The sequence below is a fragment of the Castor canadensis genome, chromosome 2 (assembly GCF_047511655.1).
Source record: "Castor canadensis chromosome 2, mCasCan1.hap1v2, whole genome shotgun sequence".
In the NCBI taxonomy this organism is placed as follows: Eukaryota; Metazoa; Chordata; class Mammalia; order Rodentia; family Castoridae; genus Castor; species Castor canadensis.
Genome location: NC_133387.1, coordinates 30250201 through 30381334, shown reverse-complemented (window position 1 = coordinate 30381334; position 131134 = coordinate 30250201). Strand labels below are relative to the sequence as shown.

Here is a 131134-nt window from a genome sequence, read left to right as displayed (position 1 = left end):
AACTCCAGTACTACACAAAAACAAAACAAAACAAAACAAAACAAAAAGAGAATCACACACACACAAAGAGAAAGAGAAAAAAAGTCACAGCAGTTTAAGCTTAAGGATATTTAAAAAAAAAAAAAAACAGAATCAAGAGAAAGTATAAATAACCAGTGAGAGGCAAGACATTGACAAAGGACACAGGTGTACAGCAGTAAGTGCCTATTTGCTTTTTTTAAATTTAGAACTTGGCTTTTAGCTTCCTGGCAGTCAAAGGGAAAAAGGAGAAAATAACTATTAAATAGTTCATCTTATAGGTCAGGACAAGTGAAGCTTTTGTTAAGTACTAAATTATAATAAAGCACATTTTCCTTGATCATTAAACTCTTTGAGGAACTTTTAAAAGAATATTATTGGGAGGAAAAGATCAGTATGTTCCTGTAATAAATGACAAACAAATGTCATGTGACTATCACTAAGCACCTTATATGTATTTCTAACTTAATTCTTATGAGCTTATAAGGAGAAACTGCTATTAGCTCCATCTTACTAATGAGGAAACTAAAGCACACAGGGTTTAAGAAAACCAGGATTAAATTCAAGCAGTCTGACTCCAGGGCCCAGACTTCAAATCACTACTCTGTACTACTATGTTAAACACACTTTGATACTTTAAAAGAATGTCTACATAAAATTAAAATTTTGCTATACATGTTTCCATTTCCTCATTTGTAATGGCCAGTCTTAATTTCTTTATACTCTCCAATAACTTCGTAATGTCATTTTTGATTATCCTATTTTAAAATATATATATTTATTAGAATATGAAGTATTTTAGTTTTAGATAAAATTGGCTCTGCTTTAGCAATGATTTTATGTAAAGGCAAATGTATTTTAATTACTTCCACACATAGATGAAGAACAAAGGAAAAAGAGGGCACACAGATAAACACTAGCATTCATCTTTCATGGGTAGCCCAGGTTTTGGAGATGTGCAGACAAGTTTTTCCAACCACCCTACTCCCATATCATAATGTATCTTAAACTCTACTAGTCATAAGAATTACATTGAGTTTTAACATTCACTTTTCTGACCCTCTTCTTCAAAATTTATCTTTCACTGTCCTCCATGCTCAAGACAGTATGAAAACCCTAGGGTTAGGAATATAGGCAGGAAAGGGGGAAAGAAAAATGGCTAGTCTAAAACTCTAAGTACCACACAGGGTTATGTAATTTGATGGGCTCTATGTGTTTATATTTTATTTTTAATTTATTATGAAGTTGAATTTATATAACTCAATCTTACAATAGAAGCCTCACCTAATATGTAGGTTTCCTGGGTAGTCTATGCAGCTTGGAAAGATTAGTACACAAAATCACACACACACACATTCACAAATACATGTAGTTGTTCAGTTATATAAATGTAAATGCAAACTGAATGAAAAGAGAAATAGGAAAACTCTCAATTCCAAAAGTGAAGGAGGAATTTTACAGTATCATTTTCCATTTTACTTTTCATCATAAATCTATGCATTTTCTCAGGCTTTATTGTCCAAAATTACTTATTTCTCATAAAACATCTATCTTTATTCATCTCAGCATTTATTTCTACAATTTACATTTCTTTGAATGCACTCACATTTTTACAAAGATGCCACCTAGTGGCCTTATGAAATCAAATATTTCAAAGTATTTCCCATTACTACTTGTTGAAATCTGTTGCTACAAATGGATAATGAATTAGAAAAAAATATTAGAATCTAACTGATAATAAGGACCTGAAAACTATGCTCAGGAAATGATCTTGTGGATCATATCTGGATCTTGTTAAGAAAATGAAAGTATTTTCATTTTGTATAGGTCGATAGTCACTTTTCTGAAACTTTTTGGGTGGGTTGAAGATGTTTATATTCAGGATTTTTCTGATGTTTGAAAGGTAATATAGGCACATACTTTTTCTATTATGTAGTACAGTGAGTCTGGGAAAGCAGTCCAGAATCAAATACTTCAGTACTTCTGTGGCAAAAAAATCTATTCATTTGCATATTAAATTGGGATAAAAACCACAAATAGCCTTACGTTAACTGAGGTCGAGATTATTTCCAAACAAGTTATTAATATTTTTCCCATTTTCAGAGCATTTGGAAATTTACATGAAGAATTATGGACCTGATTTATCCTGAAGAAAAGAAATCCATCTTTTTAAAGAGTAAAATGCAATATTCTATAATATTAATCCTTATCTTTATGAAAGCTAAAAGGTCCACCTAAAAAATTGAAGATCATGAATAATTCCAAGAAAAGATCTTTGCAATTTATAGTCATATATAGAACCTACTCTATCATAAATTACATTGAAGGGCTTCACAAAAAAATTAGCTATTGTAAAGCTAAAGATCACTTTGAAATTTATTGACAATGCATGGCAAACTCAATTTATAAGTGACACATTCAAAAAACATTTAATCTTGTTTAATCTTGATGTTTTGTTTTGTTTTTATGTGTGACTTGCCATGTGCCCATTCCCCACCACTGTGTTCATGACTGTATGTGTTGATGACACCATGTTCAGTCTGGATCCCTTATAAATCTCTTGTGAGCATTCTCAACCCTCCTTAGATGTGCAATATAAGTAAGAAACAAATTCACTAAGACTCTGGGATTAGAGAGGGAAGATAGTAGATCACAGACACCAAGCATTGTCCTGTAATTCCACAAATCTGAAATAAAACATCAAGTGCATGGTTGCAAAGAGAGGAGAGTGGCATGGAAAGGCAAAGGAAGAGCAACAGTAAACAGAGCACAATGAACAGGAGCAATCCAGAAATAATGAGCTTTGGATTTATAAGAGAAACAACGGATCCTAACATGGAGCGCTAAGCAAAATGTTAGGGAAGGGGAAAAAAAATCCTCCTTGGCAGAGCTGCAAGAAAAAGAGGAAATGAAAGCCTTGGGAAGACCCACAGATGCACCATCATTTTGCAAAAATAAAGTTTTAAGATGGGATGTCTGTGTGCTACACAGCAAGCAAACACCAGAGAAGGAGCAACTGGAACATTCTAGTTTGCTCAATGCTGTGGTGTAGGTTCCCTCATCTTAGGTCTTCAAGTCAAACTTCTTAGCTGGACAGAGCAGAAGATTCTGCATTTTGTCATCTGCAAACCCAAAGACTTCCATTCTCCATTGGCTAAGCAAGCAACCATCCTAAAAATCAGTGCGGACCCAGGAACCTGGTTATGACAGATCTTCTTGGGTAGAAACTTTGAGACACACCACAAAGGGAAGCTAAAAGCAAGAAATTTTTGCAGAGCTGCCGCCTGAGTTCTGCTAGAAGAGAGACCAGCTGTGTGTGAATAGGAGTGGGGTTCTAAGACAGAGAACTGCCAGGTCAAGTGCACACAGGACCAGTCAGAGTTGCAAGCCATGCTCAGCCAGTGCAGACTGCTTTGGTTTGACTGCTTTGTACTCAGTCTCAGCTAACAGGATTCAGCTAATGGGAGCAATTTAATTTGAGGGCAGCTCCTGCATAGAAAATTCAACTCAGACAGGTGCTGGTGGCTAACGCCTATAATCCTAGCTATTCAGGAGGCAGTTCAAAGCCAGCCTGGGCATATAGTTCACGAGATCCCATCTCGAAAAAATCCTTTACAAAAAACGGCTGGTAGAGTGACTGAAGGTGTAGACCCTGAGTTCAAGCCCCAGTATGGGGGGGAAAAAAAAATTCAGCTCAGCGGGGAAGACAGGATGGACCCAGCTTGCAGACAGACCTTTCTGGTTTAATTGTATGGACTTCAAAGAGAATTATCCTCTGGCCCCCAAAGCATACTGCAAAGACCACCCTGGGAGATCCATATTCTTCACATGAGATTGGAAGAAATATTGACTGGTGGTGTAGTCTTATGATTGTCTTTCTGTACTTATTTTGTGTTTTCCTTATTACTATTATTATTTTGGCCACACTGGGGTTTGAACTCAAGGCCTCATGCTTGCTGGATAGGGGCTCTACTACTTGAGCTATTCCACCAGTCCTAGGTCCTGGGGTTTGAACTCAGGGCTTCATGTTTGTTAAGCAGACACTCTTCCACTAGAGCCATGCCTCCAGCCTTTTTTCCCTCTAGATATTTTTTGAGATAGGGTCTAAAAAGGTCTGCCTGGACGACGATACTCCTATTTTAGGATTCCCACCTTAGCTGGAATGACAGGAGTGTACCACTGTATGCAGCTTTTTTTCATTAAGATGGAGTCTTGTGAACTTTATGGTCAGGCTGACCTGAACGGTGATCTTCCAGATCTCAGCCTTTCAATTAGAAGGATTACAGATGTGAGCCACCAGTGCCCAATTCCTCACTATATTTCTTATACCTCCATCCCATGTACTTTTCCTCTTTCTCATCTTGCTTCGTTTTATCCTCTCCTGCTTCTTTTTAAATTACTTAATATTTTAGCTTTAATAATTGTTAAACTCCTACTTTACCCTACCATCTTAGTTTCTTTTTGAAGCTTACTGGTGGTGTGTTTCCTATTATTATTTTCCTTTACTACTTTTAAATACCTGGCTTGTTTTCAAACTTTAAGCCAAATTAGTCAGGAGATGAAGAAGGTCCCTACATATTAATAAATGGACCAATCTATCAAGAACATTTAACAATTATAAATATATATGCACCAAACATTGGTAGACCCAATTTCACAATACAAACATTACTGGACATAAAGGAACATATATGTCAAGATAATAGTGGATTACTTCAATACCCTCCTCTCACCAATAGATACATCATCCAGTCCAAGGCTAGGGCCAGAAAGCTAACTTTCTGAAATAAGACAAACAGAAAAGCTTTCCAACCACCTCTGTAACAATAAGAAATCTTTCAAGTACTAAATTAATTTCTTAAATTGTGCAATGAATTCTCATTAGATAACTATTAAAGGTAGTAGAATAACAATGAAATATGAGAAAATGAAGAGTATAAAAACAATAAGTGGAATAATTCAAACACAGCCTAAAATAAAATAACATATATAATGAATTTGATAGGCAATACTTTTATATATTTTATTTTTACTTTATATATATCATTCCAAATTAACAATTTAAAATTTTATCAAACTATTTTGACACTATTCTCAAAATGGAACACCTTCACTCTCATGAGCTAACTTCAGTTATCGATACATTTATTCACACATAACAAAGTTCCTTCTCTTTTTTCCAGAATAAAAGAAATTAAGTAATGTGCTGAAGACACTACTAAAGATACTTCACCTTTCAACTGTGGCCTCTGCACTGAATACTTCTAAGAACTTTTCTAATTAATTTTCAAGTCTTCCCACAACCTTTCTGTTCAAAGAAATACTGTCTTTGAACTAATCTGAGTAGATACTATGCAAATCAAAAACTGATCCACAAACCCTATGAAAATAGTAACAAATTTTAAAGTCTCCTAGGTTTGTCCTGTATTAATTTTCTTGATTACAACATGTCAATAATATAAACACACTTTTAATATAACAGTACATTTAATTACATCAGTTTGCCATCAACCTATCAGAGACATTTAAAGATAATCATATTGGCCATTTCCACTGGTTAGCAGGAGGCTCTTCCACTAATGGCTCCCATGGTTTCCACTGCAACATTTTTTTCGCCAAGCTTAGTTCATTTTCAGCCTATTAAAAACAACAAATTTAAGATCATTTGAGTAACTATTCAACAGAATATTTTACCAGAGCTAATCCCTGAAATTTAAATATTACAGCTACTACTTTCATATTAATACCTCATGACTTATCCCAACATCAAATTACATAGTTAAATTACCTTAATTCTCATAGCTATTCAACCATGAGTAGATACTCTTTCTTAAGAGTATCTTTTGACTTCTTCTAGTCCATTGAAATCTTCCATTAGTGTTCAAAAGTTCAGTTGGTAAGTTTTCAATCCTAATTATGTTTCAAAAGTGATTTGAGGATGAGAAATATGTCTTTTTACCTATATCAGTGGCCTTCACTTTACCGTGCCCCACAGTAAAAAGAAAAAAAAAAAAAACAGTAGTCCCTTCTTGTTCATGGGGATATATTCAAAGACCACTTGTAGATGACTAAAACCACTCATAATACTGGACCCTACATACATTATTTTTTCTATACAAAGATACCTATGATAAAGTTTATAAATTAGGCACACAGTAAGGGATTAAAAATAATAATAAAACAATTACTGTATTAAGTAAATTAAGAGGTATTTGAATACAAGCACTGTGATACCATGACAGTTGACCTGATAATTCAGACAGCTATTAAATAACTAATGGATAAGTAGTATATACAGCATGACTACATTAGACAAAAGGATGATTCACACTGCAGACAAGATGAAGTGGGACCACATGAGATTTTACCAAATTACTCAGAACATTGTGCAGTTTTATACTTAGGTATTGTTTATTCTGGAGTATTTTCAGAGCAGACTTGATTGTAGGTAACTCAAACCACAGAAAGCCAAACCTCTGATAAAGGGGAACTGCTGTATATTTTACTATGGAATCCATAAAACACACATATAATTAAACTAAAACTACAAAAATCATTATCTTTATTAGTTGTAACATTTTCCATTTTCTATTGTTCTTCCTTTTAAAATGCTAATCATAATCTACCTAACTTATTTCATTACCCATAATCACTTGAGACACAGGATCTATAAAGTGCTGATCTTTGAAATACAGGAGAACACTAAAATTGCACAGTAAACATTAATTTCTTTTTAAAAATTATTCTATTTTTACTTTTAAAATTGGCACATAAAAATGTGCATATTTAGGTGACACCCTGCGATTTTTGATAGAAGTATCTATTATAATGTTCAAATCAGGTTAAGCTTACCTCTTCAAACATTTACTCCTACTTTGTGATGAAAATATTCAAAACCCTTCCACCTAGTTTTACTTTTTTTTACTATACAGTATTTATATTCACCCTACTGTGCACCAGAATACCAGAATGTATTTAGTTAACTATAACTTAGTATCCACTGACAAACTTTTGCCACCCCCCACCCTCCCTTCTTCTATTCTGTTGTTCACAGGAATGTGTTATAGTTTGGATATGAAGTGTCCTCCAAAAAAGCATGTGTTGAAGACTTAGTCCAATCACTGAGAGTGACTGAATCATTAGGGTTCCGACCTAATCAATGGGTAAACCCACTGACATATTTATAATTTGATGGCATTATTGGGAGGTGGTGGAAACTAGAAGATAAGGCTTGGTTGGAGTCATTTGGGGGCATATCTTTGAAGAGTATATCTTCTCTTCAGCCCCTTCTTCTGTCTCTCTGCTTCCTGGCTGCCATGAGATGAGCAGCTCTACTACCATGCCCTATGATGTTCTGCCTCAGCACAGGCCTAGAAAAAAGGGAACCAGCAGACCATGGACTGAAACCATAAGCCAAAATAAATCTTTTCTCTTTTTAAATTGTTTTTCTCAGGTATTTGTCAGAGCAACAAAAAGCTAACTAATATGAAATGTAAATTAGCTCAGTCATCATAAAAAAAGTGCTGAAACTCTTTAAAACAATAAAAGTAGAACTACCACATGATTCAGCAGTCCCTCAACAGGGTACATATCCTATGTTGAGGAAGTATTCACCACAGCCAAGTGGCAAATTATCCAATCAACAGATGAATGGAAAATAAACACACATATATATATATATACACTACTGTGGCAACAGAAATTACTCCTTTTAAAAATAATTTGGTATTTTAGTCCAAAAACTTAAATTATGTAAGTGATGTCTGATTAATAATTTCACTTTAAGGTGCTAATCTTAATATAATAACAAAAGTGGATATTTCTACAAAAAAAATTAAGCACTTGATTCAATTATTTGCTAGACTATCAGTCACGTTTCATTGAAAAAAAGTCATTTTGTCATTCATTCAAATTTTTACATTTTGTAAAACTGAGAAGGAGTAAGAAATTATTCTGATTAAAAGAACTTACTCAAGATAGAGGGCTGGTAGAGTGGCTCAAGTGGTAGTGTCTGCCTAGCAAGCGTGAAGCCCTAAGTTCAAACCCCAGTACCACCAAAGAATTTACTCAAGATAGCTAATCTTGGGTCAGTTTAAACCCAATAATATAACCTATCTAAACTTAAGGTTTAGTATTATTATGACTACTTTAAACCATCATTAAGAAGTTAAGCTCACTATGTTCCTAATGAAAATATTGCATTTTTACTGACAAAAATACTGTAGATGATTTTAAAAACAACTTTCAAATACTCAAAACATTATTTTTCCAGCCTATTTCTACAATCTATCTATGAAGAAGAATAAAATTTAAATTCAGGTTTACCAAAATTAAACTATTTTTTTCCTTGTACAAGTAATGCCTATAGTGAGAGAGAAAGGATTTCCAAATAGAATAACTTAAACATTATAAATGTAATAATGCTAATTTTTCCAATATTCATAATCATGCTTATACTTTACTATTCAGTATCATTACTTATCAAGATTACTACAGGGATATGATGCAAAATCTAGATCGTGAAATACACTATACAAATAAAAATTGTTTTCTAACTTGGTCAAATGCTCCAACGACCAAATTAAAATTAATTTGATGGCTTTTTTTTCCATATTAAAAGTATACCAAGCTCTTAAAATAAACAATTGTATCTAAAAAGGTAACATCATTAAAACAATAGTAACACTATTTTACTAATCTAAACTAAATTAAGGTTAACAAGAATATGCTGATTGAGGTTTCTTCCAAAAGAAACCTCAGAAGTTATAATCAATGGTAAATACGTAATTGACATTCATGTTAGAAGTACCACATTTTAAATATATGGTCTTATATTTCACAAGTCATCATAGAAATAATTTAGTTTTCATTTCTTTCGGGTATGTCAGCTGTGTGCCTCTACATAAAATGAGTATTTCAAATCAACATATAAATGCTCAACCTTTTCTTTACCTGACGAATCACCTCTTCTATTTGGCCTCCCTGAAGTTGGTCTTCCAATTTTTTAACATCTGGTTCCTGTAATTTCAGGAGAAAAAAAATTAAATACAATAGTATAGTATCTGACTGTCAATATGCTATATTTTAAAAACCCATATATTAAAAAAAAACTTGTAGCAAACATAAGTTTATCTCTCATTGTGCCCTTATTAAGCTTTCACCAAATATTTGGTGGAAATCTATTTTATCTCTCTGCAGCTTTATTGCTTTTGTCTTAATATTAAAAAGAATTAAGTATTTATTAATGTACTTATCAAAGGCAAGACATAATGCCTAATTCAGTTTTTCTAAAATAGATTTTAAAATACCAGCTTATCCCTTTTTTAAAAAAAATTTTTGCAATATTGGGGCCTGAATTCAGGGCCTTCACCTTAAGCCACTCCACCAGCTTTGTTTTTGTGAAAAGTTTTTCGAGATAGGGTTTCCTGAACTATTTGCCTGGCTGGCTTCAAACCGCAATCCTCCTGATCTTTGATTCCTGAGTATCTAGGATTACAGGCGTGATCCGTCAGCACCTGGCCCAGCTTATATCTTAAACAAAAAAATGTCTTTTTTTTCAAAAACGGAACAGGAAGGTAAAACAGGTTCCATTTGGGGTTAGTACCAGTAAGAGGGGGTAGGATATAAGGAAAGGGTGGAGGAGGGTGAATATAATGGAAATACTATGTTCTCATGTATGCAAATGGAAAAATTAGAGCTATTGAAATTATTCCAGGAATGGGAGAAGGGGTAATAAAAGAGAATGATGGAGGGGTAAATTCAACTATGATACACTTTTGTAAATGTCACAATGTATCTACAGCACAATGTTAATTAAAAATAAATAAATAATAAAAAATAAAATATCAGCTTAGTTTTCTTAATATTTTCTATTTCCTCTGAGAGTACTAACATTAAAATTAATGCTATCTTATGATTCAGAAATTCCTGCTGGGCATTATCAAACAAAAATGCCTAACACATAAAAAAATAACATGCTCAAGAATGTTCACAGTAACACAAATTATAGCCCCCCAAACTAGAAACACAAATGACCATCTATAATAAAATGGCTCAATAAATTATTTCAATATAATAGAATACTATGTGGCAATGATAACAAACTATAACAACATGCAACAACATAGATGATTCTCTCAATACACCAAATCAGACACAAGAGTACATAATGATTACTCCATTTCTGTAAGGTTCAAAAACATGCAAAATGAATGTCATGTTAGAAGTCAGAATAAAAATTGTTATTAGGAAGGGAGCAACCTGAAAGAAACAAGATGTCAATGTTGGGGCTGATTATTAACTAGGGTGTGATCATTTTGTGAAAATTAAACAAGTGCTGTAATTAGGATTTGTACACTTTTATTTACATTTATCTTTATTAAAAAGTTTTTTTGAAAGAAATGTTAATATAGTACCTATAATATTCAATAGCACTTATTTTCTGGTATACTGAACTTTTTGAGAAACATTAACTATATACTTAACACATAAATACACACATAATGTAAATGACACATAATCACATCATAATCAGGATGTTTTTTGCTGTTGTTCCATAAATAAAATAGACAGGGAAAAAAAAACATTTTTCTTGGCTTTTGGTTTTTTTTTTTAATTATGGGAATTGGCACAGATCAGAGAATTATCTGGATGGCATAGGATATTTGCACAGCTTCTTCCTCACTCCTTTCAAAATCTCTTCTCAAAATCACCTTCTTAATGAGAACCGATAATCTATATTGTAATAGGCTGAATCACTTAAAATGAACAAATAGACATGTCTGCAGCCTGAGAATATTCTCTGGCAAAGACTCTGTGGGAATGATTAAGGATCTTGACATGAGAAGATTTTCCAGGATTCTTCCTGTGGGCCCCAAATGCAACTTTAAGTGTCCTCACAACAGAGGGGCAGAAGGAAATTACACATAGAAGGGGAATCTGACCACATAACTCAAAATTGGAGTGATACAGACACAAGTCAAAAATGACAAAAATCATGTGAAGATATAAAGAGACAAAGAACAAATTGTACCATAAAGACATCAGAAAGAACATGCTCCTAGCAACTTGATTTGGGCCCCTGATTCCAATTTCAGACTGTTGGCCCCCAGAAATAGAGTAAACTTCCATTGTTTTAAGCCACAAAGTTTGTGATAATTTGTTACACAGCAGCCATAAGAAACCAATACATATTGTAATATCCTCCATCCCACCATAGCACACATCAGTATTCCTTGCTTCATTTTCCCCAGTACACTTGCTACCTTCTAATATATTATGTAGTTCATTTACTAATTTGCTATTTTCTCTATCCATCTATCTATCTATTTATTTATTTTTGCCTCCCACCAAGAACATGTGAACAGAAACAGGCAATAAATAAGCAAAAACACAGGGATACACTTTTTTCTTTTAAGATGGGAACCAGCTAAATACATCTGGACTACAGATGATAAAATGGAAAAGGATAAATGGAAGAGGATTAAAAGACAGCATATAGAATAAATGATTAAAGGGGAGTAAGATAATTGAGATGGAAAGCAGAGAAAGAATCAAAGATAGTGCTGAACAGATTTGCCTTATCAAAAAAAAAGGGAAATTTCTTATTCTGTGGTGGGAAAAAATGCATAAGTTCATCTTCCTCAAGGAAAACATGAAAATGAAGGTAATGTTAACTTCTCCTTTAGAAACTTTAATCTGTAAATTATATCCAGAATTGCAAACCTAAGAATACAAGTTTCAAATAAAATTGCATTGTTCTGTTGTATACAAAGAATTCTCTTTCAACTATAGAGGTTGATAATCTAATAATTAGAAATATACATTCAAGATACTTGTGCATGTATGTAAAATACTACCAGAGTTTATGAATGCTATTTTTGATAATAATGAAATAACTACTAGTGTGAAAATTCAACAATAGTGGGTTACAGTTTGGTATGAAAAAAATTAGCAGTAGTCCACTATGCTTCATCTACTGGCTTTGACATAAAAACTATAAATTACTTGTATTAGTTTACTTGACTGTCCTAACAAAATTCCATAGACTAAGTGGCTTCTAAAAAACAGAATTTTCTTATAGCTGTATAGACTAAAAATCCAAGAAAAAAGGGATGGCAGAATTGGAGTCTGGTGAGGGCTCTTCCTCTTCAGATGCAGAAAGCTGCCTTCTCTCTGTGTGCTCATATAGCCGCCTCTTGATATGTGCTCATGAAGAGAGCAAGGAGCTGTTTGGTGTCTCCCATCTCATAAGGACCCTAATCCTACATGATCAGGGTGCCATCCTTATGGCTTCATTTAACCTTAATTACTTCCTTAAAGGCCCCAGTCTCTAAATAATGCCATACTGTGCACTGTAGCTTAAACATATAGGGTTCTAGGAACAGAAACATTCAGTCTCAGCGTAACAATGCCCAGTATAGTTTTTGGTAGTGAAGAAAGACTAACTTGGTCCTCTTTATGCAACAAAGCACTTTTAAAAACAGTTCTTTTTAACAGTTTTCTTTAAAACAACAGACATTTTTTGTAGAACTGGGGTTTTAAACTCAGAGCCTTGGGTTTGCTCGGCAGACACTCTACCAGTTGAGCCAGACCTCCAGCCCCCAGCAGACATTTTTTGTTGTTTGTTTTACTTTCATTCTTCTCCATTCTGTAATTACAGAAATGAGATCAAGGTTGATGTACATAAAATTAAAAACTAAAAGATCAATAAAGAACCAGACAGGGAAGAGAAGTAGAAGACCCAACTATAATGTTACCTCAGGGAAGGGACTTGGTATTACTCTGGCACTCCAATAGTGCTTTGTAGTAGACAGCACTCAATAATCAGAAGGTTGTCGAAGCAAAGGAAGAAAAGATGAAGGAAGGAGAATATACCCTTTTAACATCAACTTAAATATTAATAATGAAAGAGAGGACTGTAAAATAGGTACAGTGTGGGAGGATATTAATATAAGGAGGGAGGATGAATGAAGGAGATTAAGGTGAGAATATATGGTTAATGAACTTCATATACTTATATGAAACAGAACAAAGAAACCTCTTGCAATTGCTTTAAGTGGGGCAGAAAGGGGGTTGAGGGAGAAAGACAATGGGGGCAAAGTAACTAATATACAATATAAGTCTAATTGGAAATATCACTATGAATTCCCCCCTCCCATATAACAAGTATATCCTAATAAAATAAATGGTTCATAAAAAAGAGAATACAAGAAAGAAAAAGAGTATATAATATGCAAAAAATAAGCAATTGAAATTTTTTACTAAATGTTACATTAGAAACAGCTACTTACCACTTCAACCATACCCAGCTTCTCATTTGTAATCTGTTCAGTATATTTTCTATATGCTACATTTTTAGGGAACTGATTAAGAACATCGAGAATCTTTGCATACAATATTCTTAGTCTCTGAAAAGACAAATCATACAATTTCTATATGTTAAAATATCACCAAAGATCAGACAGAACACTGTAAGAAAACCTCACAGACAAAAAAATTTTAAAAGGGTTCATGTCTACTTTTTTTTAACTCTTCTTTGCTGCAACTTCTTGTCCTACCCCTATCCTTTATAACTTAAGAAAAAGCTAAGTATAAATATGGACACTCTGTATGTTGCACGTAAAACAAAAAGTTATAATAAGACAAAAGTATAGTAATGAGCAGAAATAACACTTATTGATAATGACCTTTCTCAGACATCAACTCAGTATACAGTATTTCTCAAATTGAGATGCTAGACATGGCAGAGTCTCAATACCTCCCTTTTTAAACAATTTTTCTTACTTCAACTTGTGTAGAAATTTTAAAAAAGTAAACATTGTCATCAACATGATAAAATTTAACTGAATAGTTGTGACATTCAGTGCTTTTGCCTGAGACTGCAATTGTGTTTGACCTACATTTGACCTACATGCATAAGTTTCACCAAAGGCTCACAGGAGAACTGAGTCACTGTGCAGTACATGTTGAAGCACACTGAACCTGAAGTTCAGTGTACCAATCAATCACATGGTAAGAAGGTGTTTTCACAGATCCTAAGTTACAACAGTCAGTTCATTAGTAAATATAATTATATATATATATATATATATATATGCACACACACACACACACACTTTAGATTTCATTATTTTATTTGTATTTAATTTGGTATTTGTTTGTAGTGCTGGGAATGGAGCCCAGTACCTTGTGCATTCTAGGCCAGCACTCTACCACTGAGTTACACCCTCAGCTCTGAAATTTGTTTAATTATATAAAACCCAGGGGCTAATACATAATTTCATTCTCAATAAATATTCGTTTTATTATCCTATAAATGAAGACACCAGAGAGGGGTTCATAGAAAAGACAGCCTTTGAGATAGACCTGGAAGAATGATAGGAGTTAGATGTTTAAAAATGTTGGAAAAAACAATTTGCATACAGAATACATAACAAACAAACACACACAGGGAACATAAAGCATTTATTGAACTGTGGTGTCCAATACAGTAGCTGGTAGCCAATTATGGCTACTGAGCACTTGAAATGTGTGTGGCTACCTCAAACTAAGATGTGTTGAGTAAAAACACACACCGTAAAAAAGACTGTAATTTATCTTTTTTTTTTTACATTGATTATATGCTGTAAGGTTAAATTAAAAACTTACTTTTTTCTTTTTCTTTGAGATAAGGTATCATTATGTAGCCTAGAATGGCTTCAAACTCTCAATCCCTCCATCTCAACCTTTGCAGTGCTGTGATTACAAGTGTACACCACTAATTTTTACTTTTTCTATACTAAAAAAGTATTTCCAGAAAATTTAAAATTACATTCAAACATGCCTTACATTTGTGGCTCAATTTAGTGTGAAATAGAAAGGCAATGGAAGATTTTAAGGAAGAGTAGCAGTGGTATGACCTGACTTACATTTTAACAGTCAGGTGACTGAAGAGGGAGAGGAAGTTAGGAAGTTAATGCAATTATCACAACAGTGATGATCAAGACAAAGATAGTAATAGTGAAGGAAGTGGTGAGAGCTAGTCAAAATCTGGATACATTTTGAAAGTAAAATCAAAGGATTTACTGAAATAGCAAATGTGAGATATGAGACAAATCAAAAACAATTTTAAGATTTTCAACTTGAGGCAAAAAAAAATGGAGCTGCTATTCACTGAGAAAAACAAGTCTAAGGGAAGAATGGGTTTTAGGGAAAAAATGAGGAATTGCAGGTTGACATTTTAAAGTATGGGTTACCATCTGACATATAAGTGAATTTGTTCAATAAGCAATAAAATACATATGAGTTTTATAATGGGAATGGTCAGTATTTGACAGGGAAATCTAAGAGTTATCAGCATGTAGGTGCTATTTAAAACCATTGACTGAGTCCATTCACTAAGAAACAACAAATCAAAATTTTTTTAAAAGTCCAAGAAAATGCTATTCTTGGGTTAATTAAGATGAGCAATGTGAGATGACCAGTGGATTTAGCATCATGGGGATCACTGGCGTCCTTGAAAAGGGTAGTTCTGGCCAAGCCTGATGAAGTGCATTTAGCAGGGCAGGGGTAAGAGAGGAACTGGAGACAAGTACGTACTGATAACTCTTCTGAGTTATCTACAAAAGGAAGGAGGGATACCGTGTATTTACTTCAAGGAGAAGATCAAGGAATCTTTTTTATGGAAGCATTTTTGAATGCTTGCAGAGAAAAGGAGACAGCTGTCAGCGTGATACCTTAGGTAAGCCAACGTGTATAGAATCCAGCGCACCTAAGCAGAAAGGGCGAGGCTGGGGAATAGGTGGAAAATGGAATTTGAAGGGCGCTGACAATATTAAGTACAAAAGAAAGCAGTCAAGGAGCAGAGTGGTTCAATAAAGAGGTCACTGCAGAAGAGAGAGAGGAGAGAGAGGAGAGAAGAGAGAAGAGAGAGAGGAGAGAGAGGAGAGAGGGGAGAGAGAGGAGAGAGAGAGGAGAGAGAGAGACACACACACACACACGTCGATGCTCGGGCTCACAGCTCGGGCGGGGCTGTGACTTGGCATTGCTACAAGGTCGCGGCGTTCGCCTTCCTTGGGGACACGGGGACAGAAAAGAGGTACGTACCTCATGCGGAGAGTCACTCACAGCCAATCCCGTGAGGCCGGTGGTCTGTTCAAAACAAAACGATTCACGCTATCACTATGGCCTCCAGGCATGCACCACGCTAAGGAAGCTCAGACCCGCAACTCCGCAGGCTCACGGGTTCAAAGCCAGCTCTGGGTCCCCATCCCGCTAGTTAGTTACTGCGCGTTTGTGCACAGTCGCTAGCGGTAACCCCGGGAGGAGTTCTGAGCAGTCCCCAAAGCATCGCCGCGCCCCTCTCCTCCAGGGACACCCCAATCGCGGGAAGAGGGACTACCAGGCTGACTCTTCCCACCCGGGCCTAAATTCTTGCATTGACCTCGGCCGCCTCACCTTCTTCAGGAGACCCGCCATGACAGCGCCGAAGAGCGCACGCCGCACAGCCCCCTGGGAGCCTGGATCAGACCAGCTCAATCGACCGACTAGGGCACTGCGCCGTCACCTAGGAAACGTCTTGGCTCCACCCTACCCCCCGGATACCGGAAGGAACCAAGGCTCTGTCCCGCCCACCTCCAAAGGGAAAGATTGGCGCATGCGCAGTGGGTACGCTATCCTCTCAAGCTCAAAGATAATTGGGGAGAGAGGTTTGTGTGTTACGTGTTTTGTGTCTCAACTTTTATCGCTGTCACCGCTGACAGCTTGCCTAAAGACTGAAGAAAATGCTACAGACTACCAAAATCTCCGACATAGTCGGCCTAGGAACTTGGCCTCTGCTTCACCTTCCTCAGTTTATTAAAATGAGCATAGTAATGGGGGCTCAAGCATCACATAAAGTGCTCTTATCTGCCAGGGTTTAAGGCATTCCAAAAGGGTATCACTGTTGTTGGTCTGATAAGCTAAAGCAGGGTGCAATGTGATGCCATTTTCCATTGCTCTTTCTCAATTTACTGCTGAAATAAATCATCCATTTTTCTCATTTTCCCAGTGGAAGTGATAACAGACCATACTACTTTTACCCACTTATCTCCACGAGCATTTATTGAGCACTTACTGCTTGTCAGTTACCCGGACATAACATTTGCAAGAGAGTATCTCACATTCTGGAATTCACGTAACAATGATGAAAGCCTATATTAATAAATACTGTGTTTGGTAAATGTTCTGAAAGAGATTTGTGCTATGTGAAAAAAAGAAAATAAGCAAAATTTGTAAGTGAGGAGTTTAAGAAGGAATTTCCTAAAGAGTCAGAGTGGAAGAAAAGCCTGTCAAATTGAAGGAACACGTACAAAGAAACAGGATATAGCTGTATCTACCTATAGATATACTCTTTTATATATATGTAAAGAAGTCCCAGTGATTGGTAAGATAAACTGGTTAAAATCATGATTAACCTTGTATGCCGTTCTTCAGAATTTGAATTTTACTCTGCATTGCTTCTGTCTGAATGACACAATGTATTTGTATTTCAGATACATAATTTTGTTGATAGTTGAAGAAAATGAATTACAAAAGGTGGGGCAAGATTAGAAACTAGAAAAGGGAAAGGGACTGAACAAAAGAGCAACCAGAAGAAAAGAAAGAAAAGATTGGAACAGAAATAAACAGAATATCAATAGAGAAAGTCAATGAAACCAAAAGTTAAGCAAAATCAGCAGAACTTTTGATGAGACTAAGAGAAGAAAAAGAGATGACTCAATAACATCAAGAATAAAAGAACCATTACTAACAACTGTACAGAAATACACAGAAGGAAAACTGAATTATTGTGTGCCAAAAATTAGATAAAATGAAAAAAATTCCTAGAAAGACACAAACTACCTAAAGAAAACTTTATGAGTATATGTTTATAATAAGTAAAGAAACTGAATTAGCATGAAAAAAAAAACTATTACCCAAATGAAGCACTGGTTCAGATGACTTCACTGGTAAATTCCACCAAGCATTTAAAGAATACTCCTTCAAAAACTATTCCAAAATATAGAAGAGAAGGGAAGACTTTCCAAATCATCCTGTAAAGCAAGGATTACTCTGATACCAAACAGATAAAGAAATTACAAGAAAATAAAACTCATATAAATATACCTTATGAATAGACACAAAAATTCTCAAAACATACCAGCAAACAAAAAAAGGTTTAGGGCTTGAGATGTGGTTCAAGCCGTAGACTGCCTGCTCTGCAAGCATGAAGCCTTGAGTTCAAGCCCTAGAATCAATCAATGTACCATTCAATATAATAAATGAGAAAAAACTATGATTTCATTAGATTTGTTTTAAAAAGCATTTGACAAAATCCAATACCCATTCATGACTAAAATAAAAACACTCAATAAATTTGCAGCCTGATAAAAGTCATTTATGAAAAAACCACAGCTGACATTTTTCTTAAGAATGAAAGGCTGAATTCATCTCCACCTCTTACAAGACAAAGGTGTTTACTCTTACCATTTCTAGTTAGTATTTTATTGCTAGGGCAATTAGGCAAGAAAAACAGAATGGAGAAAAGACATCCAGAATAGACATAAAGAAGTAAAACTATCTCTGATCACAGATGATCTTGTATACATAAATACTAGACAACACACACACATACACACACACACACACACACTTTTAAGTCAAACAAATTCATAAAATTGCATTATACATGATTAACCAGGATCAGCTCAGACTTCCATAACAAAATACCGTAGACTGGGTGACAAACAACAGAAACTTCTTGCTCACAGTTCTAGAGGCTGGGAAGTCCAACATACAGTCCAACAAAGAAGTTTTCATTCCTTCTAACACCTTTTCTCTTGGTGTATAGGTAGCTGAACTCTCACTGTATGCTCATCTTTATCTTTTTTTGTGTATATGTGCATAAGGTAGGAATGTGGGGTAAAAAGTAAGCTTTCTTACTTTTCTTTTTTCCCATCAGAGGTCCCCTTTCTCACGAACTCTTCTAAACCTAATTATCTTTCCAAGGCCCCATTATTCAATACTGTCTCCCCAGGGGTTAAGACTTCAATATATGAATTTTAGAGGGGAAAAATTTAATCCATAGCAATCAAAACACAAAAATCGATTCTACTTTATAAAGTAATAAACATCTGAAAAATGAAATTAAGAAAACAAGTCCATTCACAATAAATCAAAAACATCAAATAGGAATACATTTAATGAAGAAGTACAACACTTATACATTGAAAACCTTAAAACATTTTAGAAAACTACATCCTCAAATATGAAGACTACCTATAGTCACAGATTTGAAGCTAATATTGTTAGAATGACAATACTTCTTCAATTAATCTAGAGTTTCAATACAATTCCTATCAAAGTCCCAGTTTCCTTTTTAGCAGAAATTGACATACTTGTCCAAAAATTTATATGGAAATGGAACATGACCTAGAATATCCAAAACATACTTGAAAAAGAACAATAGTTGGAAGGCTTACATTTCCCTATCTCAAGACTTACCACAAAGTTACATTAATCAAGAGAGTGGGATATATTGACATAAAGATAGACATTCATATTAATATTGTTAAATTTAGAATCCAGAAGAAAATCTTAACCTTGTTTAAGATTCCAAAAAAATTAAATCAGCCAAACAATCTTTTGCCAACTAGTGCAAATGAATGGCTGCATGCAAAAGATTGAAACTGGACTTCCTACCCCACACCATAGCAAGTTTAACTCAAAATGGAGCACAAGTCTAAATGTAAGAACTAAAACAATAAAAGCTCTCAGGAGAAATATCTTAAGAAAAAAATAAGAAGTTAATCTTCTCATCTTGGTTTAGAAAATGGTTATTAATCTTAATATAGTACCAAAAGCACAAAAGGGAAAAAATAGATTGTTGGACTTCACCGAATTGCTCAAAATCCTGTTAAAAATGGGTTTAGTCTCCAAAGAGAGACATGTGTTTTGAAAAGTAATTCAGTATTTCTGGAGTTCTGTGCTTTGAGAGTGGAAAAAGTGACAAAAAAGGTGCTTAGAGAGGAGCTCTAGAGATATGTACAAAAGACGGCAATCCAATGTCTTTTAACTCTTATCCTCTGTAGATGAAACACCAGTTAAAATAAGCAAATTTTATATTTTCATATATATATGTGACTCATATTCCAATGTCACAAAGTAAGTGAATGATGAGGGCCAGATAGCCAGAGACAGTTCTCTAAGGTTTTAATCAGAAAGTACAGGATTGACATTCATACTTATGTAGACAGATGCTACATCCCTAGCAGTATGGAAAATGAGTCTGTGTGTGGCAGGACTGGGAACAGAAAGACTACATGGAAGAATCTAAGAAAAATTAAGAAAAAACTGATGAATTTGACTACATTAACACTTTAAACTTCTAAATAACAAAAGACAGAAGTTAAGTAGTGGATAATTTTACTAGAAGACAACTGCATATAATCACTAAGAGATAAGTGGTGTCTATAAAATATAAGGAATTAATATAGATCAGTAAAAGAAGAACAGCACTACAACCACCATCACCACCACCATCTCCAAAAAAGGTCTTCTTGCTTCCATCCTTGCCCCCTTTCTGGAGTACATGAAATGAGATAGGATATATAAAGCTTATGACTCAGTACATTAAACAAAAGCACCATTCACCTGGTTGTTAATTTATTATTTTGCTAGTACTAGTCTCAACACAGTAGGTAGAATAATCCTTTTTAAAAGTACTTTGCTCAAAATCCTCAATTGATTTTTTGCTCAAGGTACAAAATTCAAAATCCTTATGCCTGGCTGTAAAATACTGCATGACCTTAACCCTTTGCCCCTTATCTCTCAGATCTAATTTCCTGTATTAATCAGAGCCCTTCACAGAAACAGAATTAGTAGAAGATACACACACACATGCACAAACACAAACATCCTTACACACTTATAGGAATTGGCTCACACAATTATGGAGGTCAAAAAGTCCCATAGTCTTTTGTATACATGCTGGAGAGCCAGGAAAACTGGTGGTAAAAGTCAGTCCAAAGGCCTGAGAACTAGTGGAACCAATGACATAAATGCCGGTTGGAGTCTGAAGGCCCAGGAACCAAAAACACCAATATCCAAGAGCAGAAGAAAATGGATGTCCCAATTCATTCCAAGGGGAATGAATTTGCTCTTCCTGTGCCTCAGGCCCACAACAGATTGAGTAATGTACACTCATATAGTGAGGATGATATTCTTTGCCTGCGTGTGTGAATTCAAATGTTAATCTCTTCTTTAAGCACCTTCACAGATAACAAACATAGTCAGAAGTAATGTTTTTACTAGCTATCTGGGAAACCCTTAGCCAGTTTTGAAAATAAAAAAATATATATATTAAAATGGGAAATTTGAACACACAATTACTGCTAAGTAAAAGTTTAAGACAGAGACTGAGGTAATGCTTCTACAAGCAAAAGAACACCAAAGACTGCCATCAAACTATCAGAAGTCAAGGGAAAGGCACAGAACAAGCACCTCTCAGCTTTCAGAATGAACCAACATTGTCATTTTGAACTCAAACTTCTAACCTCCAGAACTGTGAGATAATCAATTTCTGTTGTTTAAACATTCCAGTTTGTGGCATTTTGTTACAAAATTCTAGCAAAAGAATGTATTAAATGATAAATTAGTTATTATCAGTTCCTCACTCCCTTGGGATAGCTTTCCCTAGGAACATGAACCATTTAGGATATAATCTTTCCAGTTCAAACTACCAAGAGTAAGTCATTACCATAAATGCCATGTAATTTTCAATTTCTAATATTCGAGCTACCCACAGTTACAATTTGGAACACAGGAAATACATAATAACAGGTTATGCATATATTAATGACATTCTAAAGATGCACATATGTTCATGTATGTAAACACATATGTAAACAGAAACTATGAAATTGGAAACTAACCAGCTGATGTATCCATTTGGTGTATCCATTTGGATACACTAGATCAATGTATGAGGAAACTAAGATGAATGGAAGTTTATGAGGTCATGGTCTTTGTTCTCTGTCCCTCCAGATTCTAAGAATTTTTGTCATTGTAGGATGTGTTCTAGAATATAGAGTAATGTGATTATAAAAGATGCATGTGTTTTCATTTGTTGTAACTTTTGGTTTAGGCTTTTGCTTACCATATTTGGTAAAGACACCAAGGTTAGACGGACGTGGCTGATCCTGGCTAAGGTACTACATAACTGACAAGTTTCATGTGGTGGGAAAATGTGTAGATCTTTTGATCTAGTCCCTTTGCAGGAGGGCAAGATTGTATACAGAGATGGCTTGATAATGGTAGTCTATGGCTAGTTACAGTAGAACATCCTTGGCATCTGTGAGATCAGAATGGGATTTAGGAATGTCTTATTGGGCATAACAAGGATGAAATGCACTATATTTTCAGGTGAGGAAGGTGTAATACATAACCCAGAGGGGTAAATGTCCCAATCCTTCTCAGAAAGAACAGGGATGTTGGGACATTCGTCTGTAAATATTGTTAGTAGGCCAGGAATTTAGAGCCAAAATCTGAATCTCAGATTTTACAGAATTTGCTCTGTAGGCCCGTTAGCCTATCCAATAAAAGAGCTCTTGTTTCTTTAAAAGAAAATGGAAGAGTTAGTAGCCTACACTGCTCCTTAGTGATAAAAAACTTTTTGTGAGGGGCTGGATCTTACCAAAATTAGTTGGTTAAAATGTTTCTCTGGAATCTGGGTTTCTGCTCCACAGCTGATCACTGAGAAAGGAAATAGGCCAAATGACCTAAAAGGAAGAAAGCATCTTATTTCTCAAGACATGATGGGCTCATTTGTGAAAATCTACATGTAGGCAAGTTCTGCCTTTTACAGTTTCCACTTAATTTTCATGATCACTGAACAAATGCAAAAATAGCCCCATATCAAGAGAGGGTTCTTTCCTCTTCCAAACTCAGAATTAAAGAAAAATCTGTTTAAGTTAGTTATTAAAATAGACTAACATATATATTGTCCATCTCTTGGACCTTCATCCTTATCAGGCAGGTGCAAAATTATTTGGAATTTTTCCTGTGTTCTCTGACTATTTTATGGACACTCCTGAAAAGTATGCATATTCAGGTAAATGTGTGTTTCAGATATGTTGGTTTTCAGAACATCATTCTAAAATGAGGAGTAACTCAGATAAAAGTCATTGCTTTGTTTTATCTTTGTGGCTATCTGCTTCCATATATTTGAGTTAATTAAAATGTGAAAGTAGGGCTATCCAATACTCCCACCTGGATTTGGAATTGGTTTAATACTGAGGTGAAACATATTTTTCTGTTAAAAGATGGAAATAAAACCTATGGGAGCACTGAGTAATAAATATTTATGATCACTTCACCCTGTCATTGGGCTATGTCTAGATCTACTTTTGCATATCAAATGCTATTGCTTTCCATTTAAAAGCAAGAAAGAAAAGAAGGGATGAAAGGCAAGAAAATTAGTTGAAGGCAATAACTATTTTATGAGATTAAAATAAACAAACATTACTAACATAAATGGTAATAAGAACATGCTAATAAATAAGTAGATAACAAATCAATTATTATTTTTTAAATGAATACCTTAGCACTTAGAAATAAATAAAATTAGGAATAAAATATTAAAACATGTTCATTATTGATACTGCATTTTTAACTAATCCAACATAAAATGACAAATTAAGTGAAATAAACAAGATAAATGTGGGGTGAAAATAGCCAAGATAAAAAAGGACTTCAGAAATATGAGTTGAAGGATATGATCACTTAAAAAAAAAACTACAAAAATAGCAGAACAACTAAGATAATCATATTGACTGTTTACTTTATGTCAGAAATTGCCATACGTGGTGCTGGGGCACTGGAGATCTGTCAGGAAACTAGAATGGCAGGTCTCAATCACCAAAGTCAGATACACAGAAAACACATCAACAAAGTAATAATTAAAATTGCCAGATGTGATCATTTTCAAAGGGAGTGAACAGTGTGTTATGAAAGGAGGGTACCTAGTTAAGAAGGCATGAAAGCCTTTCTGAGAAGGTAACATCTATACTGAGACATGAGAACTTTTTATTATATAAATAAAGCTAACAACTGCTAGGTTACTCTAGCTGACTTTCATGAGCACCTTCAAATTCAGCGAAGGCTTACTTAGAAGAGTTCCCCTAAAGGAAAGCAAACCAGGAAAAGGTCATACATACTGGGAGCACTGGACAAGACTCTCAGAAAGTAACAAAAGAGGAAAACAAAAAATAAATTTAAAGTGAGATGACTTTATTAGGAGCTGACAAAAAGGAAAGGGACAGAAAAACTGGAGCTAAGACTTTAACAAAGAAAAATTGTCAGAGAACCCCCAAAATTCTGGCTAAAATCATAGTAGTTAGAAAACTATCATAATGGAATATTTATTCAACCTGTCTTCTGGTGTTTGAATTTTTCAAGACATCCTTTAAATATTCTGTTACTATCCTATATATGAATCCTATGCCCTGAAAAATGGGGTAAACACTTTAATTATCAGTTTTGCCCTAAATTTTATAGTCAACATAGTTTTAGTTACCAAGCTGTTCTTAATTTGCAATATATAATATGTAACACATAACGTAGCAGGAAATAATTCTGGAATCCTATTACACATTCAAGCAGATTTCCCTTTTTCTGTTACAATGCAATCCTATAAATTAGAAATATTGAAATATCCCAAACTGCCTCTTCCTTTTCCATAAAGCTAGCAAGATGACTCTTAGCCATGCAGTCATTTTACCAGGAGGTGGCAACAAAGAGATGGATGTCAAAATGACAATTTCAGCAAGCTTATGCCATTGAGGAAACAAAGTTTTTGTTTGGTTTGTTTTTGCTTTTTTTTTTCTCTCAGTTGGTCTGGAAAATTCATTTGGGAAAAATATAATCAAAATAAAGAAATCCATGCTAAAATATCTCAGATACCTGTAGATAGCAGGAAAAAAAATCTAGTCCAAGAATGGCAAAGGTCCAAAAAAAGTCAACCTGCCATTTAAAAAATCATTTAAAAGTTATTGCTAATTACAGTAAGTAACTGGGTAAAGAAGCCGTGGTTATATGGTCCTCTGTGGTACTAAACTGTTATTACATTTTGTGTGTTTTTAATAGTTGGAGGATATGTGAGACTGACCTAAGGGACCACATAGAAGGAAGGAAGTGGGAAGGTCAGTATGTCAGTGCGTACAGGCAAAAAATGGTGGATAAGTTTATGATAAAATCGGCTAAGCAAGAAGTGAAACCAGCATACTCATAGTGTCTCAAGACCAGCAAACAAGTTGGAGAAGGAAAGTTGAATGGAATTTGCGTATCTTAAAAGCATAGTGTGGCTGTGGTAGTTACAGAGAACCATCAGGAAGAGACTCGTCAGGAAACTGAAACACAAGTGAGTTAAATATACCTGGTTCCCTGTTAAGTTATAAGAAAGGATGCAGGAAGGAACTAGAGTGTAATGAAAATGCCTTCATGCAGGCAATTTAGACAATAAGAAAATGGAAGCAAATAATGATTGCTGTGATTACTTTTTAAGAAAAATGCATTACGATGAGATATGGACACTCCTTGTCAATCATACTTGATGCTTACAACTACTGCCAGCTCTTAGTGGAAGGTGGCACTTACTTTCAGACCCTGTTACACCCTGTGATTCCTAACCTGTCCCTTCACAGAGGGCTGAGGGGCTGCTACTGGTACCCACATGAGCAGACAGGATACGTCTTCGAGCGGTCTTTTCTTCTTTTCTGTAATCATCAAATCATGAACAAGGAAAACTGAAGATAGTAGAAAACTGTCCTCCTATGCCCTTGCCTACTCTTCCAATTACTTTGATAAATTATGGGACTGACTAAAATCTCCTAGAGTCCTTTGGTAATCAGTTTTATTAGTTCTACAAAAGATAAACTACAAGGGAGACAGCATCCAACTTCTTTTTTTTTTCTTCTTTTTTTCCCTGTTTTTTTATACTTTGTTTTTATTGTTGTACTGGGGATACATTGTGACATTTAAAAATTTTCTTACAATTTGTCATAGTTGAATTCACCCTCTCCATCATTCTACTTTATCTCCCCTCCCCCAGCAATACCATCCTAGGGATATATCCAAAGGAATCTAAGTCAGGTGACAAGAAAGGAACCTGCACACCCATGTTTATTGCAGCATAATTCACAATAGGTAAGCTATAGAAACAGCCAAGATGTGCCACTACTGATGAATGGATTAAGAAAATGTGGAATTTATATACAATGGAATTTTATTCAGTCATAAAAAAGAATGATATTTTTGCAGGTAAATGGATAGAACTGGAGAACATCATCTTAAGTGAAGTTATCCAGGCACAGAAAACCAAAGGCTGCATGTTTTCTCTCATATGTGGATTATAGGCCTAATACAAATACAGCAATATTATGAAAAACAGGTCACACTAAGGGAGGTCGCATGCTAAAGAAGGAGGGTAAAGGAAGGAAGTTAAGAAGGTGAATATGGTTGATGTACTTCCTATACAAGAATGAATATAGAATTTTTTAACCTGTTGAAATCACCAAAAAGAAGGGAACTAAGGCAGAAAGGAGAAAAACAGAGGAGATAAACCAATTCTTTTTTTTTTTTTTTTCATTTGTCTTTTATTATTCATATGTGCATACAAGGCTTGGTTTATTTCTCCCCCCTGACCCCACCCCCTCCCTTACCACCCACTCCACCCCTTCCCGCTCCCCCCCTCAATACCCAGCAGAAACTATTTTGCCCTTATCTCTAATTTTGTTGTAGAGAGAGTATAAGCAATAATAGGAAGGAACAAGGGTAAACCAATTCTGATTATAATACATATATACATGGAAATATCACAATGAAATACCCTATATATCTACCTATCTTAAACAAATAAAAATGCCATTTTTTTTTTTTACAAAAACAGAGAACAGGAAAGCAAAACAGGTCCTTTATTCTTAATATGAAAGTCAAGTAGGACTGCATGTCTTTGCTTTTTAAGCCCCTCCCACTTCCCATTCTCAGTGAAATTGATATTCTCCTCCTTCTAACAAGTTTTCCCACCATATGGCCTTCTCTTTAAAAAGAACTCTCAGCCAAAATATAGCTCTACAGTTTATCAGCTTAACCTCTCAGGATCTTGGCCAGTATTTCCATCTGAAGGCAAACAATGGTTGGATTAGGTTATTACTTCCTGAGGGTGTTTCAAGAGCCCCCTAGCTATTCAAGTATTGATTCCACGCTTTTCATGTAAGGAAATATAGGCCCCAAAATGACCACGTGGAGAGGAGTGATCTGGCCAAGAGATTCTTTATTGCCGGGTGGGAGAGGGAGAGAGCAGAGAGCCAAGAGAGAGAGGGCGTGAGGGGCAGGGGCTTAAATACCCCTCAGTGGGACTCAGCATGATCTGACTGGTTAGGATCTTATGGTTCATGCTGATTGGAGGTTGGGGCAGAAGGAGGGTTCAAGCTAGACTTGAGGCAGGACCTGTGACTTTTAAAACTTACTTAGACCTTTATATAACATACTAAACCCTTTGATGGCTTGTGTTTATCCCTCCTATTGGAAACAATCTTTAGGATAAACCCTTTTTTACAAAATCCTTTCTTATCCAAAAACATTTATTTTTCCTTTAACTTTTCAAAAAATACATTTATTACCTATCTATATCCTTTCCAGTTGTTTACTTTGTAACTCGTGTTTTAAAATTAACTTTATAAGAATTTTTAATTTATTATAGGAGCTGGAGCAATTAATTAGTAGCCCTTGTTGTTTTAAGGAATTTGTGATAGACATAAGGCCTCATCATCCCTTAGGCTTGAGGGGGTATTGTTTTGGGTGTGGAAACTGTGAGGGATTTTTGAGTTTTATTTGAATAGGGAGGCCATTCTGGCTCACCCTATACTCATCTCATCAGTCCACACTGTGGAATCTTCTTTGTTTCTGAAGGAGGGGGCAGCAGAGATAGCTGCCTGAGGGGAGGAGAATTTGAGCTTTTAATTGAGATAGTAAATCCTGTCCCAGCAGGGACACTGGAGTTTTAGGTACTATGAGGAAAAAGTGACAAAAGAGGAGGACTCCCCAAAAGCAGGCCAGAGGCCAGGTAAACTAGCACTCTAAGGGCTAGCCAGATTTGCCCCAAACGATAACTTTTGTCATTGGACCAGGGACCAGGAGAAAAAGGTAAAACAGAAATGGGCTCTGCTGTCTAGGAGGAAAATGACCTTTCATTTTTCTGCCATTATGGCTCCTCAACATTGATGCCAAGAAGTGGAGTGTAGGCAGGAGGCTGGGACCCATCAATACATAGAAGGTGGCACCTCGTCTTCCATCTGGTGATGGGGGACACTTAGACTTCCAGTGGTTACCCTTGCAGAGGGCAGGGTCCCGGTTGGGGCAGGGCTGTCTCCCTTAAGCATTCTCTGCAGAAGTGCCCCTCCTGTCCACCACAGTAGCAAGTTCAGGATACAGAATACAGGCCCCAGTCGGGTGGTGTCGGAGACAAGGCTCCCTTTGTGAGCCATTCTGTCTTGACCTTGCCCTGGAACATTTTGTGGTTGTTTGTCCCAACTTCTCCATCTCCAGCACAAGATGGCGCCGTCCCCGCTTCTCTTCCAGGAGTTTACCTTGCGGGAACGGGCACCCTATAGCAGAACCAGCCAACCAGCCTGCACCTCCTCATACCCCTCACTCCCTTAGCACATAAATACCCCTGTGTGAACAATAAAATTTTGCAGCTTGATCAGAACTCCTGTCTTGCTGTCTCCTTCGTGTCTCTTGTCCCTTCATTCTTCCCCTTCTAGGTTCGTTACCCACGCTGATGTGTCCTGCAGGACGGGACATCTGGCGCCCAACGTGGCTGTAGCTATTCCTTTGATTGCGGGGAGAACACCGTCCTCCGGGAAGGCTTGGGCCCAAGCAGAGTTCGCGATCGCCTCGGCAAACGCAACCGAGAGACAGATCCAGGAGGAGAGTGAGGACGGCGAACGGTGAGTGACCCACCCTGGGACAAGCAGTGTCGTCACATGATTTGTTTCTTTCAGGCCTCAAGGAGGCCCTCAAGACACGAGGGGTGCGTGTTAAGAAAAAAGACTTGAGGTCATTCTTTTGTTACATAGGAGATTTATGTCCTTGGTTTCCTCTCGAAGGAACCATTGATGGTAAAAGATGGCTCCAGGTCGGAGACTGTTTAAAAGACTATTATGAATCTTTTGGCCCCGAAAAGGTCCCTGTGACCGCCTTTTCTTATTGGAACTTGATTAATGACATTCTCAAAAGTGCACCCTTTGATAATGGTACTTTAAAACTTGTTAAAATTGGGAAAAATGCTATGCAGATGGCTTCCCGCCCTCCTACAGGGGTCTCTGATGGTGGAGGACCCACGGATGCTGTCAAACATCTTCAAGTGATCGAGCTTTTAAAACCCCAAATCCCTGAACTCACATATCACCCCTTAATGTTGCCTAAATCTCAGATTCCAGATTTAGATCCCAATACATTAGATATTTTGGGAAGTACCTTCTCCTTGCTTAACACTTCCAACCCCACCCTTGCTAAGGATTGCTGGCTTTGCATGACCACAGGAGCAATAATGCCCATGGCAATACCTGTTAACTCCACCATAAATAATCAGGATACCTGCCAATCTGGACTTCCCTTTAAAGTACAGCCTATGGATGCACCTACAGTATGCCTTCAAGGCAGGATGCAAAATAATTCTTATGATATTGACGTTGGGGTTAGTTCTTTTGGAAATTGCTCATCAGTTCTAAATTATTCCTCACCCACCCCAGTTCTTTGTCCCCCCAACGGTACAGTTTTTTTGTGTGGAGGAAACTCAGCCTTCCCCAGGCTTCCAGCAAATTGGACTGGTGGCTGTGTTGTTGCCTTATTACTCCCAGATATTACTGTTGTCTCAGGAGATGAACCTCTGCCCATTCCTAGCTTAGACACCTTAATTAAAAGACATAAACGGGCAATACAAGCCTTGCCGCTCCTTGCCAGCCTTGGAATAACAGCAGCTATAGGCACAGGTACAGCTGGCTTAGGCACGGCTATACACTCTTACCGTCGCCTATCTCAACAACTTATAGATGATGTACAAACTCTATCTGGAACCATTAAGGATTTACAGGACCAAATAGACTCCCTGGCAGAAGTGGTCCTTCAGAACAGGCGAGGCTTAGATCTGCTAACAGCCAACCAGGGAGGTATCTGCTTGGCCTTAGGGGAAAGATGCTGCTTTTATGCCAATAAATCAGGCATAGTACGCACCAAAATTAAACAGCTTCAAGAAGATTTAGAAAAGAGACAAAGGGAGCTATTTGAAAACCCCCTCTGGACTGGGCTTAATGGAATTCTACCCTACCTTCTTCCACTATTAGGCCCCTTGCTAGGTCTACTTTTAATTGTGATCATAGGGCCCTGCATTATAAACAGGCTGATACAATTCATTAAAGAACAAATTAACACCTTAGCCTCTAAGCCTATACAGGTCCATTATCATCGCCTGGATATGGAAGACCGTGCTCCTGAGACCTTCCTTTCAATAGAAACTCGCTAAATGCTCCATCTGGGTTTCCAAATTTTCTCTCTGCCACCCCCTGTTCTTATATAACATTCTTGACCACTCATCGCCCATTGGGCCCTCCTCCACTGGGCCCCTCTGCTTGGGGGAGGCAGCACCCAGGGAGAGTGATCATAAAGGCTTTTCTAAACGAGGGTGCAGGTAAGACTGCAGGAGGGTGGATCCTAGGATCCCCAGACCCAAGACCTCTGTATGACATGCCTTGGTGCATGGCGGTTGGCATGCTCCTAAAAAATCCGCCTCCTCAAAAAACATGCCGAGGAGATTCTCTTGAGAACTTAGCAAGGACGCTTGCTTACAAAGCAAAAATGATCTCCACCCTGAGGAACTGGGCCTCTGTCATCCCCTCTCAATAAGCCGACATATTCTGGTCATGTTTGTATAAGAATAAGGGGGAAATGTCGGAGACAAGGCTCCCTTTGTGAGCCATTCTGTCTTGACCTTGCCCTGGAACATTTTGCGGTTGTTTGTCCCAACTTCTCCATCTCCAGCACAAGATGGCGCCGTCCCCGCTTCTCTTCCGGGAGTTTACCTTGCGCGAACGGGCACCCTATAGCAGAACCAGCCAACCAGCCTGCACCTCCTCATACCCCTCACTCCCTCAGCACATAAATACCCCTGTGTGAACAATAAAATTTTGCAGCTTGATCAGAACTCCTGTCTTGCTGTCTCCTTCGTGTCTCTTGTCCCTTCATTCTTCCCCTTCTAGGTTCGCTACCCACGCTGATGTGTCCTGCAGGACGGGACAGGGTGGGGCCCTCTCTGAGAGCAGCAATGAAGCCATGGTGTCTCTTATCTTTTTCTCTCCTGTTAGTAAGGTCCCGGACATACAGACATAGCCGTAAATACAGACATGACTAGCTGTATGACTTGGTTCAATGATGTTAGAAATTTATCTGTGAGGAGAACCTCTCTCACCTGTGACTCTGAGTCCACCGTGGTATGCTTTCTGATAGGTTGTTGCTGTAAAGTAAAGTTGTTATTTTACATTGACACCTGACACTCTGAAGAGTAAATCTCTGAACTGTTCTGGACCTCAGTTTCCTTGCTTGAAGAATGTGGGATCTGGTCTAGGTTAAACTATGTTTTTCCACTATGAGATGGCTGAAGTGACATTAATGCCACTTATCTTCTTTACCATTTTTTAAATTTATTTTTATTTATTTATTTTTAGTAATGCTGGGGAATTGAACCCAGGGCTTTGCACATGCTAAGCAGACATTCTCCCATTGAGCTACTTCCACAGCCCCAAATATTATTATTATTTCTTACTTTGGCTGTACTGGACTTGAGCTCAGGACTTTCTGCTTGTAAAGCGGCACTCTACTGCTTAAGCCATATAATCATTTTTAACCTGAGTGGCCTGGGCCAGAACCCATTGCTTTTCTAATGAGAGAAATTTGTATAGGGGACCTCAGTTTACTTTTTTTTTTTTTTTACTTTTATAGAAAAGGTCTAATTGGAGTATGGTATTGTAATTTAAGGAACCCTGTGAAGGCCACTTCTCTTGGTCACCCAAGGCATACTGAGGCCAGGCCTTAGTACAAAGCTTCCGACATCTACCAGCCAGAAGACTGGAAGATGCAGGTCCCGTCTAGAAAGAACAAAACATTAGGATCCTGTCTTTTAGCTAACAGCAGGCAGCCTCTTTAATAAAATGCTACCTTTTTAACAAAGAAATCATTTGTAAAGTTAGAGAAGGGCATTCAGAGGGCATTTCAGGCCAATAACAGTGCCATGTGGGACAACCAGTGTTAATATTTGAAGGGAAAAATTTATGCTGAGGCCAAAGGTATAGAAAATTCTAAATGAGAAATTTAGAGACCACAGTAATGTCTATTTAGTTATTTCTGGAACTATAACCTTGAGCTAACAATTGACTTACAAGGGTCTGACGCCCTGAGGTGTGAGGTGGGGCTAGGAGCAGGACTTGAGCAAGGCGCCACTCCCTCCACACACACCTGGGACAAATGGCCTGATCCTGTGTCCTGTCACCCCTCTCCCCTTCCTGTGTACTCTGCATGCATTTATTCTAGGGGAAGTGGCGGCAGGCTGCAGCCATTGCCACGTGTGGCTGGTGGCCCAGGATTTGCTGGGTCCTCTCTATGGATTTTCTTAGCTATGGCAGGCATTTTGCTGTGTCCAGAAGCCGGCATCCTGTGCACAGGTGCTCCCATTTGCTTTCCCTCCTCCCCTTGTGGGGGCAGAGTTACAGGGTAAACGTGGCAGCTGCAGGTTTTTGCAAGCACTTTTGTAAAGTAGCTGATTTAAAGTTACGTTAAACTAAGAGGCCTGGCAAACTAGTTGGAATAACTTAAGTCATAAGTACCATGCTACAGGTTTTTCATGGGAGGCAGGGTCCCAGTAAGCCCAGGGAGGGGAAGGCAGACAGAGACAAAGGACATGTGGTGAGACCATGGAGGAGGCAGAAATGTGTGCTGACATCTTAGGTAAGGGAGGGGAAGGCACAGCCTGGAGGCATGATACACACTTAAGGGATTAGCCATCACCTGTGTCTCCAGGTTGCTCCCATTGATTGGTACTGGCAGGCTTTCAGCAAAATGAAACCTCCACTCTCCAGTCACTGAATAAAGCATGAGCTCTCTCAGAGCTGGAACCGCCTTGAGGTCAGAATTGGCAAGGAGTGGCTTGCTTAACTCCATGACAGGGAAAGTTTTTCAGGAAGATAGGAGATAGGTATGGTCTGTTTACATGGAGAAGGAGGAGGTTTGGAGAGGAATTGGCTGATTTAGAAACTGGTTTACAGGCTGATAGAATCTGCACAGGGGAACAGAAAGTACAGAGGGAGAATTTGAAGTCAGAGAGCTGGATTTAGACGGAGGTATGAAAAGGCTTGGACATAATGGAATCTCTCCCCATCGTCCCGATCGCTCACAGTAGTTATATAGGTCCCGCAGGAGATTGGGATCTAAAGACCTGAAAAGGAGCCAGTGACTTTGGTTGTCTAAAGGATAAGTGGGCCAGATTTGAGTGCAAAAGCTGATCAAATTTTTGGTTTTATGTCTGGGGTCAAACCCAAGGTGTCCAAATTATTGAGGAGGCATCTCAATGGGGAGTCAGATGGCAAAGAAGATGTAGTGGCACCCATTATGAGGGACCTGGTCTGGGAATGGGAGAGGATGGAGCGTCCTCGCACAGCACAAATATCCAAGAAAACATAAAGCGCACATGACTCACCCATTGCTGAGTTCAGGTGGTTTGCAGGCCAGAAGCCAGTGGCTTGGATTACCTAGGCCTAGGTTTTTTAGGGTCCCGGACCCTGTAAAATCCAAACCCTGTAGAGAAGGGGATCTCTCTACCATCTGAGCCACCCAGAGATAGCCCAAAGCATGGGAAATGTTCTAAAACCCAGAGATACCGAAGGGAGAGACTGTAAAGGGAGTCCAGAAGGGTATGTGGACTCACCAAAGAATGTCTGGTGTTGGATGTGAGCGAGGGCCATTGGGAGGATGAGTCCTGGCCAGTCATGTTCTCAGGGTGGTCATGGGGTGAGTCAGAATCGGGGTCCCACCAGGATTAGTGGGGAAACCTGCCCGAGTCATGGCACCAAATGTAAGGAAATATAGGCCCCAAAATGACCACGTGGAGAGGAGTGATCTGGCCAAGAGGTTCTTTATTGCCAGGTGGGAGAAGGAGAGAGCAGAGAGCCAAGAGAGGGCGAGAGGGGCAGGGGCTTAAATACCCCTCAGTGGAACTCAGCATGATCTGATTGGTTAGGATCTTATGGTTCATGCTGATTGGAGGTTGGGGCAGAAGGAGGATTTAAGCTAGACTTCAGGCAGGACTGTGACCCTGGGAGGCAGGACTGTGACCCTGGAAAACAGAAGCTTAAAGGTGCAATAAGAACTGAAACCTATCGGCACCATTATTGCCAACATTTCAGATCAATAAAAATTGTATTTGTTTCCATTTATATTTTTATCAATAAATGAAATATTGTTTAAATTTATCACTAAAACAGAAATATTTGGGGGCCTACAATTATACAGCAGCTGAGTGTGTGATGTGGGAGTGCTTTATCAAGCTTGTATATAAAAAGACTCACAGCTTGGACTGGTGATGCTGCTTTTTTATTTTGGTCCTGTATAATTTTTAAACAAATTGAATCATTGTTTAATACAACAAAGTAAAGATGACTAATAACAATCTAAAAATTGAGGAATGATATATAAATGATAATTATGTAAAATTCACTACAAAATATTTGAATTTACATTTACCTATAAAAGTGATTAAATATCACAATAAGGTCACAAGGACACAAAATATTAAAAAGAGAAAACAATAACAATTTTTTTCTTTCAATTTGTCTTTTCCTTAGTAGTCAAACTGTGGATTCCATTCCTTAAAAGGGAAGTACTAAGTCAAAAAATATGAATAACTGACACCTTGTTACATCTTGCCAAGATTTTTTTCAAAGTAGTTGTACTAATTTATAATCTAACTGGTGATGTATAGGAGATGCTGCTTCACTAAACCCTGGCCAGCAATGTGTTTTAATTTTGAATCATTTTAAAAAGAAAAGTGCAAAGACAAATTCCTCCCTTGGTGCCTGTGCTTTCTGTGTCCCATCAAAGAAGTCATTGTGAAGACAATTGTCAAGAAGTTTTCCCATATACTTCTTCTTATAGTTTCAGGTTTTACATTTAAGTCTAATCCATTTTGGGTTAGTTTTTATTTATGGTATAAGATAAGGGCCCAGTTTCACTCTTTTGTATGAGTGTTGTAAGCACATGTAGTCTCTGATGAGAAGATTCCCAGATTCTTTGTGTTCCTTATAGAAGCATCTAGACAGAACATGTAGACAAAGTAAGGAAGGTAATAGAATTTATTAAAAGTAAAGGAAAAGCATTACAAAAAGGAATAGTGGCCCCATCTGGCCAGGTGGGCCAGGTGGAACGGAAGAAGCAGGAAGCAGAGAGCTGGGACTGTTTCAGGGGTTTTAGACCAATGGGTGGGGAAAGATTTGGGTGGGTCTGTGGCTATAGCTAGGGTAATTGACAGTTAGTCTGAGTATGCACTTAAGGTAGCTCTTAGGTATTTTAATCATATACATGGGGTGTGATCAATATTCATGTTTATTATCTGAGCAATAAAGGAGAGTGAAATCACCTCAAGGCTTCTTGTCTTACAATTTACCACAGCAAAGCATAGCTCTGGGCTGAGATACAGAGTTTAACATGAAATGTACAGAGAGTAAGTTACATGGTGTCTTTTCTATTTGTAGCCTGCCTCATGGGGATATCAAATTTTTACCACATCATTTATTAAAACTGTTGGCACCCTTGTTGAAGATCAGTTGGTCGTATACATGTAGATTTGATTTATTTCTTGGTTATTATGTTCCATTGATCTATGTGTCAGATATTAGGCCAGCACCACACAATTTTAATTCTGTAGCTTTGCACTATACTTTGAAATCAAGAAGTGTGATGCTTCCAGCTTTTTTCTTATTTCTCAAGATTGCTTTGGCTATTTATTCCACAAGAATTGAAGTCAAGACTTTGAAGAGATATCTATCCTCCTGTTACGTGCCGGTGTCGAGGGTCCTTGCCTTCACAGGCCAGGGAACTGGCTCGTGAGGCAGCTGAATGATGAGCCAAAGCCAGTATATAAAGTAGGATTTATTAGAGAGAAAGGAAAGGCTACAGTTAGGGAACTGCAGCGTAGCTGGGAAGCCAGTGGCTCACTGCACAGATGAAGGCTCGGGTTTTTATGGACAATCTAACTCTGGGTTGGGGGGTTTTTCTCATTGGCCATGGATTCGAGGGCTTTCTCAGGTGAACTGGTTTGTTTAGCACCTTTATTGGGGGAAGGGAACAATCTTGAGAGCATTTTGCTCATCAGCCTTGTGGCAGATCTCTATCTCTCCTTTAGGATACAGGAATGCAGGCCTCCATCTCCTCAGGATGCAGGAATGCAGTGCCCTCCATGGGGATGGGATACACACTCATCTGCCTTAGGTCTCCAGACCCAACAAATCCCCCCTCTGAGACAAGCACCCAACTCAGATGGGGGGATAGGAGAGAGGGTACTTGTCTCAGGGGTTGACCCATGTAGTTTCTAGGGGCCCCCCGATAGAACAAGATGGAGGGCTTATGCCTACGCAGAGGTGAGTATTCCTTGACTAAAAGCTGGAGTTTGATCCATTGGACCTGTTGAGATATAAATCTGGAGAGAGCATTTATTATACAAGACCCAAATAGGAATATTAGTAGGAGCATAAAAAGGTGTCTGGTAAGGGCTGCATATCTAGGGATGTAGATTTTACAAAATCCTGTAACTCCCAAGGAAACTCTAAGCTGTTTTATGGTATGGGGGAGTGGGAAATGGAGGATTGGGTCAATTCCCTCATGACTCAGGGAGTAAGTCTGTCCCTTTAAGACCACACCTAGGTAGATGACCTAGGTGGGAGACAGGGGCTGTCAGGATTTAGGTTAAATGTAACATTTTTGGATAAAAGAGAGCTTTAGCTCATTATTTTATATAAATTGACTTTTAGTTTGTAAATGTTTGTACCATATTTAGATAAAGTATAGACACCACACAGTTATAAGATAGTCAATTAAGAAACATGAGCAAATACATAAATGAACTCTGATTTAGTAGTACTTAAAGCTTGACAAAATCAACAGAAAACACAAGTAATTTTTTTGATAAAATCTTTCCCTATAACAGTTTTTTGTAGATATTACTAGAGCAGAACAATATTGAGATAACCTTGTTATTTTATAGACAGAATTTGATTTTAGTTTGACATGACCCTAAAAATCTTTTAGGCAACTCTTAGATTACAGTCTACTTTAACTTTATCACACACTGTAGCTTTTTATTATACACTTAAAAATTACTCAGACCTTTTTATAATATTTTGAACCCTTTGATGGTTTTTCCTTATCCCTCCTCTCCATATTTGGAACAATCTTTAAGACAAACCTTCTTCATAAAATTGTTTCTCATCCAAAAAAAAAATTCCTTTTTTTCCTGTAATTTTTAAAAAAATACACTCAATAAGATGCATGGATGACATGCGCAGGAATTTCAGGTGCTCAGGGTTCTTGAGCCTGCTCTGAGAATGAAAGCACAGACAGACTCTAACAGCATAGTTCAGAAAAATTTTATTTATAGAGAACTTAGTTGGAGAAAAGAGAAGAGAAAGACTGCATACTGGGGAATGCAGGGAGACCCGGACAGAAACCGGTGATCCCCTGGGCCAGGGTGGGGAGTGGGTTTTATAGCCTATTTTTGCATTGCCTGAGGGCAGAGATGCCTTTCAGATGCAAACAGGCATTTCCTAGGGAGGAGAAGTGTCTCCTTGACCTCCTACGGTCTGTCCTTCAAGTCCCCCCTCTCAGTGATCGCCCTAACTGCTGTTAGGGATAGGGATGACAAAGTCTGTTCAGTAACTACTTCCTGCTGACAGGGGGCGATGAAGGGGCCCGCAGCGTCAGGGCTGACCATGAGAGGGGTTGTCAAGGGGACTGCAGTAGTAGGTCACTTTTATTTCCATAGAAGCATTTGTAGTTTTTGGATTCTAGGAGAGAAGAAACAAACTTGACAAGTAAGTTTAAAATGCAAGGCCCAAACACAAGCAAGAGAATAATGGCAACAATAGGCCCCAGAAAAGGTAGGAACCAAGTCCTGGAGGGGAGCTAGGATTTTATTTGGTCCCATACCTGAGTAGAAACCTGTGTTTCAAGAGATTGCTCCCAGAGGCATTTAGCCTGTTGTAGAATGTAGTTTGCACATTCCTCTACAATGCCTGAAGTGTTTATATATGTGTAACAGGAAGTATTGGTGATTGCATATTACCACCCCCCCCTTGTTTGGCCAAAAGAAAATCTAGGTCCAGGAGGTGGTCCATTACCATACAGGCAAGGGATGACAAAGACCTTTGCATGTCCTTAATAGCAAGGCCTACCTTGTCTGAGGTGTCCTCTACCACTTTGGTTAGGTTTTTTGCAGTTACACATGATTGGCAATTACCCCATAGCTGATTCCAGCAAGGGCTGCAACTAATGCTGTTATCCCTAAAACTATTAAAGTAACCTCCCTTTTATCCCTATGGGAAGCTGTTCCTGTTTGTTGGGAAAATTCAGTTTGTTGTATTATAGTATTATTCCAAAAAGAGATATGTTCAGGATTAGGTATTAGTTGGGCAATTGTCCAATTTCCTCTAGTATGGTTTGGGTGTAGACATGGCAGCCCCCATATCTGGTCTTTTTCCATGACCTCCCTACAAAGAGATATCCTTCCTCGAGGCATCAAATACCTTGAGTGTTGTTAGCCTGGACCTGGGAGGTGTCTCCTGGAAATAAGTAGTCAGAGACATTAAGGCTGCTGGTAAAAGATGGAGACTCAGGGGGTGGAAAGGTAGAGTTATACAGCTTTCCAATCCCATTGTGTATTTCATTAAGATACATCTGTGATGGCCAGTTGTAAGTATGCAATAAGAGTTTCTACCAGTGAGGTTTGAGGACCTGTTTAGCTGGAAGACAAGGCTCCCATTACAAGCATAAGCACTAAGTATATCGGGACTCATAAAAGTGGGACTCTTAGAGTTATTTATACAGCACCAGCTTGCTGTGAGATGATAGTCACCTTTAAGGGTGATGAACTCAAAAATATCTTTTTGGGATGTAGGCCCTAGGTCTTTTATTAACAAATGACAAACTGGCATATAGTTGTCTGGGTCAGAAACATTAAACATCCAAATTTTCATCTGAGAAATGAACCCAAGCCAAGAGTAGGACATAGTAGGCTGGTTCTTCCACAGGACCCCTGTAAGAGGAACCATGGCATAGAAGAAATTATCTGGCCTGAATATCAACGAAGGGAAGGGACCCTGAGTGAAATTTAGTAGGACCCATGCCGGCAGGTGAGTGGCTGTTGGTCTCTCATAGCAAACCCAGGAGTCTTTCAGTGGAGATTTTGGAAGAGTAAATGCTTGAGAGAGATTTAAGAATGCATTGGTTTTCCATGAAGGGCTATAGCTCTTCCCATATGGGGGTGCTAGTGTACCCAGAAGACCAAGCCCCATAGCAATATAGTTAGCAAATGAAAGGAACATGCTGATTCTGTCTCTTTTTTGGGGGGCTCTAGTTTAGCTAGGGGGAGCTAACCCTATTCCCGAAGTAATTCTAAGCAGAATGAATAGACTGATTAGGAGGTTTGGATAAAGAAGGCTTATGAAGGTGACTTAGCTGTATCTGTAGGCGTTTTCTTTTTGAACAGCAGTTTTAATCCATCCAAAGGTTCACATGAGAAGGAGGCATTCTCCAATTCTGGGTCTGGAGGTGGAGATGTGATGCCTGCAGAGGAATTCCAGCCCTTGACTCTCAAGTGATGGATCCAGGAATCCAAGTCGGCCACTCACACTACCATCAGAGTAGACAGAATAACTGGATATGGCCCCTCCCAGAGCGGGTTATTTAAATCCCAGGTTGGATTTGGAGACTTTATTAGGACTAAATCACCAGGGCAAAAGAAAGGGGGTTCCTTTATATCCTCCCTGGGGGTGGCTTGTTTGATCTCCGAGAGTGTTTGTTGGAATTTAGCAAGTTGAGTGACATGGGAAATTAACTGAGCTGTCTCTTGGTCAAGAAGGAGGTCATTGGTTAGGAAGGGCCTGCCATATAGAGATTTGAAAGGGGTCAGTCCATGCTTGCCTGGAGTGTTTCTGAGCCTGATGAGAGCAATAGGGAGGAGCTTGGTCCAGGGGGAGTGGGTTTCTTGGTTCAATTTAGCCAGGTGTCTTTTTAAAAGTTCATTTGTTTTTTTCTACCTTTTCAGATGACTGGGGATGCTAGGCACAGTGGAGGTGGTATTCTATGCCTAGTGCTCTAGAGAGTCCCTGAGTTACTTCTGCCTTAAATGAGGCCCATTATCACTTTGAAAGCTTTTGGGGAGGCCAAAGCGAGAGATTATTTCTGTGATTAGAACTTGGACCACCTCCCTAGCACGTTCTGTACTGCAAGGAAAAGCCTCCACCCCCCCACCCCCCTCCCCCCAGTGAACGTATCCACAAATACTAACAGTAGTTTTGACTTTGGTCCGCCTGGCATATGGGTAAAGTCTAGTTGCCAGTCTTCCCCAGGATAGGATCCCTGTCTCTGTGTTCCTGGCAACTGGAGTCTATTATTGGGATTATTTTTTTGACATGTTTCACATCCCTGTACAACTTGTTGGGCAGTGTCTCTTAATTTAGTTCCCCCAAACATTTTGTTGACCAAAACCAAAGTATTGTCTAAGCCCAAATGGTAGAGTTGGTGGAGAGTCTTAAGAATTTTCCATTGGAGTGCCTCAGTGAGCCATAACTTTCCTCCTGGTGACACCCACCAGCCTCGGTGATCTATTTGGTACCCTTGGTCTGAGGCTTGCTTATGTTCCTCTGACCGATAATGTGGTCTCTCTGGGGAAGGAGAGTCCTCTCCCAGAGGAGAGGGCCAGCTATATATTCCTGCATGGTTGCTCATTTAGCTGCCTCATCGGCTGCTTTGTTTTCCTTTGCTATCTTATCTTCCCCTTTTTGGTGACCTTTACAATGAATCACCGAGACCACTTTAGGCAATAGAACAGCATCTAGGAGGGCTAGTATATCACAAGCATGTTTAATGGGAGAACCTGTTGTAGTTAGCATCCCCTTTCCTTCCAGATGGCTGCAGGAGCATGCAAGATCAGGAAGGCATACTTAAAATCTGTATAGATGTTTACTCTCTGTTCTTTTGACAGTCTTAGGGCTTTTGTCAGGGCCACTAATTCTGCCAATTGAGTACTTGTAATAAGAGGAAGAGGACCTGATTTGAGAATGCCAAATTCTGTCAACTGCAAACCCTGCATGTCTGACACCATTGTTGACAAAGGAACGGCCATCAGTGTATAATTCTAGATCTGGGTTTTTTAAGGGCTGATCAGTTAAGTCAGGTCAGGCAGCATAAGTACCTCCTCACACGAGTGCTCAGGATTTCCCTCTGCCTCTGGTAGAAGGGATGCAGGATTTAGGCTTTGACAGGTCCTTCAAGTTATTTCTGTCCCTCCCAGAAACTGGGCCTGATATTTAAGTAGATGGCTGTCAGATAGCCAAAGTTCTCCTTTTGAGTTTAAGATTCCCCCTAGGTTGTGTGGGGTATAAACTGTTAGGGGGCAGTTTAGGATACGTTTCTGAGCTTCAAGCACTAGAAGGCTTACTGCAGCCATTGCTCTTAGTCATCCTGGCCATCCCTTGGCTACTTGATCTAACTCTTTGCTTAAGTAACCTACTGGCTGAGGAGAGATGCCCTGGAGTTGAGTCATTACTCCTAAGGCCAGTCCTCCCTTTTCATAGACATATAATTGAAACTTGTCTTGTATTGGAGACCCAGGGCAGGAGCTGTCATAAGAGCCTTCTTTAACCTGTAGAATGCATTTTCTGATTTGTCATCTCACTCAATAAAGGGCTAGGTATCCTTCTATGCTTCCTTAAGGATTTTATATAAAGGCCTGGCTAAGTCTGCATATCCCAGGATCCAAATTCTACAGTATCCTGTGGCCCCCAAAAAGGCCCTCAGTTGCTTTAGGGTTTTAGGTAGAGGAAATGTCAGGATTGGACAGATCCTATCTTCTCCTAGAGACCTCATTTCTTTCTCCAGGACAAGACCTAAATATGTAACCCTAGACTGACACAATTGGGCTTTTTCTTTAGAGATTTTATAACAGAGGTTCCTAACCTGCTAAGAAGTTTAGTAAGGACTCAGTGGCTCATGAAATGACAGGCTCATTTGGTCCACAGAGCAGGAGATCATCTACATATTGTAGCAGAGTAGCTTGTGGATATTGCCATTCTGCCAAATCTTGGGTTAGAACTAACCCAAAGAGGTAGGGGCTGTCTCTGAATCCCTGGGGTAGGACAGTCCAAGTGACCTGTCCAGACTTTCTTGTGGGGTTCTCAAAGGCAAAGATAGGTTGACATTTAGGGTGTAAGGGAATGCAAAAAAGGCATCTTTTAAATCCAGGACAGAGTAGTAAGTAGTAACTGGAGGTATTTGGGTAAAAGCGTATAGGGATTTGGAACTACACGGTGGAGAGGCACTACTGCTTGGTTGATCAGGCAAAGATCCTGGACTAGCCTCCATTTGTTAGTTCCCCTCCTGACACTGAGAATAGGAGTATTATATTGGCTAGAGCATTCTATTAGCAGTCCCTGTCTCTTTAAGTCTTTGATTGTGGGAATTAGCCCCTCCTTAACATCTGGCTTTAAAGGATATTGTTTTTCATGGGGAAACTAGGAGGGGTCCTTGAGATGAATTAGGACTGAGACAGCTATTTGGCCCTGTCCCACAGTGTGTCCATCTGTCCACACTGTGGGGTCTACTTGTTCCTCTATTAGGGGCAAGCAAAAGTACTCTCCTGGTGGTAAAAGTAGTTGTACCCCCAATTTTGATAGAAGGTCTTGCCTTAGCAGAGGAGTAGGGGTTTCTGGGACAATTAAAAAGGTGACAGAAATGAAAATCTCACCAGGAGCAGGCTAAAGGCTGAGAGAAATAACACTCTAGAGGCTGGCCTGATATGCCTCGAACAGTAATTTTCTTGGAGGACCTGGGTCTGCGAGGGAAAGGAATAGCTGAGATGCTGGCTCCAGTATTGATAAGGAGGCTGACCTTGTGCTTTTCAATTGAGAGTAAAACCTGGGGCTCCTCTGCTTTTATGGTGGTCACAGGAGCCTGTATGGGAGGCCCCAGGACCTGTCATTGGGTGGGAGGCTCTGATCTCAGTTACCCTGAGAACCAGGGACAGTGTGCCTTCCAATGTTTTCCCCAAAAAATGGGGCAGGGTCCTGGAGGTAGCTTTCTCCAGGGGCACTCCCTCCTAAAATGGCCTGCTTGTTCACATTGAAAGCATGTCCTTGGGTTTGGACTTTGCCCCAAGGGAGCCTCTCTGTGCACTATGATCAGAGCCTCCTGCCACTTATCCTTTCTCTTTTCCTTTTCCATGTCCTTCTTTTCTTTTTCTAAGTCCCTGTAATAGTATACAGACGTGGCTATACGGACCAATTGGTCCAGAACTCTGCTCCCTTTAGCCACCAATTTCTGAAACTTTTTATGGATATCTGGTGCTGACTGTGTTAGAAATTTATCTTTTAGAACGATTTCCTCTTCCTGTGACTCTGGTATAATGTTGGTATGCTTTTGTAAAGCATCCTTAAGTCTCTGAGAGAAAGCTACTGGAGTTTCTAAGGGTCCTTGCTGTACACTGTGACTTGGGAGTAATTAAGAGGTTTTACCTTGGCTCTCCTTAGACCCTCAAGAATGCAGTGGATGAAATGGTTGTGACTCCATTCATCCTTGTCATTTTCAGGGTCTCACTTAGGGTCATACCTAGGCACTGCCTGATCTCCTGTTGGAATTGGGAATTGAGGTTCCCTTTTAGGTATCCAATGTCTTTTTCTTCTCCCTCCCCCTCCTCCTCCTGTAAGGGCCCAGTCTGAGACAGGGCTGTAGTAGGCCCACTTTTATCTAAGTGATAATTGTCTACAGCTGTGACTGCCTGATCTAGTACTCACTGTTTCTCCAGAGAAGTGAGGGTCTGAGATAGCAATAGCATTATATCTTTCCAGCTCAGTTCAAAGTTTTTGCTGACTTCTCTAAATGCCCAGATGTACTGATCTGGATTTTCTGTGTAATTTCCTAAATCTTTTTTTATTTCTTTAAGTTCAATCACTCTAAAAGGAACATGAACTCTGTCCCCTCCAGGAATTAACTGGAGGGGTTAGAGTCCTGTGGGATGATGTCTAGTGTGTGAGGTAGCTGGGTAAGGAGGGAGAGGGGGAGCTGATGGAGCATTAGATGGGTTTTTTGGTTCAAGGGAGTTTGGGGGCTTTCTGTAAAGGGTTACCATGGTCTGGGTATCTGGCCTGCATTTGTTTAGCCATTCTGGGTGGTCTCTTAGAAAAAAGAACAATTGAATGTATAGAACTTCGGTCCACTTTCCCTCCTTTTTACAGAACATATCTAATTGAAGAATGGTATTATAATTAATGCTCCCTCCTTCTGGCCATCCTTCCTCATCTCCCAGAGGATACTGTGGCCAAGCCTGGGTGCAGTAAAACTTGAGTTGCTTTTGCTGAAGACTTTCTGGATCAAGATCTTTCCAATGTTTTAATAAGCAGGCAAGGGGGGATCCTTCCTAGATCCTGAGGCTTGATTCCCCATCTCAGGTGACAGCTGGTCCCTTTGTGCATTGCCAAATATGATGGATGACACGCACAGGAATTTCAGGTGCTCAGGGTTCTTGAGCCTGCTCTGAGAATGAAACCACAGACTCTAACAGCAGAGGTCGAAAAGATTTTATTTGTAGTGAATTTAGTTGGAGAAAAGAGAAGAGAAAGACTGCATATTGGGGAATGCAGGGGGACCCAGAAACTGGTGATCCCCTGGACCAGGGTGGGGAGTGAGGTTTTATAGCCTATTTTTTGCATTGCCTGAGGGCAGAGATGCTTTTCAGATGCAACAGGCATTTCTTAGGGAGGAGAAGTGTCTCCTTGACCTCCTGCAGTCTGTCCTTCAAATACCCATCTATATCCTTTCCACTTGTTTACTTTGTAACTTGTATTTTAAGATTAACTAAAAATTTTAAATTTATTATAGGGGCTGAAGCAACTAATTAGTAGCCCTTGTTTTATGATAGGCATAAGGCCTCGTGTCCCTCAGGCTTGAGGGGATGTTGTTTTTGGTGTGGAAATTCTGAGGGATCTTTGAGTTTTATTTGAATAGAGAGTGCCATCCAGGCCACACTGTGGGATCTATTTGTTTCTGAAGGAGGGGGCAGCAGAGATAGATGCCTGGGGGGAGAAGAATTTGAGCTTTTAATTGAGATAGTAAATCCTATCCCAGCAGGGACACTGGAGTTTTAGGTACTATGAGGAAAGAGTGACAGAAGATGAGGTCTCCCCAAGAGCAGGTCAGAGGCCGGATAAACTAGCGCTCTAGGGGCTGGCCAGATTTGCCCCAAATGATGACTTTTGTTATTGGACCTGGGACCCGGAGAGGAAGGTTAGACAGAAATGCGCTCCACTTTCTAGCAGGAAAATGACCTTTTGCTTTTCTGTCATTATGGCTCCTCAACACGGATGCCAAGAAGTGGAGTGTGGACAGGAGGCCGGGACCCATCAATCCATAGGAGTTGGCACCTCACCTTCCATCTGATAACTGGAAGGTGACATAGACTCTTCCTACCATTGCCTGTTGAAGGGGGAAGCACCCATTAGGGAGTTCTGAATATTAGGGTGGCTTAGAAGGTAGGGCAAGGGTGGAGCAGTAGGGGTGGGGGCCTTGTCACTGGTAAGGGGCATTTCTGGTCCTCCTTCCCCATGTTTATCCTGTGGCTTACAAAGAATGGCCAGCATTTGAGTATCTAGATAGCAATTGTGGAGCCAATCTGAGTGGTCTCAGAGATAAAAGAAAATTTGTACAAGGGACCTCAGTTTACTTTTTTTCCTTTTACAGAAATGGTCTAATTGGAGTATGGTATTGCAATTTAAGGAACCCTGTGAAGGCCACTTCTCTTGGTCACCTAAGGTATGCAGAGGCCAGGCCTCAGTACAAAGCTTCCTACATTTGCTTTCAATGTTTTAATAGATAAGCCAGAAGACTGGAAGGGGGCAGATCCATCTAGAAAGATGACAACAATAAACTGGGTCAGTTTCCTTCTTGTCAGCATCCTGACTGAGAATGACCTTACCGATGAGTTCAGGCATTCCTGTCTTGTGACTTCTCCCCCATCCATGGTCAGGACCAGGGAAAGTAAACTGGTTGGGTTAGACCACCTGACCAACATAGTGAGAAGAGAAAAAAAAAAAAAAGCTAGGATCCTGCCTTTTATCTAACAGCAGGCAGCTTCTTTAATAAAGGATACCTTTTTAACAAAGGAATACATCGTCTGTAAAGTTAGAGAAGGGCATTCAGAGGGCATCCCAGGGCAATAGCAGTACCATATGGGATGACTAGTTCTAATATTTGGTGGGAAAATTTATGCTGAGGCCAAAAGTATAGGAAATTTTAAATGAGAAGTTTAGAGACCACAGTACATTTTGCTGTTTCTGGAATTGTAACATTGAGATAACAATTATCTTATGAGGGCTGGGTCGGTCAGGCCCAAGATGTAGGGTGAGGCTGGGAACCGAGCTTGAGCAAAGCACCATTGCCCCTTCCCACGCCTGGAATGAGCGATCCCATCCTGCGGCCTGTTGCCCCTCCTCCCTTCCTGTGTACATGCACCTGTGCACATTTATTTTTCCTCTCATCCATTTTGGGGAAGTGGTGGTGGGCCACAGCCATCGCCACGTGTGGCTGGCAGCCTAGGATGTGCTGGGTCCTCTCTATGGATTCTCTTAACTAAGGCAGGCTTCCTGCTGTGCCCAGGAGCCAGCATCCCTGTGTATGAGCGTACCTGTTTGCTTTCCTTCGTCCCCTTGTGGGGGCAGAGTTAGGACATGAGTGTGGCAGCCACAGTTTTTTGGTAAGCGGTTTGCCTTGCCAAGAGGGCTGGTAAACTAGTTGGAGTAACTGAAGTCATAACATACCATGCTACAAGTTTTTCATGGGAAGCCAGGATCCCAGTAAGCCCAGGGAGGGGAAGACAGAGATAAAGGACAAGGTGGGACCAGGGAGGGAGCAGAATGGGTGTATTTCTCAAGCTAACTGAAGGAAGCCCACAGCTGTTTAGAACTGCTTGGGAAAGAGGAAGGAGAGGCTAAGGGTTGGGGGAAAAGAGAGTTTCCAGGCTCAACACATGAGAGATTATTGGTCATCACTGCCTGAGGGCAGTACTGGACCACTGGAAGCAAGAGGTGACCTCCACTCTCAGGCCACAGTAACCATGAAGGAAGCATGAGAGATCTGATTGTCTATTTGCCAGAGATATGGCTGGAGGGGTCCGCGACTCAGCTGCTTTTGGAGCCTCAGGGCGGGTCAGGAAGTTGCGTCTCCAGCCTTTGGGTGACACTGGGGAGTGCCCCGGCCAGAACATCTTTTGTGACTTGAAGACAAACTTTCCTTTCCATTGGCTGTTTTTGGACCTCCTCTTAAGCAGGTCAGATCTTGAAAGAGAGAGTTAGAGTTTAAGGAGAGGAAAAAAGAAAAAGCCTCAGTGCCCTGAAGTCGGGTTCCACCCACGTAGCATTGGCAGTGTGGCAGAATCTCCCACCTGCTGTCCAAGTTTCCTCAGATTGCCTGCCGTACAGCTGTGGTGGGCTGGGAGTTTTTCCTCAGTTTCCCAAGGGAGAAACCCTCCTTAACAAGACAGAGAGAGAGAGAGAAAAAGTCTACCTGAGAGTTCCACCATACCTAGGCCGTAGTGGGGGGTCTCTCCTGGAAAACAGACTCCACCAGAGTACCAGACACTCACGGTCATATTCTTAGGCAGACTTTCCCAGTTTGGCACAACCTATACCGACCTTGGTTCAGAAGAGATTGGGTCCCTTCATGGTCACCAGAATGTTACGTGCCGGTGTTGAGGGTCTGTGCCTTCACAGGCCAGAGAACTGTCTAGTGAGGCGGCTGAATGATGAGCCAAAGCCAGTAGATAAAGTGGGATTTATTAGAGAGAAAGGAAGGGCTCAGTTAGGTAACTGCAGCGGAGCCGGGAAGCCAGTGGCTCACTGCACAGGTGAAGGCTGGGGTTTTTATGGACATTTTAACTCTGGGTTAGGTAAGTTTTTCTCATTGACCATGGACTCACGGGCCTTCTCAGGTGAACCGGTTTGGTTTGCACCATTATTGGGGGAAGTGAACAATCTTGAGAGCATTTTGCTCATCAGCCTTGTGGCAGATCTCTATCTCTCCTTTAGGATGCAGGAATGCAGGACTCCATCTCCTCAGGATGCAGGAATGCAGTGCCCTCAGTGGGGGATGGGATACTCACTCATCTGCCTTAGGTCTCTAGACCCAACACTCCCATGTTCATTTGAGTATTGTTCACACTAGCCAAAATATGGAAACATCCCAGATGTACATTGATGGATGAATAAATAAAGAAAAATGAAATAAACATACAATAAATATTATTCAGCTTTTGAAAAGGAGACTCTGCTAGATGTGACAACATGGATGAACATGAAGGACATTATACTAAGTGAAATAAATCAGTCACAAAGTAAATATTGCTTAATTCCAATTTGTCTAAAATTGTTTAATGTGTAGAAGCAGAGTGGAATGGTGGCTAACAAAGAATATAGGAGGAAATGGGAAGTAAGATTCAAAGGTAAAGGTTTCAGTTATGCAAGATGAATAAGTTCTAGTGTTAGGACCCAGAATCCTATTCCCCCGAGAGACAGAGAGCCAGGCGAGAATGCAATCAACAAAGCAGAGTTTATTGGGCTGGCTAGCCAGGGTCGAGCTCCCACACGGACACGCAGGACCGGTTAGGAAAACACGACCCTGAGCCTCTTTAGGGGAAATCTTATATAGACTGCGGTGGCATGCATATTTTCGTTATCAACATTGGGCAAGCAGGCAGAGCACATCTTGCGCGTACCTCACATCTTGCACGTACTTCACATCTTGCATGTACCCCCCACTCACATTCCCCACATTCTATATGCCCTAACTGAGCCCTGCCGCATTGCTTATCTTATCTACATGGGATGTTTGGTACTGGTTTCTCCAACAAGGGGGTTGGGGCCCGCTGAGACCTCCTATTCCTTTCATTCCCCCCTTTTCTTACGGCCTAAATTGAGGAATCATTCTCAAGGGGATGAAGAGCCTGATATTGTTGGCGGAGGACCAGAAGTTGGATAGTATTAATTCGACTTTTGACAAAAGTCATAAGTCGGTTTAGAATCCAGGGTCCTATGGTAACAAGTAATAGGATGATTATTATTGGCCCTGCCAATGCAGATAAAAGGGTAGCCAACCATGGGGACTGGTTAAACCAAGACTCGAACCAGCTTTCCCCGGCCTCTCTTTCTCGTTTTCTTTGTTCCAGGCTCTTTCGAAGTTTAGACATGGAGTCACGAACAACTCCGGTATGGTCAGCGTAAAAACAACATTCTTCCCCTAGAGCAACACATAGTCCCCCCTTTTGGAGGAACAACAAGTCCAGACCTCGTCGGTTTTGAAGTACTACCTCAGACAGGGAAGTGAGGGATTTTTCTAGGTGGCTAATGGAGGTTTCTATTCTCTCTATATCTTCGTCTATGGCTGCACGCAGCGAAGACATCCCTTTCTGCTGGGTGGCCAAAGAAGCTATGCCGGTTCCTGCTCCCGCTAACCCTAGGCTGAGTAGGGTAGCAATAGTTACTGTGGAAATAGGTTCTCTCTTTTTCCTTTTTTCAACCATTTTTGTATTCCAGTATGAATATAGACTCTCTTCCGAATGATAGAGGATGCGGGGCAGCACAGTCACTATAACACAGAATTCTTTAGAGCTGTTAAACACCTTAGTTGATAGGCACGGGGTGAGTCCAGACCGCGAGCATAGCCACCACCCATTGTCCTTTGGAATTACCCATTTAATAGCATTTTCCCAGGTAGAACTAGCGTTAATAACAGTACATAAGTCCCGTCTGTTCTTTGGCACTTTTCCTAAGCAGGTTCCTTGTCCGCTTACCTGCTGTATGGTCAGACCTCTCTTACGGTCTCCCTAGGAACATTGAGTAGGGTTTTCCTCAGATGAGGTATCGTGAGTGGTGTTTAGCCCTATTGCCTCATAGAATGGGGGCCTCACATCATAACATAACCAACAGGAGTTAGTCATGTTAGGGTTGGTGTGGTTTAACGTCAGGAAGGCAGCACCCACTAGCTCCCAGAGGGGGTCTTTAGATGCGGTCATGAGACTGGGCCTCACCAGGGGAGGGCTGGTTTCTGATGGTCTTGGAGTTGTAACATTAGCCCGGGCTATGGTTGAGGGAAGGTGATGAGCTGTGGGAGGTTGGGGAGGTGGCTTTACATAGGGTGGCCTAAGTACCTTATTAGGGCCTATTGTTATTGTAGAGACTGGTTGTTGCACACGCCGCAAAGTAAAAAGGGCTCCTGGATGATTTGTTTTGTAGAGTCTGACTCCCCAGGATTTACCCAATTCCCAATTCGTTGCCTTTTTTCCTAAATCAGTGAAATTTATCATAATGGGATTACAATTGGGGGGAGTTGGGCATCCCTTATTTATAGGTCTAGGTTGGTGGTATGTAATGCCAGATTGAGAGACTCTACTTAATTGAATAAGGTCCCCCTGTTCGGGGGGTGGCCACCATATATCCCCTGAGCTCTCACAACCCCATGACTTACAATAATAGTCTGCGATTCCTCCACATTTTTTTCTGTGGTTGGGTTGGGGAGCGGGGCAGACATAGAAGTAACTTTGGCGCAAATCCCATTGTCCCCTGCCAGTGAATAAGGCCCTTAAGTCAAAGTATAATTCTGGGAACCAGGTGCTGGGAGGGGTCACCTTGGAGGTCTGGTTAAGAATGTCTCCTGTGGACACATCTACAATCATCCAGGTCAGGTTAAAAGGTTGATGTGGATTTGTATGCCCCCAGCAAGTGGTGGACAGGGTTAGAAAAAGGAATAAAGTTACCGAGGTCCAGTATGAAGTTTGAGTTTGAAAAAATTTTCCTTGTGGTGGGACACCCTTCTTGTTGGCAGGAAGCCTTTCTTCATAGCTACCGGATCTGCCGGTCTGATGTGGGTGTAGTGGACCCAGGTGATGATCCCATTCTAGGAGGGCTGCGGAGCATCTGGAGTGTTCTCGTTTTTCGGAGCATCCCGTATCAGCCGGAGCTTGAGTGGGTTTGTTGGATGCTTCCGTGCGGACCAATTTTCCTGTTTTTTCTCTGGAGGGTGAGCCCATCTTACACGGGAATGGTGTACCCATGCTGCAATCCCGTCGACCTTGAGGGCGGTAGGGGTAGTAAACAGTACAACATAAGGTCCTTTCCATCTAGGCTCTAGGGTTTTGGACTGATGCCTTTTAACCCATACCATGTCACCTGGGACTATGCCATGTTCCGGAGCCGGGTCCCTCTTAACAGCGTGGTATGCTTGAATTAAGGGCCAAATCCGTTGTTGCACTTTAGCTAAAGCCTGCAACATGGTCAGGTAATTTGGGGCCAGATCACCTAGTTCTGGGCTTAAGGTCCTCTGAATGATGGGGGGTGGAGCCCCATACAGGATCTCAAAGGGAGTTAGCCCATGGACATAGGGGGAGTTCCGGACTCGGAAGATGGCCAAGGGAAGGAGCGTCACCCAATCACTGCCAGTCTCCAGGGCCAATTTGGCTAAAGTCTCCTTTAGTGTCCTATTCATCCTTTCTACTTGCCCTGAGCTCTGGGGGTTATATTCACAATGTAGCTTCCAATTGGCCCCCATAGTCTGGGCTAGTCCCTGCAGGACTTTACTAACAAAAGCTGGACCGTTATCTGACCCAATTGCCTCGGGCACCCCATATCTGGGTATGATTTCCTCTAGCAAAGCCTTTGCCACTACCTGACTCGTCTCCTTCTTTGTAGGAAAAGCCTCCACCCAGCCTGAAAAGGTATCTATGAATACCAGCAAATATTTGTACCCAAACTTTCCCGGTTTTACCTCAGTAAAATCCACTTCCCAACTTCTTCCCGGAGCCCTCCCCCGTTCCCGAGTACCTGTATGGTGCCCCTCCCTTCGTCCTGGTTTCATGATTGTGCAGCTGGCACAATTTCCACAATTTGGCGGACTGCTATGGTCTGGTTCAGAAATCGGAGCTGCGCAGATGTCAACAAGTCTAGTAATTTTCTCCGCCCCAAATGGGTGGACTTATGTAAGTTAGCCAACAGGAATCGTCCGAGTTTTTCAGGCAGAATTAACTTGCCTTCCAAGTCGCTTTTCCATCCGTCTTCCCCTTCTCTAAAGGGGGAGTGGGCTCTCATCCAAGTGAAATCCTCTGTGGAGTATTCTGGTCGGGGGGGTAGTGGAGGGAGCTCTGGGACCGGCACGTCTATCGCCGCAACCGTGGAAGGTTGCCCTGTCTCCATGGGAGGACTCACCATTGCTACTCTCTTTGCTTCTTGATCTGCTCTGTTGTTACCGACAGCTTCCGGCGTCTTGGCAGACTGGTGGCCTGGGACATACATCACTGCCACTGCCTTCAGTTTTTCCACTGCCATTAATAGACGCTGGACTTCGGCTAGGTTCTTTAGATGTTTTCCTTCTGCTGTGCGGAATCCTCTTTCGCGATAGATGGCCCCGTGGACATGGATGGTACCGAAAGCATAGCGGCTATCGGTGTAGATATTGACTCGCTTTCCTTTTGCCCTCTCCAGGGCCTCTGCCAAGGCAATTAATTCCGCTTTTTGGGCTGATGTTCCGGGTGGGAGGGCGCTGCTCCATACCGTATTTCCTTCTTGGTCGACTACAGCTGCCCCTGCCCTTCGGGCTCCATCTTGGAAAAAACTGCTTCCATCCATGTACCAGTTTAATTTGCAGCCGGACAGGGGGGTATCCTTTAGGTCAGCCCGTACCTGTGTAACTTCGGAGAGGAATTCTTTGCAGTTATGGACAGGTGTCTGCAGTTCCGGGTTAGGCAACAAGGCGGCAGGGTTCAGGATTACGGGATCTGTGAATGTGATCCGAGGGGAATCCAACAAGAGCCCCTGGTAGTGGGTGAGCCTGGCATTCGTCATCCATTTCCCAGGGGGTTGTTTAAGGATTCCCTCCACCGGGTGAGGGGCCGTTACCCAGAGGGCCTGTCCAAAGGTTAGTTTATCGGCTTCTCTCACCAGCACGGCAATGGCCGCTATGATGCGGAGGCAGGGGGGCCATCCTGCCGCTACTGCGTCTAATTTCTTGGAAAAGTATGCCACTGGTCTCTTCCAGGGACCTAGCTGTTGGGTCAAGACTCCTTTGGCTACCCCCTTTTTCTCATCTACAAACAGAGTGAATGGTCTTGTAGGATCTGGCAAGGCTAAGGCAGGGGCCTGCAAAAGAGCGTCTTTTAGCTGATCAAAGGCCTGTTGTTCTCTCTCTCCCCAACTCCAATCTGGAGCTTCTTTGGTGGCCTCATATAGGGGTCTGGCTATTTCCACAAATCCTGGAATCCAGAGTCTACAGAACCCCGCGGAGCCCAGGAATTCTCTCACCCCCCTAGTGGATGTCGGGGATGGGATAGCCAGAATAGTCTGTTTCATGGCATCAGTCAGCCATCTTGCCCCATCTGCAATCCGATAACCCAAATATGTCACTGACCTTTTACAGATGTGAGTTTTCTTGGCACTTGCCCGATACCCCAGCTCACCTAATTCCGTTAGCAGGTGTTCAGTAGCCTTGATGCACTCCTCTCGGGTTTCTGCCGCTAACAGTAAGTCATCAACATACTGTAATAGAGTGACTCGTGGGTGGCTCCGACGAAAAGGTTCCAGGTCCTGGCTCAGGGCCTCATTAAACAGGGTGGGAGAGTTTTTAAATCCTTGCGGCAGTCTGGTCCAAGTGAGCTGTCCGGATTGGCCCCCATCTTCTTGCCATTCGAAAGCAAATAGCGGCTGACTAATTTCTGACAATGGAATGCTGAAGAAAGCATCTTTCAAATCAAGGGTTGTATACCATACTTGCGAGGGGGGTAGGTGGCTGAGCAAGGTATAGGGATTCGGAACGGTGGGATGAATGTCCTCCGTCCGCTCGTTTACCTTTCGTAGGTCTTGCACAGGCCTATAGTCGGACGGGGAGCAGAGGAGTATTCCAGGCAGACTGACAAGGTCGCAGTACTCCTTCCTTTATTAGCCTGTGGATATGAGGGGCTATGCCTCTTCGGGCCTCCTCAGGCATAGGATACTGTTTCACCCGAATGGGGAGAGCAGAAGCCTTCAATTGTATAACTACGGGCGGGAGGTGTTTGGCGAGGCTGGTTCCCGCAGTCTCCGCCCAGGCCGTGGGAAATCTTTTTACCCAATGAGTCATGTCCCCTCCTGGTTCCTGTTGACTCTCAAACAGACGATGCTCGTCAGCCAATGATAGGGACAAGACATGAATCGGGCTCCCTTCTCGATCAGTCACAATTATTCCATCTGGTTCAAAATGGATATGGGCCCCTATTTTGGTGAGTAGGTCCCGTCCGAGCAGGGGAGCGGGGCTCTCAGGGACGACCAAGAAGGAGTGTGTGACCTGGTGTTTTCCTAAGTTCACCTTTCTTTTGGTAGTCCATGTACATAACTGCGTACCGGTGGCCCCCTAAACAACACTTGTTCGTGCCTTGTTCAAAGGTCCATGTGCCTTGTTTAAAACCGAATATTGGGCGCCGGTATCCACCATGAACCCCATCGGCTTCCCCTCCACATGCATTGTTACCCAGGACTCGGGGAGGGGGTCTGAGCCCCGTCTCCTTCAGTCCTCTTCTCCGGCTAGGAGGACTCTGGCCTGCTCTACTGCTCGTTCCCTTTCCCTGTTTTCCCCCGGTCTCCTTCCAAACCCTCTTCTTCCCTTTAACTTAGAACATTCTCTCTTCCAATGCCCCGTTTCCTTACAGTAAAAACAGTGTTCCTTATCCGGGGTCCTGGCGTGGCCCCCTCCCCTGGGTTGGTCCCGGACACCCGCTAGGAAAATACGAGCCATTTCTCTCTGTTGCTTTCGGTTTTCCTTAGCCTGGAACTCCCGGTCCTCCTTTCTCAATTTCTCCTGGGCCTCCCTGTCTTCCTTTCTCTGTCTTTCCTCCCTTTCTTCTGGAGTTTCCCTAGCGGTAAAGACCTTTTCTGCTACCTGCAGCATTTCCCTTATAGTCATCTCCCCTAAGTTTTCCTGTTTATTGAGTTTTCTCCTAATGTCTGGGCTGCCTGATTAATGAATGAGAGTACCACAGCAGACCGGTGGAGGTCCGCCTCAGGGTCAATAGGGGTGTACTGACGGTATGCCTCATAGAGGCGCTCTAAGAAACCGGCTGGGCTTTCGTTTTCCCTTTGAACGACTGCTTTCACTTTTGCAAAATTGGTGGGCCTTCTGGCGGCCACTCGGAGACCGGCCATAAGAGTCTAGCGGTAGATCCGAAGACGCTCCCTACCTTCTGCGGTCCCGAAATCCCAATTAGGGCGGCGTAGGGGAAAAGCCTCGTCTATGGCTGGTTGGAGAGTTGTGGGTCTCCCATTATCCCCCAAGATGTTCTTCCTCGCTTCGTTGAGGATGCGCTCTCGTTCCTCCGTCGTAAAAAGAGTATTGAGCAGCTGATGACAGTCATCCCAAGTGGGACGGTGTGTATGCATGATGGACTCCAGGAGATCTATGAGACACTTGGGGTCTTCAGAAAAGGGCGGGTTCTGCGTCCTCCAGTTATATAGATCACTGGAGGAGAAGGGCCAGTACTGAAACTGTTGCCCTCCTCCCGGTCCCCCTTGGCCCACCATCCGGACTGGAAGTGTAGGGACAGTTTCCTCTCCCTGTGTTGATGAGGGGGGCCCGTCTTCCCCCTCCCTTTCCCGGATCCCTCGGGGGCGAAGTCTTCGACCCATTCCTCCTCCTGCTGCCAGTCCTGTTGAGGAGGATGAGGAAATTTCCTCCTCCGGGGCACTGGCTTGGCCAGGGGGAGTCATGTATGGAGGCGGCCGATCTTCCTCTGCCCCTGCGAGGGATGGGTAAAGGGGGGAACTCTCTGGTAAGACCGGAGATGGTGAAGGAGATGCCCTAATTTGAGGACCGGTCAAGGTGGGAAGAGGAAGTTTTTCCTCCTCCTTTATGACCAAGGCGGGCGTGACTGGGGTTTTAGCCCCGGGGGCCGAACTGGAGGGGTGGGTCAGAAAAACTGTTAACCAAGGGGGAGGGTTCCTCACCAGATCCTCCCAAACCAAAATGTAAGGAACTTGGTCTGGATGGCCTCGATTGTCTGGCTGAAAATGACTGCTTTAACCTTAGTGATCAGGTCTAGGGAGAGGGAACCTTGAATGGGCCACCCGACTCCAAAGGTGGGCCACTCTGCAGAACAAAAGGTGTCGAACTTACCTTTCTTGATGACCAGACCCGCATTTAAGGCCCTTTCTTTAACTTCTGGAAAGTGAGAAAGGATCAGAGACTTTGGGGTTGTTTGTCCCTGTCCCATTGTGGAAGGAGACTCAAACACCAAGAGAGATAGAACAAAAAGGGTAAAGGCAACAATAATTCCACACACACACAACACTCTCCAGCACTCGCTCGGACCGGTCCTTCTCTCACACTGGTGCGCACCCCATTCAACCTCCTCACCGTCCAACTGGGATATCAGGCCGAAAGGCGTCCACTTGACGGGTGGTCGGTCGACTAGCTCAATTAGTTCTTCACCTGGCGCCAGGGTTCCTAAAATGCTCGAGCCCAAATGAGAGGAAAGCCTCTCCCAATAGGACCCTGTGGTCCTCCTTGCGAGATTCCCAGAATGAATCTCCCTGGGGATTGGCCGAATCCCCGCCGCGGCCCAAATGGAACACTCAAGTTCCTCCAAATGAGGGTCTGGGATCCCCTCCCAACGTCTAGGACTTGGGATCACCCCTGCTTTCTCGCAGGCAGGTTCTGTCTCTCGAGAAAATGAAATCTCGGTGGAACCTCCAAATGTTAGGACCCGGAATCCTATTCCCCCGAGAGACAGAGAGCCAGGCGAGAATGCAATCAACAAAGCAGAGTTTATTGGGCTGGCTAGCCAGGGTCGAGCTCCCACACGGACACGCAGGACCGGTTAGGAAAACACGACCCTGAGCCTCTTTAGGGGAAATCTTATATAGACTGCTGTGGCATGCATATTTTCGTTATCAACATTGGGCAAGCAGGCAGAGCACATCTTGCGCGTACCTCACATCTTGCACGTACTTCACATCTTGCATGTACCCCCCACTCACATTCCCCACATTCTATATGCCCTAACTGAGCCCTGCCGCATTGCTTATCTTATCTACATGGGATGTTTGGTACTGGTTTCTCCAACAAGGGGGTTGGGGCCCGCTGAGACCTCCTATTCCTTTCACTAGAGATCTGCTATACAGAATAATGATTATAGTTAAGAAGTATGGCCAGGTGCTGGTGGCTCACGCCTGTAATCCTATTTACTCAGGAAGCAGAGATCAGGAGGATAGAAGTTTCAAGCCAGCCTGGGCAAATAGATCATGGGACCCTATCTCAAAAAACCCTTCACAAAAATAAAGCTGGTAGAGTGGTTCAAGGTGAAGGCTCTGAGTTCAAGCACCAGTACCACAAAAAAAAAAAAATTATGTACTTAAAAAGTTTGTTGAGACTAAATTTCAAGTTAAATTTTCTTAACAACAACAACAATATATATATACATATATGATACACTCATGTATACACTATCACAACTTAACATTAGCATTTTGCAAATTTGTTCCAACCTAAAAAATATCATTATGAATAAAGCTAGAGTTTTCCTCCCCTTCTCACAGGTAATCACTCTGACTCTTCCATGTTTTCTGTATTTATCAGTATTTTTATACTTCTGCAGAGTACAATTTTGAATTTGTAAAATACATAATTATGTAGTATATGTATTCTGCAACACTCCTTTTTCAGTTAATGCTTTGTTTTTAAGATCAATTATACCGACATGTAGATATTAATTTATTGCTTTTAATTTCAGCAAAATATGCTATTATGTGACTATAGCACACTTTATGTATTCCTTCCTCTTTACCTGGTAAATTGCATTGTTTTCAATAGTCTCATTGCAAGTGATGCTGCATGCCTCCTTCCACTTGTGTACAAGAGTGATTCCAGCATTAATACCCAAGAGCAGGATTGCTTATTGTGAAACACATGCATCTTTATATTTTACAGATGATGTAGTGGGAAATGGTTTTCCAAGAGACTGTTCCAATTTCCACACTCTTCTGCAGCATTTGAGAGATCCTCATTCTTCTAACTTTGGTATGTAGAAGAGTGTTAACCTAACAACTATGAAATGCAGCTTGCTTTCATTTGAATCATTTCTAGATTGAACATTTCTTCATATATTTAGTGACCATTAAGAATTCTTTTCTACAAGTTTCTCCTGCTTGCACCTTTTGCTTTTCTGTTACATTGGTCACCTTTTTTCATAGTGATTATTGGAGTTCTATATATTCTTTGTATTCTAGCTACTATTTCTCCTTATACTTCTGTTTTACTTCAAATATATTTCCAGAAGGTTTTAGGTACGTACAAACTTACCATGTTTGCTTTTGCTTAACATTTTCCTACTATATTCTCTTTTTTCAATTTCTCTGGAGTATATTATTTTATATGTGCACTTTAAGTAGTATATCATCTTTTAATAAATGCATTTAGTGTATTTGCTATATTTGTTATAATTACTGAGGTGCTTATATTTGCTAACTTATATTTAATTTACTGTTTTATCCCTTTTTTTGTTCATTTGATTAAATTCTTTTCCATTTTCCACTTTTCTTTTACCCCTACAGATTTAAAAACTACTTAGTTTTTGTTTTTCAATAATAACCTATCAAATTTTAACAAACATGTTAACTATATGTTTTTAACAATATGTAAATAAAATTAGTAACTTTTAAGCTTCCTATTTTAAGAACACAGGGATTTGGCATGTTCTAAGTACCCCTAAAATTGTCTCTGACATGTACCTTTCTACTACTGTCTGCAATCTTAATTCCATCATTTTATATGAAATTAGTATTTCCCACACAAACATAGCTGAGAGTTAATCTTATTTTTAAGTATGTTTTACTTTATTTACTTCTGAATTTTCTTTTTCTTTGTGATTTTAGTGTTTAGAATTTTAGTTTGAGGGCTCATCCACTCTCTCTCTTTCTCTTTCTCTCTCTCTCTCTCTCTCTCTGTCCTTCCTTCTCCCCTCCCTACCGGAGTTCCTAGTCAAGAAGTAAGTCTTATTTTGTCTCTCAACCTCTCTTCTTTGTGATACTGGAGATATCATAGCTCCAGTCTTAGGCAAAGAGGCAGCTTGCCCCATATCCTGGTTTCAGAGAGGTAGGGAACCTCCCTCCCCTGTCATCCTAGGCAGTCAGATTTATAAGACCTATGGCCTTAGTAATGGTCGTAGTTTTTCTTAACCTGTTTACTTGGGCAGGAAATCTGGAGCCAGCCTCAAATTTCATGTGGTAAGCCTGGCTTCTGAGTCTTTCCACATGTAGAATGCTTTTGGTTCCAATTACCCAGAAAGTCTCAAATTCCTGGAATGTCTTAGATCTAAGATTAAAAGCCACCAGGTCTGTAGCTTCAATCCTCACCAAAGTGTGTGCTTCAATTTTGTTTTTGGTCTACAGAAATGTTTACACTACTTTTAGCATGGCTGAGTCTTACTAATTTAATAATTTTAAAAACCTTCTATGGACTTTAGATGAAAAAGGGACACAAATAACAAATTTACATTACTTTGACTGAATTTCATTTAGTTGCTTTTATAAATATTTGATAATATGACAAACAGAAAATGCAAATTACTCATTGAATTTGCATTGCTTTTGTTGAAAGTGAAACTAATATATTTGACATACGATTGTTAGTCAGTTAAACATTCCTTTTTTGGGCAATGCTTATTCATAAATGTTTCTTAAATCATTTTTTGACACTTTTTTTTGACAGGGTCTCACTTTGTAGCCCAGGCTGGACTTGAACCCACAATCCTCCTGCCTAAGTCTTCTGAGGGCTAGGATTACAGGATACTACACCAGGTCTTGCAACATTCTCTTTTTTGTAAAATTGGACACCAGATCCCATTTTTGTTTGTTTGATATACTGTCTTAATACTTCTACTCCATTTCTGTTCTAGGTTCATAACTATACGAGTACAAATGTCTTCTAAGCATCTTCTTTTTGTTTAGCAGGAAGCAATGTTTTATTGTGCCAGCACAGACTCAGCGGACTTGTGTCCAAAGACTGAGCCCTGAGAACAAAGGGGTCTCACATTATATACCCTTGCAAGCAGGTTACAGAAGCAAAAAGCAAGGTCTAACCCATATATGGTTATATTTAATTTTATTGGCCACTTTAAGCTAATGCTATGTGACTTTCCCCTCCCTGGTTCTAAGCACCTTCTTAATCCAGAACAACTTTCAAAACATGGTCTTCAAATTTTAGTGCACATCAGAATCACCTGAGGCTTCTTAAAATACAGAATGCAGGGCCCTGACAAATGCCTGCTCCACCCTGATCCAAGCTCCTAGTTTCTAAACTAGTGGGATCTAAAAGTGTAGTGTAGAACCTGAATCTGAATTTCTGAGATATTTTCAGATGATTGTGATGTTGGTCTGTGGAGCATACTTTGCAACTACTTTAGAAACACTGTTTGCATTCTAGCACTGTACCAGAAATTACCTCTTGCTAGTAGCATTGTGTCTACACGCCCATGTTTGAAGCCCTCCACCACCGACCTTCACTACATGTACCAATTTTATTTTCCTTTTCTCTTTTGCAGGCTTACAGCATGCACTTAAGTCTTTAACACACTACACTTCACATAAAAGATTTTATATCACCTAGTATTTTTTACTGGAGAAGAGATTCATTTCTTATGCAACAATAAGTAGCTCATACATGCTTAAGGAATTACAGTCTTATTTCCCTCCACAGTACTATATGTGTTTTTCTATTTCAGTCTTGAAGACTTTGTTGGATTTGCATCCCTCTCTGTTAACTCTCAGCTCCGTTGGGCCTTATTAAAGCACCCAGAGAGAAAATATGGAGAGAGAGGTAAGAATGCACGGTGAATAAGTTAGTCTTTTCCTTAATCAATAGGTTAGGCTAATTTGAATTTAATGATAGTACAGATATATCTGCTCTGGTTTTTGTAGTAGTTTTAAAAATATCTTTTTCTATGCAATCTGTTATTTTATGTAGTTCCATCAGATATTTAGGAAGGCTTGTATTTTTAATTTAGTGGGAAAGTATATTTATAATATTATATAACTCTCTTGGTTTTTAGTTTTTCTATACTAGTTCCCTAGTAGGAAAAAAAATGGTAAAACTATCATGTTCTTCTTCTTCCCCTCTCGTTTTCATATCTTATTCTACTTATTTTAGTAAAAACTTATATTTCTTAGTACTTGCCATTATCTGTTAATTATGCTTATATTTCCATTTTATTTGTATCTCCTTTTACTCTCAGCTACTTCAGATGAGGAAACCAGTGCCACTTGACGTTCTTTACTGTGCCTAAGTAGTACCATTTCTATGTTATCAAGGCATATAGCATCAACATCCTGCTCACTAACCCTAATCCTCACAATTCTTTTACTATTAGAGCCACAGTAAAATATTTTCAACTTTCTCTGCAAATCTACTTGTTATAGTTACTCTACTCCTTGTTGTTTGACTCAAGTCATTAGCTAGTAGTTTCCTAAGAATAACTCACTGAAATTTTTCCATTAATGGGTGAAAAATAGACTAGAGTCTTGCAAGTTTAGAGATTTTATACTTATTTGTATTATTTAACTTTGAACGATAACTTGGCTAGATATAAAATTATTTTCTTATTTTTTTTCTTGAGTTTTGGGTAGAAGTTGCTTTGGAGACATGTTATGTCAGGTTGCCTTTCTCCTTATACATGATGGATTCTTTTAACTTGGCAGCATAGTTTTCATTTTCATATTTGTGTTGACTCTTTATGTCACTTTTTCTTGGCATGTAGTATGTCCTACAAGTGTTTAAGTTTAAATCTTCTTTTATTTCTGGAAAATGTCCTTATGTCTTTCAATTCACGCTTGCTTCTGTTTCTTTTTAACTTCCTTTTTGGGGTCTCCAACTATACATTTGCTGGCCCATATTAAAACTTTTTTTGTGTGTATGGATATACATATATAGGAATATACTTAATTATTCTTTTGAATGCTTTCTTTATCTCTATTTCATTTTGTTTGCTTTTCCCATTTTTATCCTATATGTTTTTTATTGCCTTTAGGGTATACATTCCTTAAAATCTTGCAAATTTGATCTGTACTTCTGTGACTATTTTTTGGTTTTTTTTCTTCTTTCCTGAGTTCATGGGAACTCAGAATTTTATCTTCCAATCCATTTTCTCTTTTCATTTAATACTTGCATTTATACTTTTTGGTCTCCCTTCATAAGTGAAGTTGTCTTGTTTTAATTAAATGGCAAAATACATGATAATAAATTTAACTACTCAATGGATAATAAATTTAACCACTATTACACATGTTCCAAGTGAGTATAAGTCATCAGATGGAAAATTGTGCTCTTTTCATATCTATGCTATAGATATTCCATTTTTATTATTCATTTTATAAGTTGAGTTTTCCAAGAAAAACTATGTCTAAGAGAAAACAGAGCGTATGCTTGCTAAAATTTGATGCTCCTAGGAATTTATTAAAAATTGTAATAATTCATATGTGAGTGTGGTAAGCAACACTGAGTTGAACTAACATCAATCTGTTGTTAAGATTTCATTTGGAAATGGTTGTGCAATCTTAAACTCGCCAATTGCCCTACTTCCTGCTCAAGTTTTTTCATCCTATCCCCAGAGTTGCTAGGAGAGTTTTTGACAAAGGAATTATAGTCTACTGTTCCTTTGAAAAAATACCAAGTAGAGTTCTTGTATGCAGAAATTGCTTTTAAATTTTGAATCAATAAAAGATAGATGAACAGTAAAATAACGTCCAAATAATAAAACGTATTCACAACTGAATAATCAGTTTCTGTTCTGAGTGCTCACAAACTATCCACTTATGTCCTGCATCAGTTGGAAAAAACCATGACAACACCGACCCATCTAAAGCCTCCTGATGGGCTACTTAAAAAGCTAGGCATTGATCTACCATTTGATCCAGCAATACCACTCTTGGGGATATACCCAAAAGAATGTGACACAGGTTACTCCAGAGGCACCTGCACACCCGTGTTTATTGAGGCACTATTCACAATAGCCAAGTTATGGAAACAGCCAAGATGCCCCACCACTGACGAATGGATTAAGAAAAGGTAGTATCTATACACAATGGAATTTTATGCAGCCATGAAGAAGAACAAAATGTTATCATTTGTTGGTAAATGGATGGAATTGGAGAGCATCATTCTGAGTGAGGTTAGCCTGGCCCAAAAGACCAAAAATCGTATGTTCTCCCTCATATGTGGACATTAGATCAAAGGCAAACACAACAATGGGATTGGACTTTGAGCACATGATAAAAGCGAGAGCACACAAGGGAGGGGTGAGGGTAGGTAAGACACCTGAAAAATTAGCTAGCATTTGTTGCCCTTAACGCAGAGAAACTAAAGCAGATACCTTAAAAGCAACTGAGGCCAATAGGAAAAGGGGACCAGGAACTAGAGAAAAGGTGAGATCAAAAAGAATTAACCTAGAAGGTAACACACACTCACAAGAAATCAATGTGAGTCAACGCCCTGTATAGCTATCCTTATCTCAACCAGCAAAAACCCTTGTTCCTTCCTATTATTGCTTATACTCTCTCTTCAACAAAATTAGAGATAAGGGCAAGATAGTTTCTGCTGGGTATTGAGGGGGTGGGGGGGCAGAGTGGGTGGTAAGAGAGGGGGTGGGGGCAGGGGGGAGAAATGAACCAAGCCTTGTATGCACATATGAATAATAAAAGAAAAAAAATTAAAAAATTAAAATAAAAAAAAATAAAGCCTCCTGATGTCACTTTCATTCCCATTTTTGCTCAAAAATTGCCATCATTACTTCTGTGGTCAGAATTGCATGTTTTTTAGGCTGTCGGGAGAAGTAACTTGCCTTCACCTAGCCACCTATCATTCTAAGGTTTGGCTTTTGCCTAAGCTATGAACATACCTCTTTCCTCCTCCTCCTTCTTTTTCTGGATGTTTAGAAAGATGTTTGTATGCTTTCAATACTTACTCATTTATTAACTAACTCATGCCTTTGGGTATGTTCAGTTAATTTGAGGTTTTAGTTGTCCTAGCACTTTTATCACCAATCTTTATATTTGTCCTTATTATAGGTTTCTTTGACAACTTTTATATCAATTCTTAATATTTGAGTTCATCACAGAGCTCACCACAGTCATTTCATTTAATACCTCACCCTTTTTTCTTAGTGAGAGACTTTGTGTGCATGGTTACTATTTTATATTTTATATTACACTCTTGTCTTGTAGGAGTTTGGCTAGTAAATCATTGCTACATTTAAACTTTATGAAGTCTTACTTCTCATAATCCAGCAACTTGTCTGAAATAAAGTTTTTCTCATTAATATAAATTATAATACAATTTACATGCAAAATATTTTATCTGTTAAGAATAAAGTAATAATGTTAATAGTAAATGTTACACAATTTGTAAAATTATGGGTACATTGATTCCATACCAACAACATGTTTTCCTTTGATAATTTCAAAGTTTAGTTGGGAAAATCTTAGATAAAAATATGATTTAAGAATCTTAGATTTATGGTTGAAAAAGAATTGTTAAATTTCTGTGTTGCTATATACTCACTTTTTTATTACCGGTTTACTTCTGTGCAAAATAAACTAAGTAGTCTCAGAAATACCATGCATGCTTTTTGTGTTTTTTTCCCTTCTCCTTAATCTCTGCCTGGCTCTAGCTTGAGGGCTTAATAGATAATTGGAGTCAAAATGAAAGTTAAAAATTAACTCAAAACAAGTTTGCAACCTGCCTGGTATCATGGGATTTGCAAATCTATAACTCCTTGGCTTCTGGGAACTGACTTAATTATGGAAAATCATACTAATTAAATTATTCACTAGGTCTTTATTAAAAATAAATCTATTATGCTATAGAATACATTGCAGATTTGGTGTAACATGCCCAGCTTGCTCTCCCTGTATTATGAAATTCTTATCTAGACAATTGGTTGACATGAGAACATATGATGTGGCTGCAGGGTTTTTTTGCCCTTGTTTAGCCCCATGCCTATAGTTGCGCTGACAGTTCAGCAAATCCCAAATGTTACCTCTCTTGTCCTCAAAGAGGTTATGATACAATTGCTGTAACGAGTGGACAAAAATAATTGCTACAACAAATGGACATAAATAATTACTGTTAAAGGCAGACAAACTAAACATTAGAAGGAAAGAAAGGAGAAATAGAGATGGGCTCCGGCAGAATTAGGAAAAGTTTATGGAGATAGAGAAGGAAGGCTTAAGTTGGGTCTTAAAGGAACAGAAGAATTTCGACAGACAGAAATGGGGAGTGGCATTGAAGACAGGTGAGAAGTGAGCAAGATCCCAGAGGGCAGACTGTGCATCGTTGTTCAGGGAGCAAACAACAGATAAGGTAAGGCAGCAGGTGAGTCCTAAGATGCTAGAGTCCTGGAGCAGAGGCAGCTATCAGCTTGCTTCTTCTTTGGGCAGTGTAGAGCAAGGAAGTCAGTGGAGTTCCTCCATAGCAATTTACAGACCTATACCCTTCTTCTCTCTGTAGAGAATTATTTTTTGGGCTATGTTTAAATGTATTGTGCAACATGCGTGCTCTGTGAGAGCTTTAAGATCTCCCCACACGGAGCTGAAGGAAGCCTGTGCTATTGAGCAAGAAAGAATTTCCAATATCTCCCATATTAGAATATTTGGGCCACTTGACTACTCAGGGTGGGAATGTTGAAATTGCTTCTAATCAGGAGATCTTGGTCCTTGCTGTCTGACCAGGAAGAATACAAACAGAACATGTAGGTTTAGTGAGGGAAATAATGGTGTTTTTGTTTTTGTTTTGGTTTGGTTTGGTTTTTTTGTAGGTTTGAATTGAGGGCCTATACCTTGAGCCACTCCACCAGCCCTTTTTTTGTGATGGGTTTTTTGAGATTGGGTCTTGAGAACTATTTGCCCAGGTTGGCTTCGAACCACAATCCTACTGATCCTAGTAGCTAGGATTACAGGCGTGGGCCACCAGTGCCCAGCAATAACAGAGTTTTATTATAGGAAAGTGATTACAGGTGCAGTCTCTGCCAGGTGGAATGGAGGCGCCACGTGCAGGAAAAAACAATGAGGGTGGAGCAGAATTTTATTTTAGATCCTCTTTATATCATCCTTAGCTTGGAAGTGGGGAGAAAATCCAAGTCACTCCCTGTCTCCAATGGCCTTTGGACCAAGGGGGAGAATGGGGGTGAACTCATGCTAATTCTCAGGTACCCTAAGTCCTTGAGGGAAGAATTTCTCTGTAATTTAACAAGAGATTTATAATTGACATGGAGCTCTCTGGGCTCAGAGGAGAATGGTCAGGGAGGGGAAACTGAGGTACTCTAAATCAGGCTGTATGGTTTTTAAAAGTCCCAAACTTTCCTAATCTCTAGCTCCATCCTTGGAAAGGGGAGGCTGTGATGTTACACATAAGTACCTGTGTACAAATACATTCAATACTTCTGGGAACACCTAACATAATAGTAACTGGGTTAAAATCCTAGCTGTTCCTCTCACTAGTTAAACAACTATGGGAGAATTTAACTAAGGCCTTAAGCCTTCTTTAACCTTTGAAAAATGGTCACAATGACATGACATGACACCTACTTTGAGGAAAGCTGTGAAGATTAAATGAGATAATGCATTTACAGGATCAGTTTTGCCTCATACAGCAGCTTTGTACAGGTTAGGAAATTTGAACCCTCTCTCCAGGTGGGTATAACCCCTCACCAGAGCACTCACATATGTAAGAGAAGGTGAAGGTGGGTTTCAGTCTCCTCACCCCTTCACCCAAGCATCCATGTGCAGAGTACAACTTGCACAACTGCACACAAGTCTTGAGGAAAGAGCTTGGCCATCATAATAATTATTAAGTATCAAAACACAGAGTTGAAGCTCAGAGATCACCTGGCTAAGTCTGTTAGGAAAAGAGATGGATATTCACAATACACCTCAGTTTAGAAAAAGAGTTCAAAATGCAGAACTGAAATGCCAAGCAGACCTCGTTTCCTGTGTGCTCTCCTCCCAGTAGATGGTGCTGCTGTAGCTTGTAGTGGAACTTGCTTTCCTTTAAAAATGTCTTACGTTTTCAAATAACTCAATAGCCTGTTGTTTTCTGTCTTCCCCAAGTTTCCTTCAGCTTTTTGTGGAGAGCATGCATGTTGCACAGAATTTTTAAACACAACACAATCCAAAGGAAATGATTCTCACTGGATAGTAAAACTCTATAGGCCTATAATCTGTTATGGAGTAATTCCATACATTTTTTGGATTAAAACCAGAATATCATCATCCTAACATTTTTTGGATTAAAACCAGAATATCATCAATAATGAATTTACCACATCACATCGCTTTACAATTTGACATTCTTAGATATTGTTAAAGTGTGGGAGAAGAAATGGTACATGATCATTTAACCATGAAGTTATAAAAAATTTATTCTCTATAAATCTAGACTGCAGGTTACTGGAAAGGAATCCTACTCAACCTATGTCCTAAAGGTACATTTTTGTTATTTTTATTTTCAACTTTCTTGATGCATGCTGGGTTCTAAAGCATTTGTGAGCTTCACTACACTGTTGGCATGTGTCTGAAATGTTTTTTGTTTGAGTTCACAAACATCAAATTATGAGAACTTGCTACTTAAGTGATTTAATAAATTATTTCATAAAATGAACTTTTTATTTTATTGCTGTTTACATCCAATTAAGAATGTACCACATATGTTTGCATATTTTTTCCTTTTAGGTTACTTCTAAGTCTAACAAGTTTTGAGAAGTAACATTATGCCTCAAGGGTGCTTTTTCAAAAGATTTCTGCAGACCATTTAAAACCATGTACCCAGACTTTCCAGATAAATCAAATAGATTGACTAGCATCTGTAGAGAGCTTCTTTGCACTGCTCCAGCAATGCATTCTGGGGAGAAATTGTGTTGGTGCTGTTTCTTGTTTATTTGGGACCAGAGAGCACCTTCTTAATTAGGAACAAAATCTACATTTAAATTTTAATGTCAAAGGAACTACAAATAGAGAGAAAGAAGAGAAATTATTGAATCTAATCATAGTATTATGGTCTTCTTGCCTCCTGCAGTGGTTCCCAGGCCTAGAATACTTGAGGAACAAGCTCATCCACAATGTTTAAAAGTCATTCCCTGTATAAGGCAGGATGTATAAAGACAGGTGATAGGAGAGGGCATAGGAGACTATCCAAAGGCAGTGCGTGTTTCGAAAGGTTCAGACTGCACACACAGCCTTTAGAGATTCTGTTGAATTATTCCATCCTGGGTCACTCTGAAAGCTTTCTCTCATCTCTGCTGCCTTAGAAGAAGAAATGAAACAAAAGCCTGAATTCTGTAGTCTGTAATATGATGCTCTGCTTAATCTAATGCCTGTTGAAATCTCCTAGTCATTGTCTGCAGGATCCTTGATGCATTTGCAACTAGCATCCCCCAACATATGCCATTTCCCTCACACTTGTGTGCATTCTCTCTGCCCAGAATCTCTGTCCCTTTTTAGATTATAAAAAAGAAATGTTACTTTCATCCTTCAAGCCTTCGTCTTCTCTATGACCTCTCATGGAAGATAAGCATTTGGCTTCCTTTGGCCATCTCATTCTTCCTCAATCAACTGCCTTATTAATATGATCATTATATCTGGCACATAGTGCCTAATTTAAACACCTGCCTAGCGAATAAAAGACTATAGTATTATTTAAAGGGAGTACACCTCAATCAGGTTGTCCAGAGATGATAACTTAGGATCATAAAAGAAGCCAGTAGAAATTGTGTTTAAGAAAGTCATCTATTACCTGGGAGTCAGTGGCTTACACCTGTAATCTTAGCTACTTGAGGCACAGATCAGGAGGATCACCATTCAAGGTCAACCTTGGGACAAATAGTTTGTGAGACCCTATCTTAAAAATTCTCAATATGAAAAAAGGCTGGCAGAGTGGCTTAAGTGGTAGAACCTCTGCCTAGTGTAAGGCCCTGAGTTCAAATACCAGTACCACCACCAAAAAAAAAGAAAGTAATCTATTAGTCTCTGAGTTGGAGTATAATTCATAGAGAAGCAAAGAGAGAGCAAGCTTGCAAACTCAAATATTTTAGCAGCATCTGAAACTGTAAAAGTAAGAAATGTTCAGACTACAGAACATAAAATGATAGCATTATAAATTCCAAAGTTGAAGGGAAAATCAAAGCTCATCTTATTCCAAGCCTAACTGAATTATTTCAGTTGAGAAAGGGAAAATTCAGAGAATTAAGGGACTACCCCCCTCTCTTCATCTCCAAGCACTTTCCATTCTGACTATCTTACATCATAGGAGGAGTATCCTCAGGAGTCAGATCTCTCATTCTCTCTTAGCCTTTAGTAGCCCCCCTGGCTCATCCCTTCAGCATCTTTATTTTTATATCTACATGTCCTCTTTTGGTGAGCTTTTCCAGAAGACATACTTAGTGTTTAATATTAATTTCTTGTTCTAAATATTCTTAGTTGAATCTATGTCTTTTTCCCCTAAGAAGCTGATCTAATACTTCTTACAAGATTTCCAACTGCTCAGCACAATGACACTGTGCATAGAAGTCAAAAAAAGTACATTGTATGCATTTATGAAAGGATCATAATGAAACCCATTTAAAAATTTTGCAAGAAAGTTTACAAAAGTGAGAGCTTAGGGGGAATGGAGATAAGAAAGACAGTAATGGTGGGGTGTATATAATCAAAATATAATATCTGCATGTATGGAAATGTCACAATGAATCCCCTTACTTTGTACAATTAATACATGCTAAAATCATTTAAAGAGTAAAATCTATAAAAATAGCCCACAAAACCAAAATCAACCTAAAATCATTGGCAGCTGAATCAAAATAAATATACCAAGTGTGTTTGCGTTCAATGTATCAAAAATAATAAGTTCAAATATGCTAGGGAAAGGCAATTCTACTCACAAAGAAATAAAAATTACAAAATACTGGGGAATAAATATTTAAGGGATATTCAACATTTGGGTAAGAAACTATGAAACTTCATTCAAAAGAAAAGTTTTGAATAAATTATTTTTTCATGGTAAAAGTGTGGATTAACATTGAAAATTTTAAATTACTTTATAGTACTTTTCCTTCATAACATTCAGGTGATCATGTTAAATGATCCTTTTAATAATCAAATATTTCTGGGCACTAGTGGCTCATGCCTATAATCTTAGCTACTCAGGAGGCAGAAATCAGCCAGCCCAGGAAAATAGTTCCTCAAGACACTATCTAGAAAACCCCTTCACAAAAATAAGACTGGTAGAGTGGCTGAAGGTGAAGGCCCTGAGTTCAAGTCCCAGTACTGAAAAAAAAAATCAAGTATTAATTTTACAATGTAATGCAATTACCACTTCAATTAAAAATCAAAACATAATTTACACATCAAAGACCAATTATTTTCAGAAAGAACAGAATACAATGATGAATTTTCAATAATTCAAAATATGTTTGGTTGCTAATATGAAGCTTCAATACATAGTCTCAATCATGATTATATTTTGTTTTATTAAATAAGATACTAAGAGTAGTGAAAGTCTCCTTGCCTATGTAAGAGTTCAGAATTAGGAGAGATTAAATAAAAGAAAAAGAAAGATTCTTAAAGTGGTGATGAGCCATTAATGTAAAACCATTTTCTCTTTTAAAGTCGAGAGAGACAAAGAATGTGTGTATATCTTTGTTTTCTGATCCTCTCCTCTAATACCTACTTATCTCTCTTACCGAATTCTGGCTTTTTTCCCCCCAACTTATAACAGTAAATTTCTGGAACAAGAACCATGTATCCCACCCATCTTGACACACCTGTAATGTATTGTGCCCTATTCTTCACATACGAAATGTACATTTGCATGTATAGATCAGACAGCTAAAATATAGTTTCTATAATATCCACTTGACATCCCAGAAGTACAATGCTATAACAGTTAGTCCTGTATCCATATAGGGCTTACTATATTTCCTAATTATGCTATTATTTTACTCTTATAATAATGGTGTAAAATAACAAGACCAGTATAATTACATAGGAAGAAACTGAGGGACAGGCATGTAAGCTTTGTTTTAACTTATAAAAATACAGGAAAACCTTAAACTAAACTACATATTCCCTGCCTTCTTTTAATCCAGGGTTTTTTCTCTTAGATACACTCCAAAGTAGTGAAAAATTAAGACAATGATAAACCAGCTTTAAAAAAAATTCGTTGTTATTCAGTTTTAATTGAATTAAACTTTACTTAAATGAGACAGGAAATAGCTACTAACCAGAAGAATAAGTCACCAGTGCTCAGAAAAATCATTTAAGACATATATGAAAGATTGTTTCTATATACCAAGCACTTTGCCAGCCCACTGATGATAAAGTGGTAATATAACTGAGGCCCAGTATAGAATACCCCCAGTTTCTTTGTCCATTATTGGTTTAGTATGACCCCCTACACCACATTACTCTCTTGTCATTTGTCAGTGTGCTGCTGAATGGCCACTAAATGACCAGAATGATGTCAACAACGTGGACCTCCCAAGAACCTATGACATCAGCAGTCCTGGAGGAGTTTGGTGCTAATACACTTGACTTACAGTTTCAGTTGCTTGCTTTTCAATCTGAGAAACCCGTGTACAAAAAAAGCCCAAACATGCAATTATCAAAATACTGGAAAACATGCTAGAAATAAATAATTTCTTTTCTAAACATTTTTATTTGGTTTTATGCACAACAGAAATCAAATGTGCATTTTTTAATCACTGACCACCAAAGTCAAAATAATTAACAAGTGCAAAAAGGGAGGCACAAGAAGGAGAAAATCTGCAGTATATCAATGTAGAAATGGATTCAAGTAAGACATCTATAGTATTGTGTACTAAACAAATAGGATAACGCAGATAGGACTCTCCAATGTGTCTGAATACCAAGGTAATGCTAAGCATGTGGTTCTGATAAGCCTTTATTTAAAAAATGGGCTGTATCAGTACCAAGGTGATAAATGGCTCTATGGGAAGGTGGATGTGACCATCTGACTAATCATAGCAAGAGCCATATTTTTAATTCATGGACAAAAGCCTGCAGGCCCTGAACTTGTTTTTAAGAACATGGAGAACTTGTGAGCAAAAGAGTGCAGTGCTGGCAGGTGCCTTAAACATGAACACCATGATGCCACACTGGTCCCTGGGAATTCACGTATGGTGCCACCCAGCCCCTATTCCCAAAATAGAAATGGGTGAGTCCAAGGACAGTCCCTCTTAGCACTGTGCTCCAACCATTCTAACCTCAGACTTTTCATATCACTTGCTATAATTATCATCTTGAAACAGGACAAGCATGTCTTCCTAAATATAGAAAGGAGGGATGTTATTTGGATGTCAGTCTTGTTGCATGTACCTTCATCAGAACAGTAGTATTTGTTATTCCCTGTTCAGTCACATGTCTCCCTGAAGCTCACCCTGAAGCTCACCCTCACCAGACAAACGAGAGCATATTACTCAAAAATCCCACTTTTGTTTTATTTCTACATGAGAAAATCCATAGGAAAAGCCAGTGTCCCAAACAGACAAATATGGAGGTAATTGTTAACATTATGAATAGATCACTCTTTCAAATCTTTGAGTTTCCCAAAGGATGTTTTATTCAGTATGTATCAATGACTCATTACTTGAGGACTAGACCTCATAAAATTGTGGGTGCCATGGTCATTTATTATTATTCCCATATTGCAGATGAGTAAATTGAATCTCAAAATTTTAAATAATGAATCAGAAGTGACATAAATGGTGATAAAGCAACACTTATTCATAGTTCTAGTATGTTTTTGATAACTTTTTCATTCATTTTACTACACAGTCTAGCATTTTTGTCCTTTGTCATTTTACACATTATTTTAAATATATGGTATCAGAAGGTCTACAATAACTAGTATATAAGTGGATAAAGCAGGCATAAGTTAAGAGCAGAAATGTTACTGATATATACCAAACCAAATTTAAAAGTGTTGATATACATTTTCCTATAAAGTCACATTATAGTCTAAAGTTTTATTTGAATTTTTAACATGGTAAGTAAAAAAAGTGTTGCATAAAATTTAAAGCATTCAAAAACTCTGGTGGCTTTTATAACAATTTTTATTGAAAAATTCCAAATTAATAATTAGAAAATGTGCACAATGTTTTAACTTCCACCCTTGACTTTTTAGATACATGGTTGATATTAGCATAAAATGAAACATTTCTGAGAGTTGCACCACAGATGACTGAAGTGTACCCTCTTTTATTATAGTTAAAGAACAGGCAGGACCTCTCGGTTCATATTTATGCTTTTCTACATTTTAAAATCAACATGGAAATTCACTACAGTCTACATATTTACTTAATAACACCAAAATACAAAGAGAGGTGAGAAGAAAAACAAAAGTATATCACACTTTTGTTCCCAGAAGCCAAGCATAGAGACATTTAGGAAGAAGAGAAGAGTCAATGTCAGCAAACTCAATAAAGAACTGAAATGAGAAATAAAGTGTCTGTCAACCCCAGAAACTAGCAGGCCAGAGGTCCTCAAGGAGAGCTGTGTTAGTAGGGTGGGGAAGGACAGAAACCAGATGATTTTGTGAATGTTGACAGAGCCCAGCCTGAGTTAACCCAAGGATAGCCGTGTCAAAATAAACTTAAGCCATACGGGTTTCATTAGAAAAACAGTAGGACAGTAGACTTTTTTGGTTTTTTCTTTCTTAAAAACCAACAATCTCCCTAAACTAAAATTCTGATATTTTTTGCTTGCTTTACATCTGCTACTTACTTTTTTAGACCATATATGTTTGATAAGTTGACTTAAAAATTCTTGACCAGACAGATTTCAAGAATAGACGAGTGCTCTGTTTCCATCTGTGTGTTAGATTGGCCGTTATCAAATGTAATTCAAAGGAAAGACAGGAGGTTAGTATAAGAAGATTGTATTTAATGAGATTTGCCCAGAGTCTAAAAGATGAAGAGAAACTGTGTAAGTTACAATTTGCCCAAAGAGAATTAGGGCCTGGGAACACACAAACTCACAGATTTATCTCTTGGATAAGAGATTTTAAAATATTCTTTAATTTTATTTAAGTGGTTTCCTTTAGATCCTTCAGCAGGAACCTTCCCTGTAGCTGAGTTGATAGGTCATCTGTTCTCCTGAGAGCTCTTTGAACCAATCAGGACACGGATAATCTTATTATTCCTCTGTGGGCTTGTGTTTCTTTTGATGAGAGGTTAGAGAAGTCATGCGTGATACCTTACCATGTGCCAGGGACCGCTTGTGTTTCACTTGTACAAGGTCAGATCTTAATTTAACCACCAACTGGATACTTAATTTTAGATACACAGAGGGACACATTGGCTCCAGGGCACTTCCTCTGGTTTAGGAAGGCAAGTCCCTGGATAAGAATGACAAGATGATCATTCCAAAAGGTGAGATTATGAAATATTTGATTTGTACATGCCCAACTAGCTTGTGGAGTAAGTAGTTCAGTATTGGAAATATTTCTAACAGATAGAAACATGGTGGGGTAGCTACGCATTACTTCTTTCTGATTGTTCACTTGTGGGCTTGCCTGTCTGGGCCCTTTTTAATTACAGAATAAAGCCAGGGTTGTCTCATTTATTTATAAAATATCAACTCAATGGAGTATTATTATTGAGTACAGCAAAAATGGTGTAGTGATAAACAGCTCGAGAGTGAATATGCTGGCTGGGTTGTGGCTCAAGCCTATAATCCTAGCTAATTAGGAGGCAGAGATTAGTAGGACAGAAATTCTAGGCCAGCCCAGGCAAGAAGTTCTGGAGACCCTATCTCAATCAATAAAAGCTGGATGTGGTGGTGTGCACTTGTTATCCCAGTTACATAGGAACCATAAATAGGAGGAAGGCAGTCTAGGTCAGCCCAGGCATAACATGAGACCCTATCTCAAAAATAACAAATGCAGAAAGGGTTGGACGTGTGACTTAAGTGGTAAAGCACCTGTCTAACAAGTAAGAGGCCCTGAGTTCAAACATTAGTACTACCAAAAAAAAAATGAATATGCTAATAGGAAGTGTCATATACATACTACAGAATTCCCTGGTTTCTGAGAAAATAAATGATTTTTGTGAATAATTAAAACAAATCTCTATCAAAATTTTTTAAATCACCTGTTACAAAGAATAAATGTTTTATGTTCAGGTTGAAAAAAAACCCCTTTATATTAAAATGAAAAAAATCAAACTCAAAGGTATTATAACTTTGCTCATACAAACTGTAATAAAGAATCTTGAGGCTGGGAAGTTCTTAAAATTTATCTCATACCATCATTAATCTGGCTCTTAATTGAACAATCTCTCAGGAACCTTCTACGTTTAAAATGATGTGATATCCATGAAATAGCAGTGATATGGATAGGGGAAGTCTTATCACTGCTTCACACTCACAGTATTAAACTATTGCAATAAAATTTCATAATTTTAGTTTAATTGTTTTTGTAAGTATACCTTATTTCAAAAGAAAATTTGCCTAAAATTTTTATATTTCCATTGGAGTTAGACAAGTTGGTTTAAATTGGTTAAATGAATTTGGAAAACTTTTTTCTGAGGCTTCTTAATTTTTAGGGTACAAAATGAGAGTCACTCTTCATTAATTCCATTGTAGTAGCTGAGTGATCAGCTACAGTGTAGTGGCCTCCAATATCAGATAGCTGGGTTTATATCCTTCATCTTCAATATCCACTAGATGTGCAAGAATGAACACATTACCCACCCACTCTGTTTCAGTTTCCTCATCTGAAAGGGTAGGAACCTCTGTTGTAAGGATTAAATGACAGACCAGGCTTCATGGCATGCACCTGTAATCCCATCTACTTAACAGGCAGAGATAGGACAATTACAGTCCAAGACTGGCCATGGCAAAAGCACAAGATCTTATCTGAAAAATAAACTAAAAGCAAAAGGACTGGGCATATAGCTCATGTAGTAAGTAGAGTGCTTGCCTAACAAACATGACACTGTGAGTTCAATCCCCAGTACAGCCATAAATAAATAAAATTCTATAATCCATCCAATGCATAGTATACAATGCCACAGTTAATGCTAGCTATAATTATTAAATTCAGAATAACAAACATTTATTGAGGATCTGACATGTGCTTAACTCTGTGTTAAACATTGAAATGGTATTTGCAGTGGGGGGCATTTCTAGAATACCTTATTAAAGGCAGCAATCTCTTTGAGGGCACAGATCCTATATGGTTGTGTCTAACACTGTGCCTAAAACATAGCAGACATTAATGAATAAATAGAATGGTCAGAAGATCTTTAGAAAAAAATAATCACTATAAATTTGTGGGTCAATTTTCCTCTGTTTTTTTGACTAGGACTATTGGGGAATGTTGTAGCTACCGTGTAGCTACATTACAACAAGGTATCTCTTGACAATACCTCTTGATGTTGGTCTGGCTATCAAGGAGACATAAATACTAGATGGTGGTGTTTTTAAAGGATTTGTAATTGGATAAACAGCTTTTCTCAAAGGGTGCTAAATAACATCACTGTCAATCTGGAGGCCTCTGTCTTGCACTAATTTCTTTTCAACATTCATCATTGTCAATGTGACTTAAGGGTATATACAACATGCTTATTACATCTTCAAATTGAACAATATTTGCAGGGGTAGAAAATACATTTGGCCTTGGCAGATAGGAATAAATGTCAAATACAAAAAAGATTAAATGTAGTAAGAATATATAACAGTCCTGCACAGAATTGCACAGCTAACAATGTGTGAAAAAATACAACTTGTAGAATTGAGGTCAACAAAGGTCCAAAGCAAATATGAAACATGATAGTCTTCAAATTCATTTGACCCTAGACTGAGTTAACAGATATACAGTGTCTGAGAAAAGAGAGGTGGTCATACCCATTGAATGCTGTGTTGGTTAGACAGCACCTGTTGTGTTGCTTTCAGAGCCTGCAATTCAGAACCACTTTTAGAAAGAGATGGGTAAATGAATATGTTTACAGGAAAGTATGCAAGATGGTGAAGGAGGTTAAACCATGTCACAGGCAAGTTATTGTCCAGCCTTGGAAGGAGTAGGCTCAATGGAGACCTAACAGCGTTCCTGGGAAATATTTAAAAGGGATCTTGTGTCTCGGAGAAACAACACTTTCTCATTGTGGTTCTGAGAAATAAAGAGCTAGGATCATCAAATAATGGTTTCAAAATATGGATTCAACTTCAATGTTTTAATTTTTAAATCTGGCTGAAAGGGAGGGGCTGTGTGGGGGAAAGCTAAGCCCCTTGACACTTGGAGTTCGAGCTGAGGCTGGCCAGATACATATTGAGCATGTTGTAAGTGGGATTTACCATGGGGCTACCTGATCATTTTTAACTCTCAAGTCTGGTGATTCTGAAGAAAAGGACAGAGAATAAAATAATGGGGATGTCAGGGGCCTGTTTAAACTGCCTAAACATACTAGAATCCTTCTTCCCCATTCCAGAAGAGTTCAGCACCAGGTCAAAACATATAATGTTCATCAACTGCTTACGACCTGCTTCAGACACAGCTAGCCAGACAACTAGTGCAGGCAGGCAGGGTTTGAATGAAAGCCCAACCACTGTGCTCACCTGTCTCCAGCAGAATGAAATCATGGCCTGAATATGATTTCAAGCAAGATATTAATAAACACAATGGCTCATTATTGTTTGAGCAAGTGTCAAATGGAAGATGATTTGACTTTAGTACAAGAATTCTTGTTGTGTCCAAAGAAATACACCATGGCCCCAAAAGAAATATTTTTTAGAGAGAAGATATGTGTCTGTACATGCATATATACATACATGAATATGAACTCTTAATTTTTATTGTTATTGTAACAAATTAATGTTAGACTGTAAAGCATAGAGAGATAGACAAAGAGATGACTCAATGCCAGCACAGGTTTACTCAAAAGAATAAACTTGCAGAGGAGGTCTCCAGCAGATGCTAGAGCCTACTGCCACTTATAGACAGGGGATTTTACAGAGAAGAAGGACCTGGTAAAGGGTGGGGGAATTTTTTCATTGTGGCTTGTCCATTGTCTATTGTTAGGGGTAATCAAGGAACTGGGTCTTGTGTTCTGGACAGGTGTTGGGAAACAAGATGTTTCCTGGGGGAGTGGGGCAGGGGCACATCTCTATTGGAGCCAACCAACTCTAGGGTCAAGCAGAGTTTAAGATAGCATAAGTGATGTCAAGTTGAGGTCTAACAATTAATATAGTCAAAAGCTTTTTTGCTCACCCTACAACTTGGTTGTGCAAACCAAAAGTAGCTTTTTTATTACCTGTAACTGGCATTACTTTCCGTGGGAGCTGCCACTTACTAATTAGTGAAAACCTTTTGGGCTCATGCAGACAGATACAATATGTTAGGTGAAGATGTGTGTTCTTGGATGACTTAGGTAATGGATAGATATTTGGGATTTCAGCTCCTTCTTGAAACAAGAAACTCTCCCCACCAGGTTTCATCTGCTTTACTATAAATGTGGGGAATTTCCTTTCTTATCAAGGTTGCTAAGGCTCGTGGCCTGTTGAGGCCTGAGACATAGATGTAGACAGTTTTCCTGACAGAATTTGTGAACTTTGATTGCACAGTCAATCTTAGTTCCCACCCTCTTTTATAAAAACTTGTAGTTGAGATCCACCCTCTAGCAAATTCCAAGTATACAATACAATGCAGTATTGTTTTTTTTTTTTTTTTTTTTTCATTTTTCTTTTATTATTCATATGTGCATACAAGGCTTGGTTCATTTCTCCCCCCTGCCCCCACCCCCTCCCTTACCACCCAATCCACCCCCTCCCGCTCCCCCCCTCAATACCCAGCAGAAACTATTTTGCCCTTATCTCTAATTTTGTTGTAGAGAGAGTATAAGCAATAATAGGAAGGAACAAGGGGTTTTGCTGGTTGAGATAAGGATAGCTATACAGGGCATTGACTCACATTGATTTCCTGTGTGTGTGTGTTACCTTCTAGGTTAATTCTTTTTGATCTAACCTTTTCTCTAGTTCCTGGTCCCCTTTTCCTATTGGCCTCAGTTGCTTTAAGGTATCTGTTTTAGTTTCTCTGCGTTAAGGGCAACAAATGCTAGCTAGTTTTTTAGGTGTCTTACCTATCCTCACCCCTCCCTTGTGTGCTCTCGCTTTTATCATGTGCTCATAGTCCAATCCCCTTGTTGTGTTTGCCCTTGATCATTATAATGTCCACATATGAGGGAGAACATACGATTTTTGGTCTTTTGAGCCAGGCTAACCTCACTCAGAATGATGTTCTCCAATTCCATCCATTTACCAGCGAATGATAACATTTCGTTCTTCTTCATGGCTGCATAAAATTCCATTGTGTATAGATACCACATTTTCTTAATCCATTCGTCAGTGCTGGGACATCTTGGCTGTTTCCATAACTTGGCTATTGTGAATAGTGCCGCAATAAACATGGATGTGCAGGTGCCTCTGGAGTAACAGTCTTTTGGGTATATCCCCAAGAGTGGTATTGCTGGATCAAATGGTAGATCGATGTCCATCTTTTTAAGTAGCCTCCAAATTTTTTTCCAGAGTGGTTGTACTAGTCTACATTCCCACCAACAGTGTAAAAGGGTTCCTTTTTCCCCACATCCTCGCCAACACCTGTTGTTGGTGGTGTTGCTGATGATGGCTATTCTAACAGGGGTGAGGTGGAATCTTAGTGTGGTTTTAATTTGCATTTCCTTTATTGCTAGAGATGGTGAGCATTTTTTCATGTGTTTTCTGGCCATTTGAATTTCTTCTTTTGAGAAAGTTCTGTTTAGTTCACATGCCCATTTCTTTATTGGTTCATTAGTTTTGGGAGAGTTTAGTTTTTTAAGTTCCCTGTATATTCTGGTTATCAGTCCTTTGTCTGATGTATAATTGGCAAATATTTTCTCCCACTCTGTGGGTGTTCTCTTCAGTTTAGAGACCATTTCTTTTGATGAACAGAAGCTTTTTAGTTTTATGAGGTCCCATTTATCTATGCTATCTCTTAGTTGCTGTGCTGCTGGGGTTTCATTGAGAAAGTTTTTACCTATACCTACTAACTCCAGAGTATTTCCTACTCTTTCTTGTATCAACTTAAGAGTTTGGGGTCTGATATTAAGATCCTTGATCCATTTTGAGTTAATCTTGGTATAGGGTGATATACATGGATCTAGTTTCAGTTTTTTGCAGACTGCTAACCAGTTTTCCCAGCAGTTTTTGTTGAAGAGGCTGCTATTTCTCCATCGTATATTTTTAGCTCCTTTGTCAAAGATAAGTTGCTCATAGTTGTGTGGCTTCATATCTGGATCCTCTATTCTGTTCCACTGGTCTTCATGTCTGTTTTTGTGCCAGTACCATGCTGTTTTTATTGTTATTGCTTTGTAATATAGTTTGAAGTCAGGTATTGTGATACCTCCTGCATTGTTCTTTTGACTGAGTATTGCCTTGGCTATTCGTGGCCTCTTGTGTTTCCATATAAATTTCTATAGTCACATTGTACAGTAAGTCACCAGAATTCAGTCATCCTGCATAACTGCAACTTTGTATGCCTTGATCATCATCTCCCTGTACTCCCACACCACACTCAGCCCATGGCAATTATCATTCAACTCTGTTTCTATGAGTTCAACATTTTAAATTCCATATATATGTAAGATCATGCAGTATTCCCCATTCTGCGTCTGATTTATTTTATTTAACATGTCTCCAGGTTTATCCTTGCCACAAACGACAAGATTTCTTACTCTTTATGACCAAAAAATAATTCTATTATAAATACGTAGTATATTTCTTTATCTACTCATCCAACAGATATTTTAATTACTTGATTGAGGTGAATATTTCACAATGTACATATATCAAATCATTGAGCTGTACACCTTAAATATATACATTTTTTAAAACTGTCAATCTTAGTTCCCTTTACCTCAGTAAAGTCGGGAAAAAAGGTAATCTTGATTTCTTAAAAGTCGCTTGGTAATAGCTGGCTAAATGGTCATCATTCTTAAATGCAACATTTTACCCAGGGTATGTAAAATGTAATTACATTTCACATAATCTTCGTGTGCATTAATTTTAATAACTGTGTTGTGTTCCATTGATTGCATATGTAGTAATACCTTACATGCATTCCCTATAATTGGACATTTAGATTGTTTCTAAGGTTTTGGCAGTTTAAATATAGCTGATAAACATTCTCACATATAAATCTTTCCTTCATCTCTGGTCATTTTGATAAAATGGATCCCTGGATGTAAAGTTACAGACAAATGACGGGGCTCAGTAAAACATTGCCACATTAGCTTGTGATAGGGGCACATTTATTCATAAGTTGGCTTTTGATGTGTCATTCTTGCCCTAGCTTTTTCTAGAACATCATATTCCCCAAAAATCCATGTGTTCACAAGCATAAAGCTCCTTCCTACACTTTTTTTTGTCACTTTCTAAAGCTAATATACATCTTCTTACATTTCTGTCACAATTGAACTTGACTTGGAGATCAGTAGTACAGAGTAAAAACTTGTACTTTTGTAATATGAAACTAAAGATAAGCAAAACTAGTATAACAGGATATAGCATCAGTGTGTTTACACAGAAATTAAACATTAATCAGTGTGATCTCAAAATTAGAAGTGAGTTTGGCAAACACATATGTGTGACGTAAAGAGAAAACACAAAGTTAATTTTTTTTTGGCTCATTTCAAGAGTAGGGTGTATTTAATCATTCAATTATTTATTCATCCCCCAGTACTTATTGACTTTGCCTCATGTGCCAGGTATCAGAGTGTCTAAAGACCAGTTGGCCCAATTTGTCATTTTATAACTTTTTTCTGAAATGTCAAGCTGTAAATCTTGAAGCAACACAAAACTGCATTTATTTTCTGGATTAAAAATGTGTGCTGTGTGTGTGTTAAATGAACCAGCAAAACATCTTGTACTATTAAGAAATGTACTGTTCAGAGGCTGGGCATGGCAGCTCATTCTGGTAATCAAAGCTACTTGGCAGGCAGAGATCAAGAGGATCTCAGATCCAGACCAACCTGGTTAAAAAATGTTAGGAAGACTCCACCTCAACAGACAAGCCAGACGTTGTAAGGCAAGCTTGCAATCCCAGCTTCATCAAATATCATAGATTAGAGGATCATGTCCCAAGTTCAGCCTGGGCAAAAACACAAGACTCTATCCAAAAAATAACTAAAGCAAAAGAGGAACAGAAGTGTGACTCTAGTGTTAGCACCTGTCTAGCAAGTGCAAGACTATAAGTTCAAACTCCAATACTTTAAAAAAAAGTGTTGCTGGGGGTGGGGTGTGGCTCAAGTGGTAGAAACCTGGGATTCAATTGCCAGTAGTGAGAAATAATAAAAGAAGAAAAAAGAAAAAGAAAGAAAGGTGATGTTCATTTGAGACAGTATAGTACAGCATGTCTATAATCTCAGTATTCAGAACCCTAAAGGAGGATCTGAGACCAGTTTGTGAGACATAATGAGACTGTTTCAAAAACAATCACAAAGAAAAAAATAGAAAAAAGCAAATAAAGATGCTGTTTGAACCAATGTAGTTCTCCCCATCACTCACAGACTTTCTCAGTAGGAGAAAGTCAATGGCACAAAGAGAGAATTGGCATAGCAAATTACCTGTGACTGGGGTGGAACCAATTCTCTGTTAGAGGTTCACCATTTATTTGATCTTCCACTTAGTGTTATAGTACTTTAGAAAAATAGAGAAGTGTCACCAAAGTCATAACAAAATTTATTTATAATTTCACTCTAGCTTTAAAATTATACATATAAATTGTCAAAGTGCAGGAAAAGGAGAACAAATATTATTCAATATATAATACTTGTGTTTTCTCAACAATACAAAAAAAATGAAAATGTCCTTATTCAACTCTTGCTTTCCTAGTAGTATAAATCCCAATGATTCTCCCTGGGACTTCCAGTAGATGACTTCACCAATCAAGACTCCTGGCATTTTCAAGGTAAAAGAAAAACTCCTCTGTGAATCATGACCCTGCATTCACACAGCACAAACTTGCACTTTCTTCAGAAACCTAGAGTTTAAATTTGGGCTTTACTTGTGTAAAATTGTAAAGAAAACCAAATTTTACTGCACTGCCTTTTCTTAGCCCCTGTTTCCTCCTCTCACTAGACGGCATGCCATCTTCCCAGGCCATGTCACTCCCAGGAACTCTTCCAAAAAATCACTGGGGGCCAGTATGATGCCACTGGCATTTTAAAAGGGCCACAGGGAAATGGAACAGTATTCCCTGAAGGACAGGATCTTTCACTGATGTGGCAAAATGGCACTGACATGACAGGTGCTGAGGGGAGTTGTATCTGTATGGACACAGAGCCCTTCCTTGCACCATGGAAGCAACTGTCCACTCAGTCTACTTTCAAGGCCAACTCTGTTCTGAACTCGTGGAGATGGCTCCAATTTTGTCATGCCCCAAAGACAGAGTTAGGATAGGTGAGGCAACAGAGTTGGATGTAATTGGGAGTAAGCCAACTAAACCATTCAGAAAGAATACAGGTATAAATAATTGTCCTTGCTCAGGGCAAAGGGGAACTGAGATTTCATGCTGTGGGAGCTACCATGTTTCAAAGACATTCTGAAGCATGTAACAAACTTATCAACCATCTTAACAGTAAGGCAGTGTAGCATAGATGTGGGTTTTGGAGGTAATTTAGAGAATCTCTTGCTGGATGGGTCATGTACTTGTGTTCATTCCTACATCATATCTTGCAACATCGTCCCAACCTCCTGACCACTTCAATCAGCCACTAACCGGTATGTTGATCCTGTTTTGTGAACAGTGATGTTTAGACTCCAAAACAAAAAGTACAGAAGGCAGGTAAGCTTAGGACACCTCAGACCACCCTAAGCAACACAAAACCTTATTGGACAGAGCCAAAGAGAAAGATTTATGTGTCTTTGGGAGCTATTTTTTTATTTTTGGAAGGTATTGTTATCAAGAGCTGGCTGTTAAGAGCAAGATCAAAGTGCTTTCTTTTAAAAGCTCCAGGCTGCAGCTTCTGAAAGACTGTCAGAGTGAAGGTCCTCCCTATCTGTTCAGCCTTTGTCCATCAGCTCTGTCACATTGGGTGGGTCTTTGAACCTTCTCGTGTCCAAATTTCTATCTATTCACAATGAAGCAAATGCCTACAACATAGAATTAGAGGATTTAAATATGCCAATGTATGCAATGTTCTTGGCAAGGTGCTTGAAACAAAGCCAGCTTTCTCCATTAATTTTGTTTCTTAGAATTATCATTTTTATTCTTACCAAGCATTCTAAAATTTACATGGTCACCAAATTTTTCCTGATATCTAAATTTGAGATTTAATTCAGTCTGCTATAAAATAAATTAATAATTATTAATATCTGAATAATACATTTATAAATTAACATTTAGAAATCCTGAAATTAACTGCTTTTTTAAAAAGCAGGGTAAAGAAAAGAGCTTCAGATGATCCATGAGTCCTCTAAAATTATATGCAAAGTTTGAGTAGGCATGTGTCTCTCAGGAGAGAGAGAATCCTTAGCAAGGCTAACCAGTGCTGTAAGTGAAAAGTCTAATCATACAATAAGGTTGACCCAATTATTTTGTAAATCAGCTACTTGTGGAGAACAAATTATCTCACTACTGGACTCTCCACAGCAAGACTATACAGCAAATTATTATTAAGAAGGTGTCAGTTAATTTCTCTAGACTGAGAAGTAAGAACCTGTGAATAAGTCTGAATGGATGTCAAAATATTATCTGGCCTTTGCTTATACTCCTAACTGGTATTTTATTTAAACAATTTCCTATTGGCCTGCCAGCCTTCAATTAGAATTGAGTCCTAGTCATTTTAAGCTTCAGTATAGATAAATCCAGCACTTCTTCCTTTCTCATTGCATCTTGTTGATGTCTCCTTGGACACCTTCGTGAACCTGCACATAGAACTTCACTTTATTCAAGACTGGATGGAGATAGCCTGTTTTAGTTTGGAGTTGTTCCACAGAGGTTTTCCCCATCACTTTTTACCCTGCTGTCATTATGGACAAACAGCCAAAAATCTTGATAACTTATTTCTCAATGATAGTTCAAAAATATTTTAAAACTTCCACAGACCAACTTAGTTCTCTAAGAAGCCTGAGGTGCTTCATGTGCTACTGGAAGCCCAGATTTCAATCAGGGTTAGACTTAAGCTGGGGATTTAAATAGCTAAAAGGCTCTGTATCCCATTACTAATCCCAGAGTTATGCATTCCCCCCATCGCCACAGTATATCAGCAGGAAAGGCAACAGGCAATGTCATAGATTTAACTTTGTTATCTAATTGTGTTATCTGAACGACTCAGTTCTTGTTTGCTACTGAGTCAACAACTTTTTTTTTTCCAGCAGCCACTGCAGTTGCTTCTAAAAAGTGCAAGTAAGTTAGAAGTAGAAATAGAGGAGGAAAGCTATAAAGCAAAAAGAAAATCAGGCAGAGCATGGCACAGTGGTGCAGCCCCAGGTTCAATCCCCAGCACAACAAAAAAGGCAGTAATATTTATTTCCTCTTAGAAAATCAATAGTCCAAGTGGGAACACAAAAGACAAATATGCAGAAGACCTTGAAAGCAGTACAGAATGAGTATAAATCCAAATTTGGAAAAAATATTACAAAAGAGGAGATATGTGCAGATAAAAGGATGCTAGAGAGGAAGTAGGAAATTCCAGCAAGGGTTTCCATAGGAGGATGATCTTGAGCCAGGCTTGAGACAGTGTTGACCATAGGTAAGGAACAGCTGGAAGACTCTGGAGAAAGAGAAAGCAGATGTAAAAACACAGACATGAGAAAAATAAAGCCTGTACAGAGTGAACAATCAATTTGTTTAGTTGGAAGAAAGCCTCTCTGCCTGGGAGAAATGCTCAGTTCAAGGACAAAGCAGAGTTTGGATTATGTTTCAGAGCTCATTCATTAACTCCAAGTTCATTCATTCAATGTACACATAGAGGCCATGAATCATGAGATGATCTTCTAAACACTGAGTTTACAGACAAATTCCCTGTTCTTATGTAGTTACATTCTAGGGACAAAAGACAGTCAATGAACCAATTAACAAGAAATGAAAAGTAAGCACCATTTGGATCTATTTTAGTGAAAAGAATTCCAAAAGCACGTGCGGGCCTTTGAGAACTCTGAGCTACAGAGTGGGGAGCATGCTTAGTGCAGAACTGCTCCCGTCTTAGGTGCACTGTTACTTCCCTTCTGTTCTCAGCAATCTTGAGGCCACTGCTACAGAACAGTGGACAATAAAATCCTAATGATGCTATTTAGTTTGTGTTTGATCTGTCCAGAGGTCAAGACATTTAGAGCTGTAGAGTTCAAGATCATCTAATCTTGAAGAATAAAAAATTCCAAGCATATGTCAACTACATTTTTGGAAATTGAGTGCAGAGCACTGCTTTGGTGTCTCCCCTTGAAAAGACAAACTACCATGTAAAATTTCACATGGAGAATCTATTTTGGTTTGAAAAGTACTACCAATTAAAGATAATTTCATATTGATTACTCAACCCAGCTGTAGAGCTATTTTTTAAGTGCTAAGGATAAGATTATATTTTGGGCTATTTTTTTCATTCTCCTTACCTTTGCAAACCTATTTTTCCCCATGTCTTACTCCCCCCACCTTTCTAGAAGAATTTCAACAGATTTCATTTTTCTATTTTCACACAAGTATGCAAAGTACACCCACCGTATTTGTTCTCCTTCACCTTCTCCATTTACCTCACCCCTTTCAGTGGTACCTACCTGGAGACAGAACCTGTTTTACCTTCCTGCCCTTCATTTTTTAAAATGTGTATTGACTGTTCTAGGGGGTTTCTCTTTGGTATATATTACACATGTAAATATCAGACTTTAATCAGATTAACTCTTCTATTACTTACTCTTTCTCGATTGCCCTACTCCCCTATTATTTAACAAGTAAATTTACTTGTAAGGGCATTTCCTTAACTGTCTTCATATACAGATGTGATGTATGATGTATTTCAATATTATTTACTCTCTATCATTCTCTTCTCCTTTCCCACCTCCTTGTAGTCCTCAGAGACAGACCCACCATTTTGATCTCTATACTTACTAAACTTTCTCTCTAAATAAAATTAGGCAATTGATCTAGTAGTAAAGAGAGATTTACTTCTAATTTAATATTTGGAAGAAATAAGCCAATGAGAAATAATTATAATTTTTATATGTTATTATCAGGGGAGGCAGGGCAGTCAAGAACATCGCTTACAATGAATAGAACTCTACAACATAGTCTACAGGAGGACGATTCTCTGATCTACAGCTTTAGTTGAGATGGCTTTTATCTTAGTTGTTCAAATGATGCTCTTAGACTGGTCAGACTTTATAACAGACCACTGCTTGTTTGTAAAGAACATAGAAGGATCACTCTTGTCTGCTATTTCACTGACCCACTCCTCTTTGGGTTGAGTTTTAAGCTTCTAATGGGCCATTTTATATATATATATATATATATATATACATATATATATATATATATATATTTTAAAATATATATATTTTATATATATATATATATTTTAAAATATATATATTTTATATATATATATATATTTTAAAATATATATATTTTATATATATATATATAAAATTGATGGGCTACTACAAATTAGTATGTATCAGACATTTTGAAAAAGATAGTTCTTATAGGCCCAACTGTAGCCATTACTAAAAAGAAAGTCAAAAGTTGAAAAATGCAGACCCTCAAAAAGCAGACAATTGAAGAGTTCAATAGTTAGGACATTTTTTGTATGCTCAAACCTCAGTTCAAACTGGGGTTTGAACTCAGGGCCTACACCTTGAGCCACTCTGCCAGTCCTTTCTTGTGATGGGTTTTATTGAGATAGGGTCTCACGAACTATTTGCCTAGGTTGCCTTTGAACAGCAATCCTCCTGATCTCTGCCTCCTGAGTAGCAAGGATTACAGGCATGACCCACCAGTGCCCAGCTAGTTAGGACATTTTAAGTTAATGAAATAAAATATATTTATGATTTAAAAGGTTAACTGCATTTGTATTTGTTAAGTAGGGAAAGGTAAATTTATTTTAGTTTTCCATTTGTTATGTTATTTCTACCTGCAGTTTTGTAGCATTTGTTGATAATAAGAAATTCCTTCTTTCAAAATTATGCACAGGTATGGATACTAATAATGACCCAGATGAAGACCATCTTACAAGCTATGATATTCAACTCAGTATTCAAGAATCTATTGAAGCTAACCAGGCTGTACTTCATCCTGAGAGGTAGAAATCTAATCAAATGTGCTCAATAAAATTTCCTTAAGGCATTTATTTGTTGTAAGATAAAATTAATGCCATTTTCCAACTCCTCCTCTAGGAAAATACTAACCCCCACCCTTTTTTCTGGAAAGGAATCCAACAGCTTTACAAAGGCCTCTGTACACAGATTTTAATAATCTTTTCTTTCTTTCACAAATCCCTATCTCATATGGAAAATGGAAATTACTTACATGCGAAATTCCCAGTTGAATTTGTTTGGATAGAATTGCTTATTTTCTAAATTAATATGGAGTCACAAAAGAAAATGAGTAGTTTCAAAAATTTTTCAAGTATTATTTATACAACCAACATATAGACACACAGATGTGTACTCTATAACACACTTTGCTACCATCTCAGCTAACCTTTATGAGTGAACAGATTAAAGTATACATGAAATTGATATATTATATGACTTGATTTTTACAAGAGTTATAAAGTACGAAACTACAAAAATAAAGTTCTCTCTTCAACAACACACATACTTCTGACAGATATACACTTCATTTTTATAGTATTTAGAATATTGAATACTGGAATTTAGTAGTGTTTTTGAATAGATTTTGTGCTATAAAGTTATTAAAATTAGTGCTTTTGAGCTTTTAAAAGTAGACATATTAAATTTCTGGTCTTTTAAAATTTCCCTTTTTACCCAACAGATTGTAGAACTTGAGAGGTCCCCACAAGGCACTGCAACCCTAGAATGCTAGCAGATGTTTCTGCTTAATACAATTAAATAAGTTTGTTATGAAATTCCTTGTTTCCATTTAGTGAGCATACACTCCAGAGAATTGCCATGAGAGCTTAAATCGTGACCTGCTGGGCCACTGATTGGGAGTTTGTTCAGTAAATGCTCTGCTTGTTTCCACTTGTGGATCAGTTGATTAAAGATTCTTACATACAGTGTGGACCATAGGCTCCCAAGTGTCTATTGGCAGTTACTAAGTCCTAAACAACAAACACCTTTTGTGTATAGAATTTTTAAAGTTTGAAGAAGCCTAAGAGATCTTCCTATTTAATACCACCATTATACACCATTCTACACAGATGAAGAAACCCACACCAAGAGAGACTAACAGGCTTCTCCAGGATCACAGATTGGAATCTGAGCCTAGCCCTCTGAATCTGACTCTAATTGTTTACTCCCTTTTCATTGCTTAGAGAAATTTCAAGGGATAATGCCATACTCTTGCATTTTTCCATTTTTACTAGTGTTCGTAAGGTCCAGTATGAAAAAAACTCTCTCTCTCTGATTCCTAGGCATTTTTCAAGTAGATAAAATCAGTTCATTTCCTGTAGGTCTCAATTATAATAGCTATATACAAAACTCTAAATATAAATTAAAATTTTGGAATTCTTACAATAAAACATCCGTAATATATGCTATAAATATGGCTTGTTTTTCTTTCTCTACTAGATTTGTACCACTAAGTGATCAAAACAGAAAGCTTGTAGAAGCCATAAAACAAGGTAAGTAAGCATATTGTCTTCAGTGGGATGGATTGGGAGATCCCACCTTGCAAAAAAAGGAGATGTGTATCAATCCACATGTGTATTTTAGGTCACATTCTTGAGCTCCAAGAGTGTGTGAAATATAAATACGCTCTGGATGAAGCTGATGAAACAGGATGGTTTCCATTGCATGAAGCTGTTGTTCAACCCATTCAACAAATACTTGAGATTGTTCTGGATGGTAAGAGAACATAACATCTTTTTTGAAAAAGCTAGAAAACAAATGCAAAAGTGATTATTTTTTTCCAGTGAACATAATAAGCAAAAAATAAAAAGCAGAATTAAAGATTATTTGAAATTTGGGAAAGGAAGTACCATATTTTGAACTCAAGAGTACAAAATTAGTACATTTTATGACATTTGGAATTCACCATTTGCATTCTCTTATATGAGAATGTGACACAGGCTAGTGGAAAGTTGTTATCACCTACATATGAGTGGTAGGATTTTGTGCATATTATGAATTAAATGATCAAAATATAAAACTTTTTTTCCTCTGGAAGTCATTTTTAAAAGTTTTATCTTGTACTATCCCTTGACTTAGCTATAGTTGACATTGATGATACTATTTCTTTTGTAACACATTCTGAAACGATACTTTCATTCAAAAGCATTCTCATTCACACATTTCATTTGGTAAAAAACTGTCATTTGCTAAATTTTTTATCATATTTCCTTTTAATCTTCCCTTCATTGTCAATTGTCTTTGTTCAATCTGGGGTATATAATATTGGGTCATTTTGATCTATGCAATATTCAATAAGTAAATATTTTTAACTTTTCAACAATGCTTTCACATCTCAGCATCCTATAAGACACTCTGGGAATTCAAGACCTATGATGGAGAAACACCCTTGACTTTGGCAGTTAAAGCTGGTCTGGTGGAAAATGTAAGGACTTTACTAGAAAAGGGAGTGTGGCCCAACACCAAAAATGATAAAGGAGAGACACCTCTTCTGATTGGTAAATAATCTTCTTTTCTAGAACTTTCACAGTTTAACACAAATAATAAGTGTTCAGTAAGTATTTTTTGGAAACTACTGTGTAGTTAGTAAAATTATGCAACCTCCTTCCATTTCCTCAGATCCTGCTTAACCCCCATTTTATCTGCACAATGATTTCCTTTTCCTATCCCACAAAGAGGTTAAATGTGAAAGATGGCTACATTATTTAGTGTTCAATCATAGAGGGCAACTCACCAGGAGAGATCTGAACTTTTTAATGAGGACAGAAGTGTCAAGTCTAAAAGAATACTTTTTAGGTAGGTCCAGTTGAAAAGGGGTTGTGTGTGAAATACATAGATAAAAAAACAAAAACAAAAGGTAGAAAGAGGATTGTAAAAGACAGACATCAGGTCCATATCAGAACAATCAGGCCAAACTGGAAGGAAGTAGAGATTCTGAGGAAAAGATGCCTCAGACACCTATGAGGTGTCACAATTGGTGATATAATAAAGCAAAGATGGTCAATCCCAATGTATCATTTGTCAGCTTCTCAGTATTGTACATCCTGCCAGTTGTTAAATAATAAGAATTGGCATGTGTGTTTGTTGAAGAAAAAAGTGAGATTGATGATGAATGACCAGAAAGAACATTTCCTTTCTCTGATGGACACAAGGGGATAAAGTAAGAATTTGTGCTGGGCACTGGTGGCTCATGCCCGTAACCATAGCTACTCAAGAGGCAGAGATCAAGAGGGTTGTGGTTCGAAGCCAGTCTGAGCAAATAGGTCTCAAGGCCCTAGCTCAAGACTACCCAACACAAAAATAGGGCTGGTAGAGTGACTTAAGTGATAGAGTGCCTGCTTAGCAAGCATGAGGCCCTGAGTTCAAACACCAATACAACCAAAAAAAGAATTAGGCTTTGTCACCTGAGATCTGTGGATTTATTTCCTAGCTGTGAGAATGTGATCATTTGCCTCAGTTTTTCCATGTATAAAATGGACACTTGATACTTACCATGAATAATTTTTTTTAAAAAATAGAGAAAATATATACTAAAACTCTCACATGTGATAGACACGTAAGTGAGGATAGCCATTATGAAATTGTGTGTAGTGGGAGAAGGAGGAGGACTCTAATAATTACCAGCAATCACAGAGAAAGTGGATAATGTAACACAAACTGTAGTAGTAAAGTACCATCACAGGTTCTGTTCACAGAGAAATTGCCCTACTTTAAAAATTACCTGAATGTTGTTGAAAGAAAACAGAAAAAACATAATATTAGTAAAATATTCTTATCCCAAAGCATGAATTTAGCATCGTTTATTGAGAAGTCATATTAAACCAGATGCTACCCTAGGCAGCCTGGATATAAAGCCTCTCAGGTTCTGGTAAGAAAGGTAGATGGATTTAAATAGAAAATTGCTGTAATAAATGCTATAATAAAGGTGTATATTCAAAGTGAAGTTGGTAGATAAAAATCAGTGCATCTGCAAAGACTTCAAAGGGCTTTAATTCTTTGAGCTGTCTTGAGGAATATGGGGACAACATCAGCAGACAGAGGAAGGAATGACTCCTAGGCAGGTGTTCTGTGCTCCCGCCTCCAACACACATACAGCTTGTCCAATGGAGAGTGTCATCACAGCATGGGGTCATTCTGATCTGGTTGAGTCTCACTCACTTTTGCAAGATCAGATTAAATTAGGCTAATAATCATAGTTATGATAGTTGTAAAGATTCTTTAACAAAACAAAAAACAAGCACACAAAGCAAGTATCAAACAAACAAAAATGACTTAAAAAGAAAAAAGTCATTGCTCACAGCACATTTCAGAGGTGAGGAGCTCAGAGTTGGTAGGCTGGCTTTGCAAGGGCTTTTGAGGTTGCTCCAGATGTCACAATTTCCCAGGCACAAGGAAGGAGGAGAGAGAAATTGCTAAGAAAACATCTTCAACTTAAGAAGATGACCTGAACATTTCACACAGCAATTCCATTCATAGCCCATTAGCTCAGATTTTGTCACATAGTTATACCAAGTGTAAGGGGGGCTGAGATGTTTAGTCACCACCTAGATAGCTTGTGATGGACAGTTGGGGGCTTCTGTTGCTAAAAGGAAAAGGGAGGCACAAATAGTAATCTCTGCCTACATGTTAATTGACCTGCTATGTCACAATAACACGGAGCTTCTCTCAAATAACACAATTCTTCTTGAGCAGGCTCCCCAAATGGAATATTCATGTTTATGTTGTTTCATCATTATTAATGTGATCTATATTATTTTTTAAAGGCCAGACAGAATGTACTATGGAGTACTTTCAATAACATCCATGAATTTGTTGTTTCTATAGACAGCCTTTGACTTCGTCAAACAAAGATACACTTTACAGACTTTGGAAATACAGAATTATTTTCCACCTGTTATTCTCAATTCAGTTATGTTTTAAAGGATAACTCAGTCATGTTTATCACTTGTTTGCTTTGTTTTTGCTTTCATTAATGCTTAATGCCCACAGCAAACCATTAAACACATGCAATTCAAAATTTATATATAGATGCAATTTAAAATTTATATATATATATGCAATTCAAAATTCCATGTGTGCTTTGATTCTTGACTCTAGTAATATCTAAAGTGTCAGATGAGAATTCTATCACTAAGTTATTAGACTGGAAATAGAGTTAACATTTGGAAATATATTTTAAAAACCAAATAGTAATGTCAAGGAGAGGACAAAAGTCTCCATGAAGGAAGTGTTCCCGAGCTGTTCTTCACTTACATCCCTATGATCCACACCTCTGGAAAACAGGGGCTGTCTTGTTTGCTGTCTGCAGGACCTTTGCTGTGGAGAAAGTGTCAAATCAATTATGTGCTACAGGAGAATGGATCATGCACAGCACTTCATCAGCTTTGTTCTTGAATTTATGGGCTGCTTTGAAATTTGCTACTCCATTAACTTGAAATTTACTACAGTCCATTAACTTGCAGAGAAGAGATAAAATGGAAAAAAAATATTGTTCTGTTTTTTTCTGTATAATTCTATTTTCCATTTTTCTTTGTCTGATGCCATCATCTTTGTGTTTACTTACAGAATATCCTTAAATGGCAAAAAATAAAATTACTTTCCGTCCTTCCAGGACCTTTCTTCCCTATCAGCCATCTGGCTTTTACTCAGTGCACTTTGATGCATCACAGTGATGTTGCATAGCTGTTTGCTGAGTGGTACATATCTGATTTGTGATGATCTGACACTTATTAAGGTTTTTATACACTTAGACTCCATCTCTTCCCACCCCCTGGGACTTCATGTCACCTTTCCTCAGTTGGATAGCAGCAAGCTTATCCTGGCCAGGGGAGCCTAGGGTAGTGAAAAAGCTCAGGAAACTGGTTGGCACAAAGTGTCATGTATACTGTCCACTCTTCCCTGTGACTTTCTGCCATTTAGATATCAATTGATTTCACTTCTAGCATTTTCTTTCTAATAAATCAATACATATCCTCTTCACTCCTTATTCAGTCTTCCAGTCCTTATTCAAATCTCTCTGAAAATATCTTTCTCTTTATGTTTTTTGAGTCACAAAATCACTTGTAGCTGACAAGTAAATCACATGAGCAAAACTCATATCCAGAAAAAAAAGAAAATGAACAAATTTAAAATTAAAAAGGAAAGTCATTCTTGACTTTCAGTGTTCAAAAGTATCTATATTTTAAAATTAAAAGATTTTTTAAATTCTGAGGCAGGGATGTGGCTCAAGTGGTAGAACACTTGGCTAATAAGCATAAGACCCTGAGTTCAAACCCCAGTGCTGCCGAAAAAAAAAAAAAAAAAAAACTGAAGAAATTCTAAATAATACTAAAAAATTCTAAATTTCAGTATCTTAAATTCTAAAGAATTAAAAAATATATAACACACATAACTATATATACATTTAAAACTTTAGAAAATTTTTAATTCTTTGTTTTATTACATCAGTTATGTTATACCAACAGGGTGCCCTATGAATTTTCATTATGTCAGTCACTTATTAGAATGTCTTTGTGGGTTAGTTTGGAGGGTGTGTTCTCAACATTTTCATTATTATTTCTATGAAAGATATATTCTTAATTGCAAATGTTAAAATAGAGTGAAGTTTTGCTTTTTTAAAAGAAATTACTGTGAGTTGAAAATGGCCTGTGTACTATTATTTTTCACAAAGAAAGACAACTATTACTAGTCAATATATTCCCTGAGTGAAACAAAAGGAAATCATGAGGGAGGAGGTTCGTTATTTTAATCCTTTTTTCCAATTATAAAAAACTGTAATAAGAGCAAGACAATACAAGAGAACATACCTCTCACAGTCCCTTTAGCTTGCTCCATGTTTGCTCTGCAGGAACACCAGAGCTACATGAGGTAATTCGTCACAATTAGAGCCACTAGTGGCAGATGGACAGTTCAGGTAGAGGCATTTATCAACCGATTGTACTTTAGATAATGAACAGGAAAAAACTGGAACCTGTTTCTAAATGAAGTAAGCAAAGTGTGTCATTTCCGTCCCTCAGCTTTAGATCTGTTCTGCACTTTTCCCCTTCTTGTCAAGAATGTTCCATGTAGCTTCATATGTCTTGTCTTTCCCAGCAGTGGTCCAGACTTGAGTGTCTCTTCAGATAGAAGATCATAGGCTTCTTCTCTAGAAGATCTACTGTGCCCAACATAGAGCCTTTCACACAACTTGCATGAACTGACTGAATGAGTGAATGAAGAATGGATGAGTGACTCTAAATGATGTGTTTCTTGACGGGGCTGGGGTTTGAATTCAAGACCTTGCACTTGCACTTGAGCCATGCGTCCATTCTTGATCTGTTTTTTATTAAGATTTTATATACTGCCAAGAAAAAAACATGTCCTTCAGAAGCACTTATATCTTAACAGGGGCAACTGCTTACTAATCCAAAAATGGGGGGAAAACCCCTTTTAGCAGTTTAATTTCAGCCATTTGAGATAGGCAAGGTGTCAGAAATATTTCTGATTTAGTGACCCTCTTAAATTATGTTTCATTAGCTCTCTCATACCTTATCCATGAACAACAACTGAGCTACCTGGACTCTATAAAGTCCTATTGCTAACCTCCCATATAAGTATAGGAAAGAGAAGTTCAATTAATAGTTCTGTTATCTTTAGTGGAACAAAAAAATCCCATTTCTTTGGGGACAAACTTGATGAATGTTATTTGGGAGCTTTGGGATCCTGGGAATGTCGTAAGATGACACAGATAACTTATTGGGCTCTTACTATATTCTGGGTACCCTACTAAGCACTTTTCATATATTTTTTAATTTGTAAAACCTGACAGTGGGTTTTCTTTCTGTTGGTGTTTCTTTTTGTTGGTAAAGAGAATAAAGTTTGGAAAGTGCACACACAACATTCTATCTTGGTGATGTATATTTTCCATGAAACTTTTACAAAGGAAAGGTAGTATCATCTTGCATACTTATTCTCCACAAATAGAAATTTGGGTATGATAAATAAAAATAGTAGGAGAAATACAATATTACCTTATAGAAGGAAAAGGAGTAACTACATCTATTTTAATATTAAATTTGGTAGCTTAATACCATGTAAAGTATTCATGTTAATATGCATTTCTGTTGGCTGTTCTTGTTTAAAATCATTTTCAAGCTATAAAAAGGGGCTCCTACGACATAGTATCTGTGCTGATTAAACACAACACCAGCCTTGACCAACCGTGTGTCAAGCAATGGTCAGCAATGCATGAAGCAGCTAAGCAAGGTCGAAACGATATCATAGCTCTGTTACTCAACCATGGAGGAAATGTCCACCTGAGAGATGGATTTGGAGTCACTCCACTAGGTGTTGCTGCTGAGTATGGCCACTGTGATGTATTAGAACATCTAATTCACAAAGGTATGTGAAAAGGAGTGATGCTTTCCTGCCTTTTGTCCTGCCTTTCTGACTCTCCTCTTCTCCATTCTTCATGGGCTCTTCTTTCCCTGATTATAACTGGGCATGAGGCTTTCAGACCTAGCCCCCTCAGTAGACCCCTGTTCTACATGGTGGAAGCCTATACACTGTCACCTGCAGCTCTACAAGCCCAGCCCTGACTGCTGTCTAAAAACGATAGCTCAGCTTCCATGTAGATAGCTTGCCACGGTCTTACTCTCATCTTGTCCTAAGCTGAATTCCTTCTCTTTCCCCACTTTCTGATATAGTCGTTTCTTTCCAAAAGGACTGAAAGGTTGGGTTTGTCTCTAATTCCTTCTTTCCTATCACCTTCTTTCTCAGCCCAATCAGTCATAAAGTCCTATAATGTCTCTCTTCTCCTTACCTTGCCATTAGTCTGTCATCCTGGTCAAGCCCAGAATCATTTCCTAACCATTTTCTAAGGTTCCAACCTCTCTATGTCAGAATCCACACTGCAATTTGGTTCCTCTCCTTAAAGGACAACCACAGTATTGCATACTATTTAAAAGCATCTCCACAGCATCAACTTGAATTGTTTTTCCAGGCTCATAGCTCACTGTTCCCATCTTGTATCTTACAGGCCATCCAAATAGGCTAGCAGTGTTCCCTGTGCCTGGTTTGGATCACATCCTTGCCCTCATTTGGAATACTTTCAGGCAAAATTCAAGGTCAATCTGTTGAGACAGATTGTGACATTGCCCCTCTTTGTATATTCAAAGTGCTTTATACACCTACAGAATTAGGAGTTAAGAAACCTAATTCCTACATTGACTTCTCCACCTACTCCTTTTGAGGTACTTTCCTACTTGCTTAAACGTCTGGTCTTCAGATTCCTCATCTATAAATGAAAGCTAGGACCACATGATCCCCAAGAAATCCTCTATAGGAAAAATAATTAACATTTTTGAAATCTCCCAATGAAACCTCATTTAATTATCAAATAATCCTGTGAAATAAGCTGTATTGCTCCGTTTTACAGATGCAGAGGTGGAGACCCACAGGATAGTTTGCCCCAGTTCTCAAAGTAAACATCAGAACTGTATTCAAGTCCTCTTTCTCTTACACTGTATCCTACTATTGATGTTTTATGTTCTCCAATGACATTTTGTTTCATTTTCCCTTTAAAGGAAATTACTTAAGGTAGTTAGACTTTTTCATTTTAGGAACACACACAGTGTTTACACCTAGAACATACCAATAAACAGTTATTGAATTGAATAGAGTGTTAACTATCATCATAATTTAAAATTCAAAATTCTAAAATTCTTTTTCTAGAAGAATTTATCGATCATGGAAATGAACTTGGTTTCTCCCATGTTTTTGTGATCCAAATATTTTTTAATAAAGTGAAACATATTATATAACTGTTCATTGAAATTGTGGAAAAAATAGATGGTCTAAATTCTATATTTTTAATGTTAAGTTCTAACTAGAAAGGAAATCAACAGGCTATTTTTAAGGACTATCTTAACAATGCTGTTTAGTCATCCTAAGCCGCGGGTTTTATATTGGCAGGTGGTGATGTGTTTGCTTTGGCGGATGATGGGGCATCACTCTTGTTTGAGGCTGCAGGAGGTGGTAACCCTGACTGCATTTCCCTCCTACTGGAATATGGAGGAAGTGGAAATGTGCCCAACAGAGCCGGGCATCTTCCTATACACCGAGCTGCCTATGAGGGTCATTATCTGTGAGTAATACATTATAAGGTGATCACTTTAACTTAAAAAAAATGCAAAATTTTATATACAGTATTACAATCAAAAGTCTCTCTGTATATGATACCCTCCTAAATACAAAGAGAAATAGGCAAAATGTTCACAAGTTTTATATTTCAATGTGCAGAAATTATTTGATTCTTCCCCTTACATTTTATATTCTTGAACTTCCACAAAATGAATTTACACTATTTTTATAATGAAAAGAGAGTTTCTTTTATTCTCTTTTTTATAAGAATTAAGTTATAGTTGAGAACTCTGAGCAAGCTGCCCAATAGTGTTTTTCTGTTAGAAATAAACAAAAGGCTAAATTTTCTAAAACTTTTGCCCTTAACAAAGGATTAAAATTTGAAACCATACTCTGAGTTAGTTTAATTATTTTCTAGCATCTCCAGGATATTATAATTTAAATGTATTATTGAATAGAAAAGTTTTATTATTAGTTTAAGATTTCTTTTTTCCCACACAAATGGTTGAGTAGATTTTTAAATCACAAAATGTTTTATAATCAACACACTAACAGAAGTTTACAATCATGATATAAACATTGCCCACAATGAGAAGATGGTTTTAGACAATTAATAAAGTTCAGAAAGTTGAGGTAGTTAGGCTTCATCATTTTGTGGCCACATTGGCTAAGTTAAGGGGTCAATGATTTAACACAATTGATGTTAAAGTTTACCTGGATTTACTCCCAGTGTTCATAAATTCACACATGGAAGCTCTGAATTAGGCACAAGAGATCAAGTTATCCTTGTTGATGGTTCTCATGCATGTCTAGTTGGTTAGTCAAGTGTGAAATTCACAGCTATTTATCACATGTACTTAGAAACATAAGCTGTGGTCAGTTCCAATTGGACCAATGTAAGTTTGATAGAATAGTGAAGATTCTTCTTTTCACTAATAATTGAATTGGAAATGATATGGAAGGAGAGAGGATATACATGGGCAATGTTAAAGAACAGACAGCTTAGGAACCTCTGAAAGAGGAATTACTAATGAGAATCTGAAAGTTCAACATTCTAGCCCTTCCTGCATGATCAAGTCATGGTTCTAATGGTCAAGATTATGAGGTGTTCTTCTATGCTATCTGAAAGGCTTACTTTCTTTCATATTTTTTATTAGATAGTATTGGTTGCTTATAAAAATTATATTGTTCAGAGAATAATTGGAACATGACGAGAAGCCCTAAAGAATCACATCTAGGATCAAGCATAAGTTGTAGCATATTCCCCAGGAATATTAGAATAGGAAATAAGTAAAAACCCATTTAAATTATACTAAACTACATACTTGTAGCTTGATGGACAAAGGGTTAAACATTTCACTTATAAAGCTTTCTGGTGAAAATAAGGAAAACTAAAACTGCATTCATTTGTATAGTGAGAAAGAAGGCTTAATTAACCATTTGATTTTCTTTTTGCTCTGGGAATAGTTAAGGTTTTTTATTTTGTTTGTTATAGTGCGCTGAAGTATCTTATCCCTGTAACCTCCAAACATGCAATCCAAAAAAGTGGGCTAACTCCAATTCACTCAGCAGCTGATGGACAAAATGCACAGTGCCTGGAACTGCTCATTGAAAATGGTTTTGATGTCAACACCCTACTTGCTGACCACATTTCCCAGAGCTATGACGATGAGAGAAAGTCTGCATTGTACTTTGCCGTTTCTAATAATGATATCCATTGCACAGAAGTTCTTCTGGCTGCAGGTGCAGACCCAAACCTAGATCCTCTCAACTGTCTACTTGTGGCAGTGAGGGCCAATAATCATGAAATTGTGCGACTGCTTCTCTCCCATGGAGCAAATGTCAACTGTTACTTTATGCATGTGAATGACACCCGATTCCCCAGTGCCATTCAATATGCCCTAAATGATGAGGTCATGCTGAGGCTGTTGCTGAATAATGGCTACCAAGTGGAGATGTGCTTTGACTGCATGCACGGGAACATCTTTGGAAATTCATTTGTGTGGTCAGAGATAGAGGAGGAAGTACTACCAGGATGGACATCTTGTATAATAAAAGACAACCCAGTAAGTTATATCCTTCTACATATTGGATCAACATCCTAACTTGTACTTGTATCAAGAAATTTTTAAACTCTTAATGTTTTAATTTTTTATTTTAAATATCCCCTTTGATTTCTTCATTGACCCATTGGCTACTCAGGAGCATGTTATTTAGTTTTTCTGTATTTGTAAAGTTGTTGAATTTTCTCCTATTATTGATTCCTAGGTTTATACCATATGGTCAGAAAAGTAATTGAAGTGATTTTGATTTACTATGTCTAATATACGATCTATCATGGAGGATGTTCCATGTGTTGTTAAGGAGAATATGTGTTTTGTAGCCTAATTCACAAATTTTCACTTATACAAGAAAATATACTTATATTGCAAGAAAGAAAAATCAACTCTAAACTTTATACATTTTTTTCTTGAATTTTTATTTGAAATGATATAGGGATCTAAGCATAAGGGCACTGTTTATTTTTCATGAAATGGCAATGAAATGCAGAAGAATATAAAAACGTATGCAATTAATCACTTATTCTTACTTGGTGGAATATTGGGACTAGACAGAAAAAAGCATAGTTCTTCCATGTTCTGTTGACTACAATCACATATGGATCATATGTATGTCTTTAATGTTATTAGTTCATAGAAGAAAGCAAATGGTTTAGTTTTCATTTTTGTTCATAAAGAAGGAATTTTTATTTCTTATAAAAAAAAGACAGTAGCTTTTCTTGACAATATAAAGTGCTTATGTAGCTGGCATTTTTAAGCACTACTAAGTTAAGTTTTCTCTTCTCAGTTCTGTGAGTTTATTACAGTTCCTTGGATGAGACACCTGGTAGGCAGCATTGTTCGTGTGCTAATAGATTACGTGGATTATGTCCCTCTGTGTGCTAAACTGAAGTCTGCACTAGAAGTACAGAGAGAGTGGCCAGAAATCCGCCAAATACTAGGTAAAAACAAATTTTTTGCCTGCAATTTTTGTGATTAAAAATGTATATGAGAAACATTTTTTAATATCTTTGATCCTTTTTTAGAGCTATTATACCCTACTTGGGATTACCCTTTTTTTTTTCTTACTCATCCTTAAAACTTCCTCAGCCATAAGATACAAATTTGAGGGTTTTCTTGATATTTCCCAACTCTTTAATTAGATAAGGAGTAATGCTATAGCTATATTTAATATTCTGACTATAACTCATTTTTTGAAAATTAACTTCTGTTAAATAGAAGTTAATTATACAGTCTACATATATATTATGTAGACTTTGTCTCCATGTGGGCAGAGGTCTGTTTTGTTTCTTTTTACACTCTGAAGGCTTAACACTGTACCTGGTGAGCAGTAAATACTCAATAAATCCTTATAGAGCAAATGAAAGAATGGAAAGGATTAAAATTATTCTTTATGAAATTCTTTCCCTCAGATGTTTACTGACAAAATCCTACTGTCAAAGATTTGTATTATAAGCAGGCCATTTTGCATCTCTAGGTGAGAGTTTAATCATGAAAGTGAATCATACTATAAAAGTTTCAAGAGGACATGAGGGTGTAGCTCAGTGGCAGAGAACTTCTCTTAGTATGTGCCTGGCACTGAGTTCAATTCTCAGAACCATGAAAAGCAAAAAAATAAAAGTTTTAAGAAAAGCAAATTTTGAATTACTACAAATACAAATGGAAACTAGGGGAAAATATCAGAGTGGCAAGGTTTTCTCTTTCAAGTTTGAGAAAATGAATTTTCAAAACCCACTTGAACATCAATTTCATGGAGCTTAAAAAAGCATCGCAGGTCATTACATGACATCTAAATCAAACCTCTCCTAGAATGAGTTCTGTAATAGAAGAGACTGTGAAACAACTGAAACAAAAATCCTAGACAGTCTGATGAATAATGCAGTGTTGTGAGTCTAGAAATGATTGCTATAAAAGTCAGAATAGTAGCTACTTATGGGAGAAAGGAAGGGATGAAAATTGGATGGATTGAAGAGGGAATCCTGAGGTGACCAGCATGGTTTTATTTCATGACCTAAGTGGTGATTAAAGATGTTCACCTAATAATCGTTTGTAGTAACTTATAAAACTATACATAGTTGTGATTTCTCTATCTGTATTATATTTCATAATAAAAATTCTTAAACAATTTAGATATTTCAAGGGGAAAATAATAAGGTTTAGATTAATTTCCCAAAATTATAGACCCTGATAATAACAAAACAGGGATTTGAACTCTAATTTGTGGCTCTTTCCTCACTATCAATATACTTTCAATCAGAGACAGTACAGATTTTGCTTCTAAATGAGAATTACTTGTCCATATGTTTTTATTGCAAAATAATTTCCAATCCTAATGACTTTAGAAAGACAATCTAAGAAAGAATAAAGCCAGCGAGATTTTTTTGGTTTTTATCATACATTCCTGCAACCAGTCTCTTAGTTGACCATGCTATAGTCAACCACTGGATGTCAGGATTCCTCCAGGGATATGTAAGGCAGTGTATTTGTTAGGGAAAATTTGCAATTTCTTTAAAAGATGGATTTTTTTTTCTGCCAAGGTAACAATGATTTTGCCCAAATAATTTTTTGAAAAATATTATTTAAATTTTAAAAGACAATGATTTGGGGAATTTAAAATTTCAACTGTAGCAGAAATGTTATCACTTTTAATATTGATTTTAATAGTTAAATTTTATTGAGTGGTACAGTGCTTCAGGTACTTTTCTAATAGTTTTTATGAATTAACTTGTTCATAAGCCTATGAAGTAGTTACAATTGTTAAGCACATTTCACAGATGAGAGTATTAAAATCACAGAAGTTAAATAAATTGTCTGAGGTCACAAACAAAGTAGCAGAGCCAGGATTTTAATCCAAGTTGACTGCGTCCTGAGCGAACATTTAAGTCTGTCTACTATGTTGCCCTTTTACTAGTTCATTTTTCTAGTATAATGTATCAGTGTTACAAAGTAAGAATTAAAAATAAAGGCTAACTTCAGATATGTGAATAAAGTTAATTTTTTCATTATAAAATGTTTACATATAGACACTGGAAACAAACAAACCTCAGGTTGAATTATGAAGAATTTATAGTGTCATAATTGATTATAATCATATTGATGTTTTCTAGGTGACTATTCATCAAAAAGATTGGTAGAAGATAGAGGAAGTAAAGAAATGTATCTCTGTAATATTCAGTTCTAAAAAGAAATAGACAGAAGGAAATGTGAGCATTCTTAAATCAAGTCCACTCATTCTTTTAACAGATTCTAGTTCAATGCACATCTGGAGTCAGACTCCCTTCTTACCACAGACACAGACTAGATCTCTGCCCACACAGAGCTTATATTCTAGAGTGGTAGTCTAGAATTCTTAATTACTATGTGAATTTCATTCAAAATCACCAGCTGCTAATGTGTACACATTCAGAATTACTAAGATTGACCTTATAGGTCAACTCACTAATATTGTTTTTAACTTTTGCTTGTTTTTCCTATTCATCCTAGAGAATCCTTGCTCATTAAAGCATTTGTGTCGGTTAAAAATTCGAAGACTTATGGGCCTCCGTCGACTCAGCCAGCCGGCATCCATGCAGAAGCTTCCTCTACCAACAGCTATTCAAAGATACATATTATTTAAAGAATATGATCTCTATGGACAAGGGTTAAAATTGCCATAGCATAAAATTAATATTTTCAAATGTGATTTTTAAAATGTTTTAAAATGTGATTCCCTCAGAGGTTTGTTGGAATCATTTTACATTATTAAGTGTGTTTAACTCCATGGACAATTTTATAGGTGCATTGCGTCCCTATAGGGTACATATTGACCATTATTAAAGACCTTCACATTTTTTTTGATAGTCAATACTTTGTATTTAACTTCTATAGATTATCTAGAAGTCTTCAAATTCTTCTTATCAACTTGTTCCTACAATATCCATGGTCAAATCTCTATGTCTACTGTGCCATTTCTCCTTTCTTTGATGGTCCCACTGTGGAAAAAAAAGAGCTGCTTCCTGCCTACAGGTTCATAAGCTGTAGTCTGGCCTCTTCTGCCTCCACTGCCCTTCTCAAACTCCCAAGAAAAATGAGCACCTTTCAATCCCTCATCCAGTGGATTCCTGTAGCATCTGATACTGTTGCCTGTTCCTTCTTGAAGTGATAGTTCCTTCCTTGGCTTTCACTATTCTTTCACTTGTTCTCAGTTCTCCTCTTATTTCCCTAGCCGCTCTGTCTCTGACTTCTTTCTTTGTTGCTCATATCCTGCCAATCCATTAATAACATGTCGTCTTTGGGAAATTTCATCCTCTTGCATTTTTGCAATCATTTTGCTGGTAACTGCAAAATTTATATTCAAAGCTCAACTTTCTCTCATGTGCCTGAGGCCAATGTGGGTAATCGGCCTGATAGACATTTGAACACAAAGATACCTCACAAAAAAGCTCTTTCTCTTATATTCTCTGGTTCAGCAGTTATCATGATGATCAGCTCATTTTCCAAAATAAAAAAGACTGGACATGAACACTGACTGCCCCATTTTCTTACCGAATATAACAAACAAACAAAATCACTAAATCCTATTACATTTTGCTCTTAAAGTCATCTTTTTTTACTCAGTTCCACCAATGTGGCCCTAAGCCTGGCTATAATCACCTTTTTCTCCTGGGATAACACAGGGCTGTTTATCTGACTTGCCTGCCTACTACATTGCCCTATTGCACACATATTCTACACACCACATCCCAGAATGATCCTTGTATGTAGAGTTTCATTCCCATTGCTGATAGGTTAAAGTCCAAGTTCTCCTATGGCCCTTCATGATCTAACTCCTGCCTTCCTCTTTAGCCTTATCTCTTGATGTCTCTCTTTTAACCATATCATATTTCTTTTGAAGCTCATTCTTTCAACAGTGATTCCCAGACCGCAGGGTTTTAAACACCTGTATAGAACGTTAATTTGACCTTAAACTTTTATATGCTAGTATAAAACCTTAATTTTTAAAATAGGGTCAACTATTTAAAAAAAATAACAACTACTATTACTGTCATTTCATAATAAAGGGGGTTACTTATTGGAATGACAGAATATAAGATGATCATACACTAGGCATTAGAATTGAGTGACTCTAGCTTTGAAAAGGCTTACCATATTGTCCTCATTCTACTGTGATTTAGCAAGTGCCTAAGAACCTTTGTATAGGAAGCGCTGCTGCAGAATAAACCATGCTTTCTTGGACCTCAGGATCTTTGCATTCCTTTTTCCCTTTACCTGAAATCTTTCCACCTTCTTCTCCTGATTAACTGGTTACCTTGAAGATGTCAGCTGAGGTGTTGCTTCCTGTAGGATGAGAGGACCCTACCCAGAGCTTCTCATGGTGTATTGTAAGGGTCTGTGTTCCAGTCTAGCTTCCCCACTAAACTGGAAGCTCTTTAAGGGCAGGCTCTGTGTCTTATTTTGGTTCCCAGAGCTCCTCAAGGCCAAACACATTCCCTTGAGCATGAAAGTTATACAAGACCCAGACAAAAATAATCAGTGACCTCATGGTGAAATGATAGTTTTGAATTTCCAAATTGGTTGTGTAATCTTAGTAAGGTAATTATTTAAATTTATTATTTTTAGATTTTAATAATGTATTTTCATATATTTATTTATATGTTAGGAGCAACTACATTCTTTCAGTAGTAATAGCTCACTGGCTTTTAAGGTTTTGAATTGCATTTAGCTTCAGTTATCTTTGAAAGACAATTAAGTATGAAAAAAACTAACTCAGGCTATAGTTTTAATCTCTTGTATTTCTCAGAGAATATTTTTGCATATAAGTTAAATATTAATGTATTTTATTTTAATTGTAATGTTTTGTCTATGGAATTTCATTACTCCTGTTGTGCTTAAAATATATATCTACAAATATTGTTCTAAATAAATAAAAATAATATTGAGAATATAAGCATGCTATATAATACTTCAAACATTAAACTCTAGTACAGTAAAACTTGTATATTTTCCACAATGTACATTTTGTATATGCAAGAAATACTTGAGTGTAAAGATAAAAATTAACTATACATGATACAGTTTTCAAAAGTGGTTCTTTTGGCATTTTGAAGAAGAAACATGTATCTTAAGAAAATGAAGCAATTGCTGCATCCAACACAAATTGATCTTTTGCTCACCACATTTTGGACTTTTCTAGCAGTGTTTTTGTTTTTGAGAGGGCTGGTGGAAAGAGGAATTAATCTTTATCTAATTAGGACTCTGTTTCTCCTAGAGTATGTCACTCTATCCGAGACAGGGCAACAGCTGCTCCTCCCAGTCAGGCCCAAGAGAAACTGAACATTCTGCACTGGTGCCAGTTTCACCACTGTGGACTGAGGTGGTGCAATCAAGGCTGCCAGCCTGGTGGTTGGCAGTAGTCACTGCAGATTTTGATTTGTATCTTACAGAGCCGGGGCAGAGCAGCTCTGAACTCTCACTTTAGTATGCTTTGCTTTTCTGGAGGCCATCATCAAATAGTATTTCCATTTTTGGGTTAAATTTTAATTGACCACACATGTTTCTAGGCAATAGGATGACAGGGCAGAAGACAGAAAAATGATTGTATAAGTGTACAACAGATAGTATGTAACACACCCTTTGATGAAGGCTTTTGAAAATTCAGTATATATGGGTCAGACAGAATGGAAATTATAAGATGGAGTCTCTTGACACAGAGAATACATTTAAGCCTTTAAATTGTCACTGACATTTTATCAGAAATTCCTATCCAAATTTTGGTTTTAAGACACATTACTCTTATGGATGTAACTACCTTCAAAATCAGAAATTAAAACTACCATATGATCCTGCTATCCCACTCATGGGCGCATATCAGAAGGAAACTAAAGCAGCATACAAGAGAGATACCTATATACTCATGTTTACAGAAACACTAGAATAGCAGCCTTGGTGCCCAACAATCAATAGTTAGACAAAGAAAATGTGGTACATATGTATAATGGAGTATTATTTAGCCATAAAGAAGAATGAAATCATGTCATTTGCAGGAAAATGGATGGAACTGGAGATCATAATGTTAAGTGAGATAAGCCACGCTCAGAAAGTCAACTGTTGCATGATTTTGCTCATATGTGGACTCTGGACCTAAATAATAATAATAATATGACATGATTGTAAAAGGGGAACTGTTTGGTGGTGGGTCCACCAGGTGGGAGATGATGAAAAGAGAGGGTGACAGGAAATATTGTAGAAGTACATATGTGTGTGTGTGTGCGTGTGTGTGTGTGTGTGTATAGATATATATATATATATAGTATATATATATAGTGCATATATATAGTGTATATATATATATAGTATATATATAGTGCATATATATAGTGTATATATATATTGTGTATATATATATATATATACACACACATACATATATGAAATAGCTAGCCTAATGAAACCCACCAAAAATTGTTAAAAAGAAGATGAGAGAAGAGAAAGGCATTAAAAAGAAAAACATAGATGAGATGAATTTGATCAAAGTACCTTAGTACATTTGCATGTTGTAAATATCACAACGAAACCCCTTTGTACAATTAATTTATGCTAATAAAAATTAAATTAAAAATAAATTCTAAGCTGCTTCAAATTACTTATTAAACATTACGAACATTATACACACAGAAGTACAGGTGCATGACACACACATTTAATACAATATGCACACATACATACATGCATTTCAGTATGTCAGACCACTGGAGTGCCAGGTGAAATGCAGTAGGCAAGGACATGTACTTTGTATTCAGACCAGATATTACATTAAGTGAAATAAGTCAGGCAAGGAAAGACAAAAACCACATAATCTCACTGATATATAGGATAAGGTAATCTCAGAAGCAGAAAGTAGAATAGTAGTTACCAAGGATTGGGGGTTTAGGGGAGGGAGGTTGAGGAAATATTTGGTCAAAAAATACAAAATATGAGAAAGAATAACTTTAAGAGCTCTCTTATACAATATGGTGGCCATAGTCAATAACAACACACTTTATATTTGAAAATCACTGAGAGAATTTAAGTACTCTCACCATAAAAAAATGGTAAGTATGTGAGGCAAGACATGTTAATTAGCTCAATTTAGCCATTCTCTAACTTATATATACATATTTTAAAACATCATGTTGTACACTATAAATATATACACTTTTGTCAACTTAAAAAACATAAAGATGTACACAAAAAATACTGATTATAGTGTCTTCAGTGAACAATGAAAGTAAATTGAACCATTAAAATACAGATTTTGAACAAGTTTTTGCCATGCTCTGCAAGTTATTAACTTCTTCAATTTGAATGAAATATGAGATGTGTGTAAAGTACTATATCCACATACAGTCAGTGCATGTAAAACCCAAGTTTTCACTGTTATTATTTCACAGTGGCAGTTCCAGTGCCTGAACTGCAAAAGTCAAGAACCTTGGTCCTGTGGTACAGGGGGGCAGACAGACTGTCATGATGAGATCTGACAATATGAGAAACAATGTTATCTTAAACTCTTTGACAACATTCACAGGATGAAACTTAGCATAGAACTATTCCTAGCACATAAAACCCCACATCTTCTGCTTTGTTAAGCCCTGGTCATCCATTACTGACAAAGGAAAAAGGGCTTCTCAGAGGAAAAGTAGACTTATTTGACCTTAGTGGCCTGTGTTATGTAAGCACAGGGAGTACTGGAGATGTCTGGGGATTTGCTGTTTTCAGAAGGAGACAGCCTAGTAATTTGAATCTGGTCATTGGGAGCGCCTGAGTTCTAAGTCTGGATTGACCAGTAATTCCACCCAAGCACTGACAAGAACTCACATTCTGTGCTTCAGATTCTATAATGAGACAACTGTTACTCCCATGCTATAAATCTTCGATGCCAGAAACTCCCAAGGAGATTTAAGCTAAAACTTCTTAGAAACAGCTTATAATGATGGGTGAGGAAGGAGGTGTGGAGGGCACTCTAGGTGAAGCTTATCTTTGGGTTGAGTAAGTGTGACATACTACTATCCGATTCTTTTTGTGTGAGGCAAAGTTCACACTTCTCAAAGAAGCTATTTTTTAGGCTTTGTGAAAGTTGCATGACTTATGGGGGCCAATGATCTATGTTCTTGAACATCTGAATACCCCTGAAGAGCTAATACCCAATTGGTTTCAAATTGTCAATGAAGTGACAATTTTAACCATCTTTGACAGAAGAATCTCAAGAAACATAAAGTCCATTTCAATGCATTTGGAAAGATGTAACCATGCCTTTCATTTGCCGTGTGTTTCATAGTTTACAGAGCACTTCACATATATCATTTGCTTAGGCTTTATTTTGACTCATTGGAACCCGTCTACCCATACTAAGTCCCCCAGGAGATACTCCACAGACTAGAGTTGGTGGTTTGGAGAGTTCCCTGGTTAAGTTTGAACATAACTCTACTGAGTTGTATACTTTTGACAGTGCTTCTCTGATATCTGAACACCCTCTGCTCAACAGTCTTTTATTTGACAGTGGAAAATATAGTATAAAAATCAAATTTAAGAGATGTAGAATGAAACTAAAACCTTTGTAAATAACAGGTTTTGATAAGAGAAAAAGAGTGAGAACTCTAAGTCTGTAGGAAAAAAAAAATACAAATGTTTCCTACAGCTCAATGGCTTACTCACTGTTCTATGAATGTGGAAACAATCTTGAGAAACATCCAGTCCATGTCAATACATCTGGAAAGTCTACCTCAGTACCCATATCCTTCATCTGTTCTCTGTTTTTCAGTTCACAGAGCACCGAAAAACATTTATATATATAGTCTCACTTGATTCTTATAAGTACTCTAAGAGCAGAGCAGAGAAGGAGTCGATTACCCCCATTCTATATGTAAGGAAATAAATCTTACAGTTAATTCAGTTTGGAAATGCCAGAAGGGAGACTCAACCTGAGATTACTGACTCCAAATCCTAAGATTTTCTTTCCCATTTCATCATTTTTAGCTCATTAAAGATCAGAAAGGCATCATCCAAAATATCCAAAAAGTGGTAACAACTCAAATACCTATCAGCAAGATAAACACAAAGTGGTGTATCTGTACAATGACAATACAATTAGTCAACATTCTACAACATGGATGAATTCCAAAATTATTAAGTCAAGTGAAAGAAGACACAAAAGACCACAAACTCTATAATTCCAGTTGTTTAAAATATTCAAAGCTAATATATACCAAAAATAGACACGGTTTCCTGGAGCTGGGTATTGAGAATGGGGTTGAGTACAAATAGGCTCAGAGGATCTTTGGGAGGGGTGGTAACAGGAATGTTCTCAAATTGATATTTGGTGATGGTGGCACAACTTGGTAAGTTTACTTTTGAAAAGTCATTGAACACTTATGGTGGGTGGATTTTATAGTACATAAATTGCACCTGAAAAAGTCACTTTAAGAGAAAGAATAGGAGGAACATGCCTCTGACAGGTGAGGCCACGGTCACAGCCCCACTGTGGTGGCCCAATTAAACAATGGAATCTCTGGCTCAGACGAAAGCACTGGGTACTTGTGCTGGCCGCACATGATTTATGAGTTTTGCTCTGGTGATAAGACCATTAAAAACAGAAGATGACAGCCTTCAAGGGCAGCACAATGCTTGCTGCCTTCACGTATTTTATTGGCTTTCAATCTAGACTAATGCAGCTTGCTCTTGCCAGCCTATGACATTTTTGTGCTGGTGGTAATGACTTTGCCACCTTTTTAAAAAAAATTTAAAAAACCAAATGCACAAAAACATACAGATTAAAGAGGTAAAAGTGAAGGTTTCCTGTCCTGTGAAGGGCATGAATCAGCAAAGGATCATGTTACCAGCAGGATGGGGCTTTTGTAACACCCTGACAATCAGCTCCAGAAAGAACAAGGAGAAAGTAGGGGGCCTCCAGAAGGAGATTGGGGGACAACGGGGAGGAATCAGAGAGGGTAAACATTACAAAGATTATGAAACTCAAGAACACAGGGAAACTATGGAAGTAAAGTTCAGGTAGGAGTTGTGAAACTGCCTGAAAAGACAGAGCCTTGGATTTTCACAATAAAACTGCAAATGAAATGCTCAGTAACCAAGTAACTAGTTTTCCAGCGCTGCTGCTCCATTACCAGGCACACTGAGTCCCCACACCTGCCCTTAGATACTGACTTTTACTTTCTACCCCCTCTTCACAGTACAGCCAAAGCCTTTCTGCCCTTGAAGGCACCACTTCTTGGCAAGACTTGGAGTTTTCTAGAGTAGCAGTTGTCATGAACATAAGGAGGAAGTCATCCCAAGGAAAGGATCCATGTCTAGGGTGCCCGCCTTCCACATCATTCCTCCTAACCCCATTGAACAAATTTGTCCAAAATGGTGATACCAACACTCAGAGTTGCCACTCAGGTAATTGCTGAAAGCAGAGAAAGATCTCATCCAATCCAAGTAAAACTTCCTTTATGAGAACTTCAAATGACATCTATAGAGTCTGTTTCCTGTCTCAGAAGTGCAATTCCACATTCATGGTCTTATGTAAAGTAAAAAGGCTTGGTGAATGAAATTCAGTTATTTCTCCCCCACTATTGGATTTTTCATCCAGAAGTCAGTTTTGTCTTTCCAGTTTTAATATTATCTGTTTACCTTTTCATTTGCTTGCATGACTTTTGTTTTTATATTTGAATCAGATCATCACATGATCACTGAACCTACTATACACGTACTAAACATTAGAAGCTCTTTTACAAATCTCTTTCATTACTGTTTATTTTTTTTGATACATTTTGAAAAAAAAAAAAGACCACAAAAAAAACCACATAAGCCTCAGTGTGAGAAGCAAGTTGGAGTTATGGAACATAATCCATCACTTGCTAGCTGGGTATGTGTATAGAGACTTTATTACCTCTCAGAACCTTCTTCATAAAATGGAGTCCTAGTATTTGCTTCACACAGTAAGTGTTGGTATATGCAGTCATTAAATGGATATAATTTATGATGTTATACAGTCTAGTACACTAGGCATGTAAAAAAAGCATTTTGTAAACTGTAAATGTTATACAATTGTGAGATGCTATTATAAATAGCTCTAATAATTTTAAATTTGACTCATGCGCTCTGCCACAAGTTGGCAGAGCTGGAAGTTTTGCTTGGCTGCTAAGCCTGAGAGTGCAGTTCTCATCTGATCCTCATCGCCTGTTTGGTGGTTGTCTGTCCAGAGCCTGACCTTTCCATGACATTCTCTCCTGGGAGCCTCTCTCCAGTTATCTGAGACGCTCCCAGAAAATGCATTGAGTAAAGTCGGAAGCTTAGCTTCCTTAGGAGCCAGCCACTACATGTTACAAACCATTTGTAAGAAATGGTGAAAACCCAAGCCCTTTGGTTATAAGAGGAAAACATGTTACTTCTATTTCAGGAAGCAACCTTATACTTGGACAGTGAGATTAAATAAGGCAAAAGGAATGGTTTGTGAATAGTAGACACTTAACATTTGTGAGAATGAAAGAATTTCTAGTTTCCAAAATTTGCAAATGGCAATATTGCATGTTTTCCATGTTCCTGATCAGCAAACTGAGAACTATTTAAATAAAGAAGGCATCCATGAAATAAACAAAAACACCACTGTGAGATAGTAACACTTAGTGGCCAGTTGGGGTGATTCATTAGTTTGGGAGCCATACTTGGATGCAGACTAACCATGAAGCATGAGCTTTTGGGCCACTGTAAGTATTGGAGTATTGGAGTTTCTAGAAGTAGAGAAGTTGTTTTGGTTTTGTTTTGTTTTGTTTTTGGTGGGGGGGAGGGATATGGGAAGCCAGGTTACCAATAGGTAACCTTTCTCTGAAAACATTTCTGGTTAAACTACCTAAGATCCCAGGGCTTAAGTTGTGGTATCTCAGTAGAGCAATGTCTTAAATACAGAGGCCTGGGGTTTGATCCTCAGCACTGCAAAAATGCCAGAAGATCTCAAAAAAAAGAAGTCTGAATCATTTAAGAATCAGTTGTTTACCATGATGTTTATTATTGTTCCAAATACATTATCACTTTCATAACTAATTTTTACTTTATAATTTGTATTATTATTCTTAAAGAGGCCCCCAACACTATAGTCTTCATGCTCTATATAACCTGGATCTACCCCTGTCCATACTTCAACTCCTCTGCTTTGTTTTGTTTTATTTTTAAACTGCTTGTAGAACACTTAATAATTATGCTAGGCCTTGGTGACTGTGGATGGGGCAAACATGGCTGCTTCCATTCCTCCCATTGGACAAGCACTCTTCCTGCTAAGAGCTGCTTGAAAAAAAGCAATCCCATGTAGGATGCTGTCATGGAATTGAGTTTTGTGATGAGAGAACTGAACGGACCTGGGCCTCAGGAAGTGTAAGCCCTAGCAAAGTAGAAGAGGTAAAGGCTTTCCAGGCAAAGGGAGGAGCAAGAGCAATACCTAAGAGGTGGAGCAAGTATGGAAAGTTCAGCCCAATGTGGCTCAAATGTGAGAGTTGGAGACATAACCCAAGTTGAAACTGGAGAGGTGTGTATGGTCACATCCTGAAGGAGCCAGAATGACAGTCTGTAGGTTCTGTCTGAAGAACAATGGAAGTCATTTAACGGTTTTAGGCAGGGAAAAACAAGTGAAATTTGTGTTTTAAAAATGTTGACTATTATGGAAGAGGTGAAAGAAGCAATCAACAAGGCATGGGGAGACAATTATCCCATTATTAATGACGGCCAAGAAAACAGGACAGCAACTTAGACTCAAGTTGAGACAAGAGGGAATAGCCAGAAATGAGGTAGGAATTCAAAAGCCTTTGTATAGAGGAGCCTGGGCCTTATGACTGACTGTGATCGTGCTGTGAGAGAAGGAGCCAGAGAAAACATAGGCTTCAGCAAACAGTGGGTGAGACACCATTTTCACAAAAATGTGGAAGCCTGAGGGTGTAAGTAAGAAAACTGCAAAGGGAAATCAAGATACTGGCTTGGAGGCAAGTTGAGACACTCAGTGGAGATTTTCTGGATAGTTTCATGAAACATACTTCAGCTTGAGGATACAAATTTTGACTGAGTAAAGTGACACAACTATTGGGGTCCCTTAAAATCATTTTAACTACCTATGGTATATTAAATCTGAGAATGACAAGGGCCTACTGTAGCATGAAGCAGAGGGCTTCTAAAAATGAAGTTACAAACTAAATATTAAATATATATTACATGTTATATGATATATTAAAATTAAACATAACAAAATGAAATAAACTCATGTAATTCATTCAACTGTGCTTTGTGGTTACAAAAAGGAACACCTTTACAAACATTTTGAAATTTGAACAATTCTTGATGTTACCAAATTCTTCCTGAAACTTGGGAGTTATTAAAGTAAAAAAGCAAAGAAGCAATTTGTAAAGTCTCTTAACTCTCCTAAATGTTAATTGCCCAAAGCATATAAGCCATTACAAAGTAAAGTTTTTGGAAGTGGGCTTTTCCCTCTATATAATATTAGATTGAAGGAGGTATACAGTGTAGTTAGGAGTTAGTTCTCTGATTACTATCTCTGTAAATATTACTTATTGAAATGCCTGATTTTTGGAGGAACTGATGAGTTTTGCTCACTCTCATTGAGTCTCCACTAATGTTACCAGCTTACCTAAACAGTTGCCCCTTCAGGTAAACTATGGCTATGGATGATAGCTACAGGGTAATGTTAGAGATCACCGCTTAATACTAGAAGATAAGAAACTCTGCCTTGGTCTAGAGAATCCTTCCTGTTTAGTATTAACACCTATAAGCACTGACCATATGCATCAAAAGAGAGAGGTGGGTAGAGGAGGTAAGATCTGAAAGTAATTTCTTTGAATCCCGGCCAGTTTCTGCCTCATCTCCACCTACTCCCTTATACCTATGTCCAGTTTTTGTTTTCTCGCACTACTGTGCTCTTGCTCAGAGGCCAGCAGTTCTCTCTGCCTGGAAAGCTTTTTCCTCTCCTGAGCCTTCTCTGACTCCACCCATGGCTTCCTCAGTGCTCTGGCTCTCTCCTGGTGTCTGACTAGGTTGGCTCAATGTTATTGTCAGCTGTCTGCTCTCTCCCATGAGCATGAACTCCTTGAGGGCAGAGATCAGATTGATTTCTGTTTTTCTGTTTGTAATCCTAGCTTCCAGCACAGCCTATCCCAAGTAAGTAGTTGGTAAGTGTGTATTGAACAAACAAATAACATTTCAAGAGGAAAGTCAAAGGGAAAAAAACAGAATGAAAAAGAAAACTCAATTTTCTCTAATAAGGGAATTACCAATGTACTGAGATTGCATATATCCAAATATTTCTCCCCCAAAATAGCAATTTTTTAAAATAAAAGATACTAATCTTCAAAAGGCTTATACTATCATTACCTCTAAAGCCAATTCTACACAAAACCACAATGTAACCAAGTAAAAATCCCAAAATATAAAATGCTGATGCTTGGAACATGTATGAGATTGGGTTTTTTCCTTGATATAAAGAAGGTTCCAAAGAAATCTAAATTAATCATCATGTTTAAGTCAAAGTCAGAGTCAAGTGGAAACATTTGGTCACTCAGCAGAACTTTATCCAATGTATTTTGAAGTTTATGGAGAATACTTAGAGGAAGTTCTCATGAACTAGGATATGCATTAGTTGTGAATTGTGATTATTATCATAATCAGAGTGATTTATAACAACTACACAAGGTCATCTCAATGACTATTGTTCTTAAGGCAGTGCTTCGAAGATCAAGATTTTGTTCAGTGATTTTGCTACCACCCAAAAAAATCACTTTAATGTCTTCTCTTCCGAAGTCACTGTCAAAGTTATTCATGGGACACTCAAGGTTCTGCAGAAGAAACTCACATAAGACAATATTTACTCTGGATTGTTCCAATGAGAAAACTAAAAACATATGGACTGATTTTCCAATCAGTTTCAACATGATAGCATTTTCTACAGTTTGAGGCACTAAACAGTAGAATTAACTATTGGATGTACTATTTTCACTGATGATGTTCAAGCAAACACTAGATGGTTAGAAGTGACAGAGGATTCACGTATTTCAAAGGCCCTTTGAAACCTGGTCTGAGATTCTGAGACTATCTGAACAACTATTTTATAGTCACACTAAATTTATATCACTATCTGCATACATCAAGCCCTTTTACCAAGCCAAGCCAGAGTTGCAATAGCCATCACGCTGTGACCTTACCAATAATGATGCTAAGAAGGAGGTTAGAAAGAGCTTTAAGAGTTACCTTCTTATGGGGACAAATCAATTTAAAAGAATTTAAATTTAAAGAAACTTCACCAGGTCTGTGTTCAAATGTCACTTATTATAGAAATCTTTCTATTGAAAATTACCCCTGCAGTCTTCTTGCTTCCCCTTACCTTGTTCTATTTTTCTTCACAGAGCTTCTGTCTAATATGTTCTGTATTTGCACATTTATTTATATATTGTCTGTTTCACTGTCCTAACACCAACAATTAAATTAGAATTAAGAATATAATGTGTGTTTAGTTAATTGTAAAATGAAATTTCACCATACTTATAAAAAATTACAAATAAACATAATTCCACTATTTGTTAAATAACTATACACCCCAAAACTTGTACAGTGGTCAACATATCATATGTGCCTAGAAAAAAATATAGAAAGAATAAATTTGTACTAGCATTTATATATATTTCTTCTCCTTTAAAAAAAGCATTTTTTACATAGTCATGTCATTTGTTGTGTAAAATGCCATTATAAAACTGAAGAACTCATTTCATTCACCAGATTTAGCTTTTTGACTTAAAGCCCCTGCCAAAAGTCAAACCCATTTTTTAAAAGCAAAGACACAGTTGGGCTCTGTGGCTCATGCTTACAACCCTAGCTTCTTGGGAGGTTTAGGCCAGGAAGATCATGGTTCAAGATCAACCTGGACAAATAGTTGGTAAGACCCCCATCTCCAAAATAACCAGAGCAAAATGGAGTAGAGGCATGGCTTAAGCAGTAGAGCACCTACTTAGTAAGTGCAAAGCCCTGAGTTCAAACCCCATCCCACACTAAAAAAGAAAAAAAAAAAAAGGAAGCCGAAATAAATGAAGACATGTTTCCACTGATGCTACAAAAAAGTATATGCTACAGATTGGGAAAAGGAAAACCTAATGATGCTAATTATCATATTTGATCATAATTTATTATATACATGAATCAAAATATCACTAGTACCTCATAAATATGGACAAATATTATGTCTTCAAAAATAAATTTTAAAAAATGAACTCATCATTTATAATTTCATCATTCTCTTATTTACATCACTGAAAAGTTTCATACAGTTATTTTGAAGACAGAATACCATATTTAGTCAAAATATTCTTGCAAAAGAACTTACACTTCCTCCCCTAAACACATCACAAAGTAACAGTAATCAAGACTGTGTGGTGTTGTTATGCAGACATACAGATCAATAAAACAGAAATGACTGTCCAGAAATACATCTTTATGTTTATGGTTAGCTACTTTCCCACAATTCAATACTGGAGAAGATAATCTTTTCAATAAATAGTGCTAAAATGACTTGATATCTGCAAAAACATGAATTTGTACCCTTACCTTATACATGCACAAAAATTAAATCTAAATGTGTGATAAGCCTAAATATAAAAACCTAAGACTATAAACTTGTAGAAGAAAACATAGGAGTGAATCTCTGTGGCCTTGAATTAAGAAATGATTTAACTATAACACCAAAACACAAGTGATAGAAGAAAAAATGATAAATTTGACTTCATCAAATTTAAAAACATTTGTGTTTCAAAAGGCACTAAAAGAACCACAGAATGGGAGAAAATACATACAAATCATATGTCTGATAAAGTACTTGTGTCCATAACTTATCTCATAACTTAATTAAAAAGATAAATTGATTTAGAAAAAAGCATAAATATTAAGTAAATATTTTACCAATGAAAATATAAGAAGGCCAATAAACACATGAGGTGACGCTCAATATTAGTTATTGGGGAAGTGAAAATTAAAACTCCTGTTTCACACTCACCATGGCTATCCTCAGCAAAACAGATGAAGAATCTGAGAAGCTGAAACTCGCCCATTGCTGTGGCACAGCCATTTTAGAAAGCAATTTACCATATAACCCAGTAATTTCACTCCTACATACCTGACCAAGAGAAGGAAAAACATATGGCCAAAGATTTGAATGTACATCATAGCAGCATTATTCATAACCCAAACCTAGAATCAACCCAAATATTCTCCAACTGCTAAATGGTTAAATGAAATATTACATATTTCTGTATTGATAAATGCATATTTCTATACACACATTGTAACACGTTTTTATATATCTGTATGTTAAAATGACAATATTATTATGAAGCCCTATAAACTATATTTGTATTTTAACACATTCATAATAATGGGCACATATGTGTAATTACAAACCAGCATCTCTTCAATTTCCTGCCCAGATATAAATCTACCTACAAATTTTAGCTCTAGTAATTAGCCCTGCACTCCCAGGCTAGTTACTTCACCTCTCTGGTTGTGTACTAGCAAAATATGGGCAATAATATATACCTCAGAGGATAATGGAGTTAAATGATTTAAAATATATAAAATGCTTCACAATGGGCTGACATAGTGTTGACCCTTAATAAATCACACCCATTATTATTATTTGTCTTTTTGGTATTTTATTAAAATCATGTTTCTAATTAATATTTATGAGGAGAAGAAAGCCATTTGCCCGAAAGCAACTTCTGCCCTTCCAGCTGTCTGCCTTCAAATTTTTCATTTAATCTCTGAGAGTCTCAATTGCCAAATCTATAAATGAGGAGCATATTATTCTTCTCACAGGATTTAAGATTAGGAAAATTTCATGAATGTGTTTTGTAAACTGCGAGGTACAGTAAAGTCCTAAGGTGCTGTGTTATTTTGGCCTTCGTCCCATCCACACCACCCACAGAATGATTATTGAAGAACCAGCACAACTACCTATAGTGTGAAGTGGAGTCATTGCTCACTCAGCCCCTGAGGTTATAGTGAAAGCATTTCCATGGCTACGCTGGTAGTGGCAAGCCATTTTCAAAGTAACTTTTATCCCCTTTTTGTTTGAACACAAAGTGAGGAGAAGGTGTTGTTCCCTATCTGAAACATGCTGCTGTCCTCACGAGCTATCAGGCTCAGCTAAATATGGCCCTAGCCACGTTAATAATCCCTGCTGGTTCTGAGACCTCCATCCACCACCGATGTGACATTCTTTGTGTTCAAATGTCTAGCTGACGTCTGATGCTTAAAACAGCCCATGCTTTCACCCTCTCTGCATTGTCACAGTCCTGCATCACCAGTCTTAAAAGGCTCCTACAGCCACTCCTAGCACCAGTTGCTGACCAGCCTGCCCACTTGCCTCCCTGCCTGCTGGGGCTGCCTTGAATGCCTGGTTCTTCCAGTTCCTTGTGGGTCTGACAAAGCAGGGACCATGTCTACTTTTGGCTACAGACGGGGACTTAGTAAATATGAATCCATCGACGAGGATGAGCTTCTGGCCTCCCTGTCAGCTGAGGAGCTGAAGGAGCTAGAGAGAGAGCTAGAAGACATTGAACCTGATCGCAGCCTCCCTGTGGGGCTAAGGCAAAAGAGCCTGACTGAGAAAACTCCCACCGGGAACTTCAGCAGAGAGGCACTGATGGCCTATTGGGAAAAGGAGTCCCAAAAACTTTTGGAGAAGGAGAGGCTGGGGGAGTATGGAAAGGTAGGCTCTCTGGACTTTTCCTTGGCTGCTCCCACTGCCCTTTCCCCTACCCCAACCCTACGCATCTTTGTTTTCTCTAACTTCTCAGTCCTCATCACTTCAACTTGTTCATAACCCACTTGAACTGGTTACCGAAACATTTCTCAGGCTGAAATAGTCTTGTAACTTCTGTGACCAGCCAATGGATCATAATAGGTAAAAGTTCCCAGATTGGGTTTTTTGACTGACTAAACATGGGAACCTCAAGAGGAAAATAATTCACAACCAGAGTATGGGTTTAAATGTTTTGCCAAACATAAAAGTCTTATTTGGGCTATAAGTAGCATGTATGTTTCAACACAACTTTTTTTAGTTAACTACTTTTATTTTTTGTTGCTTTGTCTACAATAGTGGTTACATTAAAAATAGTTGTATTGTTTCCAGTACCATGAAGGGTGGGATGGTGGGAAGTAAATGGGACTGAGAATCACAGGGCCTTATTTCTAGTCCTACTCCATCTCTTCTTCAGGATTCTCTGTCCATTTGTCCATTAAGGGAGTTTAATACAGTGTTTCTTTTTTGAATTAAGAACCCCCTCCGAGATTCTGAAAAGTTCTAGACCTTCTTTACAAGAAAATGTGTGCATATGTACCTGTGCAAAGGTATATATACTTTGCATAGAATTTCAAAATGATGAAACCCTGCTGAGGACCCAGGTTAAGTACACCTGTACAGATGATTTCAAAGAGTCTTCCTATCTTACAATAGTGATTCTGAGGCCAGGAAATGTGCTTATACTCAGCCCCAGTGTACTGCTCAGGAAACAGTTACTTTGAATTTGCCAATGAGTCATTATGGAAAGGAAGTTTAAAAGACTAATCTCTGGGAAAGTCATTATAGCAATAAAATTCTAATAAAAGAAAGAAATTACTGAATTTTGTGGAAGAATAGAGACTGGAAACAAGTTTAAATCCCAGTGCTTCACTAAAATTACCTAAAATCAAAATCAAGTCAGCAGCAAGCCTGCCCTGGTACTAATCTGGGTGCTGTTGGATGATCCTGTTGATAGGTGTGTGAGCCACATTTGCAGCAAGATATGTGTGAGCTTTGTTCATGTCAATCATCACAGGAAGAGCCACTGGGATCAGGCCAGAGTCTGCCAAGGCCACATGGTTGCCCATTTTGAGGAGCTAGAAGGGAAGGTAACAAGAGACACACACATAACCAGCCAGGATTTGGGCTGATCAGTTCCTCCACGATCATAATTTTAAGTTTTTTTTTCCTTGAAGTGGGACTGAGTGTCAAAAGTCTGATAAAATATAATGACATTTTAATTTCAAATATAGTGGTATAAATAAAATTTTCTCTTAATACCCAAGACACACAGCCAGTCATAGCAATAACCCAACAAAGGCATTTAAATGTCAAAATGTCAAGGCAGCAGTGAGAAGCAGAGGGCAAAGCCTGCTGTCAGTTAATGAAACCTGCCTGACGCTGCCAAAGGTTTTGCTGACCCCTGTCAATGGCTTGTCAGCCCAATTAGAGAGGCTGTCTTGTTGATGAACTTTGATTCCTTTCTCAGCTGGTTAACTTTTCTTCCACTATGCTGTCCCTGCTGGCCAGCTATCCCGTAGTCACCAGGAGTGCTGATGGAGGGTGTAAATCCATTCCCACCACAGGAAAAATCTTAAAGCAGCTGAGAGGGGAAGGAGATCAGGGCAGCTGCATAAATGAAGAGAACAGAAGCTCATGAGGAGAAGCTAGGGGTCTTAGGGTCAGGCTGTAAAGGCTTATGAAAATCCTGTGGTGTACCTACTGAATGACAGCCTTCTTTCCACCTGGGTTTACATGAATGTGTAGATATCTGGGGGGCCCTGTACGTGCACTGATATAGCTCCTCTTGCTTGAGTAGCTCCTGGAGCTCAGGCACAGGTGTCAATGGGTTTCCTCACATTGTCTCATTTCATTCTTACCTTTCTGCACATGAGAACTGAAACTAGGAGAGGTTAAGAAACTTATTTGAAGTGTACAGCTTGTAAATCGAAATTTAAAGCAGTCTGTTGGCACAAAGACCACAGGTCTCAAAATTGTGAATATGCAAGCAATAGCAGCAGCAGCACTTGGGAACTTCTTAGAACTATGAATTCTAGAGCTCCCCAGTATCTTCTGACTGAGAAACTCTGGGTCAGGGCACAAGAGCCTGTGGTCCACAAGCCCTCCAAGTGTGACAATTAGGACACTAAGAACCACTAAACTCTAATGTAGTTGCCTTGAGTCCAAAAGAGGTTTAGTGATTTGTCCAAAGTCAACCAGCATTTTATAGAGGGAAACAGAAACAGAATTGAAAACTAAGCTTCTGGCCTCTTTGTTAACGTGATGATGTCAGAGAGGTGGTCAGGAGAAATGGCTGGCCACCTCCTTCTCATTGCCTTATTTATTCTCTAAGTACACCAACATTCACTTTCTCTCTACACAGGCTCTTGCCAACCTCTTCCCTTGCCTCTTCACCCCTGTGTTTACCTTCTCACCTCCATTCTCCAAAGAACCAGGGCTAGCTACAAAGCACAGGCAGGAGAGCTACCTCCTCCAGTGCAGGAATAATTTATATAGGAGGTAAAGTTTGTCTTTTGCACCTTTCTGCCTCCTCTCTATAGATTCTTTTATCCCTCCTGAGGTTATTTCAGGTGTTACCTCTGGGCTGACCAGAGACTATCTAGATTGCCCAGGACTATCTAGATTTTAGAACTAAGATCCTAGAGGCTCAAGCAAAAAAGCCAGGACAGTTGGCACCTTACCATGCACAACTTTTTCAGTATTTCTAGTTCCTATTGTGAGCGTTCACTAAACAAATACTTATCAGGTATCTACAACATGCTAAGCACTATGCTAAGTGAGAAAAACAGACATGGTACCCCTCTCACCCTGCTAACAGGCTAATGGAAAAAACAGCAACAATTAATTAAAGTGTGGTAGACAGTTTATTGGGGGAGGTAGAGTGATAGGGGAACTCATTTCAGGGATAATTTAAGGAGGTGTCAAAAAAGGCTTCCTGGAGGAAGCATCATTTAGGTGTTACATGACAAGTCACACTGCTAGGTAACAGTTTCAGATATTATCCTTCCCGTATTGTGAGCAAGAAACAGCTCATAGAGGCCTCTGAAAAACTTTTGGGATAAAATTTAATGATGCCATAAAAGGTTGCGTTTTTAAGACAAGTCCCTTTCCTCCAAATACTGAGACGGCTAAAAACACATACTTACAAACACATGCACACACACAGCTAATATGGACTAGAATTATAAGAACATATACAAAGGTATTAGGGGTGGGGTGTGGAGGATCTGTCTACAATTCTTCCTTCGTCCACTCAAACCATTTACTGCTGGGCATAAAAGGCTACCTTTCTCTCCTCGTACGTGCCAAAGTCTTGACTAGAAATAGCTTCTTTCTTTTAGGTTGTGACTTACAAACACATACACATACACACACACACACACAGAGAGAGAGAGAGGGAAAGAGAGAGAGAGAGAAGGAGAGAGAAAGTTCCTCTCCCTCCTGTCCTGAATATGTGAGTAAATTAAGACTGGACAAGTCATTCCAGGAGTGGCTGACCCCTTCCCAGGCCATCACTTGGTGCCTGCCACTCCAAACAAGTGGATAGCTGGAGGCTATTTTGTGATAGCAACTGAGCAAACAAATCTGGAGTCCAGTGCAGTGTTTTCCAAAGCTCAGTCACGTGCCTCGGGCATCAGCAACTCTTGGAGTTAAAAAAGTTTCCAATGTAGATGGAAGAAATCAGGGCTTTGGGGATAAGGGAGGGCCCTGGGGCTTCAGAGAAGATAAGGAGGAAGGGCTAAAAAGAAAGCATGAGAGAAAATTGGACTTTGTCAGCACTTTCAAGACCTTTTTAATCATAAAAGAAGGGGTCACTGGCCTTTTTTGTACAGAGTCTTGAAATCAGGAAAGACAAAGATAGAATTGTGCTTACATGAAAATCTTTCATATATTATACATGCTAAATAATTTAAAAATACCAGGCTGAGCAATGACTTGCTTCATCAAGATTTCCTACTGTTCTCTGCTGAGCCACATTACTAATTGGAATCTAGTGACTGCTAAGGTGATTATCTTTCTTACATGGGCATCTCATTTAACCCTGAGCTCAATGGAAGCTTCAAGCTGATTTGCTGATAAAAAGACTTAAATGCTTTTTCTGCAAGATAGAACTGGGTTCTGACCTCTTGCTGTCCTGAGCAGCAGCTCTCAGGGAGCTCTCTGACTCCCTTTGCCAGGTTTTACCACATAAATAAATAGATGCTCAAGGAGCAAATGATGCCCCTGTGTCTATACTGAGACAAGAGAGTACTTGCCTCCTTGCCTCCTGTCACATTTGCTTTAGATATGAAGAGGAATTTTTGTTTGGTTTTGTTTTTTGAATCAGAATCTCACTATCTAACTCAGGCTGGCCTCTAAATCACGATCCTCCTATCTCCACCTCCCAAATGCTGGGATTACAGGGGTGTACAACCTGGGGAAGAATTTTTGAACATTAAAAAAAGGAACTCATTACTATATTGTATATTTCTGTTACCATTTGTTTGTGAGGGATGGAGAAGTAAGAAAGAACAGAGGGATGATTCCAGAGTGGAGGCTTGTATTTGCTAAACTGTAAGTAGACAAGGAGTCAAGTAGGAAAGCCTGTAGTCAAAATATTGAAAAATTCATTAAGGGTTTTCCAAAACTGAAGTTCTGGCTTATTTGTTCAAATTGGCAAAATGATATTTCTATTCAATAAATGGAATGCTGGATGTTTTATAGAAAACAAAATGTTCACCTTGGTCACTTGACCTAGAGAGATAAAAAGCAGGAGACTGTTAGCTTTCTTCACCATAGATCATGTGTTACATGACTTTTGTAAATTATTACAACATACTTAAAATGAAAAACTTGATGATATCATGGTACTCCTTAGGTTGCCGAAGAAGACAAGGAGGAGAGTGAGGAAGAGCTGATCTTCACCGAGAGCAACAGTGAGGTTTCTGAGGAGGTGTACACTGAGGAGGAGGAAGAGGAGGAGGGACAAGAGGACTCTCAGGAAGAAGAGGAAGAAGAAGAGGAAGAGCACAGTGATGAAGAAGAGCGAACTGAATCTGCAAAAGGCATTAATGGAAGCTTAAACTGCAATAGTGTCAATTCTGACAGCTCTAAGCCAAAGACATTTAAAAGTCAAATAGAAAATATCAATTTAACCAATGGCAATGGTGGGAGGAACACAGAGTCACCAGCTGCCATTCACCCTTGCGGAAATCCTACTGTTATTGAGGATGCTTTGGAAAAGATTAAAAACAATGACCCTGACACTGTAGAAGTCAATTTGAACAACATCGAGAACATCACAACGCAGACCCTCACCCGTTTTGCTGAGGCCCTCAAGGACAACACCATGGTGAAGACGTTTAGTCTGGCCAACACGCATGCTGATGACAGTGCGGCCATCGCCATTGCAGAAATGCTGAAGGTCAACGAGCACATCACCAGTGTCAACGTTGAGTCCAACTTCATAACCGGGAAGGGGATCCTGGCCATTGTGCGAGCTCTGCAGCACAACACGGTGCTCACGGAGCTGCGCTTCCACAACCAAAGACACATCATGGGCAGCCAGGTGGAGATGGAGATTGTCAAGCTACTGAAGGAGAACACAACGCTGCTGAGGCTAGGATACCACTTCGAGCTCCCAGGACCAAGAATGAGCATGACTAGCATCTTAACGAGAAATATGGACAAACAGAGGCAAAAGCGGATGCAGGAGCAGAAACAGCAAGAGGGATATGACGGAGGATCCAATCTTAGGACCAAAGTCTGGCAAAGGGGAACACCTGGCTCTTCTCCTTATGCATCTCCCAGGCACTCTCCCTGGTCATCTCCAAAACTCCCCAAGAAAGTCCAGACTGTGAGAAGCAGACCTCCATCCCCTGTGGCCCCACCCCCTCCTCCTCCTCCACCTCTTCCTCCCCAAATGCTGCGTCCTCCTCCTCCACCCCCTCCACCCCCTCCTCCTCCTCCACTCCCAGAGAAAAAACTAATCACCAGAAACATTGCAGAAGTCATTAAGCAACAGGAGAGTGCCCAGCGGGCATTACAAAATGGACAGAGAAAGAAGAAAGGAAAAAAGGTTAAGAAACAGCCAAACAATATCCTAAAGGAAATAAAGAATTCTCTGAGGTCAGTACAAGAAAAGAAAATGGAAGACAGTTCCCGACCTTCTACCCCACAGAGATCAGCTCATGAGAACCTCATGGAAGCAATTCGGGGGAGCAGCATAAGACAGCTAAGGAGGGTAAGTCACCCCACAACAGACATTCAAGCACAGATGTAATAAACAAGTTGGCCTCTATGACATGATGGTATCAAAATGGCCTCACCATATGCTTATTAATACTTTAAATATTTTAACAGATGAGAGCTAACTTAGTATAACAAATATGGAGCATAAGGAGCAGGCACACGAGTGTGAGCACATTTCTATGGGAGAGGTATGCCTAGACCACTTTCTTAGCATCTCAGCCAGGACCCTTTTAAGACACTCCAACACATAAAAATCTTAAATTTCCATAACAGGGAAGTCAGGGAGTATAATCTATATTCCAAAAAGACTAATCACTTATCAGAAATTTCAACACAAAGTTGCAAGTGATTTACAACCAAATTTATAATATAAAATGCAAATACCATGCTGTATTAATCAATCTATATTTGAGTTCTTCTCAGAGAACACTGCTAGAGACAGATTCTACAGATAACTTTTTTTAACTTTATCATTTGTGTTACTTCATTGAAGGAAAACCCCGTTTTTTTGTAGGTGGAAGTTCCAGAAGCTCTGCGGTAAAAATACAACCTCTTAGAAGAGGACACTGACCTGTTCATAGGTGTCACAAGGAATGAATTGTGAGATTTTTCTAAAATACCTCCTTTAATTTGAAATGTTCCCTGACTTTAAAGATAACCTCACCCTGGAATTCCAAAGAGAATTTAAAAAACACAATTAGCATGTTTCTTTTGTAAATATGAAAATAAACTTTTTTATGTTTTGAGATTTGTATGGGCAAGAAGTGATTAAAAATTCACTTCCTATCTCTGGAGGTCTTGGTGACTCTGAGCTGTAATGAGTTAAAGAATGTGCTGATATTTTTGTAATCCCAATAAATTTGGATGAAGGTTTTTTCCTTTTTTTAAAAAGACAAATTAATATTTTCCTGTGAGTTGATATATCTGTCTGTTGTGTATGTAACATTGCTGGATATTAAATATATTACATTCTCACCCCAAAAGGATTTGAGTCCTTAGCATTTGCCTTTCTTTGTTTTCCTCATGTCCAAGAAAATCTGGCCGGATCTCTTTCTAAAGGACTGAAGTCAAGAGCTTTCTAAAAAGGCTCTTTTGGTAGTAAGATAAAATGTTGGGAAAGACCCACTGTGGCCATTTACCTGGATTCACTGATGTGAGAGTCATATAGCAGCAGATGTACTTCTATTTATACAAGCCAGCAGTCAGTTCAATCATTATTATTAAAATCAGTTTTCTGGAAGGGAAAAGTAGAAAGAAGTTTCTTGGTTGGGAGGAAATAAGTGCTAAGGGAATGCCCAGAAGGTAAGCCCCCCAAATTCAGAGCTATCTTGTGGCTGATGCTTAAGACCCACCATTCAAGTCTTCCTTGGATCTCTCCTTTGACAAGCCTTAGTCCAGTGAGACTCAGCACTTTCTTTTCCCCTACATAAATTGTCGTGATGCCAATATCCAAAAAATATACCTGAAGATATGGAGTCATACATTTCTATCTCCAGCTATCATTCCATCCTACCCTCTGTCACTCAAGAAGCATCTAATTTCAAATAAGAGAAAGATGTACCAGAGATGACCTTTCTTCAACTCTAGTGCTCTGCCTTGATTTATGAAAGCTATATACCCCTTCTAAAGTTCTTTGCATTAACTATGATTATCAATGTATTTTTTGTGTCCTATAGTTACAACTGTGGACATGGCAAACTCTCTGGGCTACCCACTCAATAATTTTTTGCTTCACAAACAGAGCTTTGGATTATCTACAATCAACAGTATGGTGTTTCACTAGAGAAGATCTCCAGTGGTTCTTGGGTCTGTTTCTTTTAGTCTGTTTCTATTGTTCAGACATTCTCTTACCCAATGGGAACAAATGCTACAATCACTTAGAGAGATTCCAGAGGCTGTGAGCTAAGTCAGTGCCCCGGTTCCATGTGAGAGAGTGGTAGGTGAGTGACATTTTCTGAACTAAGTTATCTTATGTATAACTTAAGTTATCTTATATATGTATGTCTCACAACATTAAAAGGTGCTAACCCCATTTTGAGATGAAAGATTAAGAAGTAAGGTTAAGCTGCAGGTGAAATTGGGCATCTCTGACAGCAAAGTCCAGACTCCTCTGTCAGTGTCTGATTGCTTCTATGCAGACTCAAATGTCCCAAAGGCCTCATTCTCAGAATCACAATGAAGCCTGTTGTTTCCTTTGATAGTGACTTCATTATTTTCACTCCTTTTCATTAGAGTTCACAACCAATTTCATTCTTGTTGCTCAAAGAAGTAACAGTTAAAGTGTAGGTACGTTTTTTAAAAGGTATGTGTGTATATGTGTCTGTCTGTGTCATCTGTTGTTTCAAAGCCAAGACAGACCTTCCTTTCTCCTGATCCTTGTGTGTGAGTCTTCTACACCAAAGGTAAAGTGTGAGAGGGGAGCAGAGATGTAAATGTTTGCTGGTAAACCATGTTATTGATAAGACCTTGCAGGAGTCTCAGAAAAAGGGTGTGTGGTAGCCCTGTTGGATGCAGGGAAGAGTTAATAGTTCATGTGTTGCCAGGGGTTGGTTGGGTGGGGAGGGTAAGTGATCAAAAGACTTAGGCTTTCATTTGTATTATAAAAGGCTGGCTTGATGGAGCTTTTTGTACCTTAGAAGAGCGCAGAATGCACTTAGTAGGCACTTAACAAAATTTAAATAAAGATACAGATCCTCACACACAATTACAAACAAGATATGATATGGTCTGACATTGAGAGTATTTATCATTAAGGAAAAACATTTCTAGAACATGTTATTTCAGAATTCGGTACTGTGAACCTATAAGGTATTATGACAATCATTATTTCACACAGGACAGGGATTCTACTTCACTTTCCCTATAAACTCTCAGACAAGGCATGAAAAGTAATTGGTTCATATTCTATAAAGACCTTTCAACTCATTGGGAGAAAGCCTGTCCAAGATCAGATGAAGTGTGTTAGGCTATGATTTATTTGTGCATCTTGATCTCCGAAAATATACCTCATCCTGATTTGAACCAGGGCCAGAATTCCAAGGCACCCTGTTTCATAGGCCTTGCTGCCAACAGGTATTTAATAACTCAGTGTCAGCACAATCTTGATTCAACACCTGCCCTGAGATAGCAAGTACTAGTGGGTAAAATGAAGAGGTAATAACAGGCTGCAATGTCTGTATTGAGACACTCTGAAGGATAGGGTAAGTCCATATGTTCTGGAAAAGACCTCAGGACAGCTTCCTTTCATGACAAAGTTAAAACTGTCTCTATTTTCTGTGAGCTTCTTAACCACCAAATAGCATGATAGAAAAGGCGAAGAATTGGTTTAAAGTCTTACAAAACCAGAAATATGTTACCACCATTGATGCACATAACTTCCACAGACATTTTCTGAGCACTCACCATGTTCCAGATACTCTTCCAGATACAGGAGACACACAGTGAACAATGGAGATAAACCCATTTTTCTTATATTCCGTGGAATTTATATTCCAGTGGAAGGAGAGCACTTACACCATTCCTTCATGCACTTGTGTACTTATTTACCTAGTGGCTCCTCTGTATGAGGCGCTCTTGCTTCATGCTGTGAAGATCAAGTTGAATTAGAAAAGTGTCCTCAAACCAGTGAGACTCCTAAGGCAATCAATTCTTCCAGAAGAGTAAAAACTCTTCTTAGTGTATAAGCTGCTCAAAAGTGGGTGTCGGGTGAATTTTGCCTGTGAGTCACATTTTACCATAAACCCTTGACCTAAAGAAGATACGGACTTCTTCAGACAAGGTGACACTTAATTTGAGTTTTGTAAAAATAGAGAGTTTACCTGACTGAAAAAACAAAGTCTCATGATGCAGAAAGTCATTTCAGTTTGAGGAGAGAAAGTAGTATATAAAATGGCCAGAAATGATAAGATTTAATATATTCTGTAAAAGCAGCAATTTGGTTAAAAAAGAAAGAAAGAAAGAAAGAAAGAAAGAAAGAAAAGAAAACTTAGTATTTCAACAGGGTTATCCCAAGTATTGATATCTTTGGTGGAATAGCATTTTTTGGTGGGGGTGTGACTCAAGTGAGAGTGTCTCCCTAGTATGCATGAGGCTCTGAG

The 131134-nt window shown here is 38.5% G+C and overlaps 3 protein-coding genes across 7 annotated transcripts; 2 read left to right on the top strand and 1 right to left on the bottom strand.

Annotated features, from left to right (window-relative positions):
- Positions 1-5015: 5015 nt before the first annotated feature.
- Ndufa5 (NADH:ubiquinone oxidoreductase subunit A5) lies at positions 5016-16600 on the bottom strand. 2 transcript variants are annotated; one of them, XM_074064202.1, is made up of 5 exons: positions 16456-16589; positions 16105-16149; positions 13311-13427; positions 8971-9036; positions 5016-5655 (listed from the first exon to the last, which is right to left on the bottom strand). In XM_074064202.1, exons 1-5 carry the CDS (start codon positions 16474-16476, stop codon positions 5554-5556), a joined length of 351 nt encoding a protein of 116 aa, XP_073920303.1. In that variant the 5' UTR covers positions 16477-16589; the 3' UTR covers positions 5016-5553. The 2 variants fall into 2 exon arrangements, with proteins under 2 accessions (XP_073920303.1, XP_073920313.1); XM_074064212.1 differs by lacking the exon at positions 13311-13427 and having other exon boundaries at positions 16456-16600.
- A 48957-nt stretch (positions 16601-65557) lies between these two features.
- Asb15 (ankyrin repeat and SOCS box containing 15) lies at positions 65558-106929 on the top strand. Of its 4 annotated transcripts, none has more exons than XM_074064192.1 (11): positions 65558-65796; positions 83364-83439; positions 88654-88762; positions 90216-90268; positions 90360-90491; positions 91115-91273; positions 96909-97154; positions 98727-98898; positions 100390-100960; positions 101742-101895; positions 104438-106929. In XM_074064192.1, exons 3-11 carry the CDS (start codon positions 88656-88658, stop codon positions 104608-104610), a joined length of 1767 nt encoding a protein of 588 aa, XP_073920293.1. In that variant the 5' UTR covers positions 65558-65796; positions 83364-83439; positions 88654-88655; the 3' UTR covers positions 104611-106929. The 4 variants fall into 4 exon arrangements, with proteins under 4 accessions (XP_073920293.1, XP_020038457.1, XP_020038459.1 ...); XM_020182870.2 differs by lacking the exon at positions 65558-65796 and adding an exon at positions 74786-74872 and having other exon boundaries at positions 83367-83439; XM_020182869.2 differs by lacking the exon at positions 65558-65796 and adding an exon at positions 74790-74872.
- A 13354-nt stretch (positions 106930-120283) lies between these two features.
- Lmod2 (leiomodin 2) lies at positions 120284-128020 on the top strand. The gene is made up of 3 exons (XM_020182867.2): positions 120284-120713; positions 125665-127029; positions 127552-128020. The coding sequence occupies exons 1-3, from the start codon at positions 120441-120443 to the stop codon at positions 127576-127578; spliced, it is 1665 nt and encodes a 554-aa protein (XP_020038456.1). The 5' UTR covers positions 120284-120440; the 3' UTR covers positions 127579-128020.
- The last annotated feature ends 3114 nt before the right edge of the window (positions 128021-131134 follow it).

Excerpts from the sequence above, each read along its gene's own strand:
- Lmod2 (XM_020182867.2), top strand. The coding sequence starts at position 120,441 with ATGTCTACTTTTGGCTACAGACGGGGACTTAGTAAATATGAATCCATC. Across the intron at positions 120,714-125,664 it reads GGCTGGGGGAGTATGGAAAG|GTTGCCGAAGAAGACAAGGA; the intron begins GTAGGCTCTCTG and ends GGTACTCCTTAG. Across the intron at positions 127,030-127,551 it reads GCATAAGACAGCTAAGGAGG|GTGGAAGTTCCAGAAGCTCT; the intron begins GTAAGTCACCCC and ends GTTTTTTTGTAG.
- Asb15 (XM_020182868.2), top strand. Across the intron at positions 90,492-91,114 it reads ACTTGAGATTGTTCTGGATG|CATCCTATAAGACACTCTGG; the intron begins GTAAGAGAACAT and ends TTCACATCTCAG. Across the intron at positions 97,155-98,726 it reads AGAACATCTAATTCACAAAG|GTGGTGATGTGTTTGCTTTG; the intron begins GTATGTGAAAAG and ends TTATATTGGCAG.
- Ndufa5 (XM_074064202.1), bottom strand. The coding sequence starts at position 16,476 with ATGGCGGGTCTCCTGAAGAAG. Across the intron at positions 13,428-16,104 it reads TGAGTGACTCTCCGCATGAG|AGACTAAGAATATTGTATGC; the intron begins GTACGTACCTCT and ends TTGTCTTTTCAG. Across the intron at positions 9,037-13,310 it reads AGCTGGGTATGGTTGAAGTG|GAACCAGATGTTAAAAAATT; the intron begins GTAAGTAGCTGT and ends CTGAAATTACAG.